The sequence below is a fragment of the Clytia hemisphaerica genome, unplaced genomic scaffold, assembly GCF_902728285.1.
Source record: "Clytia hemisphaerica strain Z4C2 unplaced genomic scaffold, Clytia hemisphaerica genome assembly, whole genome shotgun sequence".
In the NCBI taxonomy this organism is placed as follows: Eukaryota; Metazoa; Cnidaria; class Hydrozoa; order Leptothecata; family Clytiidae; genus Clytia; species Clytia hemisphaerica.
In genome coordinates, this window is record NW_027103803.1 from 178,152 (window position 1) to 301,836 (window position 123,685).

Here is a 123,685-nt window from a genome sequence, read left to right on the forward strand (position 1 = left end):
TGGGATAGCGGGAATATGGGAAATATAGGAATGGGAAAGAGGGCGGGGAAAGGGAAAGGGAATGGGAATAGGAATATGGGAAAGGAGAGAAGGGAATATGGGACGGGATTTAGGAATATGGGGAAAGGGACTGGGGAAGGGACTATGGGAAGATGGGAATATGGGGAGAAAAGGGCATATGGGTTAGAGAGGGATAGGGAATAAAGGGAATGGGATAGAATATGGGGAGAAAGGGAATATGGGAATACGGGAATATGGGGAGAGAGGGAATATGGGGAGAAAGGGAATATGGGGAGAGAGGGAACATGGGGAAAGAGGGATTATTGGGAGAGAGGGAATATGGGGAATAAGAAAAACACATAAAAAGCATTATCTCCTTAATCTAAATGGCAAGATACATGGAGAACTAGCCCATTTTACAGACTAAATCTCTTTGAAAGAGGGACTGGGACTAGCGTCAAATTGAAGAGTCGATTTGTCAAATTGAAGGGTCGATTTGTCAAATTGACAAGCCGACCATCAAATTGAAGGGTCGATTTGTCAAATTGACAAGCCGACTGTCAAATTGAAGGGTCAAATTGACAAATTGAAGGGTCGATTTGTCAAATTGACAAGCCGACCATCAAATCGAAGGATCAATTTGTCAAATAAGGTTCGATTTGTCAAATTGAAGGGTCGAATTGACAAATTGAAGGGTCGAATTGACAAATTGAAGGTTCGATTTGACAAATTGAAGGGTCGATTTGTCAAATTGAAAGGTCGATTTATCAAATTGAAGGGTCGATTTGTCAAATTGAAGGGTCGATTTGTCAAATTGAACCATCCAATTGAAAGGTCGAATTTTGTAAGGTATCTAACTTCATAGGTTCTGATGTCAGACCACGCGTTACTTAAATACAATATTTCGAGGATTTTTCTTCTTTATCAAATTCATGCTATTCTACGGAAAGATCCTGGTTTTTGCCAGTAGTGGCAAATTTTATACAACTTTTGTCTAGTTTAAATTTGCGCCACTACTGGCTAAAACCGGGGTATTTCCGTAGAAAACATTACGTCATGAATAGCATGAATTCCATTTCCTTTTTTCATTGACAGACACCATATGTAAGTAACTAAAAAGCTATTTAGGATAATTTTGGTACATTATTATATTAAGATCATACAGAGATGATATTTTTCCAAAATTAGGAAAATCAGTTCTTCTAGTTATGCTTTCGCTTGGTTCATCCATATAAAAAAGTCTATAGATTATTAGCTTCCAGGCTTCCAAGAATCTGGTTCGTACTTAGTCTCTTCAGTTTGGGCGGCACTTCCACCGCCCGGTGACCATGAATCAGGTTGATAGTTCGAATCTGTCCCTGGGGGCGGTGACGATGATTTCGAGGCTATTGTAAAAGAAAAATCATGATCATAAAAAAGAGATTGGGTTAGCCTATGCTATAATCTAAGACGAATTCGAATACAAAATAATAACCTCAAACACGCAAATTAGCAGTCGGGCGGAAATTTTGTACACACAGGTGAAAAATAGTCGGAGGGGTTCAATGTCTTAAACTATATCAGCTCGGTAAACACAGACTCTATTTTCCGGCGCGCAATATATTACGTTTTATAATATACAACTATGATATATCATAATATCATAATAATATATTACACGAACGATAGCATCGTCTACAATCCGTGCCATAACATATTGGCAATTTTGGCGATTTTACCATTTTTTCGAAAATTGAAGTTCGATCGAGAATGTCAATTTCGGGCCTTTAACTTGATTTCGATATGGGAGGGATTTACTGGCTTCTAGGCTATATTTCAAGCCCTACCGGACCATTTTTGAACTTTTGGATCCTCAAATCCTAAGGTCCTAAGTCTAGCGTTAAAACTCAGAGTTAAAACTCTACTTTTCCAACTTATTTGGAGCACTTCAAAATTGTTTGTGGTTATAAAATTTAGTAGGAAATTTCCCTTTTGTGCCAAGTATTTTGGAACTGATTGTAGCATTGGGTATGAACCTGATTAAAAGCCTATTTAACCTTGACTGAGTATCGAGCTCGCAACTCTTCTTAAAAGGCAACTGACTTTGTCTTACCCCATGGGCCCATCCAATATTTTTTTGAAAATATTTTTAGTCGTGAAAGGATGAGTTCCTTTTTCTCTAAAAAAACTCTTCATCTTAATTTTGCTTTATCTTATATTATTAGCGGTCTCGCTAGTTCGATCGTGGAATAAAAAGAATTATTTCATGACATGTAAAATATCTGCAATCTGATTGGTTACATTACAGTGCATAAACGTCATATTAAGCAGTTATTGGACAAAGTCGAATCCAATATGCAAAAATATTGGGCGTGCGAGAAAAGATATTGGACGAGGCTTCGCCGAGTCCAATATCTTTTCTCGTAGCCCAATATTTTTCATATTGGATGAGACTGCGTCCAAATAAATGGTTTATTATCCGTTCATCGCTAAAATATTTCTCGTTTTCAAACATAATTCCAATTTATATGCTCGTAAATCTGGTTTCTTGGTAGTTTTTTATTCAAAAGTCTTATTTTTAATTTGTGACGTAACGTCAAAAAGAAGATACTCAATTGTCATTGAACTCGTTGTGTGACGTCAATTTTTGAAATATGTAGCCTCCGTGGAAGCTATATATTCGAAAATATTGGACAGCAAAGAAGCCAATCAAATGTCGCTATTTACGCGCGTCGGATAATAATTTCATTTATTGCACTGTTCGTTTTATTTGCCTTATCGAATCAACTACAATAGTTTTTTTTCACACTTCTCACAATCTTGTTTCTATGCCTAGTCCTCAGCCTATATAACATTATAATATATTAACGAGATATTTATTATTTATCTAAGAATAGTTTATTTATTTCTTACTGTCTGCCATAATTTATCTAGGACGACTATCTTGCGAACAAGCCGTTATCCAGTCTAATTATTACTAATCGAACAAACTTCCAAACGTCATATCTCAGTATTCTGATTCCGAGCATTACTTAGTTTTCCTTATTCCTTTCAATGAGCCCTTCTTCCCGTATCTGTTCGAGTTGTTAGTTATTTATCTATTTTATACACATAGCATATACATTATATAACACTTTTCTTGTAAGAAAAACCAATATTTTTGGAGATCAAGGAAATAATAATGTTAAAAAAAAAAAATTTGCACTGTTGCGCTTCATTTATTGCACTGATCAATGCAACAGCTTCATTTTTTTGACGTCAATTTCTTTGAGAAATAAAAAAAGAAAGTAGATTTTTCAAGTCTTTCGATAAACCAATTATAACATAATACCTCGTGCAATAGGGGTTTATTTTTCTCGTTCTTTTATTTTTGCTGTTATTATCACTCGTGTAAAAATAAAAGAACTCGAAAAATAAATCCCATATTGCACTCTGCACTATGCGATAACTAATACTTACAAAGTGCTTAAGAAAATTCGGAAAATTCGATAGCGAAATATCTACAAATAAAGAATCAACTTCTACTTCATACAAGGTGTTTCAAGCTGGCGCAATCGCAAAGACCTGAAGATTGCTGATTTCGCCAGCATGAAAACACCGTGTACAATTGCAAGCTAGTTCTTTATCTCTCGATATAATTCAATCATATTTTTAGTTTCCGACAAGGGAGAACCATGGTAAAATAATTAAACTATAATTCGAATCTCTTTGTAATTAGGACAAATTTGACTCCCCTTTCGTGTTCAAATAGACTAATAATTTAAAATTCCAGGTCAATAATCAGCTTCACCTAATTATCAAACACTAAAAGGTGAACGGTACTGCAAAAGAGAAGTGCGCTCGTCAAAAAAGGGAAAATTTATTCAAAACACTCTCTCACGCGACTTTTTTATGGCAGACATACTCCTATTTTTTACTTTGTGGGAGAATTGCCTCTATTTTGCGTCATAAGAATAACGGTCTGGGAATCGAGGCTAAGTTCAAATTAGCGAGAGTTCACTGCAGTCCCAGCTGGCACACAACGTTGTTTCAACGTTCATCTAACGTTATATGGACGTTGGGAACATTAGATAAACGGTGCAACAACGTTGTGCCAGTTGGGGTGCTTAGAATATAGCAAATTTGGATCGATCATCAATCAGAACCAATCACATTGAAGTACAGTTATCTCTCTTTAATTCGATATATTCGATTTATAGAGATTGACTAGGCATTATTGACTGAATTAACAAAGTCACACCCTTCTCACAAACCCACCAGAATTGACCAAAATATTTTCCCCAGGAAACTTAAACTTAACTGAGCGTCGAGCTCGCAACTCTTCTTAAATGGTAACTGACTTTGTCTTACTCCATGGGCCCATCCAATGTTTTTTTGAAAATATTTTTAGTCGTGAAAGGATGAGTCCCTTTTTTCTCTAAAAAACTCTTCATCTTAATTTTGCTTTATCTTATATTATTAGCCGTCTCGCTAGTTCGATCGTGAAATAAATAGAATCACAAAGTGCTTAAGAAAATCAACAAAATTTGAGCGAAATATCTACAAATAAAGAATCAACTTCTACTTCCAACAAGGTGTTTCAAGCTAGCGCAATCGCAAAGACCTGAAGATTGCTGATTTCGCCAGCATGAAAACACCGTGTACAATTGCAAGCTAGTTCTTTATCTCTCGATATAATTCAATCATATTTTTAGTTTCCGACAAGGGAGAACCATGGTAAAATAATTTCTATAATTCGAATCTCTTTGTAATAAGGACAAATTTGACTCTTTCGTGTTCAACTAGACTAATAATTTAAAATTCCAGGTCAATAATCAGCTTCACCTAATTATCAAACACTAAAAGGTGAATAGTACTGCAAAAGAGAAGTGCGCTCGTCAAAAACAGGGAAAATTTATTCAAAACGCTATCTCGCGCGGTTTTTTTATGGCAGACATACTCTAATTGCCCCTATTTTGTGTAATAAGAATAATGGTCTGGGAATCGAGACTAAGTTCAAATTAGCGAGAGTTCACTGCAGTCGCAGCTGGCACACAACGTTGTTTCAACGTTCATCTAACGTTATATGGACGTTGGGAACATTAGATAAACGTTGAAACAACGTTGTGCCAGTTGGGGTGCTTAGAATATAGCAAATTTGGATCGATCATCAATCAGAGCCAATCACATTGAAGTACAGTTGTCTCTCTTTAATTCGATATATTCGATTTATAGAGATTGACTAGGCATTATTGACTGTATTAACAAAGTCACACCCTTCTCACAAACCCACCAGAATTGACCAAAATATCGTCCCCAGGAAAATTATCCTCCAATTTTTGTCCCGGCAGAAAATAACCAAATAAACAAATCTTCACTGCAAAATATTGTGCTATTTTTTTCCATCCTCGCTGAGTTTTCTGACTTCAAGACAAAAGAATTCAAAGCCAGCCATAAAAAAATATGAGGATATCAACCCGCCCATCGAGTTTTGGTCCGTTATTTTTACCCCCATTGGCTAACAAATTCCAAACAGGCCTATGAGAAGGAGTTGTAACAATACTGACGACATACCTGTGCTTTTACCGGTAGATGGTGGTTCTCGTTGAATCAAACCCTCTGAAAAAAAGTAAATATCACATAATAAAATCAAAATTTCACCGTATCTTTAGATATATGATATTATAAGACCATGTTCAGACGTTACGGTTCCGTTTCGTTCCAAAACGAAACAATTCCGAAACTATTGTGAACGTCAAAATTCGAAACGTCAAAAAAGAAGACGTTACAAATTAAAACAGATCGAAACGGTTTCGCTCCACTTTTTTCATCGGAACAGAACTGCTCCGTTTTTTACTCGATCAGTAACGAAAATCATACCGGAACGAAACGGAACAGTAACGTGTGAACATGGTCTAAGTTGCACGATACGCGTGGTTTTAACACGAAAACTAAATTGAAAGTGACATTTACTCAATCTAGGGGAACCGATTTTACTGCTCTGAAAATCATCAAAGTGTCAATCATAAATGAGTTTCACATGTGGAAAACTGACAACTTCACCGCCGGTTTAAAACGAATAAGAAGTCATTCATATTCTTATTCGGTGAAATATTCTTAACGTATTCTTACTTTTTAAGACTTGACTCTTATACAAACATGAGTAATGATCTATTTGAGAGTTTGGGACTTTAGAGTTCACATTTGGAGCTAAAATTATATTCTGCCTAAAAGTTCAGTTTAAGTCCAACAAAAGAAGCATTTTATTCTGCTAACCAAATACAAAATGACTGTATACTTATCAAATTTTGTGAAACTCACCCTAGAGCTTATTCTTAGGGTATTCTTACGATTTGGCCAATTTTCAACATGATATTCTTATAAAAAAATGTGTATTATTTGATTTCTAATATGTTATATAAGATAATGAATTTGTAATGAAATGAAAAAAAATATAGAATGCTATTAATGACATTTTTCCATTGAAAACTCCTGCTAATGGGTTCTTCAATTTAATATACTTACATACAGGAGGAGAGGTAGACGAACTTTTTCAAGCCCAAAAAAATCTAATAATTGTGCAAATATCCCTTGAAAAAATGGAAAATTTGAAAACCTTTTCGAAAATCGCCTGGAAAAAAGGATTGTATTGACTTTGAAAAAAATTCTTCTTTAATTAAATTAAGTCCTTGGATATTCTAAAAAAAATCCAGCTTATCATTTCACTCGTGAAAACAAGAAAATATAGTTACGTCATGTTTGGTCATTCAATCACACCCTTGGCAAGAGAAAAAAAGTAAAATCAAACGCCCTGGGAAATATAAAAATCTCCTTAGACCCCTTTGAATTTCTTGTTTGGGAACCACATGGAAATGTTCGTCCATCCCTATAAATGGTCCAATGTCATTGAAGAAAGTTTAATTGACCATTTTAGTCATTTTAAATCAACTGTGTTGAAGTCAATTTTCCAATAAAGCTCTATTTACATTAGCATTGTAGGACCACTTTGGCTTTCTTTAAACGTTGGTCTTATATATAATATATCTCATAATGTCAATTGAATTTTCAAATTTGAAATGAATGTCCTTTATTCTTAACTATTGACTATGGTCTTATGGCTCATCGAATAGAGTTTGATTGAAATGATTGTCTGGTAAAAAATAAGTTTTATTGACTCTTTCAGTCAGTTTCTGTATTTAAGCCTCTATTTACACCAGCATTACCACTCGTGGGTTCCATGGCTTCAATGTCATCGAATAGAATTCCATTGAAATAATTGTCTCGTATAAATCAAATGTCAAATAAGCCTTTATTTACACCAGCATTAAAGGGTCACTTTGGCTTCTTTTGTTCATAGCTCTGATGTCATTAAATAGAGTTCCATTAATTCTTTGAGTCGAGGGAGAATCGATCGTATTATATTTTGATTCCCCATTACAATGCGATTGACACATACATCGAATACTTTCTACTTGTCGTTTGGATAAATCGACTTCTTGATACCTTGTGGTTTGGAATCTACTGATGTAACCAACTTCCCTGGGTACGACTTCCACGCTGCTCACTTTCTTGACTTTGAATCTGGATGGAGCCCCGCCGGCGCTTGATGCATCAATAATCTTTCTCATTTGATTAAGACGACTACCAGGTTTCATAGCTAGCCTGTTAGAGACAGCTTCAAATTCATGGTCTTGCTCAACACCTTCAACTATAGCCTGCAGTTCACGTAACATTCGCTGTCCTTGTCGTCCTTTAATGGTCCGCTTATTAGTGAGGTCAAAGTTGTTCAGCCTACTCCACTCCATAATTATACTTTCTTCAAAAGGATTCTTTTGACCGTGATGGTTATGTAGCATTTCTCGTGTCTCCTTTAAATCTTTCTTCCAAAAATCTTTGGTTACCGCTATGGCTGTATGCGGCGCTATTTCTTTCAACTTCATCACCAGAACACCCATTATGAAAATAATGATTATGTTGATGATGGGGAGCAGTAGACTAACCCACACCAACTGCGAATGTTCACCACCTTTGACAGCAGTATAGCCGCACAGCATACCAGCGTTGACGGCAGGGATAAGTAAAGGTGCCGATAGCGCCACCCCGATTAATGATTTTAAATTTCCATTCAAGATAGATAGTGCTGCAGCAGAACCTGTGATAAAAGCCACCATTACACCAAGAATGAGACTCCGTATGGCACCCTTGGATATCATCTCATCCGTTAGATCATCAACAATGCCTGTAGTATAAACGACTAATCCACTAACAAAGCCGATAAGGAGACAAATACCTAAGCTGACAACTTCGTTCTTGAGTGCAGGTTTCCATAACGTTTTATCTTGAATAACAATGCCAAAAGTGACGCCTAGTATAGGTCCCATTAAAGGTGAAAGTAACATCCCGGATATGAGGAGTACAGAGTTTGTACTATCGACTAAACCGATGACTGACATGAAGCTGGCTAATGTCAATAAAGCGATATAATCGAACGTGAGACGGGAGCCATCTTTTAATGAAGTTGCCACTTGAGTAACGCTCATCCTCGATTTAACCGTTTGTCGAAAATGATCTAATTCTTTGGTCTCATCCTTTTCTACGGCAGCCGGATAATGAATATTGATAGGAATGACACTAATAGATGAATAATCATTATTCCCGATACCGGCAGTCATAAAATCGTTTAATAAACAATCAATTTTATCTCCACCAATCTCAAACATGACTTTCCATGTCGTTCGATCTTGATTCTGAAACCACACACATTGTCCCTGTAGTTGACGTCTTTTCATAATCTCTTCAAAGCGACATTTCAATTGATATCCTTCACTACTTAAGATTTGTTTACGTCGATTAATAAGCTTCAGATTGAAGCTTTCTGATTGGTCAGTCCCCGCTTCGGAAGGTCGTTTTTCACCCATTTCTACAAAACAGTCTTCTTCTTCGTCATGATCTTCTATATCCTCATTTTCAGCTTCTGCACCGATGAATTCGTCTTCTTCTTCGACTGGTAAAGCTACGATGAATAATACTGGTTTTGCCATTGTTGCCTTGGTTGTCACAGTTCCTTGGTCATTGTTTTCTGTCCAATCTTGAAACTAAAGCTTAACAATAGTGACCGTTCCCTCTTTTTCGACTTGTTGGTTGATGAAATTCTGGTAAATAAGGTGTACATGCAATACCTTGAGGATTCGAATCCAGCGAGGATAACATTGATAGTTGAGGTTCGAAAGTTCACGATATCAATTGCAAGCCTCACTTTAAATCTCTGTTGTCCTCAATTTAGAATGAGCTTCGATTGCCAGAGAAGACTAGCACTGCTTGGAGAAATTCTTGATTTGTCAAGTGAACTTTAAATCTCTGTTGTCCTCAATTTAGAATGAGCTTCGATTGCCAGAGAAGACTAGCACTGCTTGGAGAAATTCTTGATTTGTCAAGTGAACTTTAAATCTCTGTTGTCCTCAATTTAGAATGAGCTTCGATTGCCAGAGAAGACTAGCACTGCTTGGAGAAATTCTTGAGTTTGTCAAGTGAACTTTAAATCTCTGTTGTCCTCAATTTAGAATGAGCTTCGATTGCCAGAGAAGACTAGCACTGCTTGGAGAAATTCTTGAGTTGTCAAGTGAACTTTAAATCTCTGTTGTCCTCAATTTAGAATGAGCTTCGATTGCCAGAGAAGACTAGCACTGCTTGGAGAAATTCTTGAGTTGTCAAGTGAACTTGTTCTCTATAAATACTCAGTCTTGGCAATCGAAAACAGTTTTCCATTTATTCCATTACTTTTTATTCCCTTTCTCCAGTCAAGCAATAGAAAGAGAGCTGACTGGCCATTTATTGAAAATACCCCCTGACTGTGTTTTGAGACTTTTTATTTAACAAAAGGAACAAAGAAAAGTTAGTTTAGATGTGGGATATTTGTAAAGAAATCAAAATGGAAAAACATATTTTTTAGAATTAGCAGAGATCTAATTTCAAGATAGAACTTAGAATAAAATTTTCTCTCCTTACAAATTTTCCTTGAAACCTTGTCAAATCTACATATATAATTTATAGGAGAAACAAAAATCAAAAGAGAATTACTCATTAGAACGAAAAGTAAATGATGAAAACGGTGACTGAAAACATGCTTTAAAACAAAATAAATATATGTATTTCAACACTCAACTAGGCAGAAAAAAAATTCAAATATAGATTTCACTGATCATCCTATAGTTTGAAATAAAACGAGTCTTATATATTGTTCTTTTGAAAAAAATAAAAAAATCGTGTAATTTCGACCGTAGCGGCCAATTACCACGTGGGTGTTTTAATTGTCCGTTATACCACCCTAAACCCGTACCAGTCTTTTTTTCGCACCTAAAGACAATAAAAAGTGTAAAAAAGGATTGGATCGAGTTTACTCTTGTCTCCCGAATAGACGTCCCCCCGCTAATTGCTAAGAGAGAAAAAAATCCACCCCCCCGCTCTTATTAAGACCCCCCGCTAATTAAATTCGAATAATTCAATATTTTATTACAGTGTAAATAGACCTTAAACTTGTTAAGATTTTCCTTTTTGTTAGTATTGGTTCTAATTTTACGTGTTTATTTGTTAAAGTTTCTTTTTTGTTGTTGAAATTGATATCAGTTAAAAAAAATTCTGTCTTCAAATTACCCCCCCCCCTCTTATTCCACCCCCCCCGCTTATTAGAATTTAGAAAAATTTTCCTACCCCCCTGCTTATTCGGACCCCCCCCCCCCGTCTATTCGGGAGACAAGAGTAGGGTGGCAAATCAAATAATAAAGTGTCACGCGCCTGACCGCGCGACTACGGTCGAAAAGGTGTATTAGTCAGCAATGTTTTCGGATAAAAAGCTGGCTTAGAAAGACTTTTGAAAAAGGTTCAGTCTATAATCACTTCTAATTCTTGATAAGAATCGCACACGAATGAAACTACAAAAACATGATCAGACATTTATTTGATGCAATATCGATTGATAATTTTTCATTTGAGATAATCAGATAATATAGAGAAAAAAAATTCGTATCAGCAAGTTTCTTTTAGTATTGCACTTTAGTCCTCATTTTGATAGACTTTTTACATCGGTCAGAAAATGAAAAAGAAACATTACGGACGAAACATTAAGTAATATGTATAAAACATTACGTAAAATGTACGAAACATTATGTAAAATGCACGAAACGTTACGTAAAATGTACGAAACATTACGTAAAATGCTTAATGCAATATCAGTTGATGATTTTTCATTTGAAATAAGTAAATCAAAATGCAAAAATTCAATTGATAATTATTCATTTCAGATAATGGGTTGTTGTTGACAAACCTTTTCAAGGCAAAAAAAAAAAGTATCCTTGGAAAGAACTGTGAGTAAAGGAAGATGAACTGAAATCAGTCTTTTACCCCGTGGAAATTTTAGAATAACTTTTTACCCCCTTGGAAAAATGAAAAAGACCCTTTAAGCCTGCCGTCCACTAGTGCTATTTTTGGTTATCGCGAAATGTTATCTCATGTCTGAAGTTATTTCTAGATTTTACATGTCCACTATTAAATACAATCACAATACACTAAGTCACACACCAAAAGTAAAAAATGAAAGAAAATGTGATTTTTATCGCAAAATGATTTTCTCTCATTTTTTCTTTGATCACATGTAATTCGATCTAATGCAAACATTGAAATAAAGGAAATGCAGGTGGCTCTATTGTTAAAAACTATCGATTGGATAAAATCTTGAGTGAAAACTTTTTCACTCCCTATCGTGAAATAAAATAACTCGATAGACAGGTTTATTCCGCGATAGACAGTGTTATTTATAGATGATTATTTCGCGATAGCTTAAAATAGCCTAGTGGACGGCAGGCTTTAGAAATGTCTCTCGGATAACCCTCTGGAAATGTTCCTCCACCCCCTGTATATAAAATGGAATGGCCCAATAATTTGAAAAAATCATACGAGCAAGATTTAGCCTGTTAGACGAAAATTTCTTTCTTATCGTGTTTTGAAAGATTTGGTTTGTGGGAAGGTACACGTTTTTTTATGAGAGCATCCAAAATTTTTGAAGCCTTAGAAGCCTTAACTTTTTTTAGTTTTAAGCCTAAAAATGTTCTTAACATGTTCTTATTCTTACCATTTTGTGAGCATTTTTGTCCATTTTCTTAAGAAATTAGCCATTTTAGAGTCTGTAAAGCCTTAAAATGTTCTTAACTTGCTTTTAACATTTTGGCCATCGAAGCCATGTTCTTATATAGTTTGTTCTTACAAAAAAACGTGCACTTGCTACGTCGCTGCAACCAAAAACTCACACTACGCCATCCTCTGGATAAAAAAGAATACAAAGTCCACTTACCAGCATACGCTTTAGCTTGTTTCTACAAAAAGAAAAAAAGAGTGCTATATTAGAATCATTAGCGTACACAACAAAGGGTCAAGTTTTCTCGAGCTAATATGTGACACATTTATATCTCAAAAACACACAAATGGCTCTCTCTAATTCGATCTTCAAAGGATTAAAACTTTTCTTCGAATTAGTGAAAGATACAATTATAAAAAGTAATTTTAACCACTTTCCAGCTGCGGGGACCAATATTTTTAGTTCGAATTACAGAAACATTCGAATAATAGAGAGAGCTGACTTTATTTTTGCATTAATTGTGAGTCACATACCAATCCCGAATAAGAATTCAAATGACGAGGAACAAATGAAGTTGTTTCCATGCTCACGATAAAACCTTATTTGGACAATATGTAATTTAGTTTAGATAGACGTTGTTATGACTTTATTAACAACTATAAGTTGGTCTAATATCGACATCCCTCTTCTAATTCCGACACCCTTCTTTAGTGTTAGGAATATAATATAAATGTTGGAATCACTGATTGAAACTTGTTTCTTTGCTTAGCAATCAGAAAGGAAAAATCTTCTTATTATTCCAATCTCTAATAAGGGTGTCAAAATTAGAGGAGGGATGTCGACATTATACCAACTTACGGTATGATTTTGAATTAATGAAATAATTTTAGGGCGCTCTGTATGGTCATCGGGTACTAATAACAGAAATTCCGTTTTTTATAAGAAAATACAAGATTTTCAGAAGCCTTCAGATGTTCTTAGCTTTTGAGTTTCAAGCCTAAAAATGTCCTTAACCCTTTCCGTGCCGATGTCGTATATATACGACATGCAAATTTTCACTCTACTTGCCAATGTCGGATATATCCGACATCAAATTTTTTTACCTAATTGCCGAGGCCTTTAAAAAAGAGGCAGCGCTATTGCCGAGAAATCAGCTTTTAGGAAAATGGTTTTCTTATTTGCCAATGTCGTATATATCCGACATAAAAAAATCCATAGTAGTAGTGAAAGTATATATTAAGTGCTCAAAAGATTTATTTCAGGTTTATTTTAGTCTATCATAAAATATATATAAAACAAATGTCAAATACAAATGTCAAACATTGGCAAATAGGAATAAAATATCCTTGTCGTATATATACGACATGCGGCAACACGAGTTAAAATTTGCATGTCGTATATATACGACATCGGCAAGTCAGGTTACTAAAAAAAATTACCCCTCGGCAAATGGATTGGGGTACAAAAATAAGGTAACGGCACGCAAAGGGTTAAATTAATTTCACCATTATGTCAGTATCTTTTGTGGGTGTTTTAGAGTCTAACAATATTTTTAACTTGCTCTTAATGTTTTGGCTATCGAAGTATTGTATTCTTATATATTGTTCTTATGAAAAAAACGTGTACTTATTTATTCTTACCTCGTCGTCTTCAGCAGATCTTTTGACGGCCCTCATTTGAACTTGTGCAGAATATTTCAGATTCTTTATTATCTCCTGTACATGAGGTGGTAAAAGTAATGAATGAATGAATGAATGAATGAATGGAAGAATGGATGAATGACTGAACGAATGACTAAGTAAAAGACCGAATAAGGAATTTAACCAAGATTGAAATTCATCCGGTGACCTTGCTTTAAAGATTCCCTGACGTTTTGATCTAGCTGGCAAGCACGAAAAAATGGGTTGAAGAGAATGAAGGAGAGCAATCGAAACAAACCAATGAGAGAAAGGAGTAATAATAATATCTTACCTCATCTGATGGTGGTTCAGTTCTTTTACCTCTCAACCATGCTGAAAAATTAAAAAGCATTTGATGAACACATTATGCCAACTAAAGGTATCTAATAAACTGTTTGTACAATAAACTTATTTCTCATTTTTCACTATTTTTAGGGAAATATGGTGATAGACTAACTACCCTCACTCACATGTCATTCTCTCTCAATCCGGCTGATAATCGAAGTATCAATTGACGTCAAATGAGCTTAGTAAAGCTCAAATTGTAGATGTAGAACGATAAATTCGGAATACATTCACTCACCATCTGGATACGGCTATCACTGTATTTCACTAACATTTTGCCGTTTGGTAGTGTGAAGGTTTCGATCACAGACTTGCACTACAATGGATTTTGTTCGAATCCCAAACACTTCCAGGCAGAGTGTTTGGTAAACATGGTGATACACTCTGTACCTTCGCTCAAACTTTTTTCAGTAGAATTCAAAAATCCAGGACCTTGATATAACGGACACATAATCCCTTCCCACTTCATAACAAAAAAATATGTCCCTTTGGCCAATTTCATCATGGATATTCTTATAGAGTACAGTCAACTCACTCTAATTCGAACCCCTGTTATTCGAATCTTTCTGTAATTCGAGCTAAAACATTGATCCCCACAGCTGGAAAGTCATATAAAATATTCTCTCCATAACCCGCATCTTTCTTCAGTTTAAAGAAATTTATTGGTCCCTTAAGATCAAATTAGAGAAAACCAACTGTACATTCTCATATTAGAAAAAGCTGGAATTGATGATATGCACCACTGCGATGACTTAACGAAATTATGCAACTGTTCTGTTTTTATTCCACCCAATACGTCACTTTTTCTATTGTTTATAAGTGACGTATTGGGTGGAAAATTTTAAAAGTTCTCTCCAGTGGTGCATATCATGAATTCCAGCAAGAATGTACCTTCCCATTCGTGTGGTAAATCACCAGTCTGATATTCTTCGTGTTTCGTTTGTCCTTCGAACGATCTTTGAACGCGTCCCGAACCTAGAAAGAGAAGAAGAGAAGTCTACCAAGCAAACTCGAACTCAGTCAGTTCCGTTTCGCTACGAAACAAAATGAAGCCATTCTATTAGTTAAATTCAAGTTTTACGTCACTTCTAACCAATAGAATGGCTTCATTCCGTTTCGGAGCGAAATGGAATCGTTACGTGTGAACATGGTCTTAGCAAGTAAAACTTAAATATAGAGAAATTCGGAGCGAAAAGTAGCCGTAGCGTGGAACGTGGTCCACAGTCTAATGTCGTATCCGTGGTTCTCTTTTTTAGAATGCTGATAGCGTTCACCACCAGAGTGATTATACCAACATCCGTCAGTAAAATAAAAAAAAGTGGTGCAAGTAGCTCTAGGTACGACATTGTCTATCAAGCTCTTTATTGACAAAGACAAAAACATGGCACATGATAATCCGATTCTCTAGGCAGAACACCCACAAACGTCAATCATCTGCAACCCATTTCGAAATTTAGAAACGTGGTACCTATTAATGGCAACACTACTCAATAACGGTGTATATGCATTAAGCGCGCTAGAATTTTTTTTTTCTTGAACACTTGCACCGTTTGACGTCTGTCAGACAACGCTACAATGTCTTCTTTGTAGGTATCACTTTCAAAAAAACTCTGATCAAAGATGGCGGACAAAGCTAGAAGAGGTTTTAAATGCTCTCTAAAAAAACACTGATCTTTATATATCCCTGGACCATGCTATATCTGCCATCTTTGACCGAAGATTTTTGAAAGTTGGTACCCGCAATGAAGCCATTGTAGTGTTTGAAGCTTTGCCGAACGACAAACGGCGCTACATCATTAGTGTACAAGCGAAACTAGATCTAGCGCTCTCTCCGCGGGCACCAATTTCAAAAAAACTCCGATCATAATATTTTGCTTGGCCAGCATTGAGTTAGCCTATACTAGACGTCACCCGCGTTTTTTTACGCAATTAACGTCTATTCCACTTTGCAACTTTTTCGAATGTTTTGAGCCCGGGTTTTCGGGCTCTAAACATTCGATTTTTTGACGTCACTTTTAATTTTCGAAGCTCCTGCAGTAGCAAAATAATCGAATTTGCGTCAAAACACTTGAAAGGCTTCTTTTTTTCGAAAATCGTCAAAGTGGAACTCACTAAGAAGCGAGATGAAAAATCCCGGTTTTTAGTGAGGTGCTCGCTAGCATTGAGTAACTTAGTCCAGGGATATATAAAGGTCAGTGAATGCTCTTGACAAACCTTTGACAACTTCAAAGTACGAGTTTCCAAAGGGATCTTGCCCGACCAACTTTTTTGATGAAGAGATGATAGATCTAATCCATTTCATCACCATGTCACGTGACAAGTTGTTGTGTTCTTATTGGTTTATTTGTTCTGTTATTTTTGTTGTTTTTCTTTATTTATTAATTTGTTTATTTATTGCTAAAACGAAAAAAACAGGCAAGGGATGTAAATAAAATGATTGTAAGGGCTAAAACCGGGGGGGGGGGATGGTACTAGGGTTGCGAGCTGACGGGGGGGGGGGGGGGTTCCCGACTTTCGAACTTTGAGCTTTTCGAATTTTCGGAATTTTCCGACCCTTAGCGAGACTTTGAAAGTCTAAAAAAGGTACCCTTAAGGGCGGCACATACCGTACCCTCCATTTGCCTAAGTACCCCCCCTCCCGGGGGCTAAAACTAAAAAATTAAAAACGAATCAAAATACAGGCCAAATTTAATTACCGATTGACTCTGAGAAACGGCAAGAACAGTAAAAAGCAGTCTTACTCAAGATCAACCATAGTCTGAATCGCAGACCTCTATAGATATATTTCCTATAAGAAATCTTTTTCGCTAGAGGATGAGCAAAAGCCTAGACCAACCAGTGTTACATCTACGGATATCTTTTGATTGAATAATTTTTTTATAAACTTTTTCCCGATATTTACCCAAGAGACTTTAAGAACGAGTAAAAGACACATCGTACAAATGGATTCGTTAATAAATTTCACGTATAAAAATCAAAATGATTTCACCGAAAATTTTGATTATAAAATGCTGATTATAAAATCATAATTAATATTTTACAGAAATCTTGAAGCTTATTTGACTTTATATCTACAAAATGTCTTTTATATAAAAAAACCAATTTGAAGGAAATTTACTGCAACAAATTCGAGGGTAATTTCTAAATTTCGAACCTTTGAAGTTTCATTACATGCTTAGATAGTTATTTTTCAATGTTGATATTACCACAGATATCTTATATATGTAAATAGTATATAAAGATAATTCGTACCTGGCTGAAGCAAAATAATGCGCCATCATTATAAAAAGACCAATTTGATCAACCAAGCAAGACCATTATCTCGCCTCCTCACTTACTCTGTACCAGAGTGTATCTCATGTTTCTCGCTTCGTAGTGCACTCTGTGCGCATTGTCTTATTTGTTTGTTAAAAAATTCCCGTACGGAGACCTCTGCGATGAAGGTCGTCTCCCCTCTCTCACCAACACTCCATCGCAGTGGTCAGTTTGAAAAGTCTCAAATGAGAAAAGACAATGACAACAGACCCTCGACGGTAATGAATTTTGAAATTAACTGTAGATACTAAGTCTGTGTACAGCACCCCATGCTAGTTGTAAAATTGCCGGCACCAAACTGTAGTCTACTTTTTGTAAAGATGATGCATTATTTTTCTTCAACTTCCGCTTTAGAAAGACAGTAACGAAAAAGCGATAAAATTCGATTCAAAATGCTTTGGTGTTTAAAATAACTTTCCCCAACAAAAAATGTTACAAGGCTTTTTAGGAGAATGCTTAAAATGGGCTTTTCCAGAAAGAAATTTGAATATGGGGGGGGGGATGGATTGGAGGATATAACACTTTTTGGAAATTTACCCCCCGGACATCGAGACTTTTGACCTCCCAGACAGAAGGTCTAACCTCCTAGACAAGCACCAGTGAAATTGAAAATCAAAAATAAAATCATTGAAAATCTATGATATTACCATATTACCATCTATTCATCATCGCTCATTTGTGAGCTAATTACTTCAAAATGTGGAATTTTCCTGAATGTTTAGGGATGTTTAGCCATGCGATCAATAGAAAACCCTACCTTTCACTGGAGCTTGTGTGACCTGGAAAGTAGATTGAAAAAATTCCTAAATATTGAAAAAGAATATGTCTTTTTTTGTTTGGCCGACTAAAACTTCATTCAGGTTAAAATATAAAATTATCTGTTGGGATCAAAATAATTTACAAGAGTATTTCTAGCTAAACATTCATGATATTCATGACGTATTGTTTTCTACGGAAATACCCCGGTTTTTGCCAGTAGTGGCAGATTTTATACCACTTTTGTCTAGTTTAAATTTGCCACTACTGGCTAAAACCGGGGTCTTTCCGTAGAAAACATTACGTCATGAATATCATGAATTCAAAATATTCTTAGACGCCAAATTATTGGATAATGGTAAAATCATATCGCACCTGATAACAACAAAGACCTAGAATCCCGACCTTAGTAATATGGCCTACAAGACAGTGCAAAATATTAAGGCAAAATTCATGTGAAAAAAGTGCAAAACGAAAAAGAAAGTCGGCAACACTATATCAAATTTGCAAGTATGGTCTTAACAGCTAAAGTTTCCGTTATCTGGATAAAGCATGTTTCCCGATCGGGAAAGTTAGCTTTGAGCACTCGGGAAAAGGGTCTGGAATATAAATAACTGTGACACCTCTTGTAAAGAAAGAAAATAACATTGGGCTTTTCTAAAAGAATTTGAATATAGGTGGGGTGGAGGATGTAAGATTTTTTGGAAATTTACCCCACGGACATCAGGTCCAAGCCCCCAGTCAAGCATTAGTTGACCCCCTGGACACTCAAAATTATTCTCAAACAGAGCAAAAATTACCCCAAAACAGAGCAAATTTACCCGCCATGTACGAACATTTTCTGGAAGATCCAATTCACCGGATAGTTAAGAAATTCAACGGGTAACCAACCTCTTAGTCCCATTTTTCCTATTCAAGATAGCGATCTGATCAAATAAAAGAGACAAAATCGGGAAGTTATTTCCTGTTCGGGCAATAATTTTTGCGATGGAAGTTCTTGTCATTTTGATATAATATTGCCGACTGATGGAATGAAAGAAACAAAAAAACAAACTTCAAAGAGCTTCTAGTATTGCCTGAAAACTATCTTCACCCCTCTGTATTGCTTCCACCAGGAACAACGATAACCCAGGGCGATGTTTTTCAGCGGTTGCCAAGACAACACGGAAATCAGCTTCACACGACAACCCGAGGTCTTGTTTTAAGAGCTGTAATTGGGGCTGTGTGAGCACACTCCGTCCATTGTTACTGAAAATATAAGAAATAGATGACCGTTGACCACTGAGATTTTTATATATAAGTCCTGGAGGCAATTTGTCAACACCGGCCAACCAAAATCTTTCATCGGAGTGGTTAATTACTCAAACTTTACTTGTTTGAGTAGGTTCGAGTAGTTCGATTCTCGAATTGTTCGAGTATAATGGGGAGGTAAATGCATCAAGTGGGCCAGAGTGGTACCCTTCAATAGCGGTGAAAATGCATCGAGAGCAATAGGTTTTCTTTTCTTGTGATGATGTAGCGTCGTTTGAAGTCAATTTTAAACAATGCAATGGTTTCTTTTCAACTGAACTCCGAACAAGATTGTGGATTTAGCTTATTCCAGGGTTTATAAAGATCAGTGCCATCGATAGGTAAAAAAGCTTCTCAATTGACGAGTTTCTGTATCTGTGTTTTTCTGCGACGGTGACGGTTTCTTACCACTGATCTTTATATATCCCTGGACCAAGCTATATCCGCCCATCTTTGATCGGAGTTTTTTTTGGAATTGGTACCCGAGAAGAAGCCATTGCAATGTTAACAAGCAACATGCTGAATGGACCTACCTAATGATTAACATCAGATGAAAATAAGAAAAAAGTGACAATAATTGTACAAAAATTCAGAATGGAAAAATAAAGCTTGTGTGTTGAATAATGTAAAATGGTAAAAAGGAATTTCCCCAAGTACGAAAATCACTTAAACCATTCGGGCTCAAAAAACCTTTTAAGCTGTTTTTGGCCCAAATTTGCCCAAAATAATTTTCCTTAAAAATCTGGCTCTGTCACATTTTGGGCATTGCCATTTTGCATCATTGTGCAAAAAATCAGAAAAAAAATATGAGTCAACATTTGAGAAAAGCTATATTTTCTTATTTGGTTAAGGGAATTTCCCCAAAATACGAAAATCCGTCTTTTAAGACAAATAAGAATTTCCCGGGAAAAACCACTTCAGTCATTCTTTAGAGAATCTTGCAGCCCATCTTTGTACAAAAAATCAGAAAAAAGTAATAACAGGATTTTGCACAAAGTCCAAAAAACCCTATTTTAGGCAGTTTTTGGCCCAAATTTGCCCAAATATATTTTTTTTCGAAAATCTGGCTCCGTCACATTTTAGGCATTGCCATTTTACATCATTGTGCAAATCAGAAAAAAATAATGAGTCAACATTGTTAAAAGCTATATTTTCTTATTTGGTTAAAGGGAATTTCCCCCAAAATACGAAAATCCGTTTTTTAAGGCGAATAAAAATTTTCCGGGAAAAACCACTTCAGCCATTCTTTAGAGAATCTTGCCCTCCATCTTTGTATAAAAAATCAGAAAAAAGTAAAGACAGGATTTTGCACAAAGTCCAAAAAACCCTATTTTTAGGTAGTTTTTGGCCCAAATTTGCCCAAATAAATTTTTTCTCAAAAATCGGGCTCCGTCACGTTCTGGGCATTGCCATTTTGCATCATTGTGCAAAAAATCAGAAAAAACTAATGAGCCAATCCTGAGAAAAGCTGGTAACAGACGGACGAACGAACGAACGAACGAAGGAACGGACATGGGTTAATTTATAGAACCTCCACCGGGGCACCCGGAGGTAGGTCCAAAAATTAACGTCTAACGGCGTTACACCATTAAAAGTATTCGAGGAAAAGTAGATCTAGCGCTCTCGATAGATTTTCACCGCTATTGAGTAGTGCCGCCATTAGGGTACCATTTTCAAAAAACTCCGATCAACGATTTTTGATTGGCCGGGATTGAGTAACTTGGTCCAGGGATATATAAAGGTCAGTCTTTCTTACCTTTTGTTCTCAACATAGGAGAGAAACGTGGAAGCTTTACGTTGTAGAGTCTGTTTGAAATTCTCAATGTGATTTCTTCGGATGCTGCAATTGTTTGGGATGGAGAAGAGCTGAAAGTAGGTAAGATAATTGAAAGGAAAAATTGAAACATTTGTCATTTTGGCGGACCAATTTTTTAGCATACAGTTGACGCTCTCTAATTCGACGTTCTACTATTCGATACACTCTATCATTCGATAAACATTGAAAGTCCCTGTCAACTAGAAACTCTTATAAACGACGCTCTACTATTTGATACGCTCCCTTATTCGATGAAAATCAGATTCCCCTTGAAAATCGAATTAGAGAGTGTCAACTGTATTTCTTGGCTGATTCCCGAAAAATTAATCCACGCAAAATTTTCAAAAATGCTGATTCAGGATGATAAATTCGGAAAGTTTCACAATTTTCTAGCCATTCCATTTACTACAACGACACTGGACATAGCTTCAAGCTTTGAACAGAATATTGGAATGCTATGACGAATCGCGATTATTGGCTCAATAGGACAGGTAAATTGTCTCAACCGCGGTCAAATAATGATGAAATCTTCCAAAGTTTATTTAAAGCGCAAATGTTATACGTGTCTGTACACAGTCCCACTATCTACAGCTAATTTCAAAATTCATTGCTGTAGAGGGTCTCTTGTCATCGTCTTTTTTCATTTGAGATTTTCTAAACCGAACACTGCGATGGAGTGTTGGTGAAAGAGGGGAGACGACGAGAGAAGTGTTGCTATTTATAAGTCATACTTCATCGCAGAGGTCTTCGTACGGGAATTTTTCATCAAACAGACAATGCGCACAGAGTGTACTAAGAAGCGATAAACGTGGGATACACTCTGGTACAGAGTAATATTATACCTGAGTGATAAACTTTTGCACTAGGAGTGAAATATCACCAAAATCGTCTGTGAACAGTTCCCTGTCAGAAGATATAATTGAGATAATTTATTACAACAAAGCAATTACTTGTTTTTTTGACTGCTCTCACAACTGGAATATATTTTCAACTTTGGGTAGCACCATAGTCCGTATGAAAAAACCCGGTCTGGAAGTCTTTTGTTTCTTTCCATTGTTTCGAACTTGCGTTTAAGAAATGAGTTTGTTTTGCTCACTTTTTGATCATGTGATTAAATCCTAAACCAATCAAGAGGAATATTTGGTAACGTGATCAAAAACTGAGCAAATCGATTTTTATAATCGCTATTAACAAAGGAAGGAGTTAACAAAAAGTTATAATGATAAGCTTCCAGACCAGGGTTTTTTATACGGACTATGGTAGCACATAGGCGTTCTCTTAAGAAAAAGTAAATTTTTTTCGGATTAAGTTCATGGAATTTTCGATTGTCACCTTGTAGGAATATTTGATAGCTCGGTACCATGAAGTAGCAAAGAAGCTTCTGTTTTTAAATTATCTCTACGCTTGATAGCATGTACGCTAGCGTAGATGGTTTGATAGACTAGCTTCTCGTCTACATTGATCAGGGTGACAGGATAAGTGTTCAGTAGGACGTCTTTTGATGACATGTTCTCTTCTGCTTTCTAAGAAGAACAAGAAGAAAGGAACAAATTGAATTGAATTGAATTGAAAGAAGTTTATTCGCCTGCACTAAGGAAAAAATGCAAAAACATAGAATATGAGAATAAAATAAATCAACTAAACAGGTCAGGAAAATACTATCCAAAATACTATCTATCGCTATGCAAGCTATGTGATGGCAACCTGCTGGCCTGATGAATATTAAGATGTTAAAATTGATATGGAAATACCTAATCAATTTTAAATAAATGTTTTGTACACTGTTACAATGGACTTGTAATTATGCCGAATTATACGTACACTCAACGAATTTCGAAATCCCCTAACTATCAATGTCAAACCTGGACGGAAATCCTGGTCAGAAAATTTCAATTATACGAATGTCCGTGTTTATATGAAAAGCCGGGGATTGTGCGAGTCTAACCTCGTCCCCGTGTATTCCAGGCTTTATTCATGTTACTGATGGACGCCAGAAAATATTATCTAGCGCTGTCAGTAAGCATAGAAAAACTGGTAATACGCAGAGGACGAAGTTGGTGTGAGTCTAATAATGGTGCAATAAGACCTCCGCGTAATGGTGCTAAGCACCAGTTTTTCAGACTCAAGGATTCAAGACTATAAATAAAGGCACTTTTTCAAATTCGAAGTTGAATAAGAAGCGGTCAATAAATACTGTAAATGAAAAATCGATGTTCATTCAAAACAACCTCAATAATGTCAACAAAGCGTGCAATGTACGTTGAAATAACGTAAGGCTACTTACACCCAGAACTCAAATTACAGTTGACACTCTTTAATTCGATTTTCAAAAGGAATTGGAATTTCAACGAATAAGGGAAAGCCATCGAATAACAGGACGCAAAATTAAACAACGTCGACTGGAAAGCGTTGAAAGATTGTTGAAACAACGATGCGTGCTAGCTTGAGGTTAGCTCTAGAGTTTAGACAGCTCACCTTTCTCCCTGCCTATTCCAATTGTAAGAGTACGCACAAAGCGGGCAGTTAAGTTCTAATTTCTCTGCTTGAAAGAAGAAATCGCATTGACGTCAAAAGAGGGCAATGCATTGACTTTAGACAGCCAACTTAATGCTCACCTCAATTCACAATTAGAATAGGCAGGCATAAAAGTGGGCCGTCTAAACTAGAGCTTAGAATACTTACACCAATAATGCCTTGTAGCCAGAGATCTTGGTAGAATTGGTGTGTATTTTCATCTGATGCCAATGTGGAACAAAAACATTCATTCTTACCAAGGAATAATGACAAAGTATGGATCATCTGAAATGTGAGAAAGTATGAAAGTATATTGTTTTATAAACTCTTTCAAAAATAATTCATAAGAAACAGTTAATAGTTTTAGACCATGCTACAGTATCGTCCGTTAGCTGGATAGCCAATGCAGGCACAGAGTTTACAGCCGTAATGGGTAGCAGATGGAAAAAATTGAGTTTGGAACACTTCTTTCACAAAAATGCAATATTATGCTTGAGACGAATGTACTAAATGTTAAATCTAGTCTGAATTAGGATCTTAACCTAAGAATGTGCTGTAAGAATATTTTAGGATGATTTCCCAAAAGAGTTAAAAATATCCATGATGAAATAAATTTACACCATTCTTATAAAAAAAGCGAGTAACTCAAAATGCTAACTATGAAAAAATAATACAAGACGATTCTGGAAAATTTTCCCAAATGTGCCCCTGGTTGGACACAATGTAGGAAAATATTGTCATACCAGATTGACTTTGTCAGCAGATTGACCAACCACAACAGTACAACCACACGTTTGAAGATGTGATGTCAATGATCTAAGGAAGAGAAAGAAACAAAATAGTATCACAATGAAATAAATGGCCCGTTTCAGAAAGAGCCAATATATTTTGAGGAGATGCAAAATTGTAATTTAGGGTTTTCGGAAGGGATGTTTTATCTGGTTATTATTGGGCTTCTTTGTCGTTTGTTCCACGGCAAAACGATGAAAATATTTCATTAGCGTAGACCCTGACTGACTGAGACGGCTGTAATGGTTCAAAAAAAGGGGTAGACTGGAGTCGTTTATAATCCATGTAATACAGTAATATGGGTGTTACCTTATCGGGGAAAAAATGTCGGGGGAAAAAATGTCGGGGGAAAGTGACGAAAATTTTGAGGGGCTGACGAGATTCTCCCCCAACGAAAAAAACCTCGACTAAATAAAACAAAACGACAATTTTTTCATATATACTTTTAACGGGATAGTAGAATATAAAATACACAATAGCTATTTTTTGCTATGTCCGAATAGCCGTGAAGCATGGTAGACTGAAAAGGGGTTAATAATGGTTTTAAGGAGGCTTCATTTTAAGTATTTCTCGGGATTAGATGAAAATCCAGGAAAGTGGCATCCGATAAAAAAGCCTATTTAATACGAACACGTCCACACTGTGAAGTGATATATACCTCATTAGGAAACGACTATCCAATAGTAATGCAGCATTCTCCCCTTCTCCAAAGATTGTTGTTGCTACCTGAAATAAACAGATAAGGGTAGTTTATGAGAAAAGTGGTTAACCTAGAAATCTAAGCTAGATTGGTTGAGTTACTTTAATTTAATCTGATGTTTAGATGTGACTATATTGTCCTATATTGTGATCTGCAACCTGTGACTGTATTCCAAGGCAAACTTGAAAATCCGTAAGTATAAAAAGATCTTTAAGGCCCCGAAAACGCTATTTTGCCGTAAGCCGTGTGTGTATACGGGTTTAATTTAATTTGGCGGTCACTTAAAAATTTAACCTTAAGATGGCGTCAAAACAGCGAAAAAATAGCAAAAACACCTTAAAAGAGATCATATTTTCAAAATGTTTAATTTGGCGGGAATTTAATTTGGCGGATGGCGGAAAAAAGAAATTTTGGCGGGAACTTAATTTGGCGGATTTCAGTCAAATCCGCCAAATCCGCCAAAATTTCTTCCTTTAAGGTAAATGTTAAATCTACTCTGAATTAGGATCCTAACCTAAGAATGATGTAACCTGTGACTGTATTCCAAGGCAAACTTGAAAATCCGTAAGTATAAAAAGATCTTTAAGGCCCCGAAAACGCTATTTTGCCGTAAGCCGTGTGTGTATACGGGTTTAATTAACTAGGGCTAAAACAATTGCTAGAGATTGCATTTTTCACAAATTGTTGGCCAAATTTACTCTTTCTTGTCTTTAAGAACTGAGCATTCTTGTACCCTGAACAACCTGCACAACAGATGAATTTATGCCGGGGCGGGGGTTGTGGTACTGAGTTTACGGGGTATATCCGAGGCAAAGTTCCAAAATCGATCCGTTGAAAGACTGAATTTCGATTATTTTTTTTTTCCTTTTTTGATATTTTTCCGAACTTTTGAAGGAGTCGATTTTTAAATGTGAATTGGTGAAATTGGTGAAGTTACATGTTTCACCCGTATAGACAAAGAAAGACTTATGTGCCATCCATAATGGTCCCTTTTTCACACCCTGGAAAGTCCCGCCAAAGAGGTACCAAATCCATAAGAAAATTGAGTCTCTGCAAGGGTTCCAAATTGACTCCTCCAAAGTGTCATAAATTCTTGAAACTTGACTAAAATTTTGAAATTTTCTCTTAAAGAATTAACACTTACACAAATTTCAGGAGGGATGTTATTCTCAGCCAACATATCAATTGTTTTGATCAATTTCTTCAAAGAAGGACTGACGCATTTGATCGCACTCCCAACATCCTAAACAAAGGATGGATTATAAAAAGGTTTCAAACCACAGCTTTATAAAGGCCGGAGGTTAGGCTAGATGTCGTGCTTTAAGCCATCGCAGGCAAAAAAAAATTGAATATCGGAAAAAATATTGTTGATATTGTTTTCGAAAACCCGCTAAGCTTCTTATTTTGTAATGTCACGTGACCTAGGTAGGATTTCCTACCTAACCTTTGCACAATTTTCAGCCAAAGCACGTCTTCGGGCTTTATAAATCTATGTTTCAAACCACAACCAAAGTCATGATATTTGGTAAAAAGGAGAATTCACAGCAAAATTTCAAAATCAACAAATGATTTCTAAGTAATCTAATTTACTTGTGGAATGAAGAGTTTTAAGTATGAGACTTGAAAAATATGAGACTTGAAAAATATTAAAATCCTCGTTATAATTTGAAGCCATTTTTTCAAAGTTTAAAATTTAAAAACAGTCAAGCAATATATTTCGGTGGTATCACCATTCTCAAGCTTTTAAAAATACAAGATCCTCAAAAATCCTCAATTCTCAATGCATTATAAAGTATTTTGTATTGTCGTCTTGGATATCATAAAAGAGAAAGCAGTAAAGGCTTGGGACCACGACGAGTTTTTTTCGCGTTGGTGCAATGCAACATGTTCCATCCCATCAACACAAGAAAAAAAGTGCGTGTCTCATGGTTTCTTTTTTTCTTTTTTGGGACAAAAAGTGAGGGAAATATTCAAAAGACAGGCTGATTTTGTCCCTGGGACAATGGAGAAAAATTGATTTGAATCAATTTTGCACCATTGTCCCAGGGACAAAAGTGAGAGAATCACAAATGGTATTAAAAGAAAAATGGGGTGGAGACAGGAGACACGAGAAAGATTTTCAGGTTGGTGGGATGGAGTATGTTGCATTGCACCAACGCGAAAAAAAAATTCTCGTGTCCTCAAGCAGTAAGTGTGGTGGCTATCAGCAGGCTTGCTAATGAGGAAGTCTATTGAAATTTTCATTTGCGCTATATGGGGGGACCAAATTGGCCGTGTCTACTCTCAATTCCCAAAAACTTTCTGTTTAGCACAAATTTAGCCGACCTAAACTGCTTATTTTGCTAAGTTGGTAGTTGGGATCTAAACTATGGAACTGGCAGGTCAAATTTAAAAATTAATCCTCAAATTTTGAGTGAGGCTTTGCTGGATTAGAAATGTATAGGTTTGTAAACAGATATTTTTCAGTTTCGATATCGCTCCATAATCGATAAACTTAGTAACAAGCGATTTCGAATAGCATTTAGAATCGATAAATTATTGATTCAATCAATCAATCAATCAATCAATCAATCAATCAATCAATCAATCAATCAATCAATCAATCAATCAATCAATCAATCAATCAATCAATCAAACAATCCATCAAGTTTATACCATCGAGTTTATGTATTTGCGCTTTTGAGCAACGGTGGAGTGACTGAAGCGATTTGACATAATCTGCAGTTCCGAGCCACAGAATGCGGTAAAAGTGCCGATTTACCGTCGTTCTCAGTCTTTGAGGGTCTAGACAAATCAGAAGCTAGCCGTCTTCACGCATACATACGCATACATACACAGATTCATAAACTCGCCAATACAAACTGTGTTAACCGGCTTGATCTAGACACTTTGGGAAATGCCCCTAATTTTTCCCCTAAAGAATTCGTCACCAGAAAATTTCAAACACCTTAACCAATTTAAAGGGTAGTTTTTTTCCGAATACATTAAAGGGGAAATGAAGTGAAAATAAATTGTCAATAGTTCAGTAAAACTCAATAAATCTTTCCATGTACAATGTAAAAAGAGCCATAAAAATTTCTAGCTTTAAAAAGTTAATAAAAAAGAGTTAAAAATACGTTAAAGCCCCCTCCTCACAGACTAACTGGGACCCCTTCACACTGGAAAAAATTGGCTACAATATCGTCCCCGGTGGAAAATAATACTCCAATTTTTGTTCCCACCGAAAATAATTAAATAAATCAATCCTCACTGCAAAATATTAAGCTATTTTTCCATCTCCACTGAATTTTATCACTTGAAAACAAAAGAATTTTAAACCATCAACCTTAAAAGAATTTGGAAAAAATAAATCCCCGTCAGGTTTCAGTCCGTTATTTTTATCCCCACTGGCTGAATAGTCTGTGAGAAGGGGTGTGTTATTAATCAAGAAGAAATTAAAAACTACAGTTAGTAATATATTGTAGACACCTTTTCAGTGAGAACTTAACAACATGTTGTTCAATATATTGTCTTACAATATAACCATAGTCATTATAAAAAGACTGGTCTGGAAGGCTTTTGTCTCTTTTTTATTGTTACGTACGTACCAAAATCGATTTAGAAAATTGAACTAAAAGCTAAAACAATACATTGCCAGACTGGGTTTTTTTATAATGACTATGATATAATACCAGAGATTTGGGAAAAGAGGATAAGAATTGCGCTATTCAGCTATAGAAATATAGGCTAGGGAACCTTTTGTTCTATTGAAATATCTGCGCCCGATCGATTGTTTTAGTTCTGAACCAATCGGAGCGCTTGATTATACTATGCGCACAAGACTAGAAGTACAAACAAAAAATGGCAGCCGTGGTTGATATCGAAAGTGAAATAAAAATATTTTTAATATCGGGTATTTTGGTATTTTTTATAAGCATTTTTCATTTTGGACAGGGCGGATACAGTGTTAGTTGAGCCAAAAACTTTCAGTTTTAGCCAAAATACTTTCCTCAAGGAATGCTCGAACCAATGCCACAGATTATATTGTAGAAATAGAAATAATTACTAGTGAAAAAGAATTTAAAATTCATTGCATTCAAACACAAAACGAAGCTGGTAAAACTAATATAGTTTTTCATTACTTCTCGGGCTAAAGTGTTTTGACAACTATATAAAAAGAGCTAGCTAGGTTGAATATTAAAACAATGAAGGAGAAGGGAAAGAAAAAAACAGGACTAAAACAATAGCAATTCATGATATCAATGACAAGAAATCAAAAATATCATGAATTTTTTTGTAAGAACTTTTTGAAGTTTACACAACAAAGCGAAAAATAATAGCAATATAATACAAAACAGTAGCATACATTAAAAACAAAAATTATATAAAAATCTTTATTTGGTCGCGTTTGTTGTAATAACAAAAAATAATAATAAACTGGTTAAATTTCTGGATTAATTTTTTGATTCTTGTTATGTCAATTTTATTTGTTCTATTGCTTCCAAAAAGTTACTTAAATAATTGCAAGAAAATTAATTACAATAAAAAAACTTTGACTTGATCCTTCCTCACTAAAAGCACCTTGGAAAATAAACATATATTGTGAAACAGTATATGAAAAATCGGTCACTCTTGGATTTAGGGGGGGCTCACTAATTCCAATAGAGGTGTGATTCTAAGATAAAAAGCAATTTACCCTTTCAAATAAAATTTTAGAGAAAAAAAGTATGAATATAACCAGACTGTTCATCAATGCTCAAGAAAAGAGTATTTCATAAGATGAATAATTATATAATGTGATGTATGAAAATAGTCCAGTGTCCACTTCCAATTCCAAACTGGAATTTCTATATATTTAAAGCATTTTTTATATCTATATGGTTGGTTCATATCAATTATCTTGTAATTGTAGTCTAGCCCCATTCATGTGTCTTGTTTGGGACTATTTGCAGGAAATCCTGGTGAAACAGGGATAAAAAGACCTTAATCCAACTGCAAACAAACCAAGACATCAGATTCCATTGATGTTTCCTTTGAGTTTAAACATGCTTTTCACCTGTCCATCTTATTAGCAGAATTTGTTGGTGTTGGTTTTCAGAACTTGTACGTGAGAAATTCAGACAAATTTTAAGCCAATTCTCATTGTATACCAACCACGTGAAGGTACAAAATAATTCATGGATCTAGGTTACTGGGGCAGTATGATGGTAACTAACCTGAAAGTATATAATAATGAAAATGGGAACTAGGATTTTTGCAGCAAGCTCTCATGAACAAATACAGAACACAAACAACAAATCTTAATTCCACCGACCACAGACAAAAACTGGTGAAATAAATCTTATATAACTGGAAAATCTATAGACCTTTTTTCAAAGAGGACGTCCTGTTGAATAATTCTGTAGTCCAGCCATAAAAGCAATGATAGAGCCATGCATAATTACTGTATCATGCATATTGTAATAATTATGCATGGTTTTATCATTGTTTTTCTGCTGGACTACATAATTATTCAACAGGGTGGCCTCTTTGAAAAAAGGTCTATTAACCGGTCAGAGCCAATCTATTAACCTGTCAGAGCCAATCTATTAACCGGTCAGAGCCAATCTATTAACCGGTCAGAGCTAATCTATTAACCGGTCAGAGCCAATCTAAACCGGTCAGAGCCAATCTAAACCGGTCAGAGCCAATCTATTAACCGGTCAGAGCTAATCTATTAACCGGTCAGAGCCAATCTAAGCCGGTCAGAGCCAATCTACTAACTGGTCAGAGCCAATCTATTAACCGGTCAGAGCTAATCTATTAACCGGTCAGAGCCAATCTAAACCGGTCAGAGCCAATCTACTAACCGGTCAGAGCCAATCTACTAACCGGTCAGAGCCAATCTACTAACCGGTCAGAGCAAATCTACTAACCGGTCAGAGCCAAACCGGTCAGAGTCATAGTTTCATAAAATTACATAAGTATTAATATTAGAACTTTGGTTGCAATTTTCTCTTACATACAAAAACTTGAAATTTCAACCCCAAAAAAATGTTTTTCCTCAGTAGGAGCTAAAAAGTCATCAAGGATAATTTAGCGTACTTACCAAATCTAAAATCCATTGTCCATTGCCATCAAGCAAGTTTTGCTAGGATAACATTATTTTTTCATCTAAACTGTAGGAAAAAAAAACAACATTTTTAGTCGATTTTGCCCATCTGCCCATCTTCAATCAAAATGCTAAGAAAGTTTGAAGATTTGCCATGTAAAACTAAGCTATAGGTTGTCATTTAATCAACCTTACTGCTACCCATAAAAATTATCTTTGCAACACAAAAAAAATTAATTTTATTCAACTTAACAAACAAAAAATACACTTTTTAATATAATTTTTCAGCTATCTTTGAAGGATGTGCCAAAAAGATCTAGAAGGTGCCAATAAAAACCAAAGCTAGGCTAGTCACCTACAACCTTTTTCCAACCCAAAAACCTTTATTTTGACTCTGAAAGACTTTCCAGTAAGGCAAACTAGCTAAAAATAAAAAGGTCCCATTTCACATCCAATTTTAGCATGCCTGCTTCCGCCATCTTTTTCTCAAAAAACAAAGCATGCAACAGCAGATTTTTTTGTCAGTGGAAACCCCAAAAGATCGTTATTAGCTTTTCAGTTGTTTATATCAGTAGGAAACCCCTCCAAAGGAGTAAATTCAGACAGTTTTTCTTGAACTGTTATAATACTGCACATAACGCCATTTTTTTCGCAGTACCTTCTTGGCCAAGTTGTTCCCTAGCCTAGCGACATCAGACGACGCCGAATTCAATGGTCAACAATGAGAAAACAGCGAGCGGCAGCGGCGATTCTTATCCTCTTTTCCCAAATCTCTGATAATACTGTCTAGTGTATGCAGCCCTTTAGAAAGATTCGGTTCAATTTTCATCATCTTCGGTGAAATCATCAACGAATGCATCTTCTTCTTCTTCGTCAGATGTTGTGACGTTCGAATCTTCAATCGAATCGTCAATCGATTCTTCACTCGAATCGTCAATCGAATCTTCCTTATCATCTTGTAGAGATGCATCATTTTCAACATAGCTTTCATCATCTCCAACATCTCCAACATCATCTTCAACAGAGCTTTCATCATCTCCAACATCATTCTCCTTTTCAGCATCTGATCTACGAAGAGGTCGAATGTTCAGCGTTGGACGATTGATGATTGACAACTTGAATCCAACGATACGTTCGATGGTGGATGTTAGGTCGACTTTCTGTCCGCTTGCAACCACACCTAAAAAGAAAAAAAACAATTCAAAACGATTAAATTCCATTACTGAAGGCTTTCCAGTGCAATATCATACCAATGCAAAGTAACACTAACACAATAATGACCGGTTAGTGAGGACTGTATTGACAAAATATTGTCCGAGGTCAAGTAACGACCGAGCTTGAATTGCATGATGTCAACGTAGCGACCATTTTCTTCGAGAACAACTGAAGTCCCAATGAATTTTCTTGACGACTGGCAACTCCTAGCTATATGTAAGCCCGTCTCAATGCGGTATTATTATTACCTTTGCGTGCAGACATTTCCATTTCTTTAGCTCTTGTTTGATCATGTTTCGATGGTTTGAACATATCTGTAACTTGTTTGGTGACCATAGAAAATGAAGATCTTTTCAATGTTTGAAGTTGAGCGACTGACAATCCTAAGAAATTTGTAAAATAGAACAATAATAGAAGTGAATAATTAACCAAAGCTTTTCTTTTCAAGAACACCTTTTTGACTGTAGCCACGCCAATTGACCGCGCAGATAGTTTTACCACCCTAAAACCATCCCAGTCTTTTTTTTCGCACCAATAGACAATAGAGGAAGGTGTAAAAAAGGATTGGATCGAGTTTAGGGGGATAGTTAAATAATTAATTGGCAATCGCCTGACCGCGCGACTACGGTCGAAAAGGTGTATTAATGCTGTGGTTTAAATCAAAGATTATTTATCTTGATTTGCCAATTGGAATATCAAGAGATTTTTCTTTTCCAATCGGTGTTGGCCTCTTTCATTAACCTCCACTAGGTCAAACGGAAGAAATTTTAGCGGGTTTTAAGTTGAAAAGCGCAAAATTTAACGCTTTTTTCCTGCAACCTATCAAATTAAAATTCCCTGTACACAGAAAAAACTTTCTCAAAATTTCTTCCTTTAAAGGTTTTGTTTTTAAATAAGAGTAATATCGTTTGCATAATCATCAATTTGAATTCACAAGCTTTTTAACATTTGATTGACACGGATGTAGAGCAGTGGTCAGAAAAAGGAAAACTTTTTTTTGCTTACATCAGCATAATATAACAATAGGCAGAAACTGTCCTGGCATGAAAATATATGTGTCTGATATGAAGCGGGGACAGTTATATAAAAATAAAACCTTTAACAGGAAAATCAATATGAAGTTAATAACGATTCCAAACACTGAAGTGATTAACATCGTAAAAAAAATAAAACCTCTAAGGCCCCAAAAAACATTCACTTACGTCTCAAGAAAGCAGTAATACTTCTTGCATTATTGGTGAATGGATCATCATAACATACTTTCACACATCCTGGTTGTCGTTGTAAATTAATAAAATCTCTTGGGAAATAAGGTGTTTGCGTCATTCGAGTGTTAATACCAGGGAAAAATGCGTTGAAATTAGCAGAACTTTTCTTTTGCCAGTCATGCCAAATCTTATCAACGAAACAATGATGTAGGTTAAACTCTGGTACATTTGCAGATGTGACGAATGACATTTGACCTTCAAATCCACCTATGAAAATAGTGAGAAAAACATATTTCACTTAAAGGAACGATCAGATAAAACGTTACCTACCTAGATTCTAATTGTTAGAGTAGGTAATAGTGGGCGCAAAGTAGCAGTTAAAATCTTTGCTTTGAAAAGATTGAAAGAAGTCATTGCATTGACGTCAAAAGAGGGCAACACATTGACTTTAGACAGTAAACTTTTTAATTCACAAGCCGTTTCACAGTCGCAAAGCGTAATGGATAATCAGGACCACTGCGCGCTAATGAAAACTTACTATTGGTCAAGAGTGGACCGTCTAAACTAGAACTTAAAACATTCTTATCGTGTTCTTTTGGTTATTTTATTCTTATCTTGTCAAAACATGTAAGGAAAAGAACAAACTATATAAGAACATAAGGCTTCGATGGCCAAAAGGTTCATGGACTCTAAAAAAATTACTTTCTTAAGAAAATGGACAAAAAATGCTCACAAAATGGTGAAAATAAGAATATGTTAAGAGCATTATTAGGCTTAAAACTCAAAAGTTTAAAACATCTTAAGGCTTCAAAATTTTTTAGATGTTCTTATAAAAAACGACTGTAATATAGAACAACGACTCACCAATTGAAACGTGGACAAGATTATGAAGATTGAGCCTCAAGAAGATTTCGAAATCAACGAATGGAACGAGATTCAAACAGAATTGAACTTGAACAGCATCAGGAACATTCCCATTGAAGTCTCTTCTCAAACATTGTCCTCTTTCTGTTTGCCAGGCACCTTCTCTGAAAGGTCCCGTGGTGACACAAAAATCTCTTGCTGGATTACCATTTCCTCCCAGTCCTCTGTGTGCTTAAAAGAAATAAAAATATGTTTTCAGACTTTATACTTCATTCATTCAAAAAACGTCTTGTGACAAACCTTAAGATATACCTTATCAGCCCTTTTTACGCCGGCCCTTATTACGCCACCAGCCCAAAAATAACGCCAATAAGGGCCGGTGCAAAAAGGGCCGATAAGGTAGTTAAAATATATCAAAGAGTTTATACTCCGTTTATTCGGATAAAACTGGTAGTTTCATTCCATGGCTTATGTGACAGGTAGCTGAATGGAAAATAATCTGAAAAGTCATAATTTTTATGGGGATGGTATCCACAAGATACACGAAGGATGAAGTCAAAAAGATCTGCGTTCAATGTAAGGATTCTAATCCCAGCTCGTACACAACGTTATCTTAAAGAGAGTCGCGAGTAATACACCTATTCGACCGTAGCCGCCAATTGTCGCGCGGGCATTTTTTGTCCGCTTTATCCCGCTAAAACCGTCCAAGTCCTTTTTTCGCACTTAGACAATAGAAAAATGTGTCAAAAAAGGACTACGGTCGAAAAGATGGGGGCGTTGAAGTAACAAATTTTGACAATTGGGTGTCAAACGTACCTATAGGACTCCAAATAGCATTTGCACTCCACGGGTCATGTGACCACAAACTCCAATCCCAATACGGAACAGTGACACGGCAATCGACTTCTCTTAAGATGTTTTCCAATTGCAATAAATAATATCTGTGCCATGGAAGAAATTCTCTTTGCTCATGAATAGGTGTTTGGAAAAATGTACGGTGGATGTTTACTAACGCGTCGTATCTAAAGAGGATAGGGGGAGGTAGATATTAACTAAAATATACGCAGGGATCTTATTTATTGAGTTTCAAGCCCGAAAGGCTATAAGCGAAACTTTAACTCAGGCAATAGAAAATGGAAGCTACTTACACTACTAACCCGATCACCATTCCTCACGGACATCTCCATTCCTCACTATTCCTCTTTATTGCCCATCCAAAACGCGCATAGAAGGCACCGTCATCATGACGACGGATTGTATCTAGCGGTTCCTTTGTTTTGGAGGACTACATTTTTTGAAATCTAGCGATAGACTTTAGTTTCAATCCGGCGTGGATTGGATATAAGTGGTTCCCTTTCCCATCCAGTCTCGCCTCTAGCCCTTTGGGTTTGAAACTCAATGGTAGATATTAACTAGAATATACGCAAGGTTCTTTTTTAAGCCCTGCGAGCGGCGAACTTCATCCGTCCAAGGCACGAAAATCGCCGCCTAAAGTACATATTCCTGCTAATCAATGCACTGGGCACAATTCACTGGAGTTAATTTTTCATTCAACAGCCTATCAAAAACAAAGCAAAAACCACGTAATGGTTTTATTATTTAAGACTAATTTAACATCTCGATATGTTTAACATTCACATGAGCGTTAAGGCCGGTCTCCACTTGCGCGCGCTGCGATCGCACTTTTTGGCTTCAATCCTTTTTGCTTGGAAAAAAGATTACGTCATAAAAGTGTAGCGCGCACTCAAAAAAAAAGTTGAACACATTTCAACTTTTTTCAACCGTTATGTCAGATCGCGCCAATGGAGCTGCTTCATTTTTCTTTTGACCAATAGCGTGGAAGCTTTGGTCGAAAAAGTGCGATTGAAGCGCGCGCAAGTGGAGACCGGCCTTTAGATGGATGTTGCATCGTTAAAAAGGTCTTAAAGAATTACTTTATCAAGATGACGTAGACAGAGCACTAAAAGGAGTGCTCAAACAACGTTTCGTCTTAGACGGGGAAAAAGGATCTTACAAAGCAAATTAGCACATAACCTTAAAATTTTGGTAAATTTTGAGACGGTTTATATTACTGATCTTTATATAACCTGGGGTAAGTTTCTCAATCTCGGCCAAGAAAAATCTTTGATCGGAGAAGTGGTACCCTAATGGTGGCACTACTCAATAGTGGTGTAAATGCATCGAGAGCGCTAGATCTACCTATCTCAAAAACTTTTGATGATGTAGCGCTAGTAGACGTTAATTTGGCTTCTTTAACGGCTTCTTTACGGGTACCAATTCAAAAAAAAAACTTCGATCAAAGATGGCGGATATAGCTTGGTTCAGGGATATGTAAAGGTCAGTGGTTTATATACTTCACTGAGATGGAAGAACTTTAAAAACTGGCTAATATATCTATATTGCTTCATTTTCAAAATTAATTAGCCAGCAAAGTTTGGTTAGGCTCCGTTGATCTTATGAGATTTTGAAACTTAAAGCTAAAACATACTTTTGTTGTTTAGCAGATAAAAGGTTTAAGGTCTCTTAGTTATGTTTTGCAGACCCGGCGGAAGCGGGGAGACTTCAGCCTTCCCATTTTCGAGCAAATGAGCAAATGAGAGTTTTTTCTCCAATTGCTAGCGAATTTTATCTCATCTTAAGCCTCTCCACTTTTATGGTTGTTCCGCCAGTCCTGTTTCGACATTGTTGACACGGATGTTAAACTAAATATGTACTTTATGGGTATAGTTATGTATATGTACTTTATGGGTGTTTTACGTTACTATATATCGAAAGTTTTGAAATATAATGTTATGTGGGTGTTTTTAGTTGTATCGTCGCATCAAAATAAAAAAGCCAAAGTCCATTTTTTGGAAAATTGTGTCATGACCATTTGATGCTTTAAACCCCATTTTTTATCGATTTTTCGGCTTAAATCTATCAAAAACCGTGGCGTAATTTTAAGCTTTAAGAAAAGTAAGAATTTTACTTTTCACTTTATTTTCAGGGTAAAAAAGCCTTAAGTCACATCAGTTCAGGGCGAAAAAGCCTTAGCGTGGAAACAATTTTGAGCTTAAGGCTTATTTAAAGACACAAATATTTTAAATATTATGGTTTTTTAAGGATTTAAGAAAAAATAATTTAAAGTCGATTTTCAACAAAAATGGACTTAAAGCTTTTTTATTTTAATGCGACGGAATGTACGTTAAATGGATTTTGTAAAGTCGTACAGAGTTTGTAGATGCCTATATAAAAGGTTCTTTGTGGTGTCAAAAAGATAACAATTCTCACTTTCTTTTGTAGGGTTGTTGAGTTGTCATCGTCTTATAAGCTTTGACATATAGTTCTTTTTCTCTTGCACTCATAGAAGGGAAATCTTTTCGCACTCTGCAACAATTGACAAGCTTGCCACGGACGCAAGAACAACGGCGACCACATTCGTCAAGTTTTTTGCCTCTACCGCGACAAACATCACGAGGCTCTAGAAAATTAAGGTGTTTTGGGATTAAGAATATTACTTCAAATGGGATTCGTCACTGTACTAAATAAGCAACGTAGTAAATAAGCGACCGTAGTGAAGTGGTTCAAAAGGTTGTGGGTTCAACTCCCAGCCGGGTCATACCAAAGATTCCCAAAATGGTACCTGATGCCTCTCTGCTTGATGTTCAGCAATCAAGAGAAGGTTCAAGGGTAAGTGGAGCAATCCAGGGAAAAAGAGTGGCGCCCCCCCCCTACCTTCGGGTAGATAGCTATCGAAAGAGGAGCCTTCGGGTCGACTTCGACTGAGGTCGCAAACTTACTATTTAAATAAGCAATCATAATGATGAGAAATTTATAGAATTTATTCGATTTTTTTTTCTTCAACTATAGAAAAAGTTGCAGTCTGTTCCTGTATAGAATCCTACATTCTAACAGGCATGCGTAAATTGTCGTTCTTTTAATCCATATGTAAAAGAGGAATGAAATCGTGGGTGAGACAAACTAACTAGGTTGGGTTGTAGAATTCTTTAAATTGGGGTTGCTTAGCATTGCATTGTAGCTCATTTTTTGAAAAATCTGCTTTGACAACCCCTGATATTATATACAATGTTTGTGCTTGGCATGGCAAATCACGGTCCCGAGCCTTAGCAACATGAGTTCTTATTAAAAAATATGTAGCGATTGATGTATAGGCCATTTCACAGTCGAAATGGATCATGGGTAATCAGGACTGATTGCATCTCCATAACGGCTTTCTGTTGGCTAGACGCAATAATCTCCAATAGTAAGTCGTCATTACTGCGCAGTGGTCCTGATTACCCATTACGCTTTGCGACTGTGAAATGGTCTATAGAGGAGCTTTTCTTCAAGATAAATAACATAACTCACTTTGCCGCAATGCATTAATGAGTCTTTGAAGATCAACGAAATTTCTGACACGGAAGACATTGTTATTTGATGACGCAATACTTTTTAGTTCAAGGACGTTCACATTGTTACCAATACCTAGAAAGAGAGACAATACACGTTTTTTATAAGAATAAACTATATAAGAACATAAGACTTCGATGGCAAAAATATTAAGAACAAGTAAAAGAACATGTCAAGGCTTTACAGACTCGGAAATGTACAAAAACACTCCCAAAATGGTGAAAATAGGAACATTTTAAGAACATTTTAGGCTTAAAATACAAAAAGTTAAGAACATCCGAAAACTGAAGAAAATTTTGAATGTTCTTATAAAAGAAGTATAACATTTTGATTATTGAATTCTAAATAGTGCATTGTAAGAAGTAAGGCTGGCCTGTGTCTTAAAATGTACCCCACGGTGGGCTCTCACTAATTCGAACTTCTATTATTCGAATCTTTCCATAATTCGAACTAATTCCCTTTTCCTTTTAAGGAGAATCTCTTTCTAAAGTCCTCTCTATGCTTTTAGATTCTTGTTGTAATTCGACAAAATTTGATTAATTCGGGTTCGAATTAGCAAAACTCAACTGTAGTACACATATCTTTTTACCAGAAGAATTTTCTAGGTTTTGCTGTGCAAGAAAACCCGGGGGGGTTAATTAAGTACTTAGGTAGTTAAGTGAAGGGTTGGAAAAACCAGGAAATTAAATTTCAGTCCAACTAAGAAAAATAGGAAAATTACAACTTTTTGCTCCTTGAAAGATCAAATTAAGTTCAAATTAATTCCAATAAGGGTCGTAAAAATAGCAAAATTTTTCTCCTCATTAGTCCCGCTAAGGGTCCGAGGGTCAAAAGTCGGGCGTCACATACCCGCAACCCTAGCCCCGGGCCAAGAAAATGGTAAGAAATATGTTAAATGATGAACTTTAATAACATACCTAGGACAAAGATATCAACTCCACTATTTTTCAATTGAGCAGCTGGAATACTTGGCTTGACACCTCGATTTGACTTTCCGTCTGTTAATAAGAAAACCACTTTCTTGGCGGAACGTCTTGCACTTTGGAATAAGGTTATGGCTTGCTGTAAAGCTGGTCCTGTTGCTGTTGCCCCTGCGGTGTACCTAGTGAAAAGATAAATTATATAAAACAAGTGTTTGTTTTCTCCATAATTCCGAAAAATGCTATAACTTTTCAAAAATACAGTTGATGCCCTCTAATTCGATTTTCAAGGGGAATAGAATTTTCGTCGAATAAGGGAGCGCATCGATGGTAAATAGTAGAGAGTTTCTTGATGAAATTTTTACTATTATCGAATAATGGAGAATATCGAATAGTAGAATGTCGAATTAGAGAACGTCAACTGTAGCTCTTAAAAACAAAGCTTTCAAGAAACTATTGAAATACATTAATAGTTGTGCCAAGTTTAAGGTCGTTCCGATAACCTTACAGAGCTACGTCGATTTTTTAAATTGGTGACGTATTTTCGCCATACCTGGTATCTTGTGATCTAGTGAACCAAATTTGATAAGTGACCCATCAAAATTTAAGTTTGCCTTTCCTATTTATTATAAAAATAGTTTGATTCTTTAGAAGTTCGTAGTTCTCGAAAAAGTTCCCTTTTAAAGAGGGTAACTTATTTCTGGCAAAACCGGTAGGAGTTTAAAAAGTTGCTTTACCTGATTCTCCTGATAGCGCTAGTCAAGCACTCTCTGTTTAGATAATTATTGAATTGAAATTCTGTGCGAACAGAAGTCGAATAGGAGATAGCAGCAACTCGAGTCGTTGATGGTGAAATGCTGAAAAATCTGGTAAGCTGAAAAAGAAAGATTGCAATGTGTTAAGTCAAGTTGTTCTTTCGGAGGATACTTTAATCGGATAAATTTTTACAATATTTAATTTCACGTATTTAAAATTTCGCCGTTTTGCAAATTTTTGCTATTTTTGTGACAAAAAAAACTCGTGAAATCACTTGAGATCGCTGAATAGGAAAATTAAATACACGCGAAATTGTCAAATTCGCAAATTTAAATTCAGAAAATTTCGCGATTTCTTGTCCCTCTAAACTAAGTCAATGCAATAAAATTGACTTTAAATATTGACTGACGGTCAATATATTCTTTCAGTTTTCAAAAAAATTGATTGACAATGTAAAATATTTTTGTCAATAATATGTATTTGGTACTTGATAAAACTTGCTGGCAGTTAATGAAAAACTAATCGATGCTTTTGAACCTAGTAGTAGTAGTGAATACGATATTGTCTAAAACGAGAAAATTATTCGAAAATAACCTTAGTAAAAATTTTTGGTAAATGTGTCATAACAAACCTCTTGAACAAACTTGAGAGAAAGAGCAAAATTCTTTCTACCAATGCTTCCAGACTTATCGATGATGAAGATCAACTCGACGGGACCTGGTGGTGCTAGACAAGAGAATTAGAACATTGATAATGATGAATCTAGCTGCTCTTTGATTCAAAGTCTTGCAAAAGGCAATCTCACGGTTAAAATGAATCATGGTGAGCTTTATGACGGGCTCCTATTGGTCAGGTGAACCCTTTAAAAAACCTTACCTTAATTTATCGTGAATTACTAGGGGCTACGCTAGAGCAATTTCACTTCAAGTGCTTATTTTGAAAAATTATTCTTATTACAGTCAGTTTCAGGTGGAGAGCCCGTTAATCTTATGATTCAACTAAAGAAGAAGAGCAACACCAAAAATCAATATTTAGTGAGGTTAAACATAAAGTTATTTACGCCGTTGAATTCCCAGCTGGCACACAACGTTGTATTAACGTTCAAATAACATTAATTGGACGTTATGAATGTCACATGAACGTTGTTTTGAAGTTATTTGCCCCATTGAATGCGCGACGCACGTTTTGATTCACGAATAACTAATCCATACCCTTACTTCATAAATCCCCCGCAAAAATCCCACGCTACAGCTCATCTCATACGGCGTTTAGAGCTTTATTATTTTAACCTCGGAAATACAAAAAACATTTACAATTTCTTCCTCGCCGTGATGAAGAAGCTCAGGCTATAACTCGCATACGGTGTTTACAGCTTTATGTTTTTAACCTCGGAAAATACAAAAAAAAACATTTACAATTTCTTCCTCGCCGCGATGAAGATGAGGAAGATGCAGCGATTTTCAAAAACGTATTTTGAAGTGTATTAGCTGTCCTTGATAATGGTGCAAATTCTTGTGCTGAAATTATGAAAATAAATGGTACATCAGCTCAAGTACCTCGAAAGACATCCCTAAAAAACTTCAGATGGGCGTTGGAAAAACGTTGCTAACAGATGCTAACAGCAATAAATCCTGCGAAAAGCTCATTAGTATCTTTAACTGTTTGAAGAGGAGAAGCTGAGACAAAATGGAGAAAATGTTAACTGTTCAACTATAAGGAGAGCTAAGACCATGTTCAGACATTACAGTTCCGTTCCGTTCCGAAACAAAACGGTTTCGAAACAAGTGTGAGCGTCAAAATTCGAAACGTCAAAAAGTAGACGTGTTACAAAGCAAAACAGATCGAAATGGGTTGGGTCCACTTTTTTCATCGGAACAGAACTGCTCCGTTTTCTTGCTCCGAAACGTCCCAAAACCAATATGAACACACTCGATCCGTAACGAAAAGCATACCGGAGCGATACGGAGCAGCAACGTGTAAACATGGGCCTAGATATTTAGTACTGGTAAAGACATTGATTGATTCCTATGGATCATTTGGTAAGAGAGTTTGGCCTCCATGGGCATCAAGACTTATTAAGAGCTCTATTGTGAAAAGACTGATACGAGAATGTTCTCAGAGGAATCCGGGAACGATTGGGCTCTTCCAGAAAATTTTTGTACATTGGGGGTGGAGGATATAATTGGATATTTTTGAATGTCTGATGCTTGTCCGGGGGTCATAATTCACTATGTCCGGGGGTCATAATTCACTATGTCCGGGGGTAAATTTCCAAAAATTGTTATATCCTTCACCCCCCATATTCAATTTTTTCCGGAAAAGCCCATTATAATAATAAATTCGATTTAAAGTACCTGAATTCAAGTGCCACAAGGCAAAAGAAGCGTGTAAGAATACTATTTTAATGAGTGTTGCAAGCTCCATCGTTCCTTCAAAATAAAGAAAAGAAAACAATGAAATTACAAACCATTCCATTGACTAGAGTCTACTTCTGGCTGAACTTTCCTTTCCAATCAATTTTTGATGACGCTGAGTCTATAAAAAAGCTTTAAGTGGACCCTGGGCTAACCATTCCATGAACTTGCTGGGTATACACTAAGCATGTCATATTGTTTTAAGGTTTGAGTAGCAATGGCTAACCGGTATAAAATGTTTCTGATTATTCATAATTAGGCGAGTCGACTGGCCTTGGACCCCGTGAAAACAATAAAAAGTCTCTCTTAAAAGAGTAGATAATAGGTTTGCGTAAAATTTCGACTAAAATAAATATACTAAACTAACTAAACCCATTCATCCATTTAACTAACCTATTCAAATGCAAAGATCATTGATGACGTTATCTTGACGCTATGTGCCAACTGAAATAAATTACACTCTTCTCGAAATGTATAAAATAATTGCAAACCTCGTTCTCAAAAACATGTTGCTACGATACTTCAACATCGTAAGGCATAATTATTGTTTGCAAGCGTTTTCGGTTTTGTATCGAAATTGAAAACTGTCTTTTGGGAAAACATATTACATGATTTCATTTGAAAAAGAGGGTCGCAATGCTGTTGATTTATCTCGAGAAGTGGTAATATCAATACTACCAAATGCATACACGTTTTTTTATTATAAGAAATCTTAACTTGGCTCCGAGCCTGGAGTTCCTTATTTTTTCAGAGAATTTAAGCCTCAAAGTTCCGTATCGAGCTCCATTTATATGGCTGCTAAGTTTGGATTTGCTAAGTATGTAACTTATGTATAAGTATAATAATGGACTACAGTACAGAAAAAGACGTTAATTGAATGTTGTTTCGTCAATGTTTGGTCATCTTTTTGTTTACGCTTTTGTAAATGTGAGCAAGTTCAAGTTCAACTTCTTGTTCCTTAACTTGTTTTCTTATTCTCAGCCTGAGAAGTTCATTAACAATTCCTATTTTTCAGACCATTTTCAGCCTCAAGTTTCTTAAGAACGCGTTCCTTATATTAAAAAAACGTGCACTCAATTGCACAATGCAGAATATATTTAATTCAACAGTCTCATAATTATCATGTGCACCCAGGGTTTATCTAATCATTAACTTCAGATGACAAAACATCTTTTACGAAGAAGGATTTTCTTGAAATTATTTTCAATTGGACGACGGCTTCAATTACGTCATCCAGTAAACACAAAAGACCGCAAAAATGATGTCATCCAATCCAAATTAGTTACAAGATTTCGATTTTTCTAAAAAAGCGATAATGCATTGTGGGATTTTTCGGGAGTATTACAATAAAAATTTCTTAGGAATTCCTCGAGGGAATTCCAATGTAATACTCTCGAAACAATCCCACAATGCACCGCTTTTTTAGAAAAATAAAAAACCCCGATAAGATCTATTAGTTTTTCTACAAGTTTTCGATTTTTCACTAGATTTTGGAGTAGAGAAGCAGGAATAATGGCTTTGTAAGGTCATAGGGTTTAGATCAATTTCTGGTTCAAATATCTTTAAAAATCTCAGAGACTGCGAAGTAGACTACTAGTGGTAAAATTTCCAATCAACTACACGTTTTTTTATAAGAACATCCAAAAATTTTGAAGCCTTCAAATGTTCTTAACTTTTTGAGTTTTAAGCCTAAAAATGTTCTTAACATGTTCTTATTTTTACCATTTTAGAGCAATTTTGTCCATTTTCCTAAGAAATTGGGTACCCCCAAAGCCTTAAAATGTTCTTAACTTGTTCTTAAGATTTTGGCCATCGAAGCCTTATGTTCTTACACAGTTTGTTCTTATAAAGAAAACGTGTAGTTAGGAAAAAAACAAACTCTAACCTAGTCCCTTAGATCACTTTTTTTCTGATTACGCTCACGAAAGTTCATCAGTTCAATCAAAAAGTGGTGCAAGTGACAGGTAGTGACAAGTTTTGATAGAAGACGTACCAGATTAGGAAAAAAGAAAAACCTATAAATCTAAGATCTCAAACATATCCAAATATCTGCATAAAATCTGGCTATTTAAAAATTTCTACTACTCCTTATAAGCAAAAATTTCTCTAATAAACTACCCCTGTAGGGTTGATATATCATTTTTAATAAAGTAAAAACAGGTTTACCTTGTAGATAAATGGTCCTACTTTGCCAATGGTTCTTTCAATGTTCCAATAAGTGTCGAGGTTAAAAAGAATTTAATCGATCTGTTGCAACGAAACCTTATTTATTCCATAATTCTGGTTGTCTTCTCTCTTGATGCTCAAAAAAATCATGAATCTGTTTTTTTTTCGCGGTACTTCCTCCTCGGCCGTGCGATATTTATGCACTTTGTGATAATATTACCGGTATGAAATGACCCATATTAGCGGTTTTTTATTGCTTTATTTTGATCGTTAATTTTCAACGACGAGCAGAAAAATGAAATCATAAATATTGTTGTCTGTCCGATTAAATATTACTTTTGTAATGAATCTTCCTTTACTTTTTTAAGAATAGGAAACAAAAAAATAATTTCAGTATATGCTTAGAAACATGATACCGAAGCAGCACGAGGGCCCATCGACAAAGCAATTCATGACATTCATAACGTAATGTTTTCTACATACGGAAAAACCCCGGATTTTGCCAGTAGTGGCAAATTTTAGACAACTTTTGTCTAGTTTAAATTTGCCACTACTGGCTAAAACCGGGGTATTTCATAAGAAAACATTGCTTCATGAATATTATGAATATAATCAGTAGAATGCTTGTCCAATATTACAAGGCGCCGTTTCTTCCAAAATAAACTTGAATTGACAAAGCGCTACTTCTTCAAAAACAGACAAACAGCACCACGGACAGCGACATACTAATGAAAGACCCGTTTGGCCAGTCAAGCAATATTTAAGTATGAAAATTTCTAAGAATGTGTAAGCCTAAAAACACATGAAAAAAATAGGAGCAACAAAAAAGTCTCAGGGAACATTTACTGGTTCTTATAAAAAAAAACATGTAAAACATGAAAAAAAAATTCCGATCTTTATGCGCGTAAAAGACGAATTTAGCCTAGCTTTTAAACAAGTGATTACAAATATGCGAATGTATACGTTTTTAAACTGCAGAGGAATGGAATTTCAACGATGACGCGATTCTAATTTCAAGAGACTGGTACAAAACTCCAGTAACTTCACACATGGAATGAAACCTTAGAAACGCATAATTGGAAGATGTCGCAATGAATTAACAACTGAAATTACTATGAGAACTATTAAAGGAAACTGCGGGCGTAATTTTAATATGCCTTCCATTAAATGTGAGGAAAATACTGTCTTTGGCGGCGCTACTTTAGCGGTTTCAGAGGTAGAGTGAAAACCTCTACTGTCTAATTATTTTATTTGTGGTCTTCTTTACAAAACACATCATCGAGTTAACTCAGAGTGGAGAGCATCACAAGTATAGTTGACGAGCGAACTAATTTCGAACTTGATTGAATCTTCTTCGTCTATAATTCGAATCTACACATTTTTTTCTAAGAACAAACTATATAAGAATATATAAGGCTTCAATGGCCGAAATCATATGAACAAGTTAAGAGCAATAGTCAAATGTTTATTCGCTGATTGTTACAAGGCGCCGTTTCTTCCAAAATGAACTTAAATTGACAAGCGCTGCTTCTTCAAAAATGGACATGCAGCACCACGAACAGCGACATGTTTATGAAAGGCCCGATACTGGGCCAATTATACACTGTTTGCATCCACTAACGGATTCGTGCTCCTTATATACTTACCTGGGGTTTTGTAGAAGTCTGCGGTTCAGCCTGGGCCAATTAAAGAGCCTTGGACCTTACAAGGATCTTGGTTGTTTCTTATAAAATATAAAGCCAATATAAGACACGTCAAATTGAGTATTTTTGAAAATATTGAGACCAGAAACAAATCATATTGATTAATTTCCTATCTGACCCACCCACTTCTGACCTGATTTATTAATGTCACAAGAAAGTCTTTGAATCTTCCTGGTCTTCTCAAAATTTTTTAAAGAACCTATGAAGTTTGATTGCTCTTATTCTTTGTCACCATTTTTAAGTAATGAAATTATTCTCATGTTGTTGTTGGAATTCTGAGCAAAAAATTGTATTACAACAACTCTCTGACTAAAACACACAAAGGAATACTGCCGCTTGAAGACCAACTAACTGTCAGCTCTACTGTGATTTAAAATCTTGCATTGATCGTACTGACGTCGGTATGTTTTGTCGCTATGGCGTCACTATTTTGGTCATAAAAAGTTTTCCCGGGCCTAATCCGCGTCCTCCCTCTCAAAAATATCTTGTAATATACTGTTCTTTCGAATAGACTAAGAATGGCTAGGTCGTAGAAAAGATGTCACGTAGGAGATCTCTCCTAAATCGTAGGAGAGGGAAAGTACTTTTGTTTTGGCTAATTAATGATGTTGCGTTGGGTAATTAGCATTTTAGTGTTATGTGTTGTGCGTATCGTCATGTGTATTTGATCGTGCGTCTTTTGTCTATTTTTAATTAGTTTTTTACTGTATAGGTTTTTTCCATCGCCTTTTTCTGCACTTCACTTGAGAAACTTGTTGAGATGAGACGTGTCAGAAAAAATCGTTCTCGAATTTATTAACACAGAAATGTTTTGAGTTTCGTTCGAACTTTGAGATATTCTTTGGGATTTTTGCATATCGTGCATTTGTTTTGGCATTCAATCGTGAATATATGTGACGAAATTTGTAAGTATAGTTTTGTATTGTACATTTGTATATTTTTGATCTATCGAGATTTATCTTAGCTTAAGCTTTCGAGTTTGTATATAGTTCTAAATTAGTTTGTGTTTTTCCTTTTCTAGCTTAAAATATATGTGTCAACCGCATTTATTTCAAAGACTTCGTCTTCGCCAAAACAAACTTTTAAGAAATTTCTTAAAAGTTTGTTTTGGCGAAGACGAAGTCTTTGAAATAAATGCGGTTGACACATATATTTTAAGCTAGAAAAGGAAAAACACAAACTAATTTAGAACTATATGCTATGAACGATGTTCTGGCCCTTCTGTCTTCTACTGTTTCAGCTACGTCGAATGACATCATCACAAACAAGATGACAACAACCAATGAAGTCACAACCAACGACACGACGAACGAAAGAAGCGACATTATCAAGTGGGATCACTATTCATCTTGGTCGAAGCTCAAACGTCAAGTCGCATGGCTGTTGAAGATCAAACGCAATTTTCGAAAATCAAAGACGCAACCAATCAATTGGAAGATTCTTACATCAAACGAATTAGAAGAAGCTGAGAAGGTCATCATCCAAGTCGCACAAAGAGAATCATTCACAGACGAAACGACTGCTATGAAGAGCAAAAAACTTCTTCAACTCAAACCGTTCGTAGATGATGATGGCATCCTTCGTGTTGGTGGTCGTATCATGCATGCAAAAGTCGACTACACTCGTAAGCATCAAATCGTCATCTGCAAGAAACATCCCATCGCGAGAATCCTTACACTGCATTTCCACGAATCAAACTTCCACTGTGGACGTGAAGCAACACTTGCAATCCTTCGAAATCAATTTTGGTTGATATCAGGCAAAAACTTTGTAAGAACTATAATTAGAAACTGCAGTGCGTGTAAGATCATCCGAGCGACGACAAAATTCCCAATGATGAGCGATATTCCAAAAGAACGTCTGGCAACGAACGAACATCCATTTACGTATTGTGGTGTCGACTACTTTGGCCCGATGATCATCAAACTCAATCGCTACGCTACACGTTCGAACGCAGCAACCGCCAAGCGATGGGTATCCCTAATGACATGCCTGACGACAAGGGCCGTCCACCTTGAGCTTGTACACGATCTAACCACTGATTGCTTCCTCCTAGCTTTTCGACGTTTCATAGGTAGAAGAGGCAAACCAAAGAAGATGATCAGCGATAATGGTACGAATTTCGTTGGAGCGATCAACGTTTTGAATGATCACAAGCTTTTGAATTCCCTCTCGAATTGGTCGATCGAATGGAAATTATTACCACCTGCTTCTCCATGGATGGGAGGCATATACGAATCCATGGTTAAAATTGCCAAAAAGTGTTTGAAAACGGTTATTACTGAGAAATTGTTTGACGAAGAATGCTTAAGAACATTCCTTGTGGAGGTCGAATCTTTCATGAACAGTCGCCCACTCACCTCAACAACTGATGACCCAGATGATATTGACGTCATCACACCAAATCATTTTTTAACCGGTAAGGTATCCGTTCCTGAAGAGATTGTACCGGAATATGAGTTAAGAGTTAGAAAAAAGTGGCGAAAAGTGCAGGCTGCAACCTCGAAATTTTGGCAGCTTTGGTTGAGTAATTATCTACCTCAACTTACGAAACGTCTCAAGTGGTTCGAAAACACCCGCACGTTACGCGTAAATGACGTCGTTGTTTATATTGATAATACGGTCGAGAGACAGAAATGGCCGATTGGAAGAATAATGAAAACATTTCCAGGAAACGATGGTATCGTGAGAAAAGTAATTTTAAAAACAAAAAACGGCGTCCACACACGCCCGGCGGCTAAATGTTACTTATTGGAAGGTGCCGATTAAGAATGGTCCCAAATTCTGCCTGGGAGTGTTTTGGCTAATTAATGATGTTGCGTTGGGTAATTAGCATTTTAGTGTTATGTGTTGTGCGTATCGTCATGTGTATTTGATCGTGCGTCTTTTGTCTATTTTTAATTAGTTTTTTACTGTATAGGTTTTTTCCATCGCCTTTTTCTGCACTTCACTTGAGAAACTTGTTGAGATGAGACGTGTCAGAAAAAATCGTTCTCGAATTTATTAACACAGAAATGTTTTGAGTTTCGTTCGAACTTTGAGATATTCTTTGGGATTTTTGCATATCGTGCATTTGTTTTGGCATTCAATCGTGAATATATGTGACGAAATTTGTAAGTATAGTTTTGTATTGTACATTTGTATATTTTTGATCTATCGAGATTTATCTTAGCTTAAGCTTTCGAGTTTGTATATAGTTCTAAATTAGTTTGTGTTTTTCCTTTTCTAGCTTAAAATATATGTGTCAACCGCATTTATTTCAAAGACTTCGTCTTCGCCAAAACAACTTTCATATCAAGGAAGTTTTCAAAATCGTCGCGCAATTTTAACATTATATTATTGACGTGCTTACTGTACAAAATATTTGGCGTTTGAAAAATCGAGAACAAAACCTATTCAATTTAAATTCAATCTCTTATAAACTATAAACTTTCTCATCATAACTTCCTTCAGCTTATTGACAGTTTTATAATTCCAAAACATTCATTTTCGTTCAGTTTCTATTGCCAATTTCCCCCTAATGTCCCTAGTTAAACAAACTGATTAATAAATTTAAAAAACTATTGCACATTAATGACTTCCTCGTGGATTTACTTATCTAAGCAATTAACTAATCGAGGGTGCTCTAGTTCACTTTTTGCATAGCTTTACATTAGGTTGGCAGTATAAATATTCATCACATAGACATTTTGTTTGTTCGTCTTTTCGACACGAGCGATTACAAGAGGGCTTTCGCATTTGCTCCAGCTGGGAGTGAGGGAGTGTATCCCAATTTCTATTTGTGCTAGACCTGAGAGAGTGATAAATGTTTTAATTTATAAGAACATCTAAAAATTTTTGAAATTTAAGCCTAAAAATGTTCTTATTTTCTCCATTTTGTGAGCATTTTCACCCATTTTCCTAAAAAATCGAGTGTTTTTGAGTCCATAATGACTTAAAAGTCCTTAATTTATTCTTAACATTTTGGCCATTAAAGCCTTATGTTCTTATATAGTTTGTTCTCATAAAAATGTAGCATAAACCAGACTACCAGACGATGTCAAACGATCCTACGAATTAAAATACAAATTGAAATAATTGGAATGTAATCGATGAAGGACAATAAACGGGATAAAATCTGATTACAAACACTAATTGATGAGAAATCAAATCTGAAAATTGCATCGATTGAATATCGATTTCACTCGATAATCGAATTTCTATCGATCAGCCCTTTCAGTTATTAAACACTAAAGATGCGATCAAATGTGGAAATTGTCGTGATACTTGAGTGAGTCTGCAGTGACACTGTAATAACTAAGTCAGCTTGGCGAATGGGCGGCCTCCTTTCATCCTTTTTGTCTAAATGTCATTACTTCGGTTCTATATTATATTCATAATGGCAGAAATGAACCGAAAGATGGGCTCCTTCGATCCGTCGGCAAGAGATTTAAAGCTGAATGAGAATCTTTTTTACCACTCTCCCGCCCTACTGTTATGGTTGCAGGCAGCCCTAATAAATGGAAAGAAATTTTTCTTTTGACAAACCTTTTGCTGAAAGACTCGATACCTCAACACAATAAATTTGACTTGTCGCTCCAAGTGGTCTTGCAGCATAAGAAATTTATTCAAATCTTCATGAGCGATGACAAAAGATAAACTTGTAATGGTAGGTCCCATTTTTGAATTGCCAGTGAAGATGAAGGCGTTGAATAAGTAACCTGAAATAGGACAAAATAAGGATAGTCCAGTTTACACCTTCAACCCTTAGCTGCGCGCGGGTGGCATTTTACACCTATCTTATCTGATATTCCGATGGCGGATTGGCGGCCGCCCACGCTAAAGCTCTAAAGGAGCAGGCTAATTTCCTATCGGAGAGGAATGATAGTCGGCCTTTGATATGCCGCATTTCCAGTTGGGTTCAACAGCCCTTGTGCATAAACCTATAAATATTTCGGTTGGACCTACCAATCCCTGAAAACGAGGGCTGGGTTACCAGAGCTCTCACTGCAAAATTCTTGACGCGGTCTCGCAAAATTCTGTAATGTAAACCTTCCAGATGTTGAAAACGTTCCCGATCTTCAGAGCTTTAGCGTGTCGGATGAAAACTTCACCATCTGAGTGCCAGATAAAGTTTACACCTATCAACCCTTATCTGCGCGCGGGCGGTATTTCACACCTATCATTCCTTAGCTACACGGGCGGCATTTCACACCTATCAATCCTTAGCTACACGGGCGGTATTTCACACCTATCATTCCTTAGCTACACGGGCGGCATTTCAAACCTATCAATCCTTAGCTACACGGGCGGTATTTCACACCTATCATTCATTAGCTACACAGGCGGCATTTCAAACCTATCAATCCTTAGCTGCGCGCGGGCGGTATTTCACACCTATCATCCTTAGCTACGCAAGGACAGCATTTCAAACCTATCAATCCTTAGCTGCGCGCGGGCGGTATTTCACACCTATCATTCCTTAGCTACACGGGCGGTATTTCAAACCTATCAATCGTTAGCTGTGCACGGGCGGCATTTCACACCTATCATCCTTAGCTGCGCACGGGCGGCATTTCACACCAATCAACACGGGCGACTTGTGATGGAACTGGTGAGGAGTCGAGCATTTCTCTTTCGGTACAAGACATTTGAAAAAGCAAACAAAAACCTTATTCCATGTGAGAAACTTTCTTTCTGAGTCTCTATGACAGAGCGCGAACTATTTTTTAGTATTCGAACACGCTCAACTAAACTGACGTCACTTTAACAAGGGAATAATTCCCATGCGCAGTACCAGTGGATACCCCTTAAAACCAAATACCCCTTAAAGCCTACAAAGTTGGGTTATGGGCTCTCTTAACCACCAAACTTAATTCAATATTGTATGATTCACTTTTTTACAACCTCTTGTGAATGTACTTTCATAACCATACCGAGGGAAGAAATTCATAGGTAGCCTAAACTCACCAGAAAAAGTTTCAGCCCTTACTGTTTTCTCTATCAGGATATAGGGGTACCTTTTTTGTTGTAGGTTATAAGGGGTATCCACTGGTAACGAACAGTTAACGAAGCAGTGTTGGTAGGGGTATTGATTTTATATAATTCAATATTGAAGGGTTTTTAGTCAACATTCCACAAAACGGTTTGTATTATAGCAAGCACGACTTTGTCTACAGAGAATACTACAATCATGGTCGTAATATTTGAGAAAAAAAGGGAAATTCCTACGAAATCTTATAACCACAAACGATTTGAAAGCGCTCTAAATTAGGTTGGAAGGGTAGAGTTTTAACACTGAGTTCTAACGCTAGACTTAAAACTTTGGAGCTTTGGATCTAATAATCCAAAAGTTCAAGAATGATCCAATAGGGCTCACAATATGGTCTGGAAGTCTATAAACCCCTCTCGAATTGAAATACTCCAATAAATTTATCAATTAGCCCAAAAGCAACTTTCTCCCCCGAAGTCCAATTTTCAAAAAACGAGGAAATAAGATAAATTCTCAATAGATTTTGACCATGATTGTAGCAACCTAGGTTCGATGTGAAATAGTTGTCAAAAAAGACGGAAAATGGACTATACACGAGCAAAGAGAATTTAAAAAATTTTTTTTTTGTACTTCGCGGAGAGGAAAATCCCACTTAAAGAAGGAAGAAAATTGCAATTGCTGACCAAAAATAGCATCATTCGAAGCTCACCTAAATCAGGTAATATACATAGTTTCGGATCAACGGTTTGTTTTTCTGTTTGACGACACAGCTCACCACTCAACGTGTGGTTTGATATATAGTTGACCGTTTCGTCTGATGCCTCAACTTTGTCATTGCCTTTCCATATCTTGGACACCATAGGCCCCATTACGTTATCCCAATATGCCAAGATGATGATGCTGAAGTGAACAAAAAATCAGTACACCAAGAACAACCCAGAAATTGAATAGTTAGATAAGTCATAGGAGTTCAAACATTCTACTCCGCTTTTTTCAGACGCATTGTAAACAACAAGAGTTATTTCAAAAGAGTTTACATATTCTAAGATGTCATTGAATGTCTTTCAATCAATTTTGAGTAGCCAAAGCTTATCGAAAAATGCCAAATTTGAACATTGATTGACCCCTTTCCGTGTCAAGGGGGAAAATGGCAAAAACTTTACAAATTTTTTTTGAGGCAATGCAGTTGTTTTGGGCGTGAAAAAATTAAAAAAGTATTTTGAGCAGCCGATATATTTTTCCTCACCAATTGTTAGCCGCCAGGCCCAATGTCAAATATATTGGACATGGCTTATAAATTTTTGCCTAGTTTTTTTAGTGCGGCTGCTCAATTGATTATAACATAAAATGTCAGATATACTCGACATGGGCACGGAAAGGGTTAAAAGAGTATCCCAACCGGCGCACAACGTTGTTTCAACGTTCATTTAACGTTATATGGACGTTATGAACGTTAAATAAACGTTGAAACAACGTTGTGTGCCAGCTGGGATCTTACCTGAAGAGCGAGGAAGACATCGCACTTTGTCGAAGGTCTTGAACATGGTGTAGAGAATCATCCCTGTGTCGCCCCATTGAAATGATTGTGATATCTAGCTTTGTGTAAGTCAACGAGTGTATTTAAGTCTGCAATCAGCCAGAGACTGTAACCTAGCAGTCACCAGAACAATCAATTTCTATTACTTTTTCCTTTTTATCCTTTTCCTTGTTTGGTAATTTTCATTATTTTCCAATGTTTTTTTCTATATTTTGCTGAAAAATATAAAATTAAAATTAATTGACAAAAAATAATTGATAAATTGCCTTAGTTTGTCTTAAATACCAGTTCACTTGAGCATTGAGGGTATTAACCCTTCGGGCATCTTTACAGACTGGTACCAAATACTGTGGCCGGGTAGCTCAGTCGGTAGAGCATTCGCCTTACAACCTAAGGTTTGTGGGTTCGATCCCCGGTCACCAGATGAGTAGCTTAGGTTGGGTAATCTGATTTAAGCGGTAAGTCAGTGAGAGCTGAGAGTGGGTGTGGCGCTTCATCTCAGCATTCGATCTCCCAGGTCTAGCGCAAATAGAAAAGGGGATAGACTCCCTCACTCCCGGCTCCGCCGACAGCCACCAGATGAATATAAAGAAAAAAAAAGAAAAACCAAATACTCATGGGAACGAATCTTTTCTGTTATTTGAAAAATCAGCCTTCGAAAAAATTTCAGTCGAATCGAACGAGTCAATCAGTCGATACATAATTTTGGTCAAGTTTCAGATTCTGGTCTGTAAAATACCAGCCAGACAGGCGTCCAAACCAAAAAAGATTTTCCTCGAAAATCGGACTCGGTCATGTTTTAGGCATTGCTAATTTACATTTTTGTGCAAAAATTCTGAAAAAACTATTGATGAAATCTCTAGAAAATGCCAAAAAAATGGGTTTTTCGGAAATTTTTTTTTTCGAAAATCGGGCTCCGTCACATTTTGGGCATTACTATTTTGCACCTTTGTGCCAAAAATCGGAAAAAACCAACGAGCCAATCTCGAGAAAAGCTGGTAACAGACGGACGGACAAACGGAAAAAGGTCAATTTATAGGACCTCCAGTTCCAAAAAATAGGAAGATGGTTGAAGGGTTAAAAAGCAGAAAGGTATGAAGGATACGACTTCTTTCTAGTCCCGACTTCTTCGCGACTTTTTAGCGACATATAATCGGATTGAAGCACGTAGAGAAATTTGAATAACAGAGGTCGAATGAGAGAGAGAAAGTTGTCCAGGGGTCTTATTAAGGACCGGCAAACGGTGAGTTTCTCCGGTCGAAAGCATGATAAAAATTACAACTCACCGTTCTTAAAATTCGGTTAGTCGTCTCAAGTACCTATATACGCTAATCAATATACTGCGCTTGCTAAGCACTCGCTGGTCTAGAATCTAGAGTTTACCGGAGTTAATTTTTCATTCACTTAGCTATCATTAAAAACGAAACCCCTTGGTTTACGAGCTTAGAAAAATGAGTAATTTCGTAACTAAGTATTGTTTCTGTGGAAAACTGAAATTCAGAAAAAACACTTTTTGGGCCATTTTTTTTCGAACGGCACAACTCTAAACAAACTAATTGAACGGACGAAGGAACGAACGGACGAACGAAGGAACGAACGGACGGACGAACGAATTCAGGTTAGTTTAAAGAACCTTCCAGGTAGGTCCACCAAAAAAAACTAGATCTTGTGGGCTTGAAAAAAAAATTTAATTTGTAACTAACTAATTAATCTCTGCGGAAAAATGGCATTCGAAACAGAAAAACATATAATTGGATTAACTTCCCACTGATTCAAGAACACATGGCAAAAGAAAGTAAATATCAAGATGCCTAATTTAGAATTTTGATCATTAAACTATAGATAATGGAAACATTGCAACATTAGAAATAATAATCGAGTTAATCATTACACACTAACGACTGTAGTCGCATGGGTATCTTTGGAAACAGCTTAATTGTTATTTTTCCATGTAGATACAAGCACAACTTATTTAATTGGAAAAAGATTAATTATTTTTAGAATGCTAAGCATGTCTATGTAGATAAATATTAGCTAAATTGGTGAACGACTTTTCTTTAATTCAAGAAACATTTTATGGTAATTCATAGTCCAAAGAGAGAAGCGAACCCTCCAATATCATCGGACCGGGATAGTTTCCTTCACCTACAATCATGGACAAAATATTTGACACAAAGTGGATTTCCCGATGAAATTTTAAACACCACAAATGATTTCTTAGCGCCTTAAACTACAGTTGGAAAGTAGAGTTTTAACTCTGAGTTTTAACATGAGATTTAAGACTTGGACCCTTAGGATCTCAAGATTTAAAAGCTCAAATTTGCTCGAATAAAGCTTGGAATATAACCTAGAAGCCACCGAACCCCTCTAAAATCAAAATATTCAATGAAAGAAAGTGGAAGTGCTAAAATAGCAATTCTAGCCCGAGCTTTAAATTCTGAAAAACGTTAGAATATACTAAAATGTCAATATATTTCGACCATGATTTTAAATAGGGAAATCACAACGCTAGACATTGTACTTTGTGATCGTGACACATCAGAGCCGTGCTGTATTGATGATGATACTCGCACTTCAATAAAAGCTAAAGCTAAGATCTTCATAATTTTCCACTACTATGATGTTCTTTGAGACATTATTTCTTAGTTTTCATGAAATAAAGAAAAATGAATTTGGCAAAACGGAAAAATTTTGCTTCATCAATTTCCCATATAATAAATTCTTATAAAAAAAAGAAGTGATTAATTTTTGATTAATTTCTTGGCATCAAGATCGAAAGAAGATTGGAGGAAGCATGCTTTCAATAGTTTTCATGGAATTTTAAATTTTCTTTCGATACATCGTGGTTTTCTTTTCAAATTGCGACAATTAATAATACGCACATATACGCACATGGGTGATTAAAACATGGGATAGGCTGGTCATATAAATTCGACTCAAAGTTTAGATTCAAATCATAACCTTCAAGGCATTGCCAAGAAAGGACAAAAATCATCAGTATTGCAAGAAGACAACACAAATATTCTAATATTTTTTGACTCAGAGTTAACCGAAAATGAGGCTGACAACTATTGTCACCTTGGTAACATGTTATGCTACGTGCATGTTATTGTTTAGTGAACAAGGTAAGAATTATTCTACATTTTATATAGTTTTTATATTTAAGTTTTACCGTAGTCCGTATAAGAAATCCCGGTCTGAAATCCTTTGGTTTTCTATTCTTTCTAACTTGAACTTGAGTTGGAAAATTAAATAGTTTTGCTCACTTTTTGATCATGTAGTCAAATGACGAACAAATCGATTTACTAACAAAGGAAAAAATCTAACAAAAAAGTTAAGACCAGACCAAAGATTTTATGGCCCACCCGGTATATTAAAGAAAGTATATTAAAATCTCGAGTCAGAATAACTGACTAAAAGGTGCTTAAAGATGTTAACTAAGGTAAGAATTTCAAAAACTTTTGGACTGCAAACTCCGGTAATTGTCATGGGTCACCTTTCTTAATATTTCTAACATAAAATTTAAAAGAGCATATCCTAGTGCGAGTGCAAAAGCAAACCAAAATGGGAAATCAAACCAGAAAGATCGTAAAATCGAACCTGACTATCGCGCTTGATCGGAATTACGCACAATTACAAATGAAAAACACTGATCTTAAGAAACTCCTTAACCGTAGTTTAATTAAAGTTAAATTATTCAGTGCGTTATATAAAGAATGCTTTGAGCAAAAAAATAATTTAAAATCCTTTTTATTTTCAGCTAACGGAGCGATAGCATCAGTCAAGACGACGGCCAAAAAACTCTCCGGAAGTTTTTTCAAAATAGCACAAGGAGCACGTGGACCATCAGGAGCACGTGGACCATCAGGAGCAAGAGGGGGAAGAGGGAAAAATTCAAATAGTAAGTTCCTTGTCAAAACCAGGGCCTGTTTTCATCAGAAGAGGGCGAGAAAATCCCCTCTTTGGTATTTTAATCCGTTGACTTTAAAAAGTAGATTCAATAAGTCTAGTCAGAACAAATAAGGCTAAAAACTTTTTACATTTAATTCCAAAGAAGTATACAAGTCATAAAATTTCGCATAAATCACGAGGATTTTACTTTTACTAAAAATTTGTCCACCTGTTTTAGAACACACTGTATCTCTATCACTCTATTTTTTTAGCGTTACCTGGTGCTGTTGACCTCACTTTTATCATTGATCGTTCGGGAAGTGTCGGACGAAGGAATTTTGATCTTTCCCTCAGGTTCATCGAAGAGGTAAGTACTCCGGATGGAATTCATTTACGGAGAAACTACCTTAAGAGAAGAAATTTTAAGCCCATTCGCCAATTTTGGTGCGATTTGGCGGAATTTATTTTGGCGATTTAATAAACTTTTTAAATTTGGCGAGAATTAATTTTGGCGAACTATCCATTTTTGTTCAATATTTTAGCTGAAAAAAGAGGAAAAAAAGGATTTTTAGGAGAAATAGATACTAAATTGAAATAAAATTAAATTTGGCGGAAAGAAATTTTGGCGAATTTGGCGACATTTTTAGGCTTTTTTTTGGTTGAGAACTTTTATGTAAACGCTCATTGAGGGTGAAGAAACATTAATTCCTTGCAGACAATTCAAAAACTCAACTATAATTTTTGTTTATGCGAACCTGAGGCTTTTTTGGCCAAGTGAGTCTCATTTTATTCTTATCCTGTTCTTATTTTTTGGGCAAATTTGACCAGAATCCCTTTGTTTGTGGGGCTGACTCCTTAAACAACGCGGTCATTTCCTGCACGTTTATCATAAGAACGGGTGTTCTTACTTTTTGAGTTTTAAGTCTGAAAATGTTCTTATTCTCACTATTTTGAGAGTATTTTTGTTCATTTTCTTAAGAAATCGGATCCTTAAAGCCTTGAAATGTTCTTAATTTTTAACCACCGTTCTTATATATAAAACATGTATCATTAAATCTTTGAATCATTGAATATCTTCATTCTTATTCTCTTAGATATTGAATTTCTGGAGTGTTTCTCCATCGACAACGAGAGTAGCAGCTCTTTCATATGCCACCGACGTCAGAACTGAATTCCGATTCAATTCGCATGTCAATCGAGAATGTGTGATCAGGGCTGTCAAAAGAATTAGGTAAATTTATGGCACGTTGATGTGATGTTGAATCTCAATTTTGGAATAGAGAAAGGGTGAAAACATTTTGAGTTTTTGCTCAGGATAATACATTAATTTCTATATCTTCACAGATACAACGGCGGATTGACATCAACAGCCCCTTCACTTCGAACGTCACGTGCCCTTTACCAAAGTTCAACTTCAGGTGCAAGACCTTCGGCGAAGAAAGTGGTTTTCTTTTTAACAGACGGTCGATCGAACCGAGGTGGTAATCCAGCCACACCAGCGTTGCAATTGAGAAATATTGGAGCTCAAATATTTGTCCTAGGTAAACCATAATTACTATTACGGACCAATTAGTCTACAATTTTTAAGAGAAGAAACTTTAGCGAAAAGAAACTTTTAGGTTGAAATATGATGAACAAGATAAGCAAGTTAAGTCTCTTTAACTAAGCACCTCTATATCTCGAGTGTCTCCTTAACTCGAATATCAAGTTTGATAGTTCATTCAGTTAACAATGCCTTGCAAACGAAACTCGAACAAAATTTGTGTTCTCCGTGTGTCTTCCAGTTACGGAGATCCCCTTACAATCATTTCAAATTTCCAACACTTCTTTCTTATGATATCTTCATCGGGAGCCAATAACTTCAATTCAAATTCACGTTTTCGTTCCAGGTATTGGTACTTCTGTGAGAGTAAGCGAACTGAACAGCATTGCAAGCAAAAACAATAAAGGAGAGCATCTTGTGTTCAGGGTCAGGAATTTCGCCGAGTTACAAAGTCTTATTAATGAAGTCAAAAAGGAACAAAGTACGTAATGATATATAATACACACTGTTGTTTTAACCGTTATTCATTTTTCTTGGACGTGATCCTCCATGGCATTAATAACGCAATTGGTTTTTCTTCACTCAACATCAGGCCTACACAGTTGTCTCATACATATCGTAATACCTCGAATAAACGCCCCCTTCGAATAAACGCCCCCTTCTTTTAAACGTCCCCTTTGAATAGGCGTCCCTCTTTTGAGGAAAGATTTTCAATTAACACCACCTCAGATAAACGCCCCCTTCGTTTAAACGTCCCCTCGAATGAACGGCTCCCCTCTAGAAACAAGTAACTGTAAGTAATTTTTTACTCAAAAGAAAGTGTACGGAAATAGATATACGAGTCATTGATCGTTCATCCCATGTTGAAAGACATTATGAAGGCTATATACCTTAAAAAAAGTCTTTCATTGACCCAGTTGAAGCCTCTCGCCGTCTTTAAACCAACATTAGCGAAGTCAAAAGCTAATCAATTCATTTTTACGTTACCGTCGTCCTCAGTTGGTCATGATCTAGCCAAATTAGAACCTTACCGTCTCCGTCGCTGAAAAACACACATACATAAACTCGGTATTATGAAGGCTATGTACCTCAAAAAAAGTCTTTCATTGACCAAGTTGAACGCTCTCGACGTTTGAAAACAAAGTTCAGGAAAGTCAAATAAATTCATTTCTACGTTATCTATTACCAGCAAACCGCGTACAGTGTAGTGGCTCAGGTACCAGATATGATGAATGCGGTCGACGATGTAGATGTTCCGGTGGCAAACTTGTCGAATGTTGTCGTGTCAGAAAAGATTTCCCATCAATGAGCATAGAAGAGAAGGAACGTTACGTCAGCGCTGTTAAAACTGTCTCAACTCAACAACCGTACAAAGCAAAGTAATTATTTTAAACTCAGACTCACAATACAGTCAACCCTCTCTAATTCGAAATTCTATAGTTCTCACTGTAATTGCGTTTAAAAGAGCTATTAAATACTCCCTGTAAGGCGGGACCAATTTAATTTGTTGTTCTACGGGCGCAACCGACCCAGCATTTGCTGCAAACGAAAAAATAATAATATTGAATTTCCTATGCCACAAATTTCTAATACTAGTCATTTAAAAAATTTACACTTAAAAAAAGTTGAAACGAATCTAGAATCATGAATTCTATGCACGAAAGATTTTATTACAAACTCCATCAAAGATGAATGATGAATTTCTAACTAAGATTATTTGAAAATATTACTTAAAGCCTAATTTCCTTCCTTGATTAATAAAAATCTTATTTCTATTTTACCGACCGACCGACTCATATTTTGTCAACGATCTGCCCGTAGAACAACAAATTAAATTAGTCTCTCCTAAATCGAATCTCTCTCTCAGTGATCAAAGAAAGTTTTTTTGGTCTGGTAAGGAAAATGGATTTTACACAGCAAATAAGCATACATATTCTTTTGTGAATGATGCCGAATTTGGAGACGGAAAAGATTCTTTGTATACTGAGGCGGCGGAAGAGCTTTTAACACTGGTTCTCTAATTCGAAGAAGATTTGCTTTAACTTGAAAATAGAATAACAGAGAGTCAAGTGTGCATCCATCGACAGATTATGTTATAAACAGTTCATGTCTCGTTCTCGAAGTACAACTCATTCACAATGGAAATTCTTAGAGCTGCATTATTTTATTGAACATGATTAGAGGTGTTCTCAAAGGAAGATAATTTCCTTAAGAATTCATGTGTTTGTTGAAAAACAGTCATTATTTTTATTTTTAAATTATTTAAAAGTTATTATTATTTATTTATCAGTATTTTTTCATACTGATAATTTCCTTTTCAATACTTTCTCATAGATATGACGCATTGGTCAAAATTCACATCGACAATTTCAACCGTGGAATTCATGACAGAAATCAATTTCTTCCATGGCATAGATGGTATTTATTGCAATTTGAAAATATCTTAAGAGAAGTCGATTGCCGTGTCACTATGCCGTATTGGGACTGGAGTTTATGGTCACATAACCCGTGGAGTGCAAATGCTATTTGGAGTGCTATAGGTAAGAACTTTCATCATGCTTTTTATTCAAAGCACACTTTTTTGTCTCCGATGGAAATGAACTTAAACAGCATTGAGATTGGTCAAATTTTGCAGAATTTTAGTCATCCAAGGTTTATATATAAAGTAGACGAGTAGTAGGGTGACATTTGTAAAATCGCTCGATTTTTTTAGTCAAAGCACTCGTTATACATTTTTGGAAAGCTAAGGGGTAGGGGGATCCAAATAACATAGGTTAATAACTTAGCTACCCCTTAGCTTTCCAAAAATGTATAACAAGTGCTAAAAAAAATCAAGCGACCTCAAAAAACGAACAAATCCCCCCCCTACTAGAGGTTAAAAAGACATCAATCTGAGATTGAATTTTCAAATTTTTCCTCATCTATTCGCTAGGTAATCGAGGTTTTGGAGGCAATGGCAACCCTTCCCAAGGATGGTGTGTCAATACAGGACCTTTTAGAACGCCCATATGGTCCATCACAACTGGAGTATGTCTGCGTAGGCAATTCAATGGAAATGTGCCAGATGCTGTCGCCGTTCAGAACTGCCGGAATATAAACAACTTTTTTGATTTTGAGCTAACCCTGAGAGTACCATTACACAATAACGTTCATGTTCGTATTGGTAAGTGTTCTAGTTGTCATAAGCAATGCTTTTTGTTGCTATGGAAATGAAACACAACAATACTACCGTTACTTGGTCTAATGTCGATACTCCTCCTCTAATTCCGACACCCTTTTTATCAGCTTAAATTGATAGAAAGGTTGAAACTGTTTTTCTTTGTATAGTGGTCAGAGAGGAATAATTCTTTTTCAATCAGTGATTCAAGCTTTCATATTATTCCTGTCTCTAAAGAAGGGTGTCGGAATTAGACGAGGGATGTCGATAATAGATCAACTTACGGTATCCAATATTCTTCAATTCTTTATACCTTGCTGAGACTGAAATCCGGCTGAAACTACATAACGTCGTGCTCTGCAATGGGTTTTTCCAGAAAAAACCGTATACCCCCTGTTGAGGAGGTCCATTTCCGTTCCAAGGGGGTAAGGTTTGATATGTGGCGGAATTCCGTCGGGAGATAAAAAATCTGTCAAAAATAACTGGAACTCCATGGGGGTAGCTTTTTAAATCCTACTAAAATCCAGCATTCCAGAGGGGTTTAAACCTGAAATTGCCTGGAATTCCAGGGGGTTATAGAATTTCCAGCCACAGAGGGATGGACCTCCTCAAAAGGGGGCATACTGTTTTTTTTCTGGAAAAGCCCATTAGGCAGCGAGAAGGTCGCAACAATCCGTAATCCTGTGCTAGAAATTTTGCGCCAGTAGAGAAGATTCTAACCTCGATTCTCGAATACCCTTTTAAAAAATCCACTTTTAAACTAAAACCGCTATCGGGCTTTTCCAAAAAACATTTGAATATAGGGAGTGGAGGATATAACATTTTTTGGAAATTTACCCCGGACATTGTGACTTTTGACCCCCGGACAGAAGTTACTCCCCAAACAGAGTAAGTTTACCCCCGGACATTATATCCTCCACGCGCCATGTACGGACATTTTCTGGAAGAGCCCATCTATAATAATGGAAAACCAGTTGAAGCAGATAATTTGTAAAACAAAATTTTACATTCTATTCTCCAGGTGGGAATATTGGAACAATGAGCACTGGAGATTCAGCAAATGCACCAGAATTCCAACTCCATCATGGTTTCGTTGATAAAATCTGGAGTGATTGGCAAAAGAGAAGTTCAACAAATCTCAACGTACATTTCCCTTCAATCAACTCGAGAATGTCAGCTACTCCATATTATCCAAGAGATTTGATTGATTTGAGAAACCAGCCAGGATGTGTGAGGGTGTGTTATGACGAGCCTTCAACTAACAATGGAAGAAGAGTTACCTCTTTCTTAAAACGTATGTCTGTAATATTTTTACAATCTTTGAAAAATGATCTGTATTCATGATATGCACCACTGGAGAGTCTTCTGGCAACTTTTAAAATTTTCCACCCAACACGTCACTTAAACAATAGAAAAAGTGACGTATTGGGTTGCTTATGCATAAGCCTAAGCATAACTTCGTGAAGTCATCGCAGTGGTGCATATCATGAATAGACTCTATTTAAGAGTAAGCTCTAATTCTTTTCTCAGCACATGCGATTATGTACCACACACAATACTTAGTGTTTTAAGCATTCGGGTGACAAAAGCAGTCTATGCTTGCTTACCCGAGCTGTTCTGATGAGTCCTGAGAAGGACGAAACGCGTGTCTAAAAGATTCGGTCATTTAAAAAAATGTTTTACGTTTAAAATGAAAATAATCCACCCGTCTGACTGTTTGCCTCAAATTAGTAGGTTCTACTCCTTTATAAATACTAATCTCTCTACATATATGTAAGTCAAAAATTGAATATTTACTCATTCTTTCTTTTCTAGGTCTTTCACCATCTCAACTTGCACGAGTCCCAAGAATACCTTTCTCCAAGTTAGACAGCAGAGCCAACAGATTATTCAGATTGTCGAGAAGTGAGATTGCAAGAGCAAGAGTTTTGGAAGCTCGTCTCAGAAGAGGTAAAATACTAACTTGCTTATATACCTTTTCGACCGTAGTCGTGCGGGCATTTTTTTGTCCGCTTTATCCAACTAAAACCGTCCCAATCCGTTTTTGACGCGTTTTTCTATTGTCTATTGGTGCGAAAAAAAGAACTGGGACGGTTTTAGTGGGATGAAGCGTACAAAAAAATTCCCACGCGGCAATTGGTGGCTACGGTCGAAAAGGTGTATTTCAAGGGTTTTATTTTTACATAAGTGTTTCCGTTTTGTTGTGCCTATTGTTATGCTGATATAATCAAAAAATGTTTTTCTTTCCAATCTTGCCCCACTTCCGTGTTAATTCAATGTGAAAAAGCTTGTAAATTAAAATTGCTGAGGAAGCAAACGATATCACTCTTATTAAAAAAACAAAACCTTTAACCCTGAAGTAGAAGATCGAATGGTTATTTGATGTTTCTCCACAAAGCCAGAGATGGATATAAGAAAGATACGTTTTTTATAAGAATGTCAAATATTTTATAAACCTTCGGATGTTCGTGACTTTTGCAGTTGTAAGCCTAAAAAAGAATGTTTTAAAAATGTTCTTAATTTCACTGTTTTGTGAGTATTTTTGTATATTTTTAAGAGCTGTCTCTCAACAAAACATCTTGAAAAACATGTCGTATACACGTTTTTTTTATTATTAGAACACCTAAAATTTGGCTGAGCCTGGATGTGCTTATTTTTTTAGCAATTTTCAGCCTGAAATGTTCTTAGATGCGTTCTTAAATGTTCAGACTACTCTAAGTCGACAATATCATGCAAAATAAAGAGCACTTGAAATTAGTAAAATTTGGACAATATTTGACTCTCGATTTAGAAAATCCATTCCTAAGTTTGTTTAAAACTGCTTGAAAAGAGGAAAAAATTGTAGTTTCTTGTAATTTTTTTCAAAACTGAGGCTGGGCATGTTCTTACGATGTTCTTAATTTTTCGACGAATTTCAGCCTCAATGTTCTTATAAACTGGGTTCTAATAAAAGAAAAAACGTGTAGTGATATTACTTCCTCAGGGAAAGTATACTATAAAACAAGACAGAATGTTCCATAATATTACTTTGTTTTCTAGGTATCGTTTCTGGACGTTCTAAGAAAGTCAGTTTCAAATCAAAACTCGAAAGAACCCTTGGTTTCAAATTATCAACACCACCACGCATTTCAATCAGGCCTAAGGGACCCATCGGCCCTATCGGACCAGTTGGCCCAGTTGGACGACCCCGGCCACCAGGTCCACCACGTGGAGGTGAAGTCCGGCCAGACCGACTACTATTGGAAGACGAAGAACTCAACGAAGAAGAACATTTTAGAGATGAGATGGATGATGATGTCGAATCTGCAAATGATAATAAATTGGCTTCACAACAAGAAGACGAATTAGATGACTTGGAAAATGAAAATAATAAACAGAGAGATACCGAAGAAAGAGAAGATGAAAAAGACCAGGATAACAAAGAAGAAGATTTCGAGGATGAGCGAGAAGAAGACGAACAGGAACACGATAACGATGAAGAAGAAAATAACGAAAACGAACAAGGAGAACAAGAAGACGAATCAGAGGAAGAAACAAAAGAAGAAAGTGATGAAGAGGAGCAGGAGCAAGAGGATGAAGGAGAGGAAAATGAAAACAATGCTAGTGCAGAAACTGAAGAGGATGAAGGGGATGCTTACGTTGAGGATGTTTAAGATGAAGAACAGAATGAGGGATATTGAATTTGATGAACAATGCCTGGGGGAGTGGGTACTAAGTTTGCAAGATGACTTGTCGGAGACTAAAAGTAGACTTTCTAAAAATAAATCTTTTTAAAATTTTGGTCCAAAATTTCCTTCGAGGATTTCGTGATTTTGGAACCTTTTCAGAGATAGAGCCTGTTTTTGTGGCCTTCGATAAGATGTGAAGGTGGTCGCAAAATATGGTCACATTTTCCAAATTTTACACCCTTAGAGTGCAATTTTTCTCATCTTTAATCATTTCGAGCCTTACAATGCACTTTGGGAAGCTTGGAAAAAGTGCCCTTAAGTGCCGCACGTATGGTAGGTCGTTTACCTTGAGCCCCCCCCCCCGGGCAAAGAACAGTCACTATTGTAAATAATATTTGATTTCTTATTTTCCCGTAACGTAATTCTCCGTTATCATATTTTTTATTGTCAGAATATAGGTAGTTTAATATACTTTTTTTTGGTTCCTCGAATAGAAATAAAATGAATTTTAATAGGAAAAATGAATTATGTTTGTTTCTGTTTTTCCATTGAAACCGTAAATTCAGTATGCTGTAATTCATTAGAATGAGCAAGAAACAAAAATGCAACGAGAAGATCGGGGCAAGCCACAGCCAAACCTTATGATGGATAAAAGTTCTGACCCTATAACATGAAGCATATCAGTTTTTGTCCTTTGTTTTGCTTCATCCCCAAATAATACAATTTCCCACCCATGGTGTAATAGCTTGGCAGGTCTGCGAAGGTCCAAAATTAATGACAGAGAGCGTTTCTTTAAGTCTTACCCGTTATAAGGAAATGAAGACTATCCATCATAAATTATGCCAGAGCTCTTAATCATGAGCTATTGCCCTTTGTATGGACCGATAGTTAAATGGTAGATCGAGTTCCCGCAAGTGGAATGGCTGGATCCTCTGTCTTTCCAACAGTTTTCTGGTCAAAAAATAACATTTTACAATGATTAGTTCATTTTATTTTTATTTTTTGTATAAAAAAAAGGACCAGAAAAAATGATTACATGCTTGTTCTTTTATAAGCATAACAGGTTCAGCTTTTGGTACCTAAACGATGGCTCTATTGTTTGGGAACAATAGAATGCTAAGCATAATGCGAGCCTTATATAGGGACACTTGCTCATAAAAAACCTGTACTTAAAAGAAGGAACAAATTTGATTATCATTTTCATAATCTAATCAATAATTTAATGATTTAATAATGCTTCGGAGGATAAAGTCGTTTTTCACGACGACTGAAATATATTATAAAAACTATTGTCTTCAATGAACCTAAAAGTATAGTGCAAAGTATAGTTTGACGACGTCTTGCACCGCTAGTAAGAATAATCCCATTAAGGGAAGTTTCCGCATTCAAGCAAGAAATGAGCACAAACCTTTCGTGAAGAATCTTTTAATCAACATACCAACATCATGGGGAGAGGTTCGCTACTCACAAAATCAGCACCATCATCAGCGTTTCATCGCTAGGGTCTTCATCGAAACCCTATTAGGGTCTTACTTCACTGGATGCAAGCGATTACGTGATAAAACGGCAATTATTGTTCGTCGCTGAAAAAAATAAAGAAAAATTTGAAAAAGACTCACATTGTGAGATTCGATGAGTTTCTATTTCGAATAACTCTGTTTACCAGAAGGTCTTTCACGAATTCCTTGGAATAACCGCAGTTATGACCCGCAAAGTAGAGTTTATCTTATTTTTTTCTCAGATGTTGGTCCTATGTCGGACGATCTTTTTGGGGGTCTACCGAACATGAAATTAGTCTTGGATGTTTCAAGCACGGGATAATTATGCGTGAAATTCTTCATACATTGAGTTTCTGGCATGAGCAAAGTCGTCCTTATCGGAATCAATATGTTCGAATTATGTAGGAAAATATTACTAATGGTGAGTTTGTTCATTTGATACAATTTTTTGTTTGGGCTTCGTTTTCTGATTGACGCTCTCTAATTCGATTTTTAGGGTGATTGGATTTTCATCGAATAAAGAAGCGTATCGAAAAGTAGAGCGTTGAATTATAGAGTGTCAACCCAACTTCAGCAGTCGAAACTCAGCGGTCGAAACTCATTTTAGCGGTTGAAACCCATATTTTAAATGGAAGGGGGGTTATTAAGCGGTCGAAACCCAATGCAGGTGGGTAAACATACTTCACAGATGAATGATTCTTTTGTTTTGATATTTCACAAATAAAACAAATCCAAGAATTTTTTATTTGCACTAAAATTTTTTACCTACATTACTTTTTGCTTTAATTCTACAATGTCTTAATTAGTCGTCTAGCTTGCTAGACTACCTCATGCGGAAAATGTTTTTGTTTTGTTTTAGGTCAAGCGCGCAATTTCGTGAGACTTGGAAGAGATTTCAATAATGAATTTTTCCCCACATCTGTCGAAAATTTACTCAGAAAAAAAAGTGATATCAAATGTCAAAAGATGGATTTGAATATATGCACTTCTTCTAACATCAAAAATATCCTTTTAGGAAAAATTGAATAAAATGTCAATGATTTAGGATTTGTATGCGCCAATGTTCCCTTTTACTTATGAAACATCATAAACCTTTCCGCTTTGAAAGCGTCTTCTAGATATTTAGAAAAAGATATGCCTTGTAATACTATATAATACTTGATTTTTCCTAGAAAGTCAACCAAAGTTGGTAATTATCGGCGTCGGTTACGCCCAACAAAACAAGGCCATTGACATCAAAACGCCTCGATATCCTAGGATCCTAGATACGCAATTTTACACTCCCGGATTGGTAAATTTTGCATTATTATGCATAAATTATGCGCTTATTTTCATAATTTAGTAACAAAATCTTCTGAAAAAATTATTCGACATGATCAACTTGTTGAACAAACAAAAGGTTTTCAAAAACCTATCATAATTCATGCATAAATATTATATCATATTTGTGCATAAATTAGTGTCGTTTCCATAACAAATGCATAATTGACGAAAAGTAATTCATAAAAAATATTTGACGTCAGATTTTGTTCTGCAAAGCAAAACAAACAAACTTAGTTTGAAAAACTCAACACTTCTTAACTTCCAGCACTCCGGAACAGACGAAGTTTTTCTCTCTCACACAGTTTTCTCTTTTCTTTCTTCTAAAAATACAAGTAAGTTATACATTTTATTTTATTTTACTGTTTGATACCTTTGCTACATATACCAACACTAGATTTTCTCAACAAGCTTGTTTCGTTAAAATCCTGAGTGGTTTTAATCTTTCTTGAACAAATCCGGCTTCTACTAAGTGTTGAATACTTTGGTACGTTTCAAACAACATCTTTTAAGTAAAATTGAGCAATTTTTGAACCTTTTTGAGCAACGTTGAGCAGTTTTAAGCATCTCCGACCCTCCTGTAGTAATTTCTGACCCTTTTCAATCAATTTTAGCCGTCTTTGAACCTTTTCAAACAACTTTGAGCAATTTTGAGCCTTTTCAACCCTGTACTTGCAATTTTTAACCCCTTTGGAACAATTTTAGCAATCTTTGAACCTTTTTGAGCAATGTTGAGCAGCTTTAAGCATCTCCGACCCTGCTGCAGTAATTTCTGACCCTTTTCAATCAATTTTAGCCGTCTTTGAACCTTTTCAAACAACTTTGAGAGCCTGTAAGCATTTTCGGCCCTGCTGTAGCAATTTTAGACCCTTCTCAACTAATATAAGCCATCTTTAAACCTTTTCGAACAACTTTGAGCAATTTTGAGCCTTTTCAACCCTGTACTTGCAATTTTTAACCCCTTTGGAACAATTTTAGCAATCTTTAACCTTTTTTAGCAATGTTGAGCAGCTTTAAGCCTTTCCGACCCTGCTGTAGCAATTTCTGACCCTTCTCAACTAATATAAGCAATCTTTAAACCTTTTTGAACAAGTTTGAGCCTTGTCAACCCTGTTGTAGTAATGTGACACGGGTATTTTATCTGTGTATGAAAAGGCTGTATGTCAGACCCTAATTCTTCCTAAAGTGTCACGCAATCCGAGTTCAAACAGGTAGCTTTCGCACGATCTATATATGAAGATATAGAAAGGCCAAGACACAAGAAACTGACAAGATAGATCTCCACTTTGAGATATAAAATAAAAAGTATTATTTTGAATTAGAACTTGTTACAAAAATGACGATTAGAAAATCAAATAAAACCTACTTAGTATATTAGTCTCTATCTTCCAGATACGTAGTATATGATAGCGTAATTCCGTTCAGACATAAGTCATCCGTTCGGACATAAGTCATCCAATGTGAACTGTAGTTGCAAGATCTTGTTGCGCTCTACTTCACGACCGTTCTCTCTTTCTCCGATCTTCTTCTTTTCCTTTCTTGTTCCGTCTTCTTTCCTCCCTCTTCTTGTCATGTTTTTGGGTCCTTTTAGTGGGGGGCGTACGAGGGTTGCCAACACCGAAATACCGACATATTTTTCTTAAATCACCGCAATACCGACACAATTTCCCGAAAACACCGACACCGACGTCTTTTAGAGCAAGCTTAAGATTTTTCTATTCTTAGTACGAATGCTCAATCTCATGAGCGTAGTGGTGCACTACTTCAGTTTTTCCTGGAGTAAACTATCGCCAATTCAAGGGTTTTAAATCTTTAAAGCTCAGTTTTTCAACGGCCAGTGGACAAAAAAAGTATATAGGGAACGCTTTGAATGCTACTTTTTACTTGAGTGTTTATTTGTTGTGCAAAAAAAGAGGGAATAAAGGGATATCTGAATTAGCCTATTTCATAGGATTCGTGTTTTCAGTACATGATTTTTTTCTACGTCACTACAGTAATCAAATTTTTATTGCCCCCGCAGGAGCGTAGCGACGAGGAGGCACTCATAGCTTCACGCATAAATATTGGACTGGAATCTCGAAATTTTGTTGTTTGTTGTCGCGCAAGCATCCCCGTAGTTAGTCTCTTCCGTAGTATTCATATTTTCATATTACGTTATATGCTATTACCATTATTACGTATTACGTATTATATTTTATTAGTTTTGATTTAGCATTGAAAAGCTGAAGTGAGTGTTATAAATGCAAATTATAGAAAAAGTATAGTGATTACATCATAACCACTGACCTTTATATATACTGGGTTATATAAAGGTCAGTGATCATAACACGAATTACAATATTACTTGTGCAAATCAAAACAAACAAAATGGCAGACTGGTTATGATGATGAGCTGATTCATCGACTGGAAAAAGTGTTTTGTATGTCAAATTTTATTTCTTGTCTTTGAAACTGAATATTAAATACTGTAATTTAGTCAGAATTTCACTTCAGCAATGATTTCAATTCTTTTTCCGGAATCTTTAAAGAAATTTGCTCAAGTTTTCAAATGTACATTTGATATTTTTGTTCAAACTGTAATTTATCTTTGTCTGTTATTTTAATAACTACCTTTATTGTTCATAGAGCTTCTCGAGCTTTAAGGACCATCATATGGTCGTAACTCGGGAAGGTCTTTCTTAACTTGGTAAAACAAGATACCAGCAAAGTACAAAAAAGTAGAATGTACGCATATGAATCCAAAATTGAATGTCAATCAATGTAAACAAACTTTTTTTTTTGGTCTGCAAAATAGATTTACCTCACTTAGAGTGTTTTCATTGTTTGTTCAGTGTGGTAAATCTATTTTAAAAACCTGAAAAAAGTTTGTTTACCTACGTTCGTTTAACTTTATAGGCACACATTCAACTTTGACTTTTTCATACAGTTGTGATAGCCTACGTAATAACTTACGCTCCAGTGGTTTGGTGAAATAGCCCCAATTCTGGCTTTCCAAGTTAAGAGGGACCTTCCTGAAGGCATTTAACGGTGGTTAGACTAGGCACACAGACAGTCATATAGAAACATTATAAAGTGAAAGTATATAGCTATAAACTCAAAAAGTCTAGCTTCCCGAAGGCACGTCTCTTCATTGTCTGTGCTGCGAACATCTTAATGCATGGCTTCAATCCTTTCAGCTTGGAGAAAAGATTGCATCATGAAAAAGTTCTATGCTATGCATTTGAAAAACAATTTAGGCGCATTTCAACTTTTCTCGACTGTACGTCTGAATGGACCACAATGGCATTCCTTGATTTTTGTTTTGACCAACAACATAGAAGATTTTGCTTGAGAAGTCCAATCACAGTGTAGGCAAGTGAAGCCCGGGCCTTAACTAGGATTGGTTTCTATTTCACCCTATTTAAGATGGCGCAGAACTTTTTCATAAATTTTAAAATACACAGTATCCTCTTGACTATTGTTTATTAGGCAAAGTAGCAATAGAGAATTGTTGAAATATAGCAGCCAATGAAAAAAAACAAGCTATTTCTGATTGGTTACCTTGTTGATTTATTCACCGCTATATATTTTGCCTACAATCTAAGATGTCTGCAGCATTATCGGAAAAGGTCTATTGTGAATGATCATGACATATATTGTTGTAAGAAAGAAACTAGGAGAAAAAAAACAAACAAGGAGATTTGAAATTCAGTAAGATAATGATACCATAATATTTGAATTATGTTTTTGAAAAGCTTAAATTCCCAAGTCATTTAGGATGATTACAAAATTTAGTTTTTCTCAACGTTTTTGTTGAAAGGAAATCTGCACAGATTTGTGCATTTTTCCCCTGTAAATTGAATAGAAAAGAGCATGTTGCAGATACACGAATCCTATGAAATAGGCTAATGTATAAAGTAATGGAGGAGGAGGAGGCGCAACCACGGTTTGCGCCGACGGAGAAAATTTTCCCAATTTTGTCTTCTCGTTTGGCTAAAAGAGCTCTTTTTGAACGTCATTAGATAGAACTAAATCTACCTCAGCCGAAAGCACCGTCAGAAAAGGGCGTCAAAAAAGATCTCTTGTTAGGATGATGGAAGGAAGCTTGAATGCCTGACACGTCGTGCAAAATATTATGAATCTACGGTAAATAAAATTCGTTAAAAAATTAAAAGGATTTCTAACTTCAAACTCAGGATTGCAGAGTTATTTTAAGTGAAATGCAGTGGAATTTGGAAGATTCTACAGTTATAAGTGACTAAGAGGCACAACAATGATCGGAAAATTTTGGATACGAAGACTCTTGATTTCAGAATAGATGAAACTACACGTTTTTAACCCTTTCTCCAGTTTTCAGATTAGGCAAAGACGCCGTCGAGATTTTTTTCTACTAGGACGGGCCGTGAAACTGTGTAAAATACATTTTAGTACACATTTTTTTATAAGCAAATCTCAAGGTCTCATATTAGCAGGTTTTTTTCGCTATCTCGTAAAGTGAAAGCTTTTTAGATGATCTAGCTATGGCAAACTATATCCCTTGATCCAATAAACATAAATAAATATGGTATAATATCAGGGGTGGTCAAAGTAAATTTTTCAGAAATTAAGCCAGAATGCTAAGCAGCCCCAGGCCTGAGCCGAAAATTGGAGTTGCTTATAAAGAAAATGTGTAGCAAGTTTTGCATGCTTACCTGACCGCAGAAGAGTATTGTAAGGTGTTTTATTCACGACATGGCATGATAACTTACGGATACAGATTCGGAGAAACCCTCCCAATCCCAAGCAATAGATTTTCTAATCATTCACGGGCCGAAACCCCTGAAGCCTTGGCATATTTCTCATTAAAATGTCTTTTAAACGCTTTAACCAGACTAAATTATACAAACCCCAATCAAATTGAAACATTCTCGAAAAGGGTCGCAAAACGATTGAAACAAAACCACCCGGCTAAAAGAGGGCACAAGCATGGTTTGCGCCGACAGGAAAAATTCTACATTTCTGGAAGATAAATAGCTCGTTTGATTTAGGCTGAAACTAAATTGGTATTGACAGTCTGCAAAGGGAGCACTGCAAGGGGAGGACCACAGAAAGTATTTTATATTGAACAGGTTTGGCCCGAGGAGGCAAAATTTTGAAATTTAAAGTGCCCAAAATGCTGAGAAACGCATCTAAATTATGAGTTAATGGATTATTCCGTTAAAATGAAAGAATTAATGATTGTTGATTTTTGATGAGAGCTGCATTTGAGATCTCGAGAAAGCTTGCCACACGCTGCAAATGCTTTCTTTATCTGTTACCCACTGCAGGTAGAGTATTATGATTTTTTCTCAAAAAGTGCACATTTCTGGTAAACAAGAGGTTAAGAAACACCATTATTCACACAATCTTAAGAAAAAGAGGATGAGACAGGGTAGCTACTAAAAATAGCTATAATACTTCAATTCTTGTAGAGATAAGATATTCAATAGCTGAAATGCAGAAATGCAGATTCAAAAACTTTTTTGAGATCCTTTGAAATATGCAGATTCACCGACAATATTTATCGAATTACCGAAATACCGACCCAAAAAAGTCATTTTACCGTCACCGCAAGGCATGTCCAACACCGAAATACCGACACTTTTCCCTTAAAACACCGAAACACCGACGCAAAAAAGGGTCAATACCGACACACCGACAAACCCGTACGCCCCCCCCCCCCTTTTATATCATTTGTCTGATATGCAATTTCACAATGGATTGTCGTTAGGACCCTGACGGAAGTCGTTTTGTGTATTATATAACGTCGTTTATGGGGCCTAGCGGAAGTGTCGTTAGCCCCCAAATTGATTTCCTGTTTTTTAGCAATTAATGTTTCTTATTACATGAAAACGCTTCATCACAGTAATTTCTGACACTTTCCAATCAATTTTAGCAATCTTTGAATCTTTTTGAGCAACTTTGAGCAGCTTTAAGCCTTTCCGACCCTGTTACAACGAATTTTAACATTCTTTGAACGCTTTAAAACATCTTTGATCAACTTTGAGCCTTTTTTAACCTGTTTTAGCAATCTTTGAGCGATGTTAAACAGCTTTGATCAACTCTGATCCTTTACAACCCTGTTGTGTCAATTTCTGACCATTTTCGACTAATTTTAGCAATCCTTGAGCCTTTTCAACTCTGTTTTCGTGCCTTTAACCCTTTTGAACAACTTTGCGCAACTTTGATACTTTTCGACCCTGTTGTAGCATAAATTCTGACACTTTTAACTAATTTATGCAATCTTTGAACCTTTATGAGCAACTTTGAGCCTTTTCAACCATGTTCTTACAATATTTAACCCCTTTGAACCTGTTAAATCAAATTTTGACCCTCTTCAACTAATTTTAGCAATTTTTGAGCCTTTTCAGCCCTGTTTTCACTTTGTTTCAACTTTGAACAACTTTGAGCCTTCTCGACCCTTCTCGACCCATTTGTAACAGATTCTGACCCTTTCCAACCAAATTTGAACAATTTTTAAACCTTTTTGAACAACTTTAATATAAGACTTTTCAACCCTGTTTTTGCATCTTTTGACCACTATTCAACCAACTTTAGTAATTATTAAGTCTTTTTATACATCTTTCCGCAACTTTTAGCCTTTCGGACCAATCTTAGCAATCTTTGAACCTTTTAAAACATCTTTGATCAACTTTGAGCCTTCTTAAACCTTTTTAAACAATTTTAACAATCTTTGAGAGTTGTTAAACACCTTTGAGCAACTCTGAGCTTTTACAACCCTGTTGTGTCAATTTCTGACCCTTTTTGACTAATTTTAGCAATCTTTGAAGCTTGAGCAAGATTTAGCCTTTTTAACCCTGTTTTTGCAACTTTTTGCTCTTATCAACCAATTTTGGCGATCTTTGAAAGTTGTTATCATCTTAGAGCAACTTAGAGCCTTTTCAACTCTGTTTTAGAAATTTTTTAACTCTTTTTAACATATGTAGTTTATCAATCTTTGTACCTTTTTAAAAAATCTTTGAGTAAATTTTAAGCTTACTTTGAGCTTTTTCAAACATCTTTAAGCAATCTTTGGACCTAACTCGACATCTTTTAAGCAACTTTTAGCTTTATAACCATTTTTTAGCAACTTTAAACCCTTTTAACCCCTTGAGCTAATACAATCCTTACAGTATCTGAGCTACTTTGTGCCTTTCTCTTAGTTTGTTTGTCAGAGCTCTTTTATGTTTTGTTTATCTTTTTTATTTTTTTTCGTGATTCAACTCCCGCGAAATATGATTTTTTCTCTCATTTTTTAGATTCATCACTTTCCAATCAATAATGGCTGCTATGTTACGAGCTCTTTCAAAACCATTAAATATGGCTGCTGGTGTTGGCGCCGCCGCATTGGGTTTAGCCACCGGTGCTATGGGATTCCCTGAAGCTGCTAACGATTGCAAGTCTAAGGTGAAAAAAGCCTACAGACAATTCATGCCGTGTATGGATTATCCTGATTTATCCAAACACAATAACTGCTTGAGTAAAGTATTGACACCGCAAATGTATACTAAACTTCGCGATTTGGTAAGTTTCTAATTTATCACTCAATTTTAGATAGACAGTTTCTATATTTACGTTAATAAGTCTGAAATCTAGAACTTCTTAATAATGAGACTAGTCATTCGACTTTTTTTCTGGTCAAATAGCAGTCGATAATACGACTAGTGTGAAACTTGTATTACTTTGGTACACATAATACAACAGACAATAAACTGTGGCCCCTGTGGCATATGCCTTTAGAGGTTTTGAACTAGACTTTCAGCATCCTACAAAAGACATTATCTCGTAATACAGTGGAGTCTCCATTACTCGTACCTGCACGGAAAACACAAATATGTTCGTGTAAAGGAAATTTCGAGTTATTGTGTAAGGTTTGCAAGACATTGAAAACTAAAAAAACTTGTTCGAGTGAAAGAGACATTCGATTTATAAAGGTTCACGTTAAAGAACTTCCGCTATTTACGGTAACTATCAAATTTTCTTTTTTCCTAGCAAACACCATCAGGTTATACACTTGATATGGCCATCCAAACAGGTGTCGACAATCCCGGACATCCGTTCATTTCAACGGTCGGTGTTGTTGCCGGTGATGAAGAATCTTATGAAGTCTTCAAAGAATTGATGGACCCCATCATCCTAGACAGACATAATGGTTTCGGACCAAACGATCGCCATAAGACTGATCTTGATGCCTCCAAAATTAAAGGTATCTTTAATCATCATATTTTGGTTTGTGTAGTTGAAATAAAGTCGAAGATTTAGAAATTGCAAGCTCCACCACACTAACTACAGATAATTATAGGATTTTAATTTGATTGACTCCTCATCGAGTGCTCGATAATAGAGCAGTATTATAATGACAGTTGACTAAACTCTTATTTTAAACTCAGAGTTTCATGGCGCCTCCACGCCAATATCCTCAGTGAGTTTGAAGTAACTACACAATTAAAAGCTATGAGATTTCTAAAGCTACTGAAGAACTAACGTCGATGTATTTTTAATTCCACAGGTGGTAAATTTGATGAAAAGTATGTGTTGAGTTCACGCGTGCGAACAGGACGTTCCATCAAGGGACATTCCCTTCCACCGCACTGTACTCGTGCTGAACGTCGCAGTGTTGAACACATTGTCACATCCGCCTTGAACTCATTACAAGGTGATCTGTCTGGTACTTATTATCCGTTATCTGGAATGACCGACGATGAACAACAACAATTGATCGATGATCATTTCTTGTTTGATAAACCAGTGTCTCCGTTGTTGACCTGTGCTGGTATGGCACGCGACTGGCCTGATGCACGTGGTATCTGGCATAACAAAAATAAGAATTTCTTGATTTGGATCAACGAGGAAGATCACACTCGTGTCATCTCTATGGAGAAAGGTGGAGACATGAGGAAAGTCTTTGAACGATTCTGCCGTGGATTGAAGCAAGTTGAGAAACATATTGAGGAACATGGCCATGGATTCATGTGGTCTGAACGTCTTGGATATATCTTGACTTGTCCATCCAACCTTGGAACTGGTCTAAGAGCTGGTAAGTATGACCACGTTTTGAAGCTAATAATAAGAACTGAGATAATTTCATAATTTTAACTTGATATTCGCCCAACATGACAAAACTTCGTTATACATGATGTAATATTTTCTACGGAAACAACCCGGTTTTTACCAGTAGTGGAAAATTTTAGCTCGAGAAAAGTTGTATAAAATTTGCCACTACTGGCACAAACCAGGGCGTTTCCGTAAAGAACATTACGTCATGAATATCTTGAATACAAAACTCCTCTTGATAGAATTGTCACTTCAACTTTCAAAAACAAGTGGAGTAAAATCGTGATCTGTCAACCCGGACTCTCTCTATCCATCTGTCACTTTTCACAATGAAGTTCCCCATCATAACTGGTATTTTTCAGGTGTTCACGTGAAATTACCAAAGCTGTCTCAAGACAAACGTTTCGATAACATTCTTCAAGCATACCGTTTACAAAAACGTGGAACAGGAGGTGTCGACACTGCTGCTGTTGGTGGTACCTTTGATATCTCAAACTTGGATCGTCTTGGACATTCTGAAGTTGAACTGGTTCAACAAGTCATCAATGGTGTCAACAATCTGATTGACATGGAAAAATCCTTAGAAAAGGGTAAGAAGATAGAAAGCCTCTTGCCCAAAAATATGAAGTCTCAATAGAGATTTCTACATCCCCTTCCCCATCTGTATAAAACAAAACAAAAAACATTTTAAAACTTAATAAGGTCAAAAAAATTAATATTTCCAAAAATACAAAAAAAAAAATATAAAAAGCAAAAGAAAAAAAAATTTTTTTCGACTCATTTTTTCAACTGAATTTTTTTTATAAATTGTGACACAAAAATTACCCCTTTTCTATGAATATTTTTGTAAATTTTTTCTGAACCTTCGATTATTTTGTAATTAATTTTCCTTATAAACTCTAATTGTAATAGGGTGCACTTCTCAGAGAGGTCAGAAAAGTTAGTTTAATCTTTAATAATGATAAATAAACATCTTTGAAAAATCTAACTGCCTGAAGATAGAAACCAATGAAAGAGATACCAAATTGCCTGAAAATCCATCTATAACACAATAATTTTTTTAACTTCCCCAAAACCTCGGCTTCCCCCAACTTTGATCATCTCAAAGTCCTTTTAGAATCGTGATAAAAATTTTCTAAGGGTGTTAATGAAAGAATTTTAGTAGCTAACCATATAAAAGACTGATTTGAATAACATTGAAAGGAATTTTAATGTCTTTTGAAAATTATGCTGATTATTTTTGAATACTTGTCGAGCGTTCTGTGAGGGCGGAATCGATCCGAGTTTATCAAAGTTATGATCTAGGTTTCTAAGGGTGTTAAAATGGAATTAAAAATTAATATAATCGAATTTAAGTAGCTAACCATGAAAGACTGATTTGAACAACCTTGAAAGGAATTTTAGTGTATTTTGAAAAATTTGGGGATTATTTTTGAATACTTGTGAGCGTTCTGTGAGGGCGGAATCGATCCAAGTTGATCAAAATTATGATCTAGGCTTCTAAGGGTGTTAAATGGAATAAAAAATTGATATGATCGAATTTGAATAGCTAACCATGAAAGACTGATTTGAATAACATCGAAAGGAATTTTAATGTCTTTTGTAAATTTTGGTGATTATTTTTGAATACTTGTTGAGCGTTCTGTGAGGGCGGAATCGATCCAAGTTGATCAAAATAATGATCTAGGCTTCTAAGTGTGTTAAAATGGAATTAAAAACTGATATAATCGAATTTGACTAGCTAACCATAAAAGAGTGATTTGAATAACATTGAAAGGAATTTTAGTGTCTTTTGAAAAATTTGGGTATTATTTTTGAATACTTGTGAGCGTTCTGTGAGGGCGGAATCGATCCGAGTTGATCAAAATTATATGATCTAGGCTTCTAAGGGTGTTAAAATGGAATAAAAAATTGATATAATCGAATTTGAATAGCTAACCATAAAAGATTGATTTGAATAACATTGAAAAAAAATTTAGTGTCTTTTGAAAATTTTGGGGATTATTTTTGAATACTTATGAGCGTTCTGTGAGGGCGGAATCGATCCGAGTTGATCAAAGTTATGATCTAGGCTTCTAAGGGTGTTAAAATGGAATAAAAAATTGATATAATCGAATTTGAATAGCTAACCATAAAAGATTGATTTGAATAACATTGAAAAAAAATTTAGTGTCTTTTGAAAAATTTGGGAATTATTTTTGAATACTTGTGAGCGTTCTGTGAGGGCGGAATCGATCCAAGTTGATCAAAATTATATGATCTAGGTTTCTAAGGGTGTTAAAATGGAATAAAAAATTGATATAATCGAATTTGAATAGCTAACCATAAAAGATTGATTTGAATAACATTGAAAGGAATTTTAGTGTCTTTTGAAAAATTTGGTAATTATTTTTGAATACTTGTTGAGCGTTCTGTGAGGGCGGAATCGATCCAAGTTGATCAAAATTATGATCTAGGTTTCTAAGGGTGTTAAAATGGAATCAGAAATTGATATAATCGAATTTGAATAGCTAACCATGAAAGACTGATTTGAATAACAATGAAAGGAATTTTAGTGTCTTTTGAAAATTTTGGTGATTATTTTTGAATACTTGCGAGCGTTCTGTGAGGGCGGAATCGATCCAAGTTGATAAAAATTATGATCTAGGTTTCTAAGGGTGTTAAAATGGAATTAAAAATTGATATAATCGAATTTGAATAGCTAACCATGAAAGACTGATTTGAATAACAATGAAAGGAATTTTAGTGTCTTTTGAAAAATTTGGGGTTTATTTTTGAATACTTGTGAGCGTTCTGTAAGGGCGGAATCGATCCGAGTTGATAAAAGTTATGATCTAGATTTTTAGGGTGTTAAAATGGAATTAAAAACTGATATGATCGAATTTGAATAGCTAACCATGAAGAACTGACTTAATTAACATTGAAAGGAATTTTAGTGTCTTTTGAAAATTTTGGTGATTACTTTTGAATACTTGTGAGCGTTCTGTGAGGGCGGAATCGATCCAAGCTGATCAAAGTTATGATCTAGATTTCTAAGGGTGTTAAAATGGAATTAAAAATTGATATGATCGAATTTGAGTAGCTAACCATAAAAGACTGATTTGAATAACATTGAAAGGAATTTTAATGTCTTTTGAAAATTTTGGTGATTACTTTTGAATACTTGTGAGCGTTCTGTGAGGGCGGAATCGATCCAAGCTGATCAAAGTTATGATCTAGATTTCTAAGGGTGTTAAAATGGAATTAAAAACTGATATAATCGAATCTGAGTAGCTAACCATAAAAGACTGATTTGAATAACATTGAAAGGAATTTTAATGTCTTTTGAAAATTTTGGTGATTATTTTTGAATACTTGTGAGCGTTCTGTGAGGGCGGAATCGATCCGAGTTGATAAAAGTTATGATCTACATTTCTAAGGGTGTTAAAAACAAAAATTTTGAGATGATGGAATTTGAGAAGCTAACCATGAAAGACTGATTTGAATAACATTGAAAGGAATTTTAGTGTCTTTTGAAAATTTTGGGGATTATTTTTGAATACTTGTTGAGCGTTCTGTGAGGGCGGAATCGATCCAAGTTGATCAAAGTTATGATCTAGATTTCTAAGGGTGTTAAAATGGAATTAAAAACTGATATAATCGAATTTGAGTAGCTAACCATAAAAGACTGATTTGAATAACATTGAAAGGAATTTTAATGTCTTTTGAAAATTTTGGTGATTATTTTTGAATACTTGTTGAGCGTTCTGTGAGGGCGGAATCGATCCGAGTTGATAAAAGTTATGATCTACATTTCTAAGGGTATTAAAAACAAAAATTTTGAGATGATGGAATTTGAGAAGCTAACCATGAAAGACTGATTTGAGTAACATTGAAAGGAATTTTAGTGTCTTTTGAAAATTTTGGGGATTATTTTTGAATAATTGTTGAGCGTTCTGTGAGGGCGGAATCGATCCAAGTTGATCAAAGTTATGATCTAGGCTTCTAAGGGTGTTAAAATGGAATTAAAAATTGATATGATCGAATTTGAATAGCTAACCATGAAGAACTGACTTAATTAACATTGAAAGGAATTTTAGTGTCTTTTGAAAATTTTGGTGATTACTTTTGAATACTTGTGAGCGTTCTGTGAGGGCGGAATCGATCCGAGTTGATAAAAGTTATGATCTACATTTCTAAGGGTGTTAAAAACAAAAATTTTGAGATGATGGAATTTGAGAAGCTAACCATGAAAGACTGATTTGAATAACATTGAAAGGAATTTTAGTGTCTTTTGAAAATTTTGGGGATTATTTTTGAATACTTGTTGAGCGTTCTGTGAGGGCGGAATCGATCCAAGTTGATCAAAGTTATGATCTAGATTTCTAAGGGTGTTAAAATGGAATTAAAAACTGATATAATCGAATTTGAGTAGCTAACCATAAAAGACTGATTTGAATAACATTGAAAGGAATTTTAATGTCTTTTGAAAATTTTGGTGATTATTTTTGAATACTTGTGAGCGTTCTGTGAGGGCGGAATCGATCCGAGTTGATAAAAGTTATGATCTACATTTCTAAGGGTGTTAAAAACAAAAATTTTGAGATGATGGAATTTGAGAAGCTAACCATGAAAGACTGATTTGAATAACATTGAAAGGAATTTTAGTGTCTTTTGAAAATTTTGGTGATTACTTTTGAATACTTGTGAGCGTTCTGTGAGGGCGGAATCGATCCAAGTTGATCAAAATTATGATCTAGGTTTCTTAGGGTGCCAAAAATGTAATGTGATCTCGAGATGATCAAATTTGGGGCTAGCCAACTATTCTACTGTTTGAAAAAATCTCCAAAAAACATAAATTTGCCCCTAAAAATCCCCTAAATATCCCCTAAATATGAACAGGCTACCAAAACCATTTGAATGTAGGTTAGGACTAAAGAAGATTTTAAGCTTTGAAAGTTACCTCTCTGAGAAGTTTTACCCTAATTTCCCCATTTTTTTTATTGTACATATTGCTTTATTATATATATTTTTTTATTGTAAATACATTTTATATCACTTAAAAATCTACTCTGTCTAAATTATTTTCTAGTTTTATCCAAATTTTCTCCTATTATTTCCCTTTGGTTTTTACAACATGTTAAATTGAAGCTCGTAGTGTCCGAGAGATAATGTTTCTTATAAAAATAATGAAAATTCAATAATTTGAATATTTTGGCGGTTCAATAAATCAACAATTAAGCTGAGAGTTAGTATCCACGCTGTTTTTTATGAGAATGGTGTAAATCCATTTCATCATAGATATTTTTAACTTTTTTTGGGAAAATTATCCTAAAATATTCTTAAAGCATTCTTAGGATAGGATCCTCATTCAGACTAGATATAACATTTAGTGCATACGTCTCAAGCATAAAATGGCACTTTTGTGAAGGAGTGAGCCTTAGTTGGGGGTAATTGACAATTTATAATTGAAAATGATCTAAAAATGGCATTCTTAGCTTGAGTAGCAAAATTCCATGATGGTGATATTCTTAGCATTATTCTTGATTTTTTGGCCATTTTCATCATGGACATTCTTATAAAGTGTATTCTTATAAAAAAAGTATGGTGCTTCACGGTCCTCCACAAAGGCATCCAATTCTTCAGTTTTTGAACAATACAGAATTAAGAAAAGATCCCTTACTCTCCATCAATTCTCTAAGACAAAATGTTTTTACCTGCAAGTAATTGTGTTGCTTTTCCAGTTCAACAGCGGATATTATCAAGTGTTCTTGAACCATTAACGCGTTCCTTAACCTTGATCTGATTTATTCGTCTCTGTGATCCATTCCTGAATATAAGAACGTTAAACATCTCTTAAGACGGATTAAAAGAAAGTAGCTGTGAAAAGACAAAAATAGTGCGTCCAGACGAACTACAATCATGGGCAAAAACATTTGAGACAAAGGGGATTTCCCGACAAAATTTTAAACACCACAAATGATTTTTAAGCGCGTTAAACTACAATTGGAAAGTAGGGTTTTAACTCTTAGTTTTAAAATGAGACTTAAGACTTAAAGATATCTCAGGATTTAAAAGCTCAAATTTGCTCCAGTAAGGCTTCATATAGCCTCTAGAAGCCACCGAACCCCTCCAAAATCAAATATTGGATGAAAGAAAGTCGATGTGCTAAAATAATAATTCTCGCCCGAACTTTAAATTCTGAAAAACGTTAGGACTAAATTGTGAGCTGTTTACGTAAAATTTCGACTAAAATAAAGTTACTAAACTAACTAAATCCATGGATCCATCTAACTAATTCATTCAAATGCATAGACCATTGGTGACGATATCTTGACGTTTTGTGCCAACTCGAACACCAGTCTTCTCGAAATGCATAAAATAATTGCGAGCCTCGTTCTCAAAGACTTGCTGCTACGATACTTCAGCGTCGTCAGACATAAATAACATTTGTGGTTTTGCATCAAAATTGAAAAAGGTCTTTTTAGAAAACATAATTATTACATGTGTCAATGTCGGAATGATTTCATTTGAAAACGATGTTAGAGACTACGAACTAGACTACTAATGGTAAAACTTCAAATCAATTAGTTAGGAAAACACCAAACTCGAACCCTTATATCACTTTTTTTTCTGATAGCGCTCACGAAAATTCATCAGTTAAGGCCGGTCTCCACTTTCACGCGAAATGGACGACAATTTTTTTCTGCCTGAAGAAAAGATTACGTCATAATAAAGTTTCGCGCGGACAAAAAAAAAGTTGAAGGAAGTTTAACTTTTTTGATCCGTTACTTCAATTTCGACCAATGAAATTGCTTCATTTTTCAACCGACCAATGACCTTACAAAAACGTCAAAAGGTTTTCGCTCATGTGATGTGCAATTTAAAGGTAGCAATTTTTAGCCACAAAAAGGCTATATTCTTAATACTGGATTCGCTTGTATTTTTCTTAATAACAGGCCCGGAGGTACTAGGTTTGCGAGATGTGGGTATGTCCCAACCAGAGTTCGAAAATCGACCCTTAGAGTGACTGAATTTCTAAAATTGTGTCCATACCCCTTTGATTAAGGGAATTTCGAAGGTGTGAAAAAGGAACCCTTATGGCTCGTACATACCCGGAACCCAGTTTGCCTAAGTACCCCCCTCTCCGACGCCAAAATTAACAACTTTGACAATTTGCCTCCCAGTTTTGATCAAGCCACCTCACACTATAAGGAAAAAATAAAATTCTGCACGACACACATTTTTTGCAACAAAACTTACTCATCTTGTCTCTCTGAATGTCCTCTACGTTCGACGAATTGTTCAATATCAAAATTATACCAATGTGTACCTGAAAAAAAAGAACGAGTTTCTTGTCTAGTGGCTATTATCAATATTAAACGTACAAACATAAAAAATATACTTAGAGAAATAAAGATTAACCAAACGCTTGCTTTTCAACCGTCAGAAAATTTCCATTTTAAAGTGTCTCTGTTTACATAGAAAAACATTAAAAGTGAAATTAAAAATCTATCTAATTTGCTTTCCCTGCAATCAAGTTCTTGGCATTTTGTAATTTTGAAATTATTTTTTAATTTTGAAATAAAATTTCAAAAAATTTGGAAGTTTGAAAGTCTCTGCTTACATGGAATTACATAAAAAAATATGACCATATCGTCGCATCAAAATAAGAAAGCCTTAAGTCCATTTTTGTAGTTTTGAGAAAATCAAGTTTAAAGGTTTGAAATGGCTGCCATTTTTGACCATGTTGGGCTAGCTAGCTGCTTTTTTGATATGAATATAAATGAAGAAAGATCTTTCAAGTTCTAAAGTATCAACATTGTCACTTATACCATTGCGGAGATATGAATGCTTCTTCATAGCATGTTTTTCGAGAATGGACTTAAACCTTTTTTTCTATGTAAATTTCCTTGATTAAAACTGAAAATTTGAAAAATTTCCAGTGAAAAAGTGTCTTAACTCCAAAATGGACTTAAGACTTTCTTGCTTTAAACTTTCTTAACTTTTTTGAACTCTTTAACTAAAACCTTAATCTAAAAGGTCCTAAAGTCCAACTAAAATGACAATGGACTTAAGACTTTCTTAACTTGAGAAAATTTCAAAAATAAAAATTCTTATTTTTCAAAAAACTTAAAATTAGGCCACTTTAGGTTGGTTTTTGATGGATTTAAGCCAAAAATTCGATAAAAAATGGGGTGTAAAGCATCGGTATGGTCATAACTCAATTTTTGAAAAAATGGACTTAAGGCTTTCTTATTTTGATGCGACGATATATCTCACCTGATTATGATTTATTTTCTCTCTAAAAATCGTCCGCAATAGCCGAGCGAACCGTAGTCCACACTATTTTTCATGTCTTAGCTTGGTATACCACATGGTCGCTACTCCATATTTAGACCCCTGTGTGGCCCTCTTGGCGTGGAACTGGTAACAACTCTACCAAAAATATGATTTCAATTAAAAAATCTAGTTATACGAAATGAAGTAATCATTAAAGAGCCCCCCCCCCAGCGGACCTTCAATTCATGCAATCACACAACTTCTTTCCAATATTCACGCATTCACGCAATGTTTTTTCGCCATTCACGCATTTTTTGTTAACGCAAAGCTTTCCAATTCACGCATTCACTTTTTTCAAATTTTCACGTATTCACGCAAGTGAAAAATCCCATTCACGCAAGTGAAAAATCTCATTCACGCATTCACGCAAACCGCTGGGGGGGGGGGGCATTAAATTCTTTTACTTTTTTGTGTTCATTGGAAAGTGATCAGTGGAGTCTTCGATTCAATAGTTAACTTTTTCATGGAAAATAATGGAGAAACACTACAATCATGGTCAAAAAGTATTTGTCTTTCTGGGTATTTCGTTGTCTTTCAGATTTTAAATTTCAGGCAACAATGACAATTTCAGCATTTTCACTTTATTTCATTTGATATATTTGATTTGGGAGGGATTTGGCTTCCATGCGATATATCCAAGAAAGTTACACAACTCTAAAATCGTTTGTGGTTTCATAGTTTTGTCTCGTATAATATTACAAATACAACCGAGATTACATATTATGTAAGTCAAGAATTACGCAATGAACTCACCACCCTTACCTTAGACCATGTTCGCACGTAACGGTTCTGTTTCACTCCGAAACGAAATGAAGCCATTCTATTGGTCAGAATTGAATTTAACCAATAGCTATCTCAGCAATAGGAAGCACAGAGTCCGTATAGGCTCACACTTAAGCCCTTGGCTTGATGTATTCTTAGGTGTTCCCCAAGGCTCTATCCTTGGCCCGCTACTTTTTAATGTATTTATTAATGACCTATTTTATATTGTTAAGGAAATCTCAAATTTTGCAGATGACAACACTTTATCTTCCTTTGGACCCACTATTGATGATGTAAATTCTAATCTTATTTATAAATTGACCATAGTCTTAGACTGGATCAAACATAACTCCTTAGTTGCTAACCCCTCTAAATTTCAGTTGATCTATCCAGGAATTACCAATGCCAGTTCGTCTTTGTGCATAAATAACATAAAGATTGACAGTGTGGAGGTTGTTAAACTACTGGGTGTTCAGGTAGATATCAACCTTTCCTTCATGCCATACGTCACTGAACTTTGTAAACTATCTAATCAAAAACTTAGAGCACTGAGACGACTGAGAAAATTCCTGACTGATGAACAAACAAAATTTCTCGTCAATGCTTATATTCTATCACCTTTTAATTACTGCCCACTTATTTGGATGTTCTGTGGAAAAGGGGCTAGCAACATGATTGAGAAATGCCACCATAGGGCACTTCGAGTTATGACCAATAGTGGGTTGGATTACGAAGCTCTCTTGACTGATTGTAATACTCAAACCATACATTCTCGTAATTTAAAACTCCTTCTTTGTGAAGTCTTCAAATCTATTCATAATCTTGGTCCAAAGATTATGCATGAAATTTTCACAATTAGACAATCAGTCTATCAGCTCCGTAACGGTCAATCCCTAGCTTTGCCATTATACAAACGATATAACACAGCTTTTGGTGTAAACACATTCGATTTTAGAGCTGTATCCACTTGGAATAAATTACCCTCATCAATTAAAAATGAGAACTCTTTAGTCTCTTTTAAAAACGCTCTAACATCTATTACACCAATCTGCACATGTAAGGCTTGTACATAAATTATCTTAATTTTGTTTTTAAATTGTTTTTTATTTTTTGAAATTATAATAGTTGGACTTTATTAGAGTTACTTTATGTAAATCTATTTTTATTACCCAACTTTAAATAAAGAATAAATAAAAAAAAAAAATAAAAGAATGATTTCATTTCGTTTCGGAGCGAAACTGAATCAGAGCGTGTGAACACGGTCTTACTAATAGCAGAACGATTACCTGCCACTATTATTCGAGCAGTAAATGATTAGGTTCAATACACTGAATTTTATAAACTCAGGACTTAAATTATATGCGCCATCTTTGACCAAAGCTTTTCTTAAATTAAATAATCAAAAATTTTGATTGGCCAGGAAAACTGCCTGGAGGCATCTATATGAAACCAGGATAAAGAAACTGCCTCTAGAGTTTATATAAACAACAATGGTTCAATATGAATGTCTATACATGCCATTGTTTTTTCTAGAGCTATGTTTACGTAATATTGGAAAAATGTTATGCTACCTGTACACAGAGAAACTTTTATTTCACGACATACTGAATTAAAAGTTTTGTTTTTAAATAAGAGCGATATCGTTTGCTTACTCATCAACTTTAATGCACAATCTTTTTCACACTGGATTGACACGGATGTGGAGCAAGATTGATCAGAAAGAGGAAAAGAAAAACATTTTTTTGCTTACATCAGCATAATATAACAATAGCAAGACACTATCCTGATATGAGATATGTGTCTGGTATGGAACGGAAAGACTTATGTAAAAATAAAACCTTTAATACTTACAAAGGAAAAAGCAAATTTCTGTCTCGGCCTATTGGGTGTCATTTTGCCTCAGCGAAATATTCAAGAGTATGCCATCGTATGCCTGAATAAAAAAAAAGATAGATTTTTGTCTCTTGCAGCAATCATACAAAAACTTACAGTAACCCAGCTGACACACAGCGTTGTTTCAACGTTTATCTAACGTTCACAACGTCCATATAACGTTAAATAAACGTTGAAGCAACGTTGTGTGCCGGCTCGGAAGAAACATGAGAAGCAAGTAGAATATCTAACCGGTCAATATGCTATTCCATTCTCAAATAACGACTTTACTCACGCCAAACTTTTTCTAGCTATGTAAAATCTGGAGGCAATCTTAAAGCTCATCTTGATAACAACTTGGAAATTTTAATTTTGAAAGTTATTCTTGAGTTTTCTTTCGACACAATGTGCGAGACAAATCAAAATGGCTGCGAGTGGGTGCTTAACTAAAAGAAAACCCTTGCAGTACACTCTATCAAAAGTACACCATTACTCACAGTACATTTCGAGGTCTCAAAAAACCATTTGAGTGCCCAAACCCCCGGGTAAGAAATACAAAGGGGAAAAAACAAAGTATGAGAGACAATGTTGTTGGCATGCATTTTGACTTGTCGGTCTAATAAATAAAATTAAAAATTATTAATTTTTAAAGTAATTATACAAATAAGCACGTTCCTAAATATGTGACTGAATACAAATGTGAGCGGAGTTATGTAGCTCACTCACTATTGCCTATACTGACAAAATTTTAGAGTACTCGCAATATATTGAAATCGTGTCAATAATATATTCCTATCAATATAAGGAGATTTTTAGCAAAAAAATACGGGCCAAAAACTATGTTTTTAAATTTTGTTCACTAAAGTCTTTTTCAAATTGGCTGGCAATGTTTTTTCAAACCTCAATAACTTTTGACAGAATTTGAATTAATTAGCGGTTTTGTGCTCGTAAAAAATATAATCCGGAGTGGAATACCAATAAATTATTGGTCAAATTCGTAGCAAATTTTAGTCACCCATATTCAATCTCCTTAAGTTTATTGTTGTGCTCATCAACTTTGATAATGTTGATTAGTACAACTTTTTATTTCGACTACAATCATGGACAAAAAAAAATTGAGAAAATCGGAATTTCCCTGCGAAATCTTATACGCGATACTTTGTTACCAGTTTTACCAATTAAACCATTAAACAATGTTTATTCTTTAAAGATAAAAGAAAACAATAACAGATTTCTTTTCACCGAAGTAATAGTTTCTTGAAACGTCATAGACCACCCAGTGTTCACAATCTTTTACGTAACAATCAAACGTTGTAATCTGAATACACTCGTCTCTTTGTTCAGGGTGCAATAAAAATGATCTTGCATTTTTCAGTTCTTCTCTATTTGGGTATTCTACAATGAGAAAGTTAGATCCGGTTATCTTTACGGCATGCTTTCTTTTGGTAACAAGGTACAAAGTAGGATCATAATCTAACATTTCTTTCCTGATAAAATAATATCTTCTTCCTCCTTGTTTCACAAACTTTTGTACTTTATTTTCCAATAATGATGACAAAGCTTCGTACCAATTCTCATATGATGTGAAAAGATTTGATTCTGTTTTTATAATAAGGAAGTATTTCTTAACACCCCAAAGAATTTTATCTTCCGTGGTAACGATTGAATTGCTAGTTTGTTTCAAGTTTTCTGGACCATCTTCACTTTCCGATGATGGTAAAACTTCCGGCTTGAATTCTTTATGCAGCTCTTTAATTTTGCTAGCTTCTAACATCTCGATTTTGTGACGAAGAGATTGGATGACTAACTCTTTTTCTTTTTCCATCTCCAAAAATTCGTTTTCCTTGGCAGCCATTTTTGTTTGGTACTCATACTCTTTTACAAGTAATGATTTCTCCATTTCATTGATTTTCGTTTTACATTCGTTTTCCTTGGCAGTAATTTCATTGTCTTTTTCTAACAGTGCCTTGTCTTTTTCTAACAGTGCCTTGTCTTTTTCTGACAGCCTGTTCTGAAATTCTTTTTGCTGTTTCAGCATTTCTTTTTCCATTTCACGATCAACCACAACTTTCTTACCCTCCATCTCTTGCGAGGTTTTCAACTTCATGAATTCAAATTCATGACTTAAAGATTGATTGTCCTTTTCAAGCTGTAAAATCTTCATCTTTTGTTCATTATCCTGTCTGGACATTTCTTTCTCCAATTCAAGAATCTTGATACGATTTTCGAATGTCAATTTTTGAATCTGCTTGTCATGGTCTTCCTTGAGTTTCGCAATTTCAACAACGCTGTTGTCCACTTTGTTTTTGACATTTCTACCTATAGCACTGTGTGCCAAGTTGCGTTCATCGCAATGTGCAGAATCCATTTTTTTGTTTATTGATCTAAATAAGAATCATACAATCAATGATTGAACGACGAGCATTAGTTCTATTTGTGTGGAGATCTGGCTTATATTGCAAACTTTAGAATCTGACACCGTAGATTTACGACTCATAGACGTTTAACCTTTACCACGCCTTCTCTTTGGGAACTTCACCCCGTGCACGCCTTGTCTTTTTGGGAAAAATGACAGTTTTACGCTTTCCGTCATAACTTTTGATCTACTAAACCGATTCAAAAAAATAAGCCCATTCTGGAAAGCCCAACTATCCTGCTTTCTAAAAATGTTAAAATAAAGGATTTTCCTCTATCAATGGTGACACAGTAGTCTTCTGCCCTAGAGTTGAAAAAAATTCAAAACGCAATTTGTCATATTTTTCAAAATTTTAAGTTCCGGTTAAAAAAAAAAGTGGGGAGAACATTTGCGATACCATAATTTTCTGGCTCATTGTTTCCAGCATTATAACTACAACTGCTAGCCAAAAAATCACAATCATACCTTTATAGAAAAGGCAGAATTCATTTTTAGAAAACCTTGGTTTTCGAGAAAATTTCCACGTAAATCAGAGGCACGTAAGGCAGAGGCCCTTTGAGGTAATTCTTATGGGAAATATCACTAAAAACAGCTAAAAATAACTTTCCTATCATCAACCAGCATGAAAGCAATAGAAATAACATAGTATATACACTTTGAAACTCTTTGCAGCCTTATCAGAAGCCTTAACTTGGGTTTCGGTGACGGTCGATGACGGCCGACAAGCCTCCAGTCCTCACCCTTAATGTACCGTCATACTGAAGAATAAGGAGGCAGAAACTTACCTCAAACACTGACTAAACTACAAACAAGCAATACATAACATTTCCAACCAATAAAACAAACCATTTTCCACTAAATAAACATAAAATGTTGGTTACAGCAGTCAATGAGCTCATAATTTCCAAAAGAATATTTTGCCTGATTTTCCAGTTTGTTTTGACAGTTAAAATCGAAAGTAGGTGGTTTCAAACTATTGAAAATAGTTTGTTTACATTTTCTCTCCGTCATATAAGACATTTCCCGGTATTTAAAGGCGTCTTTAAGGTGGTAGGGCGGCTTTTCTTAACACCCCATGAAAAACGTATATTTACGGCCTCGGCTATATATTAGAACGTAAATTTACGGCCTCGGCGTGGTAAAGGTTTAATATGGAAATGTACTTGATCGAAAAAGATTTATGAGATATTGCCAACGGTACAGAAACTTTGAGTGAGGATGCGACTGAGGCTGAAAACTTAGACAAAGGGTTGGCATTTAATGACTAACTAACTTAAAATTTATTTAGATTTTATTTTTTATAATTATATAAAACATCAAGTGGGATGGGATGGGGTCACATGCTAACTTGACTGCGTGTTTTAGTTGTTCTGCTTTCTTGTTAGTTTTTTTGCTATTTTAAAGCTGATGTCATTTCCATTAGGAATCTCACATCGCCTGACCTTTTTAATTGTCAGCAGTAGTGTTGCCCTTAACCCTATTCGTACTAAGGGGAGGGGACTGTTTCTGTTCGGGGGTGAAACTAATGTTAATAGTTCCTGAAATAATACAGCTTTTTGCATGACATTCCTAACTTTTATCTACAGCTTCAAAAAAAATTGACACCTAAAAATTTCCACACCTTGAGCATGATGACATTTCTGACAGCAAGGTGTTGCAAAAGTTGACACATTTCCAATAAAAATTTTATTTCTTATGTCAAATATATCGTTTAAACCGTAAATTAAGAATTTTAGACTCAGGGAACTTTTTCTTGCGCCTTTGTTAGAATACAATAGCTATTTATAAGAACAAAGGAAATTTTCGGTTTTTGCTCACTTTGGGCATGATGAGTGACGTTATCAAAAATTTCTTTTACAAAAGGTACCTTATATGACAAGGATCTAATTTCATCCAAAAAGACCCACTGGATCAAAAGTTAAGGGGTGGTACAGGAACAGCCCCCCCCCCCTAGTTTTGAACCACCCCTAAAAGCCTAGTATGAATAAGGTAATCTCTTTTCACCGTTAAAACGAGTTCTCTATTAGCAAATTGTTGGAGTTATTCAGCTTGGTATACCGCCTGGTCGCTACTCCATATTTAGACTTTCACACGGTCTTCCTGGGCGGGTAACTAGAAATAATAATAATACCATGGTTATAACAATACCATGGTTATAATAATTAGGAAATCTAGGGAATAGCACCTGACATAATACATGGTTAACAATTTCAAAGATGAACCAATTCGATAAAGAATCAGGTATTGATATCCCACAAGAATCAGAAATGGACAATGGGTTTGTCGTTACCGTATTATCGAACAATTCAAGAATTGTGAAACTAAAAGAGCTGACAAAAAGGGACAGAAAAAGCAGCAGTGAGTTTAGAAGACAATCGTTAGAGACAATCGGTGAAACAGAAATGAGAACAATGGAAAACGAAGGGAGTAGCAAAAGAAATGGAAAACGAAGAAGAAAAACAGATGGAACTATCGAATATTTACGAGAGAAAAAAATGGTCTAACATTAAGAACGGTTCCTCTTCAACTTTTGGCGCAGCGAGCAGAAAAAATATAGACTTTTCTTTGGATAGAGAATTTGATCGAAAGATTATTATCTAATCCCTATTACAAAGCTTTGCGTCGCAAAGCTTTGTAATTCACGTATTCACGCAATTTTTTTCATTTCTGCTACCCGTAGGTACGGAAGGAGGACGACACCGGGACGATTACCTGTCACTATTATTCGAGCAGTAAATGATTAGGTTCAGTACATTGAATTTTATAAACCCTGGACTAAAATTATATGCGCCATCTTTGGTCAAAGTTTTTTGAAAAAAATCGAAAATTTATAATTGAAAATAATCAAAAATTTTGATTGCCCGGGAAAACTGCCTGGAGGCATCTATATGAAACCAGGATAGAGAAACTGCCTCCAGGATCTATATAAACAACAATGGTTCAATATGAATGTCTAGCCATGCCATTGTTCGTTCTAGAGCTATGTTTACGTACTATTGGAAAAATGTTATGCTACCTGTGCTACAGAGAAACGACACTGAATTAATACTTACAAAGACAAAAGCAAATTTTCGTCTCGGCCTTTTGGGTATCATTTTGACTCAGTGAAAGATTCAAGTGTATGCCACTGTATGCCTGAATAAAAAATAAGATAGATTTTTGTGTCTTGAAGCAATCATACGAAAACTTACAGTAACCCAGCTGACACACAACGTTGTTTCAACGTTTATCTAACGTTCACAACGTCCATATAACGTTAAATAAACGTTGAAGCAACGTTGTGTGCCAGCTGGGAAGAAACATGAGATAGAGAAGCAATTAGAATATCTAACCAGTCAATATGCTATTCCATTCTCAAATAATGACTTTACTCACGCCAAACTTTTTCTAGCTATGTAAAATCTGGAGGCAATTTTAAAGCTCATCTTGATAACAACTTGGAAATTTTAATTTTGAAAGTTATTCTTGAGTTTTCTTTCGACACAATGTGCAAGACAAATCAAAATGGCTGAAACATGAGATAGAGAAGCAAGTAGAATATCTAACCGGTCATTTCTATTCCATACTATCATATAATGACTTTAGTTATGTCAAATATTTTCTAAGATGTAAAATCTGGAGGCAATTTTAAAGCTCATCTTGATAACAACTTGGAAATTTTAATTTTGAAAGTTATTCTTGAGTTTTCTTTCAAGACAAATCAAAATGGCTGCGAATGGGTGCTTAACAAAAAGAAAACCCTTGCAGTGCACTCTATCAAAAGTACCCATTACTCACAGTACATTTCGAGGGTCTCGAACAACCATTTGAGTGCCCAAACCCCCCCCCCCCGGGTAAGAAATACAAAGGAAAAACAAAGTATGAGAGACAATGTTGTTGGCATGCATTTTGACTTGTTGGTCTAATAAATAAAATCAAAAATTATTAATTTTTAAAGTAATTATACAAATAAGCACGTTCCTAAATATGTGACTGAATACAAATGTGAGCGGAGTTATGTAGCTCACTCACTTTTGCCTATACTGACAAAATTTTAGAGTACTCGCAATATATTGAAATCGTGTCAATAATATATTCTTATCAATGTAAGGAGATTTTTAGCAAAAAAATACGAGCCAAAAACTATGTTTTCAAATTTTGTTCACTAAAGTCTATTTCAAATTGGCTGGCAGTGTTTTTTCAAACCTCAATAACTTTTGACAGAATTTGAATTAATTAGCGGTTTTGTGCTCGTAAAAAATATAATCCGGAGTGGAATACCAATAAATTATTGGTCAAATTCGTAGCAAATTTTAGTCACCCATATTCAATCTCCTTAAGTTTATTGTTGTGCTCATCAACTTTGATAATGTTGATTAGTACAACTTTTTATTTTGACTACAATCATGGACAAAAAAAAATTGAGAAAATCGGAATTTCCCTGCGAAATCTTATACACGATACTTTGTTACCAGTTTTACCAATTAAACCATCAAACAATGTTTATTCTTTAAAGATAAAAGAAAACAATAACAGATTTCTTTTCACCGAAGTAATAGTTTCTTGAAACGTTAGAGAACTTCCAGTGTTCACAATCTTTTACGTAACAATCAAACGTTGTAATCTGAATACACTGGTTTCTTTGTTCAGGGTGCAATAAAAATGATCTTGCATTTTTCAGTTCTTCTCTATTTGACGTCTTCTTAATGGATGGCAATTTTAAATTCTACCGGGTGTCTCTGAAAAAACTTCCCCCTGTTTGATTCAAAATTACGAAAAAGTGAAAAAATATATTAGAAATCGAAATCGTTTAGAGGAGGGTTTAACTTAAATTTTGGTATATCAAACTTTAAAATTGCTTCATTAGACCAAAAGTTATGACAAAAAGAGTAAAGAATATTTTTTCAAAAAGAGCGAAAAAAGACGAAAAATAGGGTATCAAATCTTTTGTTAGAAAAAAAGACACTCAAACTTTCTCTTCTCCACTCAAATAGACTCTTTAAGCTTTAGTAGGGGGAAATTTGTTCGTTTTTTTGAGGTCGCTCGACTTTTTTAGTCAAAGCACTTGTTATACATTTTTGGAAAGCTAAGGGGTAGGGGAATTCAAAAAAACTTGGGTGCAAATTTTTTTTCGGACACTTTGGTGAGATTTTCGGACAAATACGACGGTCTCAGGCAAAAATCATAGGGTGAAAAATTAATGAAAATTTTAGCTCGAGAAAACGGAGACCTGTTGCATATTTTTGGAAAGCTCTCAAAGAATTAAGATTAGTGATATATCACTGGGTACCTAACTCGAGATATTGAGCTTCCGAAAGCGCAAAAACTGGACAAAACAGCTGTTTCTGGCTGAAAAACACCGAAAAACACTGTTTTTAAGGATTAATGTCAAGTGCTTTGACTAAAAAAGTCGAGCGACCTCAAAAAAACGAACAAATTTCCCCCTACTACTTTGGAAACTTTTGGAAAATTTTTGATAAAAGTTTGTTGCTTGTTTAAACTTCATGCTCCTTAATGAATCCAAAGGAGCTCTAAATTGGCAATAAAAATCATTAAAAACGAATAATAAAACAAAAAAGATGCACAGAACATCAAAAGTAAAACTTTACTGTCAATAAAGTACAGTGTTTTCTTGTCTTGTTTCTTTCTTGTTTGCGCTCTTTTTGAAAACAATTTTTTTACTCTTTTTGTGATAACTTTTGATCTAATGAAGCAATTTTAAAGTTTGATATACCAAAATTTAATTTAAACCCTCCTCTAAACGATTTAGAAAAAATCAAGCTAATATATTTTTTCACTTTTTCGCAATATTGAATCAAACAGGGGGAAGTTTTTTCAGAGACACCCGGTAGATATTTCGAAAATATGAATACCTTAAAGGCAATAGCGCTATACTTATAGTAGGGGTCGGATTTGGTGGCACTTCCATGGTATACTCTGAAATACATGCTGATGTCAGCCCGAAAGCTGATTGGCTTAACCGACAGTTATACGCGGTTTAAGAGTATAGCTAAAACTTTGTTATGTTTTCAACAGTAAACGAAAGTGAATGATAAAATGAAAATGTAAACAAAAAGATTGCAAAGAAGTTTTCGAATAAATTCACAATAGAATGTCTTCATTTAAAAATAGAAACACTCGATTTCATTCAAAAGAAAAAGACATTCTTTTTTTCTTTCAGTTTTAGGTAAGTCTTTTTGTGTTGTTGTTGAACATTATAGTAAATTATATTCACTTTTTTGAATATATTTTTTGGAATAAAGTCACTTTTGGTTTTTGTTATGATCCAGCACTCCTAAATACTCCTCCGTATGGATGTTTGTGCCAATGCTAGATCAGCATTTCAAAAATATACCATGCGTCGTTCCCTTTAATGGAAGAAATTTTAGCGGGAAAAAAAATTTCGCGGTTAACAGCTTAAAATTCGGAAATTTCGCTGTTGAGAAAATCTTTTGTTTACAAAAATGGCCTATTTTGCCCTAAAAAGATTAATTTCGCAGATTTCTCAATAAACCGCGAAAATTTGTTTCACGAAAATTTCTTCCCTTAAAAGGTAAAAATAAAATTTAAGGAAATATATTTTGCATGAATGCTACCCCAGTGGATAAAGGGCTCCACCAGATCTGCCGCACAGGTTCATCGGTAGGACACCGAGAAGTCTCATCCCAGACCTCAATAAAGCTGACTGAAAAACAATATTTGTTTAATTTTCTTGTTTCTATATAAGGCAACCAAGGTGTTGGCGGTAACGGTAATCCGTCACAAGGATGGTGCGTCACCACGGGACCATTCGGAACACCCGGATGGTCTACATCGTCCGGACCATGCCTTCGACGAACCTTTAACGGAAATGTACCCGATGCTGCAGATATCCAGACCTGTTTGAATCTCAATTTGTTCACCGCATTTGAGAATTATCTAAGATTATCGCTACATAATAACGTTCATGGAAGGATAGGTAACTAACTTTCTTTACATATTATTCTTTATACCCAATATGGCGCCACCATTATTAAAAAGCTAACACAAATATATTTTTGTACTTTAAAGTAATTCATAGAAAACTATCCATTTATAGCTTTATACTTAATTCATAACACATTGGCATAAATATTTTGCTAAAACAGATACGAACCGAAAGGACGGTTGAGTGCTGTCGAACTGAAATCTGAAAAACTTGTACATTTTAAAAAAAAATGTTCCTCCCATCTAGTTTTTATACAGCTCTTAAGGGTATTTATCGAAGTTTTCACAGTTGAAAGCATTTAAATTATTTCATTTAATGGCATGTGGTTCATGGAATGTATACATATTACTGTTGTATCTCATTAGCGAGTTTATGTATTTGCTCTTTTAAGGACGGCGGAGTGACTGAAGTGAATTAGAATAATCCGCAGTTTTGACCCGCAAATAAAGGACGGTAAAAGTACTGACTTAAGATCTAGGTAAATCAGCAGAGAAATAACCGTCTCCGTCCCAGAACACACACATACATAAACTCGCTATTAACTCTTTTTAGGTGGGACAATGAACCACCCAAGCTCCGCAGGTGCACCTGAATTTCAACTCCACCATGGATTTGTTGACAAAATTTGGTCAGACTGGCAAAAGAAGAGCCCCGGGAATCTGAATGCATACTTCCCTGGCATAAACGAAAAAATGACTGCTACGAACTATTATCCTAGAGATTTGATTGATTTGACAAAACAACCAGGATGTGTAAGAGTATGTTACGACGATCCAACAATTAAGAGTGGAATAAGAGTCAAAGAGTTCCTGCAAAGTAAGGAATACCATTGTGTACATTTTTTTCTTGAAATGTTAATTACACTTTTTTTTATAAGAACATCCAAAATTTTTGAAGCCTTTCTTGAAACTTTTTGGGTTTCAAGCCTAAAAACGTTCTTAATATGTTAATATGTTCTTATTTTGGGCATTTTTTGAGTATTTTTGTCCATTTTCCTAAGAAGACAGGTGTTTGAGAGCCCACAAAGCCTTATGTTCTTATATAGTTTGATCTTATAAAAAAAAAACATGTATGCGATTTTAATAAGGTTATTTGTTCACATTAAGATCCAACGCTTTTTCATAGGGGTTTCTTAGGTTTTAAAAAAATATTAGATGATTTAATAATATCCAATTCTATAATTGAAGAAAATACAACAAACCCTATGATTCTGGACTTTACAATTGACCTTGAGCTAAAGAAAGACTACTTTAAGGAACGATTACCGAATGGTAATCAGCGTGACACCAGCGCCACAAACTTAAATTCTTCATACGCCCCTTTATATGTTCCTCTGTCCCTTTTTGTTAGTAGATAGCCTGCCAGATGTCCATGGACCCGGTTAAAAGTCTTTATATCACTAGGCTATCTACGTAAAACACATTGAGTCTTAATCTAAATAAGTTCGAGTTTATTGACCCAGTGATATTCATATATTGGAAGTTTGTCGTGGCTTGGATCACGAGGAAATTACACTTGATGATTATGGATAATCCGAAGGTCTATTAGTACAAATAGTGGGGAAAACATCCTCCACGTTTATTGCCCATTCTCTCGAAACGTAGCCAGACGTAAATCCAAGCCACGATAAACTTCCAATATTGATTGAGTCTTTACATTAACCATCCTTCTCATTCCAATAGGTCTTTCACCGTCACAACTTTCAAGATTACCCAGAATGCCATTCACAGCGACCACAAAAGCAGACAACGACCGATTCGGAGTATCAAAAGCAGACCGTGCTCTTGCTAAGCGACTGGAAGCTATTGGCAGAAGAGGTAAGTCTTAGCTCTAGTTTAGACGCCCTACTTTTCGCCCTGCCTATTCTGATTGTGAATTAAAGTTGGTATAAAGTGGACTGACTGACTAAAGTCAATGTAATGCCCTCTTTTGACGTCAAAACTGGGAGACACCCCGAGAAAACTGGGTTCAAATATAATGATGGTACTTAAGAAGGATTTTCGTGATGTTTGTTGATGATGTTGTTGTTTCAAAGAAAAGACACTTGATAAGTGTCGAAATATTACAGAAATTTTAAAGTTTTTAGATTTCTTTCGACCTTTACCTGGTACTTTCTGTAACCACGACCATGATAAGAGAGAAATAGAGAGAAGTGAACCCTCCGAATCATCCGGAATGGGCCCTAATACCTACCCTAGGATATGGAAATTACTACGCTTACCAAACACTGCTAACCCTGCGCTCAAGACACGACAGAGTTACGATGATACTCGAACTACACGGGACCATGATAAATTCTAAGAAATTTGAAATATAATTTACAGGGCTATAATTTACAGGGCATTTCTATGTGAGATGATGTGTTTATGTTAAACTCAGTTCGAATCCAATAAAAGAAGAACTTTAGTGAGTCAACTTTGCCTCTTTTCTTTAGGCGTGCTTCGTGGCAGATCAGCAAGAATAAATTTCAGGACTCAATTGGAGCGAACACTAGGATTCCAATTGATTCCACCACCACACATCCGCCCAATCCGGCCGATCGGCCGACCACGACCACCAGCTCCAGGTGGTTTTAAATCAAGCTTGGCAGAAGATGAAGTCGTGGCAGAAGATGAAGTCGTGACAGAGATGGATCTTGAAGCTGGAAATGCCAAGGATTTTGTTAAAGAGCAAGATGGTATGAATTCAAACTATGTCGAAAAGGAGAACCAGGAATTTGCCGACCAGAAAAATAGCATGGAATTGGAGGATAAAAATGCAAAGGATTCTGCTGTCGACCAACACTTCGAAGAGCAAGCGAATGACGTTGAAACAAAAGAACAGGAAGATTTTGCTGATCAAGAAGACGTACCAGAATCGAATTTTGCAGAACAGGAGAGTGAAGATTTTGCAGAACAAGATAAAGAAAACAATGATTTTGGAGAACAAGCACCTACTAGTGATGTCAACGACGAAGATGTTGAAGAGGACTTTGAAGATGTTGAAGAGGACTTTGAAGCGGAAGAAGATGAAGAAGAAGCCTAAGAATAATAAGATGAGGCGAACGTGAAAAATTCTTATATTTGTAACCATTGTATAGTTAACTTATCTGCTAGGCAGAAACTAGGCTAGTCTTACCTCTTTTATCTGGGCAGACTCAAATTCCATTTAAAGTATTTTTAATAAGATTTTTCACAACAATGAAATTCTAAAATTGAGGATTCACTAATTTAAAAATGGTAATTCTAGCACTATTTTAGCAATTAGTAGAATGAATCAACTCAATTTTTTTAACCTTCTCTTAAAGAAACGTCATTGCGTCGACATCAAAGACAAATTGAGGCAACAAATTGAGTCTAGATAGAGCCATCTTTCTACCGTCAAAAATGAGGGGAAAGGTAAGACAGAAAATCGACTGTTTAAACTGGAGCTAAAAACTGATTATTGTTTCATTATAAATATTTCTAGACTAATTATAAGTTTCCATTGGCATCATTTCTAATCTTAACAAAAATATATTTCGTAGTTTTCTCAACATTCTTTCGTTATTTATATTTTGATACTCATTTTTTATTGTTTTCATATAATTTACCTTCTACCAATAAAAGCAGGCAAAATTATAAATAGTATGTATTTTAAAACTTACACAGTATTTCAAATTTTCAAACTGAGGAAACCGTCTCTAAAAGCGTTTATACAGTAATTCAGGTATTAAAACAAAACAATTAAAAGTAAAACATACCTTTTACTCTTTGTTAAATTTGTCCATCATTGTAATAACCAAGCCATGAAATTAACTACGAAGACATTAAGGATTTAATACATCTTTGAATTCAGTCCAAATACCAAAATTCATTGTGTTAAAATCGACTTTCTCTTTCAATATTTTATTTTTTTCTTGTGGTTACTTCTTTCTTTTTTCATTTTTTTTTTCTAGAAAATACAAACAATTATAAAATTGAGATTTGAATTTTAATCTTTCATAATATTACACTATCAAACGTATACATCTTATACACTCCTTTATTATAAGTGAATTTCTATTTCATATTAATTTGGCTAATGTGGCGAATCAGCATCAGCTGTTAAATAACACTTTTTGCAGGAGCTCCATCTTATTTTTTCAACAGTTTGATCCTAAACCTACATCTTACATTTACAACTCAGATAAAAATGTGTCTCTGGAAAAAAATTGTTTTCTTAGAACCATGAATATAGAGAAATAAGTTTTTAATTTATGTTTGTTAGGGTTGCACCCTTATTTTACTTTCGTTGAGGAAATCTTGTCAGTAGTATTAAGACTAAATTCTTTAGAGTGGTTTTCACTTATCCTGAAATACCTGTGCATCAAATATCTCGAATATTATTAATTTTATAAATAACTAAAAATATTTCTTTCTTCTACATTGTTGACGTAAGCAAATTCAAATTTTTACAAAAATGTGAGTAAAAGTTACTCATTTATTTCTCTCAAACTAAACACCTCTCACCCATCTCCGCTCTCGCACAAACAATAACAATATTAAAATGGTATCGTTTTAGTGATCAGCATTTTTGGAATTTATGCTCAATCTCGTAAATACCAACACTCTCCCCAGATCTCTCATCAAAATCACACCAATCACCCTAAAATAAATAAAAATAGAATTAATACATTTTCTTTTAGGCTAAGGGTTTTAATTAGAGGGATACAGAGGGGACATTATCCACCATTACCTACCGGATAGCCTAGGGTGGGTCTGAGATTTTCAAAAGTCATTGTAACAGCCAATTCGATTGACTTCAAAATATGCCATTTTTGCCCTGATTGCCAATTATTTTTTGCATTCAATTGACAAAAATTTAGCAAATGTGGCAAAATTTGAGCGCCATAAATGCCAAATAAAAAAGATGTGGTGAATCTGGCATTATTGGCATTTTTGGAACTTACCTCCATACAAAACACTGTTCCCACGTCGAGACCTGTGTTCTTTTCGCTCCAATTTTGCCACTTTTGCCAAAATAGAAGACCTGCCAATGCTAAAGCAAAACAATGCCGATCGGCAATTTAATTGGTTAAAAAAACCGCCCGGGCGTATAAACACCTCGTGCTCTACAAACGCCAACAGAAAACTGCTGACGAAGCATCACAAAACAGAAATCACAATGGCGGCCTAGCGATGTACAAATTTGCCATGAAGTTATGATCTTTTGAAATTGAAATTGAAATTGGTAAAGTTAGTGAGTATGGCAAATTTTGAAGTCAATCGAATCGGATGTAAGAGGTGGGTCTTTTGTTTCCTTTTTCGTAGCTAAGGAGTTGACATTTAAGAGGAGTATTGTTATGTGACAACCTCGTTCCCCGTGTATTATTAGCTTTTTGATGCTTACTGGTAGCGCTAGATAATTCCCTGGCATTGTCTGTTTTTGGAACGTGTAAGATTACTTAATTCAAAAACAAAACGTCAGATTTAATTTGTTCTGGATTTGAAACCATTGCATTGCAGTGTAACTTTGTAACGTCCGATTTTTTTATGACGTATTGTTTTGAGTAGTTCCCCCTCTGAGAGGGGGACTCGCATCAGTCAACACCAGGGTATTCTCTGGCGTCCATAAGTAACGTAAATAAAGCTTGGAATACGTGGGGACGAAGTTGGTTACGTGAGGGGGTTTTTCCGCGAGAATGTCAATTTTAAGGCCTTCAACTTGATTTCATCGATTATTTCGATCTGGAAGGGATTTATTGGTTTCTAGGCTATATTTCAAGCCCTACTAGACCATTTTTGAACTTTTGGATCCTCAGATCCTAAGGTCCTAAGTCTTAAGTCTAGCGTTAAAACTCAGAGTTAAAACTCTACCTTTCGAACCTACTTTAGAGCACTTACAAATCGATTGTGGTTTCAAAACACCCCAGTGAATTTCCCTTTTGTGCCAAGTATTTTGTGACTGATTGTAGTTTAGTACACACCGAAAGGGAAAGTAGAGAAAAACTGCAACAGTACCTCAGTGAGATCAACTGTAAATGAAGACGTTGTCTCGGCACCTTTCGCTACCCAACCAGCCTGAAAAATAACAACAACAACTATGTAATCTTAGTAAGTGAAAGGAGAATTGTAAAGCTATCAACATATTTCTGTCTGTCGAATTCTCATTTTTAGATTTGGTACAGGACTGGGCTGTTCCTGCATTGATTTAGTCAATATAGAAACATGAACCATGTTAGGAGTACTTGAGTCAGTTTATTGAGAATAACAATCTTCGAGGAAAAGAAAAGTAGCTAAAGCTATAGCTCGGTTATTCAGACTTTAAGCAAAAAAAAGCATACCCTCGGTGAGAATTCAATAGGTTCCATACCACGACATTCAAAAGCAACAACTGTTTTGAAAGATTCACTATCCTCGAACTAAAAAGATCAAAATAAATACAATAAAGCTCCATCTTATCCTAAACACTTTATTTTAAAATCTGTTCAAACTCAATTGATTAGAAAATAACTAAGGCTTTAAACTTAAAACAAAAAAAATCACTAAAATTAAGGATTCCGGTTATTCAAGGAAGTAATCTATTGTATTCTATTATGTCGTTGGTTTGTTCTAGTTATAAATCCAGAATTTCAAAAAAAAAACAACTTACAGTATATGAAGATATAGTATCTTTCAAAATGTCTGAAAAAATGAATGATAATTTTATGAGCTAATTTGATCTCTATTATACTTGCACTTTACATCTATAAACAGTAAACAATATCATATCAGCTTTATTTCACAAACAGAAAAACAGTTAAAAATAGTTAGATCCTAGCTGTAACTTGAAATGACTTAACGGTAAGGCTAAACTTAAAAATTTGTTGGTTTGCCCTCATCCGACTGACACTACCTAAAACCTACTAATCTAAAAATATCTGATTTGATTTGTTGAAGAAAATGTTTTTCAACATTTTTCACGCTCTCAAAATAATTAAATTTCAACCCACTCATAAAAATATCACTATTCATAGGAATGATCAAAATAATTTTTTTCCAGACTAACCGACCCACCTCTTAAATTTAGGGTCAAATGGTAATAACTATAACCAATACTATCTTAGGTTAGGTCTACTGCTGTCAACTCACGTACCAATTGAGTTTTCCCGTGAGCACAGTTTGCATTTGGATACCATACTAGCTTGTCCCCTTCCACCTTTCAGAGCATTACTCTCCTAGAACAAGGAAAATAAAAGAAATAAAAGTCATTTTGTGTAGTAGTTTTACTTATTTAAACCGCTTTGAAAAGAAAACCAGAAAAATTTCTTTTTGAAGAGAATGAATATACCTGTAAAAATATGGGCCAATATTAACATACAAATTTTACTAAAGTCTTTTGACAGGGCTGCAAATAAATATTTTTAGTCAATCGGACATCATGTCCGACAGAAATGAAATCCTGTCGGTCAAACTCAAAATCCTGTCGGTCATTCAGTGTATTTTTAAGTTACGGAGAAAGCGAGTAGGAAAAATAAAAGTTACCTTTGAACAGTTTGTTAATGTATATAACAAAGAAATTGATTCGATAAAAGTGATCTTAGAAACACCCTTGGAAGTTACGAAGAAATCGAGTTGATAAAAGTTAACTTAGAAACACTCTTGAAAGTTATGTAGTAAGCAAGTTGATGAAAATGGTCTTAAAAAAACTCTTGAAAGTTACGAAGAAAGCCAGTCGATAAAAGTTTAACTTTGAAACACCCTTGAAAGTTACGAAGAAAGCGAATTGATAAAAGTGATCTTAGAAACACTCTTGAAAGTTACGAAGAAAGCAAGTCGATAAAAGTTAACTTTGAAACACCCTTGAAAGTTACAAAGAAAGCAAATTGATAAAAGTGATCTTAGAAACAAAGAAGGTTACGAAGAAAGCAAGTTGACAAAAGTAATTTAGAAACACTCTTGAAAGAGTTACAATAAGAAAGCGGGTTGATAAAAGTTAACTTAGAAACAACAAAGAAAGTAACGAAGAAAGCAAGTCGATAAAAGTTAACTTAGAAACAGCCTGAAAGCTACGAAGGAAGCGAGTATTAAAAGAATAGGCTAAGTTAGAGACAGGGGTGTAAGAGATTTATTTTCAACTCTCAAGTTAATGGTTTATTTCTTTTTCCATTCGGACATCATGACCGACACAAAAGATTTTCAGTCGGTCAAATAGCTTTTTCAGTCGGACATTGACCGATGACCGACGCTTATTTGCAGCCCTGTTTTGATATTGATGATGTTTCAAAAGATCAAGGGAATCACTCGTGTGAAAATGATGATTATAACATAATTATTGAATTTATGTTGATTTTCTTCTTCTTCATTTTCAATCTACATTTTCTGATCTTTTTTGAGTTTTTTCTTTATGATAACAATTATTCCACTCCCGTTTGTTTCCCGAATTCTATCAAAAATTATAGCTTTTTTTGTCTTCGCTGCAAATATTATTGTGACAGACTTTAGAGCAGAACCTACAAAATCTTATTAGATATATTAGTCGTTGTGAAAATTATATAATAGGGAGGGGTTGATAATTTGTTTAGAGTAAATAATTTTTTGAAAAAGGTGCTGTACTTACAAGTAAAGTGAGATATATAAAGGATTTGCTTTCTTCCCCACAATTTAAACATTTCACCTAAGCAGTGAAAAGAAATAGAGAATGTACCAATAATAACTAAATTCTAGGTTAGAGAAATTCTGACAATGTTCCTTTTAAAAGGGATCAAAATTAAACTTATAATATTTAAGTCAATTATTTATATAATTTGCCCAGTTGTAATGAAAAAAACACAGCTTTTTCGACTCCATTTAACTTCTAGAAACTTTCATAAATCCTCAAAATAAAAACATTTTTTGACTGACCAACCTTGTGCTTTGGAAAAGCCATAAATCTACATTAAGAGTATATTAATTTAGATACCTTAATATACCAACGAAAGTCTTCACTTTCTGGCTTGAGATCTGTTAAAAACTCAAGCTGAGCTTTGATTTGTAAACCAATTTTCTAAAGTGAAAAAGAATAAAACCTATACTATAGAATTGAATATTTCTCATGTAAAATGTACTTTTGGCGTGCTACTTACTGAAGGGGTTCAAAATATCAGTATTTCCCGGCCCCAGGTAATGAAGGTGGTCTACCTACCACAGGAAAAAATCCGTGAATCACATGCGTGTGAAAACGAATTTCCGAGCATGTGATCCTGCAAAAAATCACATGCGTGTGAAAATGTAATTCACAATCCATCTTTTCTCACTTGTTAAATAGAATAGAAGTAAGTTACTTTTAGGGTATTAAACCTCTCTCTCTAAGAAAGACAAACAATCCTATTTGTGATTTTAGATCTAGTCAGACACTCCATTTAAGTTGAGAAAAGATGGCTTGTGAATTGCATTTTCACACGCATGTGATTTTTTGCAGGATCACATGCTCGGAAATTGGTTTTCACACACATGTGATTCACGGATTTTTTCCTGTGTACATTGAAGGCAAATTTCAGCTTTGTACCAAGGGTGCGGGACAAAACTCAATTTGCAAAAACGTGTTATACATTTTCGGCACTTATTATGAAACTGACCCCCCTGCATGAATCCCCAAGTTGATATAATAATATTTCCCTGCCTAAGAACAACAGTCACTTAGCAGAAGAAAAAAAAGCAAATTAGAAACTTACCACCATAACAAAAGAGGAGTGTCACATGAAACAAAACATCCAGTCAGAAAATAATATGATATTTCTGTAACAAACAAATATGACAATTGTACAAGTTAAAATCAAGCTAAAATAAATAAAATGCATTCTATTTGAATTTAGCTATTCCTATATAGATCGACACACAACAGATGACATACGGTATTATTTCGAATAAACTCCCTGGCTGTTTATTAATCTTTTTCGATTTTAGGAGGGACGCCCCTCCTATGGGGACGCGTTTATTCGAAGGGGGCCTTTAATTGAAGTAATATGATATTTTAAAAACGTGCACATAGTTAAAGGTGCCACTGGCTGCGTCGCCAAGCTTGGGGAGACTTGATGTATCTCACTAAAGTTGATCATTTGAAAAAAGAAATTTTTCAAAATTTTCATGACGTCAGGAAAAATTAGGAAAAATTAGGAAAAAAGGAAAAATCTTATTTTTTGCTGACGTCATGAACATTTCGTAGAGTTTCTTTTCTCAAATGATTGACTTTAGTGAGATACATCTTTGGTGAAAGTTTGAAGACAATTGGATAAACCATTCTTGAGAATTTCAATTTTTGACGTCATAATCAGTTTTTTTGGTTTTTCGCAAAAATTGGCGAAAAAACAATTAGGTTACACATCAGGTTAGAAACTACATCATAGTAGTACCCTTCATGTTCAGTCATTTGTTTGGTCGTTTTCTGTCGGTTAATGCGATCTAAAAATTATGGTAATTTTAAGACATGCCATACCCGAGTAATTGAAATTAAACAGTAAATTTCTTTGAGCTTTGACTTTTATTTTGTTTCATATGGCAATTTTTTTCACAAAAAAACAGGCTCAAAAGATTGCTCAGTGCTAGCCTGAATGTTGTTGTGTTTAGTAGTTTTTTTCAAAATTTGTCGTTTTGTTAGAGATTATGGTAGGTTGAATATGTGCTGTTTTTTTGTCAACAAGGGTTCACACACAGAATATCAAATATTCTGTACCAAGCTCAGAAATTTCTGAACTTTATGATTATCGTGTTTTTCCTTAAATTTTGAGCTTGGATTCCCCAGTCAGCAGTAATACCTTATCTAAGAATAAATTTAACAATTTCAGAAATATGTAATTCTTATTCTTATTAAATACTTGTCTTCTTATATCATGAATTCCATGAGAAAATTAACATCTAGGTCAAAATTTCAAATTCAGAAATAACAAAAGTTTTCATTTTCTCTTGAATATACATATGTTGAAGTGTGAGAATCCAGAGAATCTTTCTTTAAAGTCCATTTTTCACGCTTCTGTGCTGGGGTGAAGCCTTTAATACAAAAAAATACAAAATTGCTTGAAAAAACCAAGAACTTTGCCAGAAACTTTTTCATCCAAATATGATTGTATCAGTACACAAATCTGTGATAGAGTACTGACAACCATTATAGAAAACATATCAATAATCAAAATCTGCTTTGCTTAACTCCTATTTGTTTTTTTTCTGGCTGTTATGCATGCCTACCCGACTGTCCGTTAGCGGTTGGTTCGAAACGCAGGACACAGGACCCAGGAGGCAGGACACAGGACGCAGGTCAGTGCTGACAGGTCAGCTTTAATTGCTGTAAAAGACAAAGAAAATGTTTGAAAAACACTTGTAATTGTTAGAAATATCATTCTGAAGGTACTTTATTGGTCTAGAATCTTTTTAAAGGTCAAAATCTATCCACATGCTTGCCACGTGCTTTTGCATTTTGTGCCGTGTATAACACGGCCCTGTAATACTTGTATTATATATTACACATAAATCACGCATGTATAGTAGCAGTTATCTTTTCAATGTCATTGACATGTGACATATATGTTATACACAAAATAAATGAGTAGTGAAGGCATAGTCGGTAAACTTAACCAAGCATGTTAATTTTTATTTTTCATACATGTTTCGATTTAATAATCATCATCAGTGTTTTTAGTTCTAAAAATAGATAAATAAAAATTATATCATGTGTCACAAATAAATAGTGTATATACAGAATCAGTCACAAGTATAAAAATCAGCTTTTCAAAGTTTTTTGAATATTTAAAACCCCCCTCAAACGTTCGTTCCATAGATATTCCCTTTCAGACAATGTATATTTCCCCCTTGAGTGAATGCTTTCCAGATATTGGACAGCAAAGTCAGTTTTTTCTTTTCCAACACTACATACTTTTGAGTGTTCTAACACTGCTGAAGTTCTCGATTGATGTTATACACAAAATACATGTGTTAAAAATATTTATCTCATCTTTAAACAGCCCCAACAGGAAAATAGCTATTTCACAATCGATATATCATATCTCATTATATCTCCTGCATCACCTTGGGTATGATAACAAAAATTGACTAAAATAGCGTCAAATGTTTTTATTAATATATCAATATTTTCATTCCCTATCTCGTATTTTTGATGAAAATGACGTCACTATTTTCATATCTCTAAAACAGCTCTCTTGGAGCATTTAATGTTTTCAAAATATATAAATCTATATCTATATCTACTTGCACCATCAGCATCCTATTGAGCATGAAAAAACATTTTGTTGTAAACTGATGTACACACCTTGTATTTTGTGCTAGCGTCATCATTTACATAATTTAATTGTCATTTTGTCAATATTTAGGATTGATGGCTTGTCATTTAAAAATCTTTTAAATAGCGTATTTTGTATAATATATAATTTTTCATTGCGTATAATAATAAATCTCTTTTACCACCTATAAGACATATAAGACTATAAGGTACATCTAAGGAAAAATATATATATCTTTATGAATATTTACAGTAATAAAAAGACCAGTAAGCAGGGACGGCACAGAAGTGTGGGGGGGGGGGCAAAGGAAGTAAAAAGGGTGATCAAGGGGGTGTGCCTGATGTCCTTGCTCGCTGGACATGTTTCTCTAATATAGATTTAAATGAGATACGACATTCAACCTCATGCCAGTTTTCTATTAGAGTTCGACAAAGTTCAATCTCCTCTGACTTTTCGTTTCTCTTGAATTTGATATTTTTGCCAAAAATAATTTGCAGTAGATTTAAGTTGCTATCAATAATAATATCTACTACTCTCCGTACGAAGCTAAAGTCTATGTTATTGGTTGGGTGGTTGAACATATCATATATATAAGAGCAAGTTTTGTTTTTAGAAACATTTTATACATTATATGTTACGAGTGTGTTACAATTTTCCGGTCTGTAGTTTGAATGACCTGCGTCCTGTGTCCTGTGTCCTGTCTCCTGTGTCCTGTCTCCTGTGTCCTGTCTCCTGCGTCCTGTCTCCTGCGTTTCGAACCAACCGGTCCGTTAGTCACACTGATAAAAAGAAAAGTTCCAATGAAAGCCAAGGGAAGCTGCATGTTTCTTTTATGTTTGTCTTAAAAACAGAAGTACTATGGCCATAAAATAAGTGCAAAATTTTAGCCCTAAAGGTTGAGTGGGTAGCTCACAAGAGGCTCATCAAGAAGTGTCCGTTAGTCACAAAAATCATCCTACCTGAGATGAAATTTTCATAAGATCACTTTTTCAAAATGGTTGGTTTCTAACACTTTATTGCAAACAAATTAAGGCTAAACTTACCAAAAATGAAGTATTTTTCCACTAAAAGTTGTTTTCTGTTAGTAAACATGGCAATTGTCCGTTAGTCACGAAATAGGATTAAAATTCAGAGTTCGGAGAATATAATAGACGGCACTCACTTAAAAAACCACGCATTTTGTTCTTCTATATTACTAAACGTAGAATTCGTATTGAGCTGTGGGGGGCCATTATGGATTTTTGGGATTGGGGTTCGAGAGTTACGTGACCGATTGTTTGGATGGGTGTGGGTGGGTGGTTGAAAACGAAAGCGAAAGTGGTCAGGGGAAAATTAGCGTTTTTTTAAAGAAGTCGTTGCAGTGTCAATCTTTCGCAAATTTAAAAACCCACTTTCCCGTGGAAATAATTGACGTTTTTTGGTTTTTTGGGACCCTTGGGGCATAAGCTACCCGTTGACCGCAAAAATTTCATAATTCGCGAATTGACCGTTGATAACATTAGGGGTAAAGAGACCCAATGACGTCACAGATTTGGGAAAAACTTCAAAATGCAATATCTCGAGTTTGAAAAGGAGTTGGGAGGTCGGTGACCCCTCATTGGATCGAGAATTTTATGGAGAATAAGATGGGAGGGTTTATAGGGCTTGAGTGTGACTTTAAAATTTGGCTGAATTTTTAGGCGTTTTCAGTTGATGACGTCATCAAAACAGGAAAAATGCGATATCTCGAGATTGGATAGGAGCTGGGAAGTCGTTGACCCCTCATTTGATCGGAAATTTAATGGATAATAAGTTGGGAGGGGTAATAGTTGGTATATAGAAACTTTCAAAAATAAATATATTTAAATTGAGGCTTTTTTGGTCCGATGACGTCATCAAAACCTTAAAAATACAATATCTCGAGTTTGAAAAGGATTTCAGTAATGATTGACCCCTCATTGGATTGGAAATCATCGAGACAATCTTTTCAGTCAATGAAGAAATACTTTCAGTGAAGTGAAAAGTTTATTACCCTTTCGATGACGTCACTTAGGGCCAAAATGACGTCATCAAACATGAAATATGCGGTTTTCCGAGTTTTGATCAGTGAAAAGTGGTAATATTTCGTTCTTTGGGCTTACAATATACAATTTTTACCCTCCCCCGCCATCCAAAGGGCTTTTGATGTGTTCAACAACACTCTACTCGGCGGGTGCGACGCCGGGTGACGGCTAGTCTATATACTAAAAGTCTAATTTTCTATGAGCCGTGGGATTTTTGAGATGGGGGTTCCAGAGTTACGTGACCGACTGTTTGGATGGGTGGGTGGGTGGCTGGGTGGTTGAAAACGAAAGCGAAAGTGGTCAGGGGAAGAGTGTGAAAATTAGCGTTTTTTTAAAGAAGTCGTTGCAGTGCAAATCTTTCGCAAATTTAAAAACCCACTTTCCCGTGGAAATAATTGACGTTTTTTGGTTTTTTGGGACCCTTGGGGCACAAGCTACCCGTTGACCGCAAAAATTTCAAAATTCGCGAATTGACCGTTGATAACATTAGGGGTAAAGAGACCCAATGACGTCATAGATTTCGGAAAATTTTCAAAATGCGATATCTCGAGTTTGAAAAGGAGTTGGGAGGTCGTTGACCCCTCATTGGATCGAGAATTCTATGGCGAATAAGATGGAAGGGGTTATAAGGCTTGAAAGTGACTTTGAAATTTTGCTTAAATTTTAGGCGTTTTCATTTGATGACGTCATCAAAACAGGAAAAATGCAATATCTTGAGATTGGAAAGGAGTTAGGAGATGGTTGACCCCTCATCGGATCGGAAATTTAATGGAGAATAAGTTGGCAGGGGTAAAAGTGGGTATATAGAAACTTTCAAAAGTAAATGTATTCAAATTGGGGCCATTTTGAGTCCGATGACGTCATCAAAACCTAAAAAATACAATATCTCGAATTTGATAAGGATTTAAGCAATGTATGACCCCTCATTGGATCGGAAATCATCGTGAGAATCTTTTCGCTATATGACAGATTGATTTCAGTGAAGTAAAAAGTTCATTACCCTTTCGATAACGTCAATTAGGGCCCAAATGACGTCACAAAACATGAAATTTGCAATAGTTTTAGTTTTCAACCATTTAAAAGGGTAATTTTTTGTTGTTTGGGCTTAGAATTCAACCTTATTACCCTCCCCCCCACCATCCAAAGGGCTTTTGATGTGTTCAACAACACTCTACTCGGCGGGTGCGACGCCGGGTGACGGCTAGTATTAAAGCTATTTTGACTATATTTACCCATTTTACCCATAGATATATGTTAAATAGTCAATCCTTTCTTTGTGTGTGCATTTTACATTTTCGTGACTAACGGACTAGTCGTCATAATAGGGAGAATAATCCTTTTCCAAAGTAAATAAATAAAATACCCTTACCCAATTTGTCTGTCTTTGTCCTGATTCAACAAAGAAACAATGCAGTGCAAAAAACACCCATAAAAACTCAACAGATCTTTATATTTCAAAATTTTCAAATTTTCGGGATCTATGAACTTGACAGGAATGGTACCCATGGCGTCCTCCAGCTTTTTGGTCCCCCCTAATAAGAGCTAAAATCCCCCATCTGGCCTTTCCCCCCCACCTGTCTTTAAAATTCGTGCTCCTCCTATTGGGAAATCCCCCTAGCCGTATTATTGTATAAGGGTTGCGAAGTGATGATCCAGACTCGCCTCAACTCGCAAGCTACTATAGCAAAAAAAAGACTCTCAAAATCCCTAGAAAGACAGGCTCATAAGCCTGAATGCCCAAACACACCAGGAAAGGTCTGTATTTATCCTATTACTCCCCCCACTAGGTAGAGGACTGAATATACCCCCTATTCGCCTTTCTCCCCCCATCAAGCTTGAAAATTTCACTTCCCCCCTGGCACCAAAATCTGATTCCCCCCCCATCTTCCTGGGGGGGGATGATCCCATGGTACCACACAGAGAAAAATGAGAATTCTTCTATTCTTTTAGGCTTTTCTCATTCTATTGATATAACATTTCACCCCTAAAGCACCAAATATAGGAATGGTTGGATTGCCTCGTCAGAATCATTAAAAAACCGTTTTGTCCGTTAGTCACGTTTTTAAATGTCCGTTAGTCACAGCATTTTTTGCCCAATTTTTGTCATATTTTTCTTACTTTGACAATTTTTTTTCAAAATTAATTTTGAAACATAAAATTCAACCTTTCCTCTAGTGAATTTAAGCAAAAAACCCAACCTGTAGCTTTAGGAACAGCACTTTACAGCTGTTTGTAAAAGTGTCCCATTTTAGATGTTAATTTTTGTGTCCGTTAGTCACGGGCTTATTAATTGCAATTTTTGACCAAGTGAAAGTCAAGAGAAAAAGTTTTATATGGTTCTTGAAACTTTGACCCCCACTGATAGTTACCGCACCAAAAGAAGTTTTATTCCTATTTTCAAGCTTGACTTCTAGCCTGCTAAACAGTGGAAATGTCCGTTAGTCACATATGGAATTCAGAAATAGAAAGACTGTTCAGTCCCAAGCCCAGAACAATTTTCAAGGTCCAAAGTCTGCTTTTTGATTGAAAGTGAAAGTTTGAGATCAAGAGAGATAAGTGGAGGCTTGAGTTAATTATCGTCAAAAGAATTTCTCCTAATCCTGCGAGAAAAACTGGGTTAGGGTGTTATTTATATTTTCCTGATAAAGGGTTTTCTGCACTGATTTTAAAGTATATATGTGAAAGACCTTGTTGTTGAGATATAAACACGGAGCCGCGGAATTCTCATCTTACTTCAATAATCAATTGATTACTTCAGTGGTCCCCAGTCCCCTAAGATGATAGAAAATGGGGTCATTACAAAAATAGTTACGAAATGAGGAGTGTGATAAATTGCGTGGGTTGCGTGCGTCGGAAAAAATTTGTGGGTCCATGAAAATAATTTGTGGGTCGCGTAAAAAAATTTGTGGGTCCAGAAAAAAAATTTGTGGGACCATGAAAATAATTTGTGGGTCCATGAAAAAAATTTGTAAAAAATAAACCCGTAATTTGAACCCTAAGTTGGTGAAAGGAATGGGAAGAAATCTTTTTTTTTCAATTGCATGAAATAAGTTTTAATAGTAAAAATTGCATTATTTTAAAAAATATATATATTTCTCTCTTTATAGCTAGGATTTCGTAATAAATCTTTTAAATAGAGCACAAGTTTCTGTTCTATTGTATTAAATTTAAAGCGTAAATTGTATTATTTTTATAAAAAGATTAATATTTTGACACCTTATGGCTCGTGTCTTGTCGTGTATGTCATTTCCGTAAAATTTCTTCTTTTGTTAATTTTTAACCAAAGTAAATTCCTTCAACCTCGTGTTTATCTAAAAATATTTCCTTTACTTCGATAGTTTCTTTATATATACAGTTTAAAATACAAAGTGCACAACATTTTTTTATGAATAAGAAGTGAACGAAAAAAAATTCACTTGCCTAAATATTTTGTGTACAAAAGCCACAAATTTTTTTTGTGGACCCATGAATTTTTTTTCAGGACCCACAAATTTTTTTTGGGGACCCACAAATTTTTTTTCAGAACCCACGAATTTTTTTTCCGAACTGTTATCGAGTCTTTGAAGGGTTGTTAAGAAAGTGATCACATACTCACAATTTTTTTGAAATTTTGATACTTGAAATTTGATTCTTAATTGATAAGTGGTCATTCGATTACTTCGATAATCAAATTTATTGATTAGTATTGTGAACCTGAACCTTTCATGTTAAAAAAGTCCTGAAAACACTGAAAACACTTTGCCTGAAACACTTTTTCTTAACCTTTCATACTTTTTGGGGGTGTTTTTGGCAAAAAACATTTCCCAGAAACACCTTACCTCTCGAGGTGGTGTGTTTTCAGCATATCCTGTGTTCCTGGGATTTCCATAAATCAACTCTCAACTTTCTCCATAAAAACCATGGCTGGAACCCCCCCCCCTGGCCTGAGGGGGGGCTAAAAGGTCAAGCAGCAATTGGTACCTGATTTTAGCCTGTGGCTAGGGGGGACTAACCATGTAAGGGTCACCTAAATTTTTTCAGTTGGACCTGGGGGCTAGATTCTATGTTTCGTGATTGAATTATAAGCAGCCTACCAGACCATATGTTGGCACTTTCTCATCTTATATAAATATTTAAAATTAAAACTTTAATTTAAGCAATGCTCAAAAACTGACAATTTGGTATCTAATATATTATCTGCAGTGCCGTAGCAACTGGGAGGGGGGGGCAAGGGGGGCCAATAATTTTTTCAAAAATGGTTATTTTGCAAAATGCAAAGTTTTTCTTTTTTAATTTATCATAATTGTCTTGTAAACGTGCATGTTTTGAGTGCATTTTCAAGCAATCTAGGGCTCAAATTTTCAAAATTTTCCCCCTCGGGCCAAACCATGGTTGGCCCTTGCGGTGTCACTAAACTTCAACCCCCCTAATATGAAAATGCTTCCTACAGCACTGATCTATAAAAATTCTTTAATCCTGTTGCATTTACTTAGATAAAAAATTTGTCTGCCAAGGAATTTGCACCCTGACTTACAAAACATTGATAATCTGGCATGAACCTTCAGTAATTACCTTATTTCTTATTTCTTAGGGCATTTATTCTATTTAGCAATAAGCTAAACTAACTGTTGTATTTGTTTGATTGTTTGAAAAGGATTTTCGAAAAAATTTGACGTGTCATTGGCTTAGGGGTAACCTAAAATATTTAGCAACCAGGGGTTACCTAAATCTTAGGGGTCACCTGAATTCTTAGGGGGCACCTAAAACCTGCTTCCAAGCCATGAACCAAGCCAAAATACATTACCTGAAACACTGGCCCGGTTGTTCAAAAGTTGATGAGATTAGTTTTAAGGCGATTAACTTTCGTTGTTCGAACGTCAGATTAACTAATGGTAGACATTTTGCCTGTGTCTTCAAAAATCTTATCCTTGACGTCACTTTTCGAATGTTTTCAAAACATTTGAAAAACTTCTTTTGTTTGAATTTCTCACTTCAATGCAGCGACTTCACTTTTTTTGTAGGAAAAAGCTTCTTAATCCTCGTTAATCGGGATTTAATCCAGATTCAAGCCTTTTTCTTTTTCGAACAACCGACGGGTCTGTGCTAATCGGCGCTAATCAAGATTTAATCGAAAATTAAGCTAATCAGCCGCTCTAATCCACTTTTGAACAACCGGGCCCTGGTGTTCAAGGTGTTTTTCAAGACGATTTTGAAGCTCTTGCAGTGCCCTGTCAGATCCAATCAGAAAAATCGTGTTAGAAAATCAGGAAAAAATTGGGAAATTTTGCCAGTGGGGACTTTTTTTAACAGTCGGCTTCAACAGGACATTCGGTGTTTTTAAAAACTTTGAAAACTGAACCATTCGTGTCCAAAAGTGTTTTCTGCAAACCAGGTAAATTTCTTTAGCGTCTTGTGAGGACTTCTTTGGTCTCCTGTTTTGCTTCATGTGATTGTAAGCGTAAAATCCTTTCAAGTTTATTATCGCACTCATTTGATAACATTTCTAAAGCATCTCAAAATAATCAAAGCAATGTGTTTTTAAAGACATGAAAGGTTCAGGCTCTGTCTTGGTTAAATTGATCTTTAAAGTTTGATAGCGATTTGATTATAGTTCGATAGGTTCGATGGTAATTGAACAGGTTCCATCATAGTTAGACATTCATTCAATAAGCGTATTGCTTTTTCTAGCTCTGGCCATTTTTGCAATATCTATACCTGAGAAAAATAGCGGAATGATTCTGGGGAAAGCACCAAGATACTACTTGAACACTTGTCGAACAACTCGAACATACATCGAACAACATCAAACTGTATTTTTAATCAAACTACTTTAATGGGATAAACTTTCGCGGGGATTAAATTTTGCGGTTAGGGCCTATCCGCCAAATCCAATTCACGATTTTGTGACTTTTTTTACCACCGGACAATCTCTTCACCGGACTTAAGGAAGTCAGATGTCTGGTGTCGGAGAAAGATATTTTTTTCTACCAGACAATCAAAACACCGGACATGCCCAGTCCGGGGTGTCCGGTGTTTCTTAATTTTTTGTTTCATAAATGTCCGGCGTCCAAAATTCCCTGTATGCAACACCGGACTGACACCGGACTTATTGCGTCCGGTGTAGCGAAAGGATACTTTTTGACACCGGACAAATACACCGGACAGTCAGGTGCGTCCGCAGGGTCCTAGCCTGGAGATCCATGCTATGATTTCTTATTATATATACTGATGGCGAAATATATCGCATGGTATGGGCTGAGAGTTTGAATTTCCCAGATCCTAATAACGGTTGAAAACATAGCCAATCAAATTTTATTATTCTTTTACCTGCTTTTACTGGTCACACTTTCTTAAAGAAAGCGCAAGTTCCGAAATTTGGTTTTTATTTTAGTAAGTGAGAACAGCGCTAAATTCGAATTTCCCACTGTAATTTTTTTGAGGCCAAAATCGGACTCACAGCTCTGACCCATCAAGTATTCATTAACCTGATAACAGATGTTCGTAATTTTCTTACAGTACGCGCACGGTAAACCTCTGAAGGCGCTTGAAAATTATACATCTGAGGAAAATAGTCCTCCCACGGAAAATTCTACAACAAGAATCTTGTTGTGCGCCGGAAAGTTAAAAACTGATACGGCGCCCTATTCATAAACACAATCACGCAACTTTGTTGTCATTCCTAGTCCTTTTTAGACGAACGTAGACTAGCAAGCGTCTGTCTTTCCTTGGACACAGGAACGCGGGAATAGTGCTTATAATAGGTTCTTATAAAAAATAGAAATTGCCGCGGGAGAGTGGATTGGAAAGACAGACTAGTTCCAAGTGGTGCAATACGGGATTTTGCTTCAATCTAATCTCAGGCAACGTTCCCTCGAAAAAGAGGGAAGATAAAATGAATGGACACGGCTTATTTTTTCTTCTATTCTCATCGCAATATTAGAGTTTCTCGGAGTTATGGATGAGAAAAAAATTATAAACACAAAAACAGAAAAACGTGGCGAGGACTTCTCCAACTTTTTTGCTAAACTGAGAAGAGAAGTTTTTTAATGCTTTTAAATGTTTATAAACACAGAGTTAAACTGTCTTGGCATTATCTATCTGAGATACTTTATTCATACATTGTTTCTGGCTTGGTTGGGACGTTGATTTATTCACAAAAACAAACAAACTCATATATGGATTATACTCTCACTTTCTCATGTGATTGTTGTGATTGAAAGATTTTTTGATTATGTATATGGTTATAAACATTCATGACATGTTTTAACACTGGGATCTTTTAAATTTTGTTGGCTTGATACGCTGGTAAATCTCTAGTACAAGTGCAATACTTATGACATTATGACACAGCTGAGATTCCATGACTATATATGCAGGATACTTTTTGCAGGGAATGTTCAATATGTTAATATGCTCACATTCATTGGGTAACAGATCACTGCTTTTTTCTATGGGTATATACAAGTTAAACCTGATAACCTTATCCCAGAGAATGTAACTCCAAAATATGGCTACAGAAATCCTCAAAAATTATAACGGAAAGTATGGTATTTATATAACATTTTCGGTGGTGGCAATACTGTGCAATATTTTGTGGAAATGATGAAAAGTGAAGTGGTAATTTGGAATTTAAAAATTGACTGCTTTTTATGCGGAAACAATATTCTGACAAGCTGACCACTGAGACACATCTTGGTTCTATTTGTGAATGAAAATAACATTGAGATGACTGGTTTCCTGGGCTTTCGGATGCCCGTCGTTTAGCTGCAATTCACTACCTTTGACTCTAAATGTTAGATGTACGAGGAGTTTTGGGTTTTCACTACTGGCAGACTTCCAGGGGGGAGCACTTAGGCAAAATTAAGTACGGGGACATGCCGCTGATCAGGGTCCCTTTTTCAGACTCTAGATATATCTGATAGGGTCCCAAAATTTACCGTGCGATTGGGTAACTTGCATCAGTGGAGGCTAACATGCATAGCCCTCAAATGAAACACCTGACTGGTCATCAAAATACAAAGTTAAATCAAAACAAAAATGGTAGAGTAGAGCTGCGAGCGGAGCTGCGTAGTTGTATTTTAATGACCAGCCAGGTCTTTCATTTGAGAGCTATGCATGTTAGCCTCCACTGATGCGTTGTGATGTAGTGGACATCAACCTTGATTCCTGTACAGGCGACCAAGGTTCGATTCCCACTCACAACGGTTCACTTGGCAAGTGAACAAACCTTCGCCCGGGTCAACCCATGCCATGTGAGGGGAATTGGGTAGTCAGTTCAAGGTGCTGATGGGATGCTTACTCAAAGCATCTATAGTTGCAAGAATGGGCTCCTAGAGCCTCCTGTAACTCAACCATAATAGAATAGAAAAAGATGCAAGTTACCAAATCTCACGGTACTAATTTTCAAGATGTAGACAATTTTTAGGGTGAAAATTTAAAAATATTTGAATTTTTTGTCTACTTTAAGTCACTTTTGTCAATTTACAGGGTTAAAGTGGGAAAAAATCATTTTTCGTTCTGAATGGGTCCCAAATTTACCTAACATTCACATCTCACAGGGTCCACTTTTCAAACTCCAGCGTGGCACGTCCCCGTCAGTCACCAAGGTCAGTGCCCCCCGGCAGACTTCTACCTTGTTATTTTGTGTTGTCCCCTGGTGTTGTTGAACAAGTTCAGACTGAAATTTATACGTCAAAGTTTTTCAAACTTACAGTTTGAAAGTTTATGAAAATTTTGATTGGATTTTTGCCAATTAAAAAAAAAATCTACTTGGATTTAGAAGTAATTTTATGTAGATACTATATATATCATTTTTATGGTGCCATTTTTATAGCAAAATTGAAGGTCAATATGAACAAATACATATAATTTTATGTTTTGTAAAATAAAAGCTGTTGCTTTTTTGAAAACATTTTTCTTTTTGGCTTCTACAAAAAAAAAAAAAAGTATTCTTATGCCTGCAGTGGCCTGATCTTTTATATTTTTGATGTCGTTTTTCTGAAAAAATGTTTATCTTTTTCTTTTGAAAAAGATTTTTCCCCTTATATGAATATTTTTGTTTTGGGGTACCTATAGCTGGTAGGTACAGTCCAGTTCACATTCTTTTCATTCAGACAAAAATATCATACTTTTTGTGAATAACTCCTTGTCTTGTTGTTGGTATCTTGTTAGTGCATTTATGCATGATAATTATGGGAGAAAGAACTTTCAATTTTTTCAAAAAAAAAGCTCCTAAATTGACTGATATTCCATTGTACTCACCTTCTTTTATAATATTAAAATCAAAAAATAATCAGGATGTGAAAAAAAATAAAATAATAATAAAGCATAAAAAGTACCGAGTTTTGTTTACTTTTTTTATTCTAATCTGTGAGAGTGAGTGCGCTGTTTTTAGTGAGCACTCCGCCGCGGTATAAAAAGCACTCCACCGTTTATTTAGTAAATAGCGCCATTTGGAACTAGTCGTTGTATTCAGAAAACATAAAAAAAAAATAGATTCCATTGAAAGTTTAATCTGCAGCGAAATACAACGACGTGGTTTACTAGTCTAAGACGAACGCGGTTCTTACGATTTCGAGATTGCATATTCGTCAGATTGTTATGTTTTCACCCATCCCTTTAGAGCTTCAGCGTGGTGGGCAGAAAACAACCACAATCTGATCTCAGGTTAGTATTCATCAGATTTAAAAAAATATTCAGACGGGTTCCTGTCTAGCAGGGTCCTGACTTTTACTGTCAAATCATGCTCCAAAATTTCTGATGTCTGAGCTTGATTGCGAGTAAAATAAACGTACATGTAAAAAAAATCATTTTTTTGACTACAATTAAGGTCATAATATATTGAGAATTTTGATTATTTTAACGTTTTTCAAGATTTTAAAGTTCTGGCAAGAAAGTCGATCTTTTTAATTTAATCGTATATTTCAATTTGGGAGGGGTTGGTTGACTTCCAGGCTATATTCTGAGTCTTATTGGACTATTTGTGAACTTCTTTTGGATCCTCAGATCCTAAGGTCCTAAGTCTTAAGTCTCATGTTAAAACTCAGCTCAGAGTTAAAACTCTACCCTTCCAATCCAACCTACTTAGAGCACTTACAAATCGATTGTGGTTCAAATACTTCCCGGTGGATTTCCCTTTTTTCTCAAATATTATGACCTTGATTGTAGTTTACTGGGGACATACAATACAAAGTTTTGAAATTTCAACTTGGACTAGCTACCTAGAAAATGAAAGTGCAAATCCTTTTCCATCCATGCTTCCAAAACTTTTCTTCGAAAATGAACCTATTTTTGTTACGGAATTTCTCTACCTCATGTAGATAGGGCCTTACGGCTTTGGCGGAGTGAGCGCAAGCAAGCGGACTGCATTTAGCCCAGGTCTAAAAATTAAGATTTAAATATATGTCCTTGCACTTACCAGCTTACCAGGATGACGGGGTGTGCCCACTGACCAGGATGACTATATTATATATAAAGGTCAGTGGGTGTGCCATCCGGTTCGAGCCTCGGACCCTTAGTGGGACCCTTA

The 123,685-nt window shown here is 35.5% G+C and overlaps 8 protein-coding genes and 1 long non-coding RNA gene across 10 annotated transcripts; 3 read left to right on the forward strand and 6 right to left on the reverse strand.

Moving 5' to 3' along the window:
* Positions 1–1,105: 1,105 nt before the first annotated feature.
* On the reverse strand, positions 1,106–12,325 carry LOC136806353 (uncharacterized). The gene is made up of 3 exons (XR_010846554.1): positions 12,302–12,325; positions 5,533–5,577; positions 1,106–1,385 (listed from the first exon to the last, which is right to left on the reverse strand). It is a non-coding gene; the product is annotated as an uncharacterized lncRNA (long non-coding RNA).
* Positions 12,326–12,510: 185 nt separating this feature from the next.
* Positions 12,511–16,502, reverse strand: LOC136806368 (NADH dehydrogenase [ubiquinone] 1 alpha subcomplex assembly factor 2-like). The gene is made up of 5 exons (XM_067062930.1): positions 16,324–16,502; positions 15,001–15,084; positions 14,057–14,097; positions 13,726–13,800; positions 12,511–12,525 (listed from the first exon to the last, which is right to left on the reverse strand). Exons 1-5 carry the CDS (start codon positions 16,415–16,417, stop codon positions 12,511–12,513), a joined length of 309 nt encoding a protein of 102 aa, XP_066919031.1. The 5' UTR covers positions 16,418–16,502.
* A 1,662-nt stretch (positions 16,503–18,164) lies between these two features.
* On the reverse strand, positions 18,165–54,713 carry LOC136806342 (guanine nucleotide exchange factor C9orf72 homolog). The gene is made up of 12 exons (XM_067062904.1): positions 54,464–54,713; positions 53,675–53,865; positions 51,522–51,694; positions 26,434–26,532; positions 25,248–25,315; positions 24,544–24,616; positions 23,969–24,085; positions 22,619–22,809; positions 22,129–22,189; positions 21,227–21,336; positions 19,257–19,428; positions 18,165–18,203 (listed from the first exon to the last, which is right to left on the reverse strand). The coding sequence occupies exons 1-12, from the start codon at positions 54,538–54,540 to the stop codon at positions 18,165–18,167; spliced, it is 1,371 nt and encodes a 456-aa protein (XP_066919005.1). The 5' UTR covers positions 54,541–54,713.
* LOC136806336 (uncharacterized) lies at positions 32,142–45,545 on the reverse strand. The gene is made up of 13 exons (XM_067062899.1): positions 45,292–45,545; positions 43,066–43,140; positions 42,127–42,228; positions 41,343–41,437; positions 40,693–40,829; positions 39,953–40,137; positions 38,994–39,110; positions 37,917–38,106; positions 35,463–35,668; positions 34,647–34,877; positions 33,777–34,049; positions 32,823–32,957; positions 32,142–32,539 (listed from the first exon to the last, which is right to left on the reverse strand). The coding sequence occupies exons 2-13, from the start codon at positions 43,133–43,135 to the stop codon at positions 32,178–32,180; spliced, it is 2,103 nt and encodes a 700-aa protein (XP_066919000.1). The 5' UTR covers positions 43,136–43,140; positions 45,292–45,545; the 3' UTR covers positions 32,142–32,177.
* A 2,636-nt stretch (positions 54,714–57,349) lies between the features above and the next one.
* On the forward strand, positions 57,350–67,273 carry LOC136806332 (uncharacterized). The gene is made up of 12 exons (XM_067062887.1): positions 57,350–57,627; positions 58,263–58,403; positions 58,666–58,760; positions 59,488–59,624; positions 59,738–59,934; positions 60,283–60,417; positions 61,126–61,315; positions 62,271–62,476; positions 62,869–63,099; positions 64,115–64,387; positions 64,909–65,043; positions 66,133–67,273. The coding sequence occupies exons 1-12, from the start codon at positions 57,558–57,560 to the stop codon at positions 66,744–66,746; spliced, it is 2,424 nt and encodes an 807-aa protein (XP_066918988.1). The 5' UTR covers positions 57,350–57,557; the 3' UTR covers positions 66,747–67,273.
* Positions 67,274–69,833: 2,560 nt separating this feature from the next.
* LOC136806343 (creatine kinase M-type-like) lies at positions 69,834–79,330 on the forward strand. The gene is made up of 5 exons (XM_067062906.1): positions 69,834–69,915; positions 76,837–77,101; positions 77,570–77,783; positions 78,087–78,614; positions 78,994–79,330. Exons 2-5 carry the CDS (start codon positions 76,859–76,861, stop codon positions 79,266–79,268), a joined length of 1,260 nt encoding a protein of 419 aa, XP_066919007.1. The 5' UTR covers positions 69,834–69,915; positions 76,837–76,858; the 3' UTR covers positions 79,269–79,330.
* An 11,371-nt stretch (positions 79,331–90,701) lies between these two features.
* On the reverse strand, positions 90,702–92,070 carry LOC136806344 (DNA ligase 1-like). Its single transcript, XM_067062907.1, has one exon. The coding sequence runs from the start codon at positions 91,953–91,955 to the stop codon at positions 90,792–90,794; it is 1,164 nt and encodes a 387-aa protein (XP_066919008.1). The 5' UTR covers positions 91,956–92,070; the 3' UTR covers positions 90,702–90,791.
* Positions 92,071–98,567: 6,497 nt separating this feature from the next.
* Positions 98,568–102,546, forward strand: LOC136806369 (uncharacterized). Its single transcript, XM_067062932.1, has 5 exons — positions 98,568–98,616; positions 98,710–98,940; positions 99,502–99,765; positions 100,632–100,766; positions 101,384–102,546. Exons 1-5 carry the CDS (start codon positions 98,568–98,570, stop codon positions 101,971–101,973), a joined length of 1,269 nt encoding a protein of 422 aa, XP_066919033.1. The 3' UTR covers positions 101,974–102,546.
* A 745-nt stretch (positions 102,547–103,291) lies between these two features.
* LOC136806352 (CXXC motif containing zinc binding protein-like) lies at positions 103,292–112,295 on the reverse strand. 2 transcript variants are annotated; one of them, XM_067062918.1, is made up of 10 exons: positions 112,180–112,295; positions 108,581–108,644; positions 107,830–107,913; positions 107,488–107,544; positions 106,024–106,105; positions 105,541–105,572; positions 105,233–105,310; positions 104,910–104,969; positions 103,859–103,947; positions 103,292–103,554 (listed from the first exon to the last, which is right to left on the reverse strand). In XM_067062918.1, the coding sequence occupies exons 2-10, from the start codon at positions 108,584–108,586 to the stop codon at positions 103,467–103,469; spliced, it is 576 nt and encodes a 191-aa protein (XP_066919019.1). In that variant the 5' UTR covers positions 108,587–108,644; positions 112,180–112,295; the 3' UTR covers positions 103,292–103,466. The 2 variants fall into 2 exon arrangements, with proteins under 2 accessions (XP_066919019.1, XP_066919020.1); XM_067062919.1 differs by lacking the exon at positions 103,859–103,947.
* Between the last annotated feature and the right edge of the window lie 11,390 nt (positions 112,296–123,685).

Excerpts from the sequence above, each read along its gene's own strand:
- LOC136806343 (XM_067062906.1), top strand. The coding sequence starts at position 76,859 with ATGGCTGCTATGTTACGAGCTCTTTCAAAACCATTAAATATGGCTGCT. Across the intron at positions 77,102-77,569 it reads ATACTAAACTTCGCGATTTG|CAAACACCATCAGGTTATAC; the intron begins GTAAGTTTCTAA and ends CTTTTTTCCTAG. Across the intron at positions 78,615-78,993 it reads TGGAACTGGTCTAAGAGCTG|GTGTTCACGTGAAATTACCA; the intron begins GTAAGTATGACC and ends GGTATTTTTCAG.
- LOC136806344 (XM_067062907.1), bottom strand. The coding sequence starts at position 91,955 with ATGGATTCTGCACATTGCGATGAACGCAACTTGGCACACAGTGCTATA.
- LOC136806342 (XM_067062904.1), bottom strand. The coding sequence starts at position 54,540 with ATGGGGCGACACAGGGATGATTCTCTACACCATGTTCAAGACCTTCGA. Across the intron at positions 25,316-26,433 it reads ACATCCCTCCTGAAATTTGT|GTAGCAACAACAATCTTTGG; the intron begins GTAAGTGTTAAT and ends TGTTTATTTCAG. Across the intron at positions 24,617-25,247 it reads GATAGTCGTTTCCTAATGAG|ATCATTGACATCACATCTTC; the intron begins GTATATATCACT and ends TCTCTTCCTTAG.
- LOC136806369 (XM_067062932.1), top strand. The coding sequence starts at position 98,568 with ATGAATGCTACCCCAGTGGATAAAGGGCTCCACCAGATCTGCCGCACA. Across the intron at positions 98,941-99,501 it reads TAACGTTCATGGAAGGATAG|GTGGGACAATGAACCACCCA; the intron begins GTAACTAACTTT and ends AACTCTTTTTAG. Across the intron at positions 99,766-100,631 it reads AGTCAAAGAGTTCCTGCAAA|GTCTTTCACCGTCACAACTT; the intron begins GTAAGGAATACC and ends TCATTCCAATAG.
- LOC136806352 (XM_067062918.1), bottom strand. Across the intron at positions 106,106-107,487 it reads TTATATATCTCACTTTACTT|GAGAGTAATGCTCTGAAAGG; the intron begins GTAAGTACAGCA and ends TCCTTGTTCTAG. Across the intron at positions 103,555-103,858 it reads GAACAGTGTTTTGTATGGAG|GGTGATTGGTGTGATTTTGA; the intron begins GTAAGTTCCAAA and ends TATTTATTTTAG.
- LOC136806332 (XM_067062887.1), top strand. The coding sequence starts at position 57,558 with ATGAGGCTGACAACTATTGTCACCTTGGTAACATGTTATGCTACGTGC. Across the intron at positions 62,477-62,868 it reads TGCTATTTGGAGTGCTATAG|GTAATCGAGGTTTTGGAGGC; the intron begins GTAAGAACTTTC and ends TCTATTCGCTAG. Across the intron at positions 63,100-64,114 it reads TAACGTTCATGTTCGTATTG|GTGGGAATATTGGAACAATG; the intron begins GTAAGTGTTCTA and ends TCTATTCTCCAG.
- LOC136806368 (XM_067062930.1), bottom strand. The coding sequence starts at position 16,417 with ATGGTGATGAAATGGATTAGATCTATCATCTCTTCATCAAAAAAGTTG. Across the intron at positions 15,085-16,323 it reads GTACTTTGAAGTTGTCAAAG|GTTCGGGACGCGTTCAAAGA; the intron begins GTTTGTCAAGAG and ends TTCTCTTTCTAG. Across the intron at positions 14,098-15,000 it reads TTTACCACACGAATGGGAAG|CATGGTTGAGAGGTAAAAGA; the intron begins GTACATTCTTGC and ends TTAATTTTTCAG.
- LOC136806336 (XM_067062899.1), bottom strand. The coding sequence starts at position 43,135 with ATGGAGCTTGCAACACTCATTAAAATAGTATTCTTACACGCTTCTTTT. Across the intron at positions 34,878-35,462 it reads TGCTATTTGGAGTCCTATAG|CACACAGAGGACTGGGAGGA; the intron begins GTACGTTTGACA and ends ATTTCTTTTAAG. Across the intron at positions 32,540-32,822 it reads GGAAATGTCTGCACGCAAAG|GTGTGGTTGCAAGCGGACAG; the intron begins GTAATAATAATA and ends TTTTCTTTTTAG.